Here is a 121896-nt window from a genome sequence, read left to right as displayed (position 1 = left end):
ACCTCAGACGTTAGAGAAGGAAATGACATCACATCCGAGTTGACTGGTTCCAGCAGGCTACATGTCAGATTAGCTGCTGTTAGTATTACCAGCTGATAACAACACATTTGTTGGTATTTTGCAAATGCAAACCCTGTAGCAGCATGTCCACAGCTGAAAGTTGAACAGCACTGGGTGTACAACTACTTTAATGACATAAATGAGAAAGAAATGCTTATAAACAGTATTATGAGAACTCTCACTTGTGTTGAAGCATTGATCCGCCATCTTGGATTTTGAGGATGAGATTGGTGAGGTGCCCGATTTGCGCTGTCTACACAACTCCTTTTGGACATGCTAAAAAAAACTAACAACAATGTCCGATCCTCCACGTCTTCTATTTCTTCGGTTTTAGCGGTGGCTTGCCTCCTAAATGTTGCATTGCTACCATCTTCTGGAGTTGGTGAACTCTGACCAACACGGTGTGTCAGATCAGTCCATTCATATCCCGATGACATGGACAACTCATTAACTGAGAGAAGAAATGAGGAACGCACCAATAGTAGGTACAACAGCCTATAAAACAATGTTTATGAAAAATAATTGGTGGATTTACCCTGTGACTGGGCTGCACGCCAAAATATAAGGCAAACTGGGACGATAGATTTTCTATAATCCTGCTGACAAATAGAAAAAGAAACACAATTGTCATCAAAAACACAACTTCTTTGCCGTAGGCAATAACATGACGTAAAATAGATAGTAGCTGTGATGAGCAGGACAGAAAAGGAAAAAAAATAATACATCAATTGCATTCGCTGCCTATTTTAGAAAAAGATAAAAATCCCAGTTCACTTTGTCGGTTTATAAAAAAACAAACTTCCTTACAGACACAAACCTTACTTTAAAAATGATTTTATTTATTAATACAGTGGTATACTTAAAATTGTGTTGCAGAGGAGAAAAAAAGTCAGCCACACGTGAAGAGCTAATATCCAATTAAAGCCGTGTTATATCTAAAAATAAAACAGTACTGGTGTGCCATATGTAATATATTGTCTATTAGTACAAAAATACATTTAAGGGCACACAATATAGCATCCAGTATCACAAATCAGTGAGGGGGACACTTTGAGAGCACTCCATTTTACAAGAACATGTTTTAAATGCATTTTAGCCCAAGTACGTTCCTGATCCTTCAACGGCCATAAAAAGACAGCTTTGCGACTGTAACATAGTGTCAATATATTGGTAGAAAAGGTGTGATGTATTATTGTTAGGTTACAATTCCAAGGCTCGAGGGTATATCCAGAATACAAAGATAACCACGTTCACTTTCTTTCGCTTTTTAAAACATGTTTTCTCTAAGTTTTATACAAAAAAGAAAGACATACAAAAAGTTCATTTACAAACAAAAGAAACAAGGCAATACGCTAGCTTTATTTACAGCCACTTCTTTTCTTTCTTTCTTTTTTTTTCTTTTTTTTTAAGTAATGCATAGCAGATAAAAGAAGAGCATACCTTTGTTATCTTTTATCAACTGTTATTGTGTGCTAGACCCAAGTTCATTTATACAGTGGGTTCACAAAAATGGCAAAACAAATGACATTATACCATAATTTATCATAACTTATTTCTTTTTCTTAATGAAAAGTGAATAATCTGCAGATAAGGCATCACTTCTTATTTGTGTGTGAGTGCAAGAGTGCACCGAGAGGAAAAAGAGAGAGGAGGAGGAGAGGCAGAGAGAGGAGGAGATGTGAGGAAGAAACTGAGGAGGTTACTGGACCTGAGTAAAGAACATGCATAGATCTCCCTCAGGCTAGAAGGAGAGACGTAGTACTCGGTTAAGAAAGTCAGCTACAAGGTATTACTGTAGAAAAAAGGAAGAACAATGGAAGGATTGAAGGAACAAAGTCTCTAAAAGTGTGCTGCTCGGGTTAAAATCCAGCTCGGGTTTTGCCAACTCCTTCAACAGATACTTGCAAATCTCCCCACCTGTCTCAAACCTTCAACAGAATTCCCTCCACTCCCTGCGGAACAACGTGGCGATACGAAGACACGTTCAGTCCCCTGAACTGAAAAACAACAAGGATGTCGACTGGTATTTGAATTTATGAGTAAAACTTTAGTAAATCTTCTCTAAACTACTATATATACTGTATGCATATATAGCATAAATATACTGACACAGATTTCTGAAGCATGTATGTTGCCTCAAAAACCATCCATCCATTTATATTTATGTAAAAATTACATTAAACATTGCCTTATATATAGTGTCAATCCTCAGTGACATGGGGCATGCATTAAAGGTTTCATTTCACATCAAAACTTCAAATTGTGGAAGAGTTTCAAGAACATCTTGTAACGATCATCACCAGTGTCTTCATCCATGGGTGCAGTACACAGCACTGACTGGCTTCTCTTCATACTCCGTCATGTGCCGTGTTTGGATGTGTGGAGTGCATCTTGTCAGTGTATGTACAGCATGTAGTGTGTGTGTGTGTGTGTGTGTGTGTGTGTGTGTGTGTGTGTGTGTGTGTGTGTGTGTGTGTGTGTGTGTGTGTGTGTGTGTGTGTGTGTGTGTGTGCGTGTGTGTGCGTGTGTGTGCGTGTGTGTGCGCGTGTGTGTGTGTCCATCTTCATTTGTATCCCCCATGGTTCCACGTTCAGTAACATCACACCTGCTGCTCCGTCCTTAAAAGTGGTCAATGAGCACCGACACACAGTTGGCTCCCACCAGGTAGTTGGGGTCTCCGGGGAGAGACTTGTTCTGCCAGCTTTTTGGGTCACCTGAGGGCAGACAGATGGAGAGGATGGTGAGCGAGCTGCTACTTATGTAAAAGCCCACCTCTAATGCCTTTATTAAGCAAACTTCTCTTTATACCACAAAGTCCTGGTCTCATTTTAAAACTGCACTTATGCAAAACTTGATATAAAGAGCTTGCAAGCCATGTTAAGTGTATGTTTGTGACTTTAATCCAAGTGCAGCAGCAGTAGCAAAAGCTATTTCATACTTTCATTGAATGTCCTCAGCCTCTTGTTGGCTGCATATTAACCCTCAGTCACTGTGAGCTTTGAGTGTAATTGTAATTATAAATATTCAGGTCTGTTAAGAGGAAAGTTCAGTAATGAATCAGAGGAAGCAGAGGTCCACGCTACAGTGCAGTCTACGACAGGACATGTGCCAGTAGTGTATGGTGACAGTATGGTATGAATTTCCACAAAAAAGTCCTCGCTGCTGTCAGAGTCCAACTGTCCTCGCTGCTGTCAGAGCCCAACTCTGACCCGTCTGACTCGATGCCAGATGTTAAACTGTTAAACTTTGTTTCCTATTATCTCAAACCCAAAACTACAACACTCATTTCAACAAACCTGTTGGGTTTGTACTCACAGAACTCTCACAGAACTCTCACAGAACCCTCACAGAACCTTCACCCGCCAGCCTTTAGAGTCTTTCCTTTAGTTTTGACATGTTCTTTCCCAACTGTTAGAGAGCAACTGCAGACTAGACACCAATAAAGAACATTTTGCGAGTCATGCTTGATATTCATAATAAACTGAAGAAAGTTTTACCCAAAAGAAGTCTGTGTGCCAAAATGCAGACTTTTAAAACTTCAAATAAAAAACTGTATCTGAGTTCTGAGTGTGCAGCTTTCCCCTCTTTACTTTGACACCGAGCCTGTGAGCCAGCAGCTCACAACAACTGCAGGACATTTCCATCCGTATCTTCATGTATAGAAAGCCCCTTGTGAGGGTGTCAAATATAAAGGGAAAATCAAAGCTGATTTGACATTTTCAAGTTTTTAGAAAGAGTTTAGAGAAAAATAAAAAAATATTTTCGGCCATTTTTTGCAACAAAAACTTGTATCACATATCACTATATCCAGGACATGACGACAATTTAAAGTTACCTTGTGGAGGTTTTTAAACCCGTCTGATCAACAGCTGAAATCTGAGAACTTGGGAGAATTTTTGCTTAAAACATGATTGAAACAATCTAATGAATAAAAAAGTTGCAGATACATTTTCTGTCAACTAATTGATTAATGAACTACTTGTTTCTGCTCTTGTGCATCTTCAAGACTTGACAAACATGTTAAAACATGTATATCACATTACCTGTGTGTCAAACAAAGCAGGGACCTCACTTATTAAAACGTTACATTCCAACAACTCTACGGTTTACCTTTAAACAATTCATATCACGGGTGCTGAAGCTCTGAAAGCCTATAAGATGAAATACTGCATGATTTCATGGTAGTGTCTGAATTTAAGTAGTTTCATGGCATTTTGAAATCACATTCTGTTCCTCTTGAACAGAGATCACTTCTGTTACAGAGCTAAATTGTATCACACTGGTTCTGAGCTGAAGTATTTAAGTTAGCACAGCGAGATCACTGTGAGGAAGAGAGTAACACAGCGGAGATAACAGAGAGGCAGTGAGACGAGAGACTTGTACAGGAGTAAAAAATAGAAGCAGGGAAAGAAAGCGAGCAGAAAACCACAGAAGGGGGCAGGAGGAGGCCGGAGAGTGGCCTTACTTTACAATAAGAGGATTACGACGCAGCCCCATAATCCTCCCACAATTCAGCGGGACAACAGAGTGAGCCGACATCTCATTCAGCCTTTCAAATCTCATCCTTAAAATGAGGCTAATTAACAGCTAATCCAGACCACTGCCAAAATTACCACTGTTTTGGAAGACAGTAATAAGAAAAAGGGAAAAGAGAGATGAGTTACTTTCTTCACTTTTGTTCTGCTCTTTTTCTTTCAACTTCTATTCAAGCCTCGGGTCTTTCTCAGATTTAAAATAATGACTTTGCTCAATTACATTATAGATGTAATAAAGATCTGCTTGAAGTAGTTTATCTTGGTTTTGATTTCCATTAACATGTTTTGTGCTGGAGTCTCTCTTTATCTCATTTGTGTCTGAAATGCACTGGTGATCAATTTCACTGCTAAATGTGAACGTGGATTTCTGCTTTGTGGTTTTACTTGGACTTTCATAGTGGTATATTTAATGGGTGGTTACCTGCTTTAGATCTTATCTGCTGTACCTGATATGTACCTGAGTTTTCAGGTCTTATCAGGCCAGATGTGGTGAGCAAATGATTGAGTGTAATCATCTAAACAACAATTTGCTGATGGAGGAGTTACAGTTAATTTAAGAGATGTGGTTGAAGGCACTTCCTCCTCCTGCAGCAAATCTGAGCTGTGAGTGGTTCATCTATTTGAATCTTTTTTTCCTTTCCTGTCTTTTTTGCTGATGCAGTTTCTCAACCGGACAAACTGAGGTAAGTCTAAAAAAATAATCACATGAAACCTGAAAGCTACCTTCAAGTAAGAACACAAAAAGGGGCTAAATTTAGAGAGCCACATTTCGACATGATAACAAAATGTCATTGTGTAACTTTTGAATTGTATAAAGGATAATGACGGGCATGATTGGTGATGACAGTGTCCCAGTTTCTGGGACATCTAGAAAAGCTGTTTGTTCTTCAGGTCAGGATTTGGGTGGCTATGTGAGAAAAATCATTCTGCACAGAGAAGCATGCACAATCATTCTTCCTGATGAAATTAAAATATTGTACGGCCAAGCATCCGCTGCATGCATGTTAAAATAAAATGAGAGAAACTTGTTAAGATGACCCAGGGAAACCAAGAGAGAAATACTGCAGTTTTAGCAAGTTGAAGTAAGAAACCTAACGTAAAGAAAACCAGTGATACAGCAAATGAGCGTTTGTGTGGGTGAGTTAGCCAGAATAAATGATGAAAATGAATCAACACAAAGTAATAAGTGAAAAAAAAAAAGATTTTCCCCCCCGAGATTGATTCTCTGTCAGTGTCGAAGTGACAACATTATTGAATTGAAAATGTTTAGGGTTGACTTTTGATAAAGAAGAGAATCAAAACTGGGGGTAAAAACTGATTAAACAGTGACCCAAAACCCTCAATTTGTCACACAGCCAGCCCAAACGACCCCCGAAGAACAGAGAGAGCACAGCATACCCGACGAGGAGTCGGAGGATTTTAGAGCAAAAGACCAACCATCAGGGGTCATTGACGCACAGTGAGGTAAACGAAGCTCCACAGGCTTCAAAAACTTGAGGCCATGAGGTCCACACATCACCAGAGGGCTGAGCAGAGTCTCTCCTGTGGACACAAACACAAAGCAAGCTTATACAATCAGGGTGATTACAATCATGTACAAGTTTCAAATGTAATGGGTGTTCAAATGTGGTCTTGTGAAGTTGTGTTGAAAGAAGTAAGAGGAACTCGCTCTGATCCTAGGTGAGCTCATCCAGGCCTGACATGCTATCAGTCACTCTAGCTGGCTGCACACCGAGAAACCTTCAGTCACTCAGACAGGTATCTGGCCAAAAATGAACAAGAGTCAAATAACGTGTTCTAATGTCAGAGATGCCTAAATATAAAAATGGAGGGTTTTTATCTACCTCAGCGGGCTCACAAACAGAGGCCACATGTGGGAAACGCTTACTGACGCTGATGAGATTCACTTCCGCGAAAACGCAGCAAAAGTATGTTTCTTCAAGCAAAAACGTGTTGGTGTCAAAATCAAAATCTTTTACCATACGGAAAGGCTTTTTTTTTTAACACCAGACAATCACCTATGCTTATCGTCATTATATTTTAAGATTGAACACTGATGACTGCTAGTTGATAATATGGGAGGTCTCACTGTCGCAAGACAGAACAAAAGCAATGTAAACTGACAACACAGTGCAGGATCAGCTGAACTTAACAAATGCAGTCTTTAATATAAAACTGGAGGTGTATCTCGCCTACATGACAGCCGTGCCTCGGTGTTGTCAACATAATCTCTAGTGTTGAATATCAGCAGGAGATATTTAATATTTCAGATGGTGAACACAGTATGTGTCTTTTAAAAAACCTGTCTGCCCCCACAGAAAACATAATGAAGCTTTTAACAGGAGAAAAAAACTTGTCTCATCAGATATCTTTTTTTTTCTTTTCAATAATTAAACTAAACTATATCAAGTTCCTCGCACTGATTAACATCATGTTCATTATGCTTTTAAAGATGAGTTAGACGTCCACATCCCAAAAAGCAGCAGTTTATAGGACCAGACTGAGTGATGGCTGGTAAAGCGCTCTATCAGCTGTATGAAAGTACAGACATACAAAACATTGGCAGGAGGGAGACCATTGCCAATAACTAAAGCTGCAATGACAATTTTTTTTTGGCTACTGGCAGCACAAAGTTGTAAACGCTGCGATGCCATATTATCACCTTTCCAGGTGATGTGATCAAGTTGGTAGCAAATCATTTTTTACACACCCAACAATTACAAAGCGACATCATCATTATTAATTTGCAGCCAGCTGGTGAGGTCCAACATTCACTCTCTCTTTTAACCCATTTTTTGTCTCCACCAACTCCTGAAGGAAATATGGGGCGCTTTTGCTGCCAAGCTCTCCGCTATGTTCACCAGTCAGAGAAAACAAAGACTAATCGAAAGAGTCAGGAGAATGAAACATTACAATTGTGAATAGGATTGTCATTCAGTACAATCCTTACCTAGGATCAAGAATATCTCCCCGAGGGAAACATTTAAACTTTAAAACAGAAAATGGCAGACCATTAAAACCAACTTTATAAACTTGCAAAAAATTTGGATGCAAATGAAGAACCAGGGGTTTGTTCATCGCTCCATCTTTGATTAGTTACCTTTCTCCTTGTCGAGTGGTGGCAGGATGCTGTTGTCTCGACAGACCTTGAAGTAGATCTCCTGTTCCACTCCGTCGGGGATGGCACCCTGGGGGATAATTATGCTGACACCGGTCTCAATGGAGCTCAGAACGCCACCGTTACAGTTGAAGATACCACGAGCTGTTGCAACCACTGTGTGGCCCTCATCTTCATCCTCATCATCATCCAGGGCACTGGGGCTGGGAGACAGATACCTTCTACTGTCACACTCTCATATTCAACATGTTTAACAGAACACTTGTGGTTTCCTCTCTGCTCAGACTGAGTTACCTCACAGGGATGGCCTTGGGCACAGCGTTAACGTTGTTGTGTTGGTATTTGGAGCGGTTGTCCATAGTGCGCGTGAACGTGTCCAGGCCGCTGTCGTGGTCTGTGTTCTGGGGCTGTGGGAGGATCTGAGGCTTCACTGGACTGGAGCTCTGGCCCTGTCCCAAACAAAAGAGGGTTCAATGTTATCCGTGGTATTTTACCCACTCACTCATTTTGTCTTTTCACTTCTGTTGACACCGGAAATGGGACCGTGTCACAATGTGCAGACTGAGAGCTTGTGATTAACTTGCGTTTGCTTTTCACCAAAGAGCTCACCAGTTTTTCTTATTTAACAATGTGAGGGAGCGCCAGAGCTCCAGGAAAATCAGTGTATTTACTACATACATGACAAAAGCTGTCTAAATGTGAGTGTTTTAAAACAATGTCAATTCATATAAAACAGTCAAAAAGAAGAGCAACGGCCCTTTTGGCCAGATTTACTACTGCAGTCAGTCCAGCTTTCTATGACATAGGCTTACTGTATGAAAATACAAGTATTTCAAATTATACCAGCAATAATATAGATCATAAATTATATAGTTGGACCAAACGTGCCTTTAAATTCACATTTATAAATCAGTTTTAGACCAACAAAGCAGGTTTGGTGATTTGTGGCAACTGCAAATACCGTTAATCACAACCTTTTTCACCAGAGAACCATCCAGCTAACATACTGCTGCAACACACAGTTAGCGAGGTGAGCTAGTCTCAACTTAGTTAACAATGAAGGTAAAAATGTGCCAAAGATCCCATTTTTTAACTGCATGCGCTCACGTGGACGTGTTTGAATATGAACATGTGTTCTCGGCTTTGAGAAATTCTTCATCGATTGTGTGAACTGGTCAGAACTGACACTACTGAGATGAGTTCAACACAGCCAATAATAATGACTGGAGTTTAAAGGATAACACTGTAAATGGAATAAATGAAAAGGGCTGCATAAATAAATATCATGACCATTGAAAACTCTTAATACTGAATGGTTGGAGATTGTGGATTACTTTCAGTAACCGGACAGAATAATCTCACACCTATGATGGATGTGTTTGATTGCAGCTCTGAGTGAATATGGAAGGTAAAGATAAAGAGCTCAGGTTATTTATGTAACCATCGGAAACTACCAAAATAAATAGCTGAAACAGCTTCCCAGTGAGAACCAAACAACTTCAATCTCAGAAGTATTTGCATAAATCCGAACATCCAAATCAACTAAAGGTCAGAGGAAAGAGAAGACTAGGAAATAATTTTAGCCAGTGAAGCTGCTGCTCATGAAAGTGAAAGACGGCTGCAGTGGAAAGAAAACAGGACTGGAGGGGAAAGGTGAGCCAACACTCACAAAATAAGAAGTTGTGGAGAAGTCACAGGTAAGTGAAGGTGTGACAAACACATGGAGGGTGAAAAGCGTTTGTTACAGATCGGCAGAGAGGCAGCATGAAGAGAAACACATTGCTGTTCACTATGGTTGTGATTGAAAACTATTAGTAAATTCTTCTTTCTCCAGTTTTTAGATCAAAAATAATTCATTCATTTCATTTGAACTTTTTCTTTGTTTTAAACTAGATTGTCTTGTTTATGTCTTTGACTGAAAATCAAAGGGTTACAGATGCATCAACAGCGCCATCGATTTACTTGATTTTAAGTCCACATGTAATTAAACACAATTAGATATTTGATTCACTACCTCGGGGAAAAATCCGTTTACCTTCGGAGCACTCTCAGGCTTGTCGTTGGGCAGCAGGTTGTGGTTGAATTTCGGGCTGTCGAACATGCGTGCAAAAGGCCTGGCAGAGTTGGTGTAGGGCTTGGGCACGTAGCGGTTGTAGCTGGATGTTGGTGGAGCCCCAGTGCTAGTGACTGTCTTTGGAGGCTGCTCACTCGTCCCATTAACTGGAGACTTCTCAGGAAAACTCTTGTGAGGCAGGAAGTTGGTCTGGACAGTGTCTTCTCTGGCAGGAGGCTTGGCTGTGGAAGAGCCGTGCACGTCAGCCGAAAAGCTCTGAAGTGTTTGTCGATGGCTTGTAGTGTGCATGTGTGCTTTTAATTGTAAGACATTTTGTACATTTGGGAATACGTAGTCAGCAGTAATTATCAGTAGACCAAGTACAGTGTGATACAGTACACACACACACACACACACACACACACACACACACACACACACACACACACACACACACACACACACACACACACACACACACACACACACACGTGCATTTTCACTTCACTACAATCTCGTGTAAGATTAAATCCTGACGACTGTCTTTCCTTAAGATAAAAACAGTGAATTGTACCTTCAGTTGAGGGTTTGGGCAGTGTGGCTGGTGGCAGAGATGGTGTCACTTGGGGAACTGGTTCATATTTCTTCTCCACTGGACTTGGTTTCTCCATTGACTCCGTCCTATATCACAAGAACAAAACCATAAATCTGAGATTCACAGTACAAATGACTGGCGCATAAATAAAGAGAGAAAAAAAAATACACTCAATCTATACGAAAGGACACACTAAAGCTGTTTCATACAAATATATCCAACATGCGTGGGAGTATCACCGGGACTGAGCTTTACCTGGCGTAGCTGTGGGGTGTTTGTGCTTGTGGCTGAGGTTTGTTGGGGCCGGTCTGAAGTCTGTCAAAGTAAGACAGCTGTTTCCTGTAGTAGTCTTCATCCTCGTCAGGGTTGTAATGGTTGGAGCGCACAATGTCATCAGCGACCGTGGACTGAGGCTTCTGCGGCTCCGGGGCTCTGGGTTGGTGAAAGAGTAAAGAAGGTCAAATGCAGGGCAGAGGTGACAGCAAAGAGTTTACAATGACAAATGGATACAACTATACAGTGTAATAAAAATGAAAGTGCGAGAAAACACAGTGACGGCAGCGTAACTATGGACTCACCGAAAGGTCTTCTCTTGGTCCAGGTTGCTCAGAGAATTTGCTTTAGGGATCACTCCACCGGCTTTCAGAGGTAAATCAGCTGCCTAAAGTGATAAAAGCAATGAAACTTATCAATAGGATACAAATTATGAATTTTGTGCTATTTTCTCAAGAAGTTGAAAAGCAAATGTACAAGTTAAATAACTACTCTAACTGTAAAAGCATGAATAATAAATATCTATGAAGCCAAATGGTTTACCCTGTTCCCAGATAAATCCCCTGTGTCTCTGGCTCGGTCCACGGACACAGAGCGTTTGTTCTCAAACATCTTGACCCTCGTCAGGACCGACTGGGGCCGCATGGCAGGGTCGTCCTCCTGTTGCTCATCTCTGGCTGGTGCAGATGTTTGAGGCTCCGCAGGGGAAGGTGAGGGGGCTTCTGCTTTGGGAGGAGGGGTGGGAATGGTTTCAGAGTTCACAGGAGCAGGGTCATATTGCTGAGGTTTGTAGCCTTTGTGTTGAGATGTTGGTCCCTGGTTGTAGGCAGGCCGCTGGGTAGCGGGTTCTGGCGAGTGGGCAGCTGAGGGGTACGTGCTCAGGTGAGAATCCTGGTCATAGTGCAGATCAGACCCTGGAGCAGGAGCGGGAGGGTCATCATAACGGACAGGTCCAGAACCTGTCGGTTTACCGTAGCGAGGCCGTCCGTCAAATCCTTGCTGAGGTGGGGGCTCATCATAACGTAGAGGAGGGGTGTACTGGGGGTCAGGGCCGTCACCGTAAGGCAAACGGGGATCATAGGCCTGGGAATTGGCAGTAGAGAGCGACTGGCTGTAGGGGTTCCACTGTTGCTGGTCGTAGTGAGGCACACTGTTCTCGTAGGGCGGGTTAGAGTCATAGTTTCGGTACTTTGGTTCTGGGTAACCACCTCCACTGCTGCTGACATCATACCGACTGGGCGGGTGGTCGTAATCTCTGTATGGCTGCTGGTCAGGGTGATGGCCCTGCTGAGGGCTGTAAGTCACAGGCTTCATGTTGTGACCGATTCTCCCCGTGTTGTCGGTGCTGTATGGATCCTTCTGAAACATCTACCAAACAAATACACAACAAAGAAAAAGATTAGCAGCTGCACAGGATTCACTGCACAAATGTAAAATATGTGATATGAAAAACTAGACACGCAAAAACCAGTTAAAAAGATGAAAGAAGGAGAACATTAACAGAGGTCAGTGAAATTAATTGCAGAAGAGGAAACGAGAAGGGAAAGACCTGAAATAGAGAAACTGAGAGGGAGGCGTTACTAGTCACATAATATATTAAACAGAAAACACAGCACAGCCAAATGTTGCTGCTTATAACATCACAAGGTACCATTGCAACTCCAAATAAAACACTGAAATTAAATAAAGAAAGTATAACAGAGTTGTTAAAAGATACAACAAAACAATGGGATCAATTTTTTTTGTTGTTGTCTTTATTGTCTACTGGCAGATAAATCTGTGCCGTTAAATTTTTTTAAGAATTTTTAAGTATTTGACTAATTTGACGAAAGGTTTGTGGTTTCCTCATTCATGACACGCATTTCTGTATGTTCAAGAACAAAAAAATGTCACCCACTGTCTTGGTGTAATTGTAAGGCAACATAAACATCCACAATAATATGTAACAATACAAGCACATACTCATTGTACAAAAAAAACACATTTAAAATCTTGATATTCAAGAAGTAGCCATTAATCATCCATCCAAATCTGAAGCACATTTCTGTGCAGGTGTTACATGGCCAGATGGTACCTGTCTGTGGCAATACGCAGGACACAACTTGGATCAAATGGCAGGGAAATTAATGGCTACTTTTACAGTCCAGTCAGTCTGCACTGATAAATCCAGCCCAAACAGATCTACTTCTAGTGGTTAACAGAGAACGAGGCAAACATGTTGCAGCCATGCAAAGAAGACAAGCAACAGTGAGAGCCGCAGGGTTTCCACTGCTCTTCTGCATGTAGGCATATCAGCACAGCCATCACCTTCAAGACCACTTGTGTTTACCAGCGTTTGCTTGCACTCTGGCATGTGCACACACACTCTTGCATGTCCACACGCAAGATGACACGCACACGCACACACACACACACACACACACACACACACACACACACACACACACACACACACACACACATCTGTCTCTTCTGGGCAGCACTTTGGCCAGCAGACATGCAGGGCAGAAGGAGAGAGAGAGAAGCGTGGCAGCAGGAGGTAGGTAGGTAGGCAGGCAGCAGCAGCAGCAGGACAGGAGGTCAGCCGGGTCAGACCGAGCTGAGCTGAGCCGGGCCAGGTCACGGAGAGTCCAGTGACGGTCAGATGGATACCTTTGGTTCTGAACTGGCCAGTCCGGGCTGTAGAGGTTCTGGTGTGGCGCTCTGAGGGGCCAGCTCAGGGGTGGGTCTCCTAAGTGAGCCAGCCTCTGGGGTGGGGCTTGGCTGGCTGTAGGGAGCTGCAGGAGCCTCATCAGGGCTCAGAGCCCCTACAGTTTTTACAGTAACGTCGACAGCAGGGGGCACTGTCTCAGCGAGGGGCTCAGGCTGCGGGGAGATGCTAGGGACGGCAGCGGCCTCTGCTTTCTGTGAAGTGGTTCAGAAATGTTTAATAACACGCGCTAACACACGACGGTGCAGTACTAACAATACTACTACCTCCTCAGCCCCTCTACAATGCTCTGCTCCTCATCTGTACCTACAGCTTAAACTGAAACAATCAGCTAATCACCTGCCTCCACATTTAACAGTAGCTATAGATCAACAGGATGCGAGAGTTAGGAATTAGCAGCAGGACAAGTTTTCATTGTTAGATAATACTAATTTGATTTTAATTCTACGATTACAATACAGTAAGTAGTTTTTTATCCCTTTTTATGTTCATTAACACACCATGAGACGACAAACGTTTAGATTTGGATATCACAACTGCCAATCGGGTATTGATAAATACATTTCACAGGTACACTGGAATAACACTGGCATTTCCAACATGCACATAATACTTTTTGGTGTCATATTGTAACAGTCCCAATTATAGGTGAAACAAAGGCAGGAAGTGCACATAGGTGAGTACAGACACTTGGTTAAACATATGTTTTTTTTCTCCCAGTGACATTAGCAGCAGTCACACTGATAAGACAGCTTGTGGTAATACAGAGTACAAGAGTAACAGTAAAACTCATCAGGTTCTTCTCTTCTTCAAAAATAAAAAAACACACGCTCACAAACATCAATCAACATACACAGAGTCAAATAGATAAAATAAATAATATAATAAATATATTTGTATATTATATATAATATATAGTATTTATATATGTGTATATATATATATTCATACATATATATATTTGTATATATATATATATATATATATATATATTACACGATAAATACCTGACCACAAAAGTTTTCACTTTCCCCACTGATATTGTTTAGTAACAGTAGATAGACAGAATAACTGTAAAAATAAAAATGTGCCTTCAATAGCGCCTCCAGAAAACCCTTCTAACGCACACCACGTCCTCCAGACAACAGGGGAGACGTACAGCTCTCAGAAACGCTACCTGCTGCTGCGCTGGGGCCTTGAACCCAGCTGGGTCGATGCGGTTCAGGGGGTCCGGCTGCACTGTGTGCTGGTATGCAGCATACCCAGGAGGCTCTTGGATGACAGGTGGGTCCTCACGGACAGGTTCAGAGGAGCGGGTGATGGCGGGCTCCGTAGGCAGACCCACATCGTCATTCAGCGTTTCGTCCAGCTCCTGGTCGGTGTAGGCTCCACCCTCTGTGTCCGTGTCCTCGTAGTCGGAGGTGTGGCGACTGTCGGTGCTGTACATGGAATACTCACTGCCTGGCGCCGACAGGTAGGAGAGGCGGTCGTCGTGGATGTCCAGGTCATCCTCGGCTGCCCCATCAGCCTAAGAAAGAAAGAATGAAATGAGAGGGGGAGTAATAAAAGCTTACTACCAGTCCATATGGTTGTTTGTGTGTGTGTTTGTGTGTGTGTGTGTGTGTGTGTGTGTGTGTGTGTGTGTGTGTGTGTGTGTGTGTGTGTGTGTGTGTGTGTGTGTGTGCGCGTGCGCGTGTCTTACCTTGCCCTCTGAAACCCACACCAGCTGGTTCTGTTGCTGCTGGATTATTTCTTTCAGTGCTCCAAACCAACCATCATTCATGTTGTTCAAGTTAATAGTTGCTGAATGCACAAAGAGGGAAGGGCAAAAAATAAAATCTCTCCAGTCAAATGAGTATTAAACATTTAACATTCAGCTAACAATTAAGTGTAACCATATCATCAGACTTAAAATCTTATTTCAGGCAGACACCGGTCCATATATGCTGTGCTACATGTTTGGCATCATGTTTACAAAGGACTCCCGAGTCATCTTTAAGCTGCTCTGGCAATTCCCCTCCCAGGGAGCCAATTAAAATGTCCTCTGCTCTTTAAGTGTAAATAAAAGCACTGACAGTAAAGGCACACATACGATTGTGGTGCTCTTAAGTATGGTGTTTTCTAAGACGTGTGTAAACCAATCACGGCATGCTGGAGAGCTGCTTTCTCTCCCTTTAAAAAAGGAGATGACAAGAAATCTTAGAGACATGTTAATAGAAAACATCCTAATCTTATACATTATTTGTAACTTCTTGTATTGCCCATATCGTGCATGTCCTATGGATTTATCTGTTTTCCTGCTTTATATGGTAACATCTAGGAATGGGTCATGATTTTAGAATATTTGAATATTCAGTAACATATAAAAGAAGAGAATAATGTACGAGACTATCATTCCTCCTGATTTCCCTTGTTTTACTGGCGCCTGGCTGTAATGTGTTACTCCCCTCAGAAGGTGGCGGTAATGCACCTGAAAGTTGGCTGCCAGTCACCACTAAACAACATGAGGGGGAGAAAAACACATTGCTATCAGACTCTGGAGCTTTGCAGGTAAAACTGTTTGGCGCTGAGAGATTAGATGACACGGTGTGCATACAAGAAACACGAAAAGATGACTACAGCTGTCAAATAATATTTTTGCTTAAAATACCCATCCCTAGTAACAATTTAGGAATATTATTACACACCCTGATTATAAAAAGTGTCAAATGCTAGAGTTGGGGAGTTACAGATGTAGCTCATTGTGTAAACTTCATGTGTGTACTGCCCAGATTGAATGTAAGCTGAGAGGAATACTGAAGCATGGTCACAGCGCTTGCTTTGACAGGCGAGGGCATGCTGAGGAAGGGCCTGGCAGCATTCTGTGCTCAGCAAGCTTTAGAAAGGACGGAAACACAACAGGGCACAACAAGTGCTGTGCTGCGACAGCCTCTAACACTGCAGCACTCAGTTGTCAACTGTGTGTGAAAAAGGGCTGCCCCCTCGGAGATGCTGTGTTCAATTGTCAGTTGGAAAGACCCTGGACTCGACAACGGCTCGGTACAAAGGTGCTGACTCTAAAAATCCTGACTTGGGGTCAAGCCCTAATGTGAAATGTGTCTTTGCCCACAGTGAAATCTCTTCCAGTCGAACCATCCCCTTCTCCCGTCCTGGGGACGACCCATCCATCCCTCCCTCCATCCCTCCCTCTCTCCCTCCGGACTCACTGGTGAAGAGGTGGTGGTTGTTCTTTCTCAGTTTGAGGGCTCGCTCATAGAGCTTCCTCGCGCTCTTCCTAGACTCAGGGCAGAGGCGGGTCCTCATGGTCTTGACGCCCTGCTTGGTGTCTGGGTTGAGAAACACCACGATGGGATACCACTGAGCGTAGTTCAGTCGGTCCACTGCATTGGGGGTGATGTCCAGCACTGCATGCTTGTCCTTCAAACAGAAAACAAACAAAACACATATATGTGTGGTTACTTTCCATATATTGAATCTTAAGCCAAGATATGTTAAAAATAGAATATGTCTGGTCAACAACATAATTATTTTTTATATTATGTTTGTACCAGATCTTGAGCTCAGCTCAGTTGTTTAGATTGTTTTTGAATTGAACTCGCCACAGTAAAATTCATGACTTTTCTGAGGTTGAAACACTTAACAGTATTAAGGAGTGCTGCACACCAGAGGGCAGCAATGAGCTGTGAATATTATTGTGGCTCATTAACGTCTTTTTATTACCAAAACATGTGTCAGAAGATGTTTATATCGCTAAGTTTCCTACCTTTATATCAGTATGTGTGTATATCTTGTTTCACTCACTCTGTCGATGATCTGTTTAATGGTATGTAGGCGAATGATGCCAGAGCTTTTCTGGTCAGTTCCTGCATCCCTGGGTTCACTTTCTGCAGAAGAGAAATGGACACAGTCACTGCATCACGTCAACACAAGAGACCAACAACAATAAACACAAGCTGTGCCCCAATTAGACCTCCTTGTAGCGTGCAGTTGTCGACTCCCATAAATAGAGCGGTTAAATACAGAACAATAATCGTCGTATAGGAGAGGACAAGTGTACGTTTATGAAAACAGCTAGATAATCAAAAGGCAAACTGAGGACAGCAGCCAATTCATGCAACAGTCGTTAGGTATTTTGGGTAGGTTTAGGGAATGAAATTCAGTGTTTAATGAATATGTGTTCAAGTGCATGTAGCAGTAGAAATTATGGGACAGGGAATGTGTTATGTGAGGAACATTGACATTAAATATGCACATACAAGAGCAGGAGGGTTCATTTGGGATTAATGAGACTGAAGTGTCATTGTAAACCTTAAGCAAGGATATGAAGAGGGGTTTTATGATTCAAGTAAATATAAGCAATGGTTTCCTGCCTAGAAACACGAGGTTCAAAAGAGATCATCTCCCCAGGGTGTTCACTAAGTTAAAGACTCAAACACATCAAGGGTTGGGCTTAATTTCTAATAGGATCTATGATCCACATCACTGCTCATAACTATAGGAAAACGTTTTATAAAGAACAAATAAATACAGCCATGCATGCAGAGGTTCAAGCATATGCAGCATTGTTGAACAGTAAATGTTGCGATTTAATATTGTCCATGTTTTTCTGCCATTTCAAATGTAATTTTTGATATGTACCGAGACATCTGTGTTCCATCACCTCCATCACTGTCTGAGCTCAAATGTGATGGGGACATAGACACTAACATGACACTGAACGCTTCCTATAAAATCGGACAGTAGCACCATAGTTGTGGTGCACACCCAATTTGGACTGTTGTCTAAACGTTGCACCATCAAATGACATTTTATGATCACACTTTTTGCTCAATCATTTATGATCCTGCATTAACTTGAACCCAATTTAATCTACATACAGTGTCATACACAGATATATATTTTAACATGAGCACTCCACAAATACAGTATTTTTTAAATATTTTTCCAGACTAGTTTGTTTTAGCAATGTCTTTTGTTTTAGTTTTACCAGAAAATCTACCCTCATCATGCAGTTTAGAGGTGTGAGGAAAATACATGGGGTCAACATACTAACACTGCAAACTGTAATATATAGCCACACAAGTTGAGCAGCTTTCACCTTTAATTGTCACTTCCAGTTAACGCCATGTTGATGTTCTTCCAGATTTATACATTTAATTGTTTTGTACTTTTAGAGAAATGACATTTTTTGGGCAAAGAAAAATGAAGGTGGAGAAAACAAATTTAAAAAAGTAAACCTAAATGTCAACATTCCTAGTCGAGTAATTCCCAGTCATCACTTTTTCATCTAATTGTACATGGAGGTTGTGAAACTTTTAAAAGAAGCTTCTCAATCTCATCTGAATGTTAAACTGCACAGCTCGACATGCAGCTTTGCTGTTGTCACTGGCATTTAGGAGGGGAATACCACTCAATTTAATTATAAAACTATTTCTAAGTGCAAAAAATGTATACATTTTTTAGTTCGTTTTACATGTATTCCCTTTTCCTAATCTCTTCTATGAGTACGGACAAGAGAAGACCTCATGCTGACACACAGCTCCTTAGAGACTTACATTGTGCAGAGTGAAGAATATCATACAAAAGTTCACATTAGTCACATTTGAATTAAAATGCCCATTGATCAATGCTGACATCTTCCCAAATGGTTTCAAAATTAAAATTGGTATATTTTCATGGATACTTATGTTAGTTTTCTTTAGACCCAGGAGCTACTTCAGGATAAGACTTTCTTCTGAAAAATAACCAAACAACCAAACAACCCCCCCCCCCCCCCACACACACACACACACACACATAAATAAGTCTCGATCATCAGTCATCTCGATGTCTCTGGTGCAGTAGCTGTGCGTCAGTATGATTTAACATTTCTTTACTCTCAGGTCTACTGTGTGACGTTTTACAGGACTGGGTGTAATTGCTGAAATATAATGATCGGACAGTTACTGCCAAATGTGATGACAAAAGCAAATTAAATTAAGTGCTATTCCCCGATGTGCATTAACCAGGCAGTGGCTGTTGTTTAAAATCTACAGAGTAGGGAGCTAGCCACCAAACACTAGTTTATAGATTATCTGCCATCCACTGAACCAAAGAAAACAAAGAAAACAAATTTGATACACTAGATGACATACTTTCCCCTCCTTGTTGTTGCTGTGTTTCTGAAAAGAAAATACAGTTACATAAACATCACTGGAATTGTGCAAATAAACATTAATGAATGGAAACACTTGATGTGGGTGTGAGCTGAGTGTGTGTTTGGCTGCACTGGCATGAGCAGTTGTGCATTTAAAATAATTGAAATTCAATACTGAGTGTTAACATGAAAACCACACATGAAAGACGCTTGCAATTTCAAGAAGTAAGAGGAGGATGAGGACTGAAATTAAAAGAGTTTTCAGCTCTCAGCTTGGAGTCTGAAAAAGTGAAAGATAACAGAGAAAAAGGAAGAGAGAAGCTGTAAGCAGGGGACATAACACACAACTTGACTAACCTGACGAACAGACCTACTAAACAAACTGGGAAATTTTAGAAGTAGTAATAGACTTCTGGAATTAGGCAAAGGCCACATAGTAAAATAGAAACTTAATAAGAAAATATTTGTTGAAGGAATTTGCTCAGCATATCCAATAGCTATAGTTATGTTGTTTAATCAGATTGGCAGCCTGAACAAGTTTTTTGTCAACACGCTGTTGTGTCAATTCTTACAGCAGCAGCATGTTAATAATGGGGGGAAAAAAAGTCACCAGCAATAGTGATGCTTGATGAATGTATCTTTACAGCAAACAAGACAAGTTACTGTTACAAATAACCAACAAGATCATTTTCTAAACTTACATGTTGGACTCTTTCTGTGTTAAATCAATCAAATAAAATGTTATCGAGCTAAAAGAAAACCTTTAAAACTTCCCAGAAGCAAAATATTTCCATATCCTGAATGTGACCTTTCTGTTACATTACAGTGGTTCCAAAATGCACCTCAGACTCAGTAAGGATATTCACAGACATGTAGATATACGCTTGGATTTTAGAATTGGATGGTAAATGATAAGAGTCACAGACCTAAGAGTCTATTGACTACTCACCACTCCTGTAAATACTTGATGCAGAAATTAAACAGCCCTCAGCTTTATCAATGTGTAAATGAAGTCTTATCTCAGTCACAGTAGGACGCTACACAAAACATGAACAACTGAGAGAGGGAGATGGGTACTTTATTACTTACTTGCTAGTTCAAAAATATCTGGCTCCTCCCTGGCCAATTTCTCTCTGCCCACATCTGCTATCGGCCCGAAGATAACCACAGGCCGCAGGAACCCAGCTGTTTACAACAAGACCATGTCATGGACATTACCAAAGGTTAGAATGAGGGGAACCTTACACACACAATACTGCCTTAGTGTACACATACAATACATTGCAAATAGTAATTCCTGATATGTTCAATGCATTAATAGAATATCATTAAAATGTACAGTCGCACAGACCATTAAGCAACAACAGAAAGAGGAGGAGCAAAGTGAGAAACACCCACCAGCCTATTTAGATGACTGGTACACATTAACATCTACACAGTAATCAGAGGTTTACATAACCTGCTTTTTTAAATGTACAAATGATTATTTTACTAATAGAACTAATAGACTTAAGGATATTGGTCGGTTCGTTCTAACTCACAGGTGTCTGACACGACCCTGTATTTCATTTAGCCATAAGAAATCTACCTACTACTTTGTGAATTATTGCCCTACAATATTGGAAAAGTACAATAAAGATATGTGAGAGTCTCCAGTTTATTGCTGTAACTGCCTTGGCCTCTGTACTCTTACCTTCCCTCAGCACCACCCTCTCATAGGCAGGGAACTTGGTCTGAACGGGCTGGGCTGACAGGTCCTCCCTGCTTTTCCGCAAATTCCTCTTGGAACTTCGCAGCCCTCTGAATCTCCAGAAGTCCGCTCGGTCACCCCCTGGTGTTTTCGGGAGGGTGTACTGCACGCTGGATAGCTGCTCAGCTCTAGACAGGCAAGAGGAGGCATAAAGTCAGCTGTAAGGATTTTAGTGAAAGCTGCAATCAAGGCCACTTTTAGATAGTCCAGGTATTCAGCATTCAGACCCCTACAGTTTGGAGAGTAAGCCATGGTAATATGTTGTTACTGTGACTGCAGCACCACCTCCAACCACCAGTTGTAAATGGTTGTAAGATTATGATGTTTACAGAATAATTATTTGAGTGATATAATGGGTTTATGTTTTGAAAGTGTTCACCTGGCCAACAAGCAGAAATATATTCCACAGTGCTTATTCTATGTGATAAAAATGCATGCAGCATGTGGGAAGCTTTGTGTTTTCTGTCAGCAGACTGAGGGATCTCTGTGTAAACACAGTGAAAGCTGTTGAGATAGACCTAGATGCTGTTGGCAACATCATGATGTATATTACATATCCTCAGACGCACAGGCCTCACAGAGTCATCACAAACTTCACACAGCAGATCTTCATCTGACACGCAGGATGTGTTCAAATGTCCTACTTTAAACACACTTCTAGTTTGTCACTCTCACACAGAGCTAAGACTTTTACCAGAAACACAAATAAATAATTAAATGGAAATCATCTGCGCTCCTTCCTTACTACTCACAAATTAACCACGATGCTTCTATTCTTTTGCCTCCAGCCTTGCCCATTCATGAAGTCCCAGAATAAGCTGCGCAGGTATTAAAAGGTGTGAGCTGAAACATCTTTTACCTGTTCTTGTTGGGGATGATGCCTCTTTCTACTTCCTGGTGGTTTTTGCCAATACGGATTGCAAGCCAGGAGCCCAACTTGCCATTGTAGAGTGTATCCACTACGCGGAACACCTCGCCCTTGTTAAAGCTCAGCCCGTACGGTGACTCTTTCTCATATTCAAAATGTGTCCGAATGTAGAAGGAGTCGCCCACGTCGGATTCCACTATCCTTCGATACACTGAGGCCAAAGCACAAATAACAGATGATCACAGCATTGTTATAAATGTGCGGTTTGTAAAGTGTGGTTCTGATGTGTTTATACTTCTAACACAGAACTCAACACTGCCATCACTCACCATCCTTTTTCTTCTGGGCCAGAATAGTAACTTCTTCTCCCTTTGGGAGATCCAGCAGAAATAGCACAGCTTCCTCCCGGATGATGTTCGCAAAGTCCACATTGTTCACCTATAGACACAGAGGTAGAAGAAAATAATTTGCAGTCCTATTGAGGGACAAGTGGACAATGCCGACTTGATCCTATTAAATTCATCAATCCTAAACTCTAAATTGATTTCTGAAAGCATACGTTGCTTTCAGCAAATACAATTTTTGTTTGACAATGTTTTCACATAACAGGAGTACCAGAAAAGAAAGAAACTTTTCATCAGAGGCAGGGCAATGTATTCCCCTTACAACAGAACAGCCCCCCCCCTCCTCCTTCCCCTCCTCCTCCTTCTCTCCTGCTGCTGTCCTAAACACAATAAGTGCTGTTTATTGACTCTGCTTGAGGGGCAGCGGGGGAACCAGGAACACATGGACTGAGTCACCTAACCACAGAAAGACACCTTTATCCTTCCCAGAAACAGAAGAGCTTGAGGTCTTTATCTCCACTAGCACACCATGACCAAAAGGAAACGACCTAAAGAGGGAAAACAATGTCCTGGAAGTCTCCAAGATGTGTTTGCTCAGTGGTGAGAACACACTCAAGCACAAAAGGAGAGCTGCAGTGTGTGGTGAGAGGAATATTATCCATTGTATATTCATTATGAGAAGGAGATAACATAACAGAGAGATTTGTTTATCAGATAAACAGAGTTAGGAAACGTTACTTTCATGGAAAAAACCTAGAAACCTATGCAGCTCAGTATTCAGCCTCTGTTGTACAGTGAAAGTTGAACTCCACAGCTTCACAGCAGGTGTAACGTTGCTGTATACACATATCAGAACGGATCCAACACTGACATCAAGAGGGTTTCCATCATCCCATCAACAATGTTACTCCAGTATTCAGTGAAACAGACAGTCAACTGTTCTGAGGTCAGAATGCAAGAACGACCTCTATTGTGTCTTCACACTGGAAACAAGGGGAGTTTTGACATGAAGCAGAGCCTGGGAATGACTCATAGACTGATAGATACATTGTACTATATTCCCAAGATCTCTTTACACAGAAGTAAATCTATTGTGGCCATGGATCACATAGTTTCACCATTTATTATCTAAGTTAGTGTGGGCAGCTATGGCTCGTCTATTTTGACAATAGCACCAGATGTTCTTCCCACTTTCATACATGTGACATGGAAAAAAAATAACTGTTACTAATTTCTGACACAAAACAAAACCTCATCTTAGAAGCTACATAATACTAAAACGGCACATTGTAATTATATGGGATTAAAAATATATGATTTATGCATTAATCATCCTATTTTAAGCCATTCTGCTGCCTTTGCAATATGTTACCTCCTTTACATGTACAGTGGTGAAAAAACTGATGGCCAACACATGAGGTTTCTTGTGCAAACCAGTATTCTCTTAATCCCCACTTCAAAAACCTTGTTAGGGTAAAGTTTCTGCAGACAGAAAACAATAGTTATGTTGCTTAATTGATGGGGTGTAACATACCCTGAGAATCTGGTCTCCCTCCTCCAGCCCCTCCTTGGCTGCGGGACTGTCTTCCAAAACTCCTGCGACAAAAATCCCCACGTCGTTCCCTCCTGCTAACCGCAGGCCGACACTCTCTCCTTTCTTGAACTTGACCAGCTTCATACTTGGCCTGCAGGAACACACAGGTATAAAGACAAGAGTTCAGCGAAAAGGTTTGGAAATCATGATCAATCACTCTAAGAGACCTAAAACAGCCAGCTATTCAAGCCAGCATTATGTGCTACAACAAAAAAGCCAAGTCAAATATTTACCAGAATCTCTGCAGAGAAGCTTATTCAGCTTTTCAAATAAATAATAAAGTTCATATATATTATCAAAGAGTACAAAATATGCACTTGATCTACACTTTGTGCTACGTCCATGTCTGCACTCACAATTGTCCAGTGATTCAGGAGACAGCATGAAGAACATTTACCTGAGAATGCTGTCATCGTGAGCGGCGCTGGGTACAGGGGCATCAGACGGGCTGACGGGCAGGTCCACATCAGGCTGACCAGGCTGTGCATAAACTGGCTTTGGTTCTGGCATAAATACAAGCATACCAAAGAGAATGACCCACATATACACAAAGAAAACACTCAGCAACAAAGCTGCATCACTTTTGTTATTTTGTGTGCTAAAGACAGCGAGCCAAGTGCTACTTAATGAAATAAAACCTATTGTAAATCTGAAAGCATCTGCTTTAAACCATGTCAGACGTGGTGATGAATATTACTGAGTAATGTATTATATAGGCTCATTTTTGTTGGGTGTTGAAGTGTAGAGAGCATTTCTTTGAGAAGGCTGGGAAGGATCTGTAACTTGTACGACAATGTGGCGATTAGATGATGTAAAAACAGCAGCTGAGATTGTGGCTTTTTAGGTGTATTACCCATAATGTGAGTTTACTAAAAAGGTATTTCTGACCCATGACTCACTTTGTTTTTTTAAATAATTTATCTTCTGGTGCCTTCAGCAAACATACACAGCTCTACACAGAACCAAACAGTCCAACTGCAGCAGTAAGCAGTCTAAGCCTGAGTAAACACTTGTTTTCTAAACTGTGCTTGAGTGGATCAAAGGTCATATAACAGTGTTAATAGTTCAGACTAATGTGAGGGCCTGCATAAATCCCTCCTGTCGATGTGTAGACAGTTCTTTACCAGGCAGCGGGGGTAACTGTTTGTCATCTCTGGAGCTGGCCTGGTCGCTGGCCTGTGACAAGACACCATCATCAGAGCTTTTGACTGGCGTGGACATGGCCCCTGTTTTGGATGTGCGATCCTCATCTCGACTTCGATGGCTGAAATAAATGATAACAACGCATCACAATTCAGTATGAGTAGGCGGCCAATGCTATAAGCATTGACAGTTTAAAGATGGCACTTTACATGAATGTGTTCCTTGAGTGTGTAAGAATGACCTTGTGTTTTGTGCTTAGTGGTAGTTTTATCCTGTGTTGACATCACCAGGAAGACACACACAATAAAATGAACCCCAAAGGAAACAGCATGAACCACAGGCTGCGTCACATGGCATAAATATAAAAAAATGTCTATGAAAATTCAATGAGCAATTAAAAGAAGGATTTGCAGCTATATCAAAAAGACACAGCACTTTTATCAACGATGTAACATTGTGCATTCTTTAGGGTGGATGTTTTTCTTTCGCTCAAATTGTGTGGTTTTCACAGTATGTCAGTAAAAAACATGTTCCAACCTTCAAAAGGAACGGACGGGGTTTAAAAAGGTTTTATTTTCCAAATTACTTTTTTCTTGCAGGATGATATATTGCAAACTCACATTTCATAGACCATAACCTTGCCAGTGAGCGCACACAGGCAGAAAAAGATAAATCAGAATGAGGGCTGCAGCATAAACTCTTGAGTTGGGATATTTTTCAGTCCAAGATCCTGTTCAACCTGCATCAAATAAATTAAGGAAAACAGTGTGTGTGAGTCTAGCAAGTTATGTCTAACAGGGTAGAAAGGGATCTGCCGCTTAAAACAATGCTTGAATTCCAATGTGATCACATGACTGCCTGCTGGCACAGTACTTGAGCTGTATTCAGAAGCTTTTGTAAAAGAACGTGAAGGTGCAGGCCGTGCCACCAGTTCAGCGTGTACAACGTCGCTCAAGCCCGTCCTCTCAAAGTGTATGGATTATATAGTGTAGTCACTCACAATCCAACAATAAAACTTAATAAAACGCAGATACAAAGACGGTGGATGTACAAGTATTGACATATAAATGACCAATTATTAGAGTCCAACCTGTCAGCTGTGCAGCTGCAGCACTTATTTACAATTCTTCCAACCACAGTTTTCCCTTTACTAGGTCCATGAATTTGTTCAGCAGTTCTCACGACAATGCAGTTTTACAAATAAACTTGGTCCGAGCAGTTTTATGTCAGCAGAATCAACATCAGAGAGACCTATATCGCTGTTTGTTATGGAGGGAGAAGGCTAAATGAGAGCGGCATTCCAGGGATAAATAACAAAATTGCAATGGGAGAGAGAGACATTGTGTCTGTGTGTGTGTGTGTGTGTGTGTGTGTGTGTGTGTGTGTGTGTGTGTGTGTGTGTGTGTGTGTGTGTGTGTGTGTGTGTGTGTGTGTGTGTGTGTGTGTGTGTGTGTGTGTGTGTGTGTGTGTGTGTGTGTGTGTGTGTCGGATGAATGAGAAAGAGAGAGACAAACAGAGCGAGAGCGATGGACAGAGAAAGAGAGAGTGAGAGTGGTGTGGCCTAAATCTTCTGCTTCTTGCCGCAGAATTGTGCTAAAAAAGGCGTCACGCTGACAAATGCAATTTGACAGAACCCTCTGTTCAATCCTCTCACTTACACATTTTTATCGTATGGGTACGGGCAAAGGAAAGCAAGTAAGTGAGATGCAGAAAAAGTGGAACAGGAGAGAATTTGCTGCACAAACAGAATTGAATCTACGCTGTTAAACAGTCCTGTTCTCCATAATTATTCATCCATTCAGAAACTACAAAATATTTCCAGAACAAACCTGACTGAACAAAAGTGACTGGATATACTAACATCCTGTTGAAAAATAAGGAAAGGATTGAAAACCAGAATTTGATTCTTGATTCTACCACTCCAAAAAATCACTAAGAAAAACTACCAAATATTCTAGAAAAAAATTAATTACTCACACCAATGCATCTGTAAGTTGAACCATGACGCTCATTAAAAAGATGTTATCTTAATTCCTTGCTGCACAACACAGAGAACCTTTTCCCTTTGTACAAAGTATACTGAATCCCACTTCACACACTTGATGAAGGACTTTTTGGATAATCTGTTGTATTGAGAAACTTGAACTAGTATTGTGTCCTGAGGAAAAGAATGCCCCTAAACCCGACAGCCAATCAGGTTCAGCGAACCATTTGGCTTGGGGCAAAGCACTGTGGGAAGTATGTCAAATTCCTTTTACCCCTCCCAAACCGGCAGATAGTAAAAAATATTTCTTTGCATCACGGTCTAGTGACGGCCAGCTCTGGATTGCGTGTTAAAACACAACCAGATGAGTAGCAGGTGGAACTCCTCTTACAACAACTCATATGTTTACCAAATTAACAATCATACTAAAAAAAAAAAAAAAAAAAAGACACTGTAGCACACAAAGGTAATAGAGGGATTAGGGAGCGTGACAACCAAAATATTGTAGTAAAAACTGCTCAAAAACAAACAGGCTTGTTGTCAGATGGATGCATTGACTTACATTGGAAGCAATCTGTGCAACAGTGAACCTGCCCTCATCCTGCATTGAAACAAGTATAGTTACTGCAAAGTCTGACACAATGTACCATCTATTAAAATGGCAGTACTCGAGGTTAATCTACTCATAGTATTTGACTGAAAAGCAACTAATAAGCCAAACAGTTAATCATGCAGCAGCATAGCAAACTAACATCTCAGCTACAACGGCAGATTTAAATGTGCGTGTAATAAACTCGATCTCTGTTTGTTGGTTTAAATTAGAATTTTGTATGCCTGTCCTGGTAAAAAAAATTGGCCATTTAAGATTGGCACTTGTATCTCACATAGCCAGTCCTCCATCTCATCAACATCACAGAAGCTTAAAGATAATTGCCACCATTTTATTAGCAATGACTTTGCCAATGACCATCTCCTGAAATGTTTTAAAAATGTTTATATGCAGAGTATGACAGTCCATTGTGTCTGCAACAAGCGTAATGAAATGAAGGTTTGGTTAAATGAGACACTGACCGTTCAGACAAGAACAAGTGCTTGAAGACCTTGATTCAACACCCACCCTGCACTGTTTCCTGTGAACTATTTACAGAAAGCAGTAACATATCCTGTCTGTTCCCATTGCAGCCAATTGCAGAATTAGTTTCCTAAAGCTGCAGCCCTGTGTCAGTCCCCAGTCCTGTTTTATTTACTGGATTCAAGTGTGCAAAATCTACTTACCTCATCTCATTCACTGTCCAAGCTCCACACTGAATGAGAGAACCTATAGTCACTTGTATGTATCTGCTAGCTTTCGTTTGCCATCTATGTGTCATCTAACTAAATTTCCCCACTGTGGGATTAATAAAGTCTAAATCTAATCTAATCTAAAAGAAACTATGCAACCTCTAAACTACAAGAACGAGAACTTACTGGAAGCTCCAACTGGCGGTAACAGAAGATGAGGGCCAAGAGACAGTACGGACATTAAAACCAATTGAAAGAATAGCTGACAAAGTATACAGAGTATATTCAGATAATAGTTATCAAATGGTATTATAATCACTGAGTATGGATCATAAAGTAAATATCATATTTACATGAATAAAATAACAATAATTAAATGTTTGTGTTCAAAGTGAAAGTGTACTTTCAAAATAAGACCTTTGTCAACCAGGAGTCGGATGAGTCCCTCCTCCTCCCCAGTTCCCTCCCACACAGAGCCAGTATTGGAACTCACTGATAGCTCCTTCGGGACTGTGATGGTTTATGCATGTTATGTCTTCATCTATTGATTTATGCATTAGTGGTGCCAGGTGCTTACTCAGCACCCACTTACCTGTGGATGTGAACATGATGTATGAAGAGTTGGAGCGTGAGTGTGGATGAATGACTGTGTCATGTGTGACAGCTGCGTCCCATCACCACAATGTCAGTGAGGTGTGTGTGTGTGTGTGTGTGTGTGTGTGTGTGTGTGTGTGTGTGTGTGTGTGTGTGTGTGTGTGTGTGTGTGTGTGTGTGTGTGTGTGTGTGTGTGTGTGTGTGTGTGTGTGTGTGTGTGTGTGTGTGTGTGTGTGTGTTCGTTTCGCCCACCTGCCATTGCTGATCTGCCGAGGTGAGTGACGGAGATGTTCCGATGTTTCGGGCCTGTCAGGTGAACGTGATCGACTTCCTCTCCCGAGGGATCGATTGGAATGGTCTGATGTCAGTGAGTGTATTTCTGAAATGTCTGTGAAATATAAATTGAGTATGCATTAGCATTTAATCAATGACGTAAATCAAAATTGTATTGTATATAACAAGAAAGAACTAAAAAAGGTTTTCAGATTCACATGTTTTAAAAAAGCGGTCACAGCTCGTCCAATCAAATGCTCGCTGCATTCAACAAGGCAACACGACACGACACGTCTGTTGTCTCACCATCTCTGTCGGAGTTATTGGCTGATGGGATGCTGTCATCGAGGTCAGGAATGTTGAGCAGTGTGGCACGCTCATCTCTCTGCACAACCATCTTTAGCTTGCCCTTTGACCTCTCAATCAGCTTCTTGGCATCTATCAGGGATAGGTTCTCTGTAACTGTGCCATTGATCTGCAGAGGAAGAGGAGCAGGTCAGCACCAGAACTAAAGAGGTAAACTATCTCTGCTGCACAGTTCTTTATGTGGAGCCCACAACTACCATCATGACAAGGCAAAGAGTACATCTTTAATGAGGAGAAGCAGAGGAAGCTATTAACAGGTTTAATATGGATAACATAACTGGACTGACGATCCTAATAGTGCTGTGTCAGCACAGAGAGTGAACACAAGTATCATAAACTCTACCAATTAAACCAAAAGTATTTTTTATGTTATGTTATAATGTTTTGTTTTTTACCCTGTAATAACATTTAAACTAGAAGAAGAACAAGGAGGAGGAGGAGGAGGAGGAGGAGGAAGAAGAAGAAGAAGAAGAAGAAGAAGAAGAAGAAGAAGAAGAAGAAGAAGAAGAAGAAGAAGAAGAAGAAGACATTTATCTGGTCACAGTCCACTGTTGAACATTTTCAGTAAAAAAGAAAACCCTTTTCTAACTCTTCTTCTTTCTACTAAATCATGTGAAACTATCTTCTTTACACATTCATCTTTTCTATGTTTGCTCTCATCAAGTTTTTTTCAAGTGCATTTGGTCATCACTGTGTTTTATTCATGGAAAACCTCCTTTGTTCTCTCTCACCTTAAGGACAACATCTCCCTCCTGAATGTTTCCATCTCTGGCAGCAAGGCTCTCTGGAGAGATGTCCTTCACAAAGATGTGGCTGGCCAGCCGCAATCCATATTCTGCTTTCGGAGGTGATAAGCATAAAAAAAAGTCATTAACAGGATGCATCAGTTTAACTGTCAATTGATTCTGTGCAAATAAGATTAATAGACTACTTCACATTTAAGTTCTGATCAACCTTATTGTGTATGTTAATAAAGTTGAGAAAACTCCAGAAGTTAATCATCTGTTGTGTTTGTTTTTATGATATTCGGAAGAGTTTTGTGTAAATCAGATGTATCCACAATATGCACAGTCATCATTTCAGATGCCGGGACATCGTAATGCTCACCTTCATTTTTGCGAGACTTGACAAGGGTGACCTTGGCAGGCCTGGGTGGAGCAGAAGAGGTTTGTGATCGGCGATCAGAGCGTGGCGAGACGCTCCTCTCCCGAGAGGCACTGTGATCCCGCCTCCCGCTGCTGCTGCGCTCACGATCCTGACGCCTGCCAGTGCCTGTACCTCCGCTCGCGCCTCCATAGGCACTTTGGCCACCATGGTGCTCATAACCATCATCTTCATCACTGTCCTCTTCCTCATGCTCAGACATCGTCTCCCTGTCCCCTGGCCGTGAAATTGGGATTTGTACTTTCCTTTTCCTTCGAATAGTCTTGAAAAAGAGACAAAATTTCAGATGTTAAAGGTTCAGACATTATTTTTGCGCTGATATCTTAAATATTACAAAAACATTCAGTTAAATTCCCTGACTCTGCAACATCATAGGTGACATATCTTCTGTGTTGAACTTACTATCTTTGCATTTTTGCCACTTTTGCGAAGTTGCTGAACAGCGTAGGCATGTTCTACATTGTCCATAGAAACTGCATTGACCATCACCACTCGATCATTTTCTCTGGAAAAAATGTGTAGATGCACAAACAGTTGTTAAGATTTATGAACTACATGATGAATATTAGGATAGTGGACATCATTGCAGCATAAAACAAAACAGAGATGTATTAAATATTCTGAGGTCAGACTAACAGATCTCCTGGAAACACTTACTGAAGCAGACCCTCTGCAGGACCTCCTTTCAATACATCAGATATCACAATGGATGTCTCTCCACTCTGGAAATGAGGGTTGTCTCGCCCACCTGAGATGGCAATGCCAAACCCAAATCCTGGGGCCTGTTAACACAAAAATACACAGAGGACTTACTGATACAACAGAAAAGGCAGATACACTAGACCTGTGATTAGATTAGATTTAGATTTGACTTTATTAATTCAGTCGTCACAGCAGCAAAGAAAACCAAAAGTGCACACAATATGAACAAATACGTATCAGATATAAGAAATAAGATAGATTAAAAAAAATATTATTTTAGAATAAATACACACACAGACTATACACACAAAAAACCCCAAATTAAATTAAATTAAAATAAATAAATACAGTTTGGGACAAATAGAAAAAAGTGTCCGGTGCTATGAAATGAAATGAGGTGTGCAATGATATGTGTTGAGGTTTGCTGTAAATACTTTAACTATTTAGACTCTGTTCAGGCTTAATTTTAGCCAAACTGTTACTTAGGTATAATAATGTGCAGTGAAGGAGGGCTTTTAAAGAATGGGCCAATTACTGTAAACAACAACAAAGCTATGCATTTGCAAGTTTTCTACTTTCCCAAGAGGATTCCATTGATGTTTTGAGGACTGCAGTGTTTTTGCCAGCACCAAGGGAGCATACCATGTGATGTCAACGGCTAATCTTACAATCACTACAATACGGGAGTGCTGTGCGGCTGAACAGCGCAGGTCACGCTGGGCAGCTCCTTCAGACTCAATAAAGCTGCTTCTAATTAGATTACAGCAAGCAGGCCAGTCTAGACAGGTGCTCTACACAATCCCACAACACAGCAGCATCAACCAACCAGAGTTTACTGTCTCAAAGCACACAGGAAGAGAATGAGTATACTCCTTTCTCTCTAGGGGAATATGGCTTTGAACTGTTTTATAGTTAACCTGATGATGCTGATTGTGCCACAGTGGTTAGTCAGTGATATCCACCGAACTTACAATAGCTACTGACGTTAGGAGGTACAACCTGTCATGATTGTAGGACAAAAAGCACATGGACAGAAAAAAGATATCGGTTGTTCCCTGGAGTTGTATTAAGGAGAAGAGTATGTTGCTAACAGGAAGGAAGTGAAATGAAGTAGTAAGGAAGTGGGTCCTGATTTCTGTCTTCCTTCGCCTTGTTTCCTGCCATCTGGGTTCCCTGACTATTGTTTCACTTGCACACATCCTGAGGCTACAGCTGGGCCTCTCAGCACAGACATGATGGGCAGAAGACAGAGGGACAGAGAGGGGGGGGGACAAAAGTGAAGAACAGGCAAGACATACCGCATGATTAGGATGCCAAAGAGAGAAGACAAAAGAAACAAAAGGGAAGAGTGAATTAAAGAGTTGTAAACACTTACCCTGTGAAGGGTCACTGTGTGCTGTTCCCATATGACAGTTTCCTCCATAGCTGCACTCTGCAACACAGGACACAACACGTCGGTTAATTAAACGCAAGTATACATTCAAATGTAATCAATTACAATCACCCAGCAAAAAATGATATGTTTGTGCAGCTGTTTGGGTTCATAGGTTTTGATTCACCTAATCAGTGGTGTTAATGTATCTGATTGCATATACTGTACCCACGTTACATAAATGAAGAGGGGTAAAGAATACTCAAGGTAGTGTAGAATTACTGTCCAGTATATAAAACACACAGATATGATCACAGTTCACTCCTCTTTGAAAGTATTAAGAAGTGTGGAAATCGATCATGTGGCGTTGCATGACATGACTGTATGGAAGGCAGCAGCTTCTGACATAATCGACCAGGTTGAACAGAAAACAATACCTCCTAGATTTACAATATATTTATATGCAGCTATATATAATAGCACCTGCCTGTAAACTGCTTGTACAATGAATATTTCCATGTCCTGTTCTCTTTCAGTAGACAGAGCAGTTGTTTGGTTACCAGCAAGGTAGTCTCTATTGCTTATTTGCATCACTAAATCCTGGAGTACCAAAAGTCTACATGTGAAATGATTATGAATGACAGCAGCATGAGTAAAGTGCCGGCAGAGACCGGCTGAGTCCTCAAAGCGTGAGTGAGCATTCCTATATTATTCCTGGCCGGGTTATCAGGGAGAGTTAAAGCAGTGAAGGTATTTAGCTGCTCCCGTCCTGCCACACCGGATTAGACTGAATGTTGGCAGGAATATTTTGCTTTCACCTACTCTTTAATTTAGTTATATCATACATGTTTCCCTTTATGCAAGACTTATGGTTTTTATTTTATTTTATTTTATTTTATTTTATTTTATTTTATTTAGGCGTGTTTCACATAGATTTTCCACTGCGGGTGCCCCCACATTAAACACAGGAAATGCCACAGAACTCCGAGTATGCATCCATCAGACTATAATAATGTTATCGTTAGGTCTAATGGATACTCTTCAATTTGTTTATTGTACAGCAGTGTGTATTTAAACTCCCAGAGTGCTATGTATCCAGCTTTAAATTACAGCTTTGCTCTGCTTCCCTGCAGCTGATGAAGCAACAGTGCCGTCCTGCCTGTCTGCCTGCAGGGAGCGAATGTACAGCTGTCTGTGGCAGAGTGCTGAGCACAGTCCAATGTGGAGGGGGAGAAGGAAAAGACAAACACCACCACACGTGGCAGGGTGCTCATTTACTACTACACCTTCTATAATCAGCCTTTTAAAATCACACACCATGTCATCTGTCCACCCTGTCATCGTGATAATCTCGCTGTCTCACCCCTTCATCATCACCTAATCCCCAAACTATCTCAACCATCATTTTCAAGATTATCATGGTCATTACTGTCATCACCTTTCCTTATCCTAAATATACAGTTTACAGGAGGTGCACACTGCAGGATGGTTATCTGCATGCCTCCGAGAGCCACCTGATAAGAGTGTCTGGTGTTTGTTGAATGCCTCGACATGTTAGACTGTAGGTTTGTTGAGAAAGACAGACCTAACACAAACAAATAAGACAGACGGTAGATGGCAGATACGCATATTTGTGTAAATACGAGGCGGAAAAAACATTTCAAAATGACGGAGGTTTTAATTGGGCTCATAACAGCAAGGTGCAAAGATGCAGTCAATTCTAGAACTGAAACATTAGCTGATCAAGAGAAAAGTCATCAGCAACGTTTTGACAATCAATTAATTGTCTGAGTAACTTTCTAAGAAAAATGTCAAAGATTTGTCAGTGTAAATACTTTCATTATAGTGATGTTTTAAAGCAACGTGTGACACTGAACAGACTAAAGTCTGGATTCTGTAAATATTAACCTATGCAGAACTTACTGTAGGGCCCCTAATCTGGCTTTGCGGTCAATCTTTTGCTTTCACTCTTCTGAACCATATGACAAGGAATCATTTGGAGAATAGTTCATTTCCATGGCAGCTCTGTGTGGATGCTATTTATGTCCATAATTGGCGGAGAGCCTGGGCATCCCCTCGCTTTATCCCCCCCTTCCCCTCCCCCTCCTGTCTGCCCCTACGACTCCCACAGTAAAGCCACTATTGTGTGAGGGGACCTGACCCATTTAACCACGTCTCCCCCCGACATTCCCAAACACATCCATTCCTCTAAAGTGTTTTGTGATATATTCATCCATCCGTTCATCCATTCATTCATCCAACAGTCCAGGCAAACAGAGAGGGGCTACGCTATGAGAAACAACAGCATGCTGGGGTCATGTGACCAGGTGGTCAGGCAGGCAGGTGGTCTTGTCCTTGAACTGTGGGTTGCACTGATAGGCAGGCAGAGGGAGGAGCCGGAGGAGGGGAGCAAGGCTGTGGGCTGCTTCTACAACTTCAATATACAGTACCGAGAGACAGGGTCCATAAAACTGTAGACAAGGACATGTGAAACAATATGTCCTTTTTATTCTCTGGTCCCTTATTTCTTTACAACACACACACACACACACACACACACACACACACACACACACACACACACACACACACACACACACACACACACACACACACACACACACACACACACACACACACACACACACACATATAAATACTCACCATTGAAATAAATCGCTGTAGTATGAGAGAAAGAATGATCTTCTGTCAAATAAACCACACATTTGTTTCAAGGCAGATGGTTTTAATGAATTAAATTGATTATAACATTGCTGTCCATATTAGTGTTTTCAATCATGCAAAAGCGTGAAATGTTTCGTAAAGTTAAGCTTGTGAGTGGTGAGGCTCTGTCCCTCACAGATATACAGTACAATTAAGACAGTCTACGAGGCAGTTTGGTTATGGCTGGATAACATAAGATGTTTTTATCTACATTTTGAAGCAGATCCTCTACTGATAAATATGTGCAAAGGCTGTGTCACAAAATAAGAGCCTAGAATACAGGCTACAGACAAATACAAGGTTTACTGGTAAACTCGGTGAACAGATCTCAGCCAAGGTAGAGAACCTGCCCGTCTCTTAGGCTGCTTAGACTATTTTACTCTACTGGGACTGCAGCTATGCCTCTCAGGTGAGATTAATGCAGTAATTAATCACTGCAATGTGAAGTGGTGATTAACAGGCAGGCTGATTGAGTGTGAGATACAAGTAGGGTGGAAAGCAGACAGCAATAGCCCTTAAGTCTTAGCATAACTGGGAAAAGGGCAGTTGAAATCCCTCTCCATGAGAAACCCAACTAACATATCCATTCCAAGGATTTACTGGGAGACATAAAAAAAATAACAAACAATTTACTTTTAACAAGTGGATTTTTAACAGCTAATTACCACGTGATGTGGATGAGAGAGGACAGAGTGGTCTCATCTTTCCTAAAATACAAATCCACAGAAAGACGTTTCTGTGAGGAAACGATCTTTCAAGCCGTAGCTCCGTGTCAAAAGGTCATTTGGTGATCTCGTATATTATATTACAAGCAAAGAGCCCAGAATATGTGGCGCCAAAACAAACATGAACACAAGTGTGTCTTATTTTCTGGAGTAAAATGAAAATAAAAAATACTGACGGGAACAAAGGATGAGGTTTATCTCTGAAGTCACAGAGTTGTGTGAAACAATGGTGTGCTTGATGTTGCACAAACTGACGGCAGCCTAGTGTATTTATACATCCATATTAGTCAGGCTTGAGCTCTGGCCAGCAAGGCCCAGGGCTGAGAAACAAAGAGCAGCCATCAAAACACACACATGTGTACTTGTCCGTATACACACACACACCCACACCAACCATGATCTAACACTACAGGGCCTCTTTGTTCAAGCTACAGCCAGCCTGCCTCGACCCCGTCTGGTCCACCATAACACACAGTCCAGTACAGATGATAATAGCTCTCTCAGGCTCTTCAAAGCCAAATACTAATCCAGTTCTTTGGGGAATACTGATGAACGGACTGGAATGAAATGAATGATGAAATGGACAATAATAACTTGCAGCAGAATGAAATGATAAATAGGGTCAGGACAGCCATGCAAGTCTTCAACACATGCATCTCTGCAGTCTTTGTAGTTTTCAAACATATTCACATTCAAGGAGAATCTACACAAACTGCAGATACACTGCCAACAGTTTAACAAGATGTGCACTCTGAGCAAATCCAATTTGCGCTCAGCTGAACAGCACAAACTTTGGGGAACTCCAAGCATTCAGCTGAAAACAGCCTTAAACACTAGATCCTGGGTATGACACTCCAGTTGGGGGCATTGAATACACAGTAATTAAACAAAGAGACATACACAGTCAAACACAAGAAGACTTAAGTCTATTCTATTTTATGGGGAGGGAGGAAGGGGGGGGCAGTTAAAAAATGCAATTTCACATCATGTTTTCCCATCATTACCACATCAGTGTGACTTTTTTTTTTTTTTTTTTTTTTTCCCAGAAAAGCTAGAGCAGAAATTAAATAACACCTAAAAAGCATAAAAACAAAACTTGCATAAGAAGTACACTGGGGAACAACAACAATATTAGATCTGGGAAAAGTCATTTAGTTCTCCACAATGATTTTTATAATCGCTCGGCTCAAGTGGTGCCCAAAATGGCTTGGGTGCTCCTCCTGATCCTTTACAACCTATAGCTTTTTCTAATCTATCCAAATATTAACATTGAAAGGAAATTAACAAAGTAGCAGGTGACAGTGAGGTCATCCTTTGAGTAATGTCATAGACTGAAAGGAGGTTTAGAAGAAGCACAACACAACCTCTTTATAAGTGCTGCACCAATGAAACTGTTGTCCAGTAGTCCATTGCTCACCACCTCCCTTCATCTGCCTTCCCTTTATTTGAACCACAGGAATGCTTCATACAGTGGGCGGATCAAATACCAAGTCCAAGACCCCGTTTTTGACAGAAACACATAAGATGAATATTGTGGCAAATGCAGAAAGAAAAAATAGGTCAGCACAGGCATATCTGCCACTCTGTGACAATAATTCCTTTTTTACATCAATACCAGTTGTTCAGAGGTCGAGGGAGACATTCTGAGCAACAGGCTAGAAGCAGTGAGTCTCTCCATGACGACAAGTGTGGGGCAAAATCCTGACAAAGCTTTAGGTCAGTGTGTCTGCTCTTCTCTGATAGCCTGAGGCAGGATGTAAGCAAGCACAGCCACAGCACCCACAGGAAAACACTCCACTTCCTGTTTGCAGGAAATAGCTGAAAATCCCTGTGCAAACTATTAAAAATTCCTCCTTGTATAGCTCACCCCATCTTATGACCTGCAACCTAAGAAAGCCTCAGCGCCGCACTGGAAGGGAATGTGTGACGGCAAGTGGGCATTGCATTAAAAGACCAGGGCTGCATCCTGTTATAGAGGTTTTTAATCTCACTTTCATGTACATTTGTTATGGTCACATTATGGTTAGTAGTTGGTCCTTTCTTCATAGCTTTTTAACATGTTGCTCAGGTGTACTGCAGGAGGTGAGGAGAGGAGAGGAGAGGAGAGGAGAGGAGAGGAGAGGAGAGGAGAGGAGAGGAGGAGAGGAGAGGAGAGGAGAGGAGAGGAGGAGAGGAGAGGAGAGGAGAGAGAGAGGAGAGGAGAGGAGAGGAGAGGAGAGGAGAGGAGAGGAGAGGAGAGGAGAGGAGAGGAGTCAGGGAGGAGATACAAACACTTTAGATCAATATTTACATTGGCAAACCGCACACAATCATCAATCTGGTGTTGGCCATCACTGGGGCAATTGTATCCATGGTAACCATATTGCCCCTCTCAGTGGAGCCAAAGGAAAGAGGTAAGCAGCAGTATACCCAAACAACACATAATTAGAGACACATGCGCTCTTTCTGGAGGGCAAGAACTCAACAGCAAACACATGCGATGTGTAAGCCACGAATGTAAGCTTTTACATGCAGAAGCACGGTGGTGCAGTGGTTAGCACTGTCACCTCACAGCAAAAAAAAAGGTTCCGGGTTCGAATCCGGTCCTGGGCCTTTCTGTACGGAGTTTGCATGTTCTCCCTGTGCTTGCGTGGGTTCTCTCCGGGTTCTCCGGCTTCCTCCCATCATCCAAAAACATGCACCTCAGGTCAGGTTACCTGGCGCCGCGCTAGTGGCAGCCTGCTTCAGCGACGAAATTTCCCTCGGGGATTAATAAAGTGTATAAAATCAAAATCAAAAAAATTCAGACATTCAGTCTTTCAGATTAGCGTGTACTGGGCAACCCCACTAAGTGCACACAATAACAACCTCAACTTAATAACCGCTGTCACCTTCAGTGTTAAACAGATGAATTCAGCAGTAGTGATTTTTAGGGCAGGTTGTTTCTGTGATGGGAGGAGAGAGGGCTGCAAGCGTGTGCTCACACGGGTGTGCAGATGAGGGCAAGTGGCCAATGGGCAGATGACGACGATGATGATGATGATGATGCAGAGACTCAGTCAGCAATGATGTACCGTTGTGCTGACGTGCTCAAATATGCTTGAGTTAATTAGTTTCAAATAGCAGCTCTACTATGTCACAGAGCTCCATAAAAAAAACTCTCCATCAGGACTCCACACTCTCACACACACACACACACACACACACACACACACACACACACACACCTGACTGAAAATTATCTGACACAGAGTCACTGCTAGAATAGTGAGGGTAGGAATAAAATACAAAACCTATAATCCGGGCTTTTGGATTAAAACGTTAATCTGAGCCATGCTTTCCTCTGAAGTCTACTGCTGCTGTCTCATGAAAGCAGACACAGTGAAATGGATAGAAGGAAGGATGGACGGATGGAAGGAAGGAAGGAAGGAAGGAAGGAAGGAAGGAAGGAAGGAAGGAAGGAAGGAAGGAAGGAAGGATGATGAGAACTGGAAAATATTGTCAAATCAACAAGCATGACTCTTCAGTGCACTGTAAAACCATTTTGGTTTGATGAAGGTAATATTGAAGTAGCTGAGAACATCCACAAAGACGTCTCTGTGTTACTGCAGCAGCAGCCTGACTACTAGCAGATGACGATCTGCCTTTTATCTCTATCTTGTATCTAACCTTTAACCTCATGAGATTCTACAAACAACCAAAGACAGGTCGCTGAAAAAAAATGCTCCAGTGACAAATGCAGGCTCCAAGTTTTAACCCCAACCAATATAAAGATAACGTAATAATGTTCTCACATCTGAGAGACATCAGTAAAGCTGAGTGTAAGATTTTGTGAGTGGAAATCTTGCTAGTTAACCTAGTGATAGCCTCCTTAAAGTAATTGTTCATCCAAATCATTTTGACAAAAACACTTAACTGTGACGGTATTGATTTTCAATATCCTCTATAATTATAATTACCTTATATGCTTATCTGGTTCTCAGAAATCATAAGTGCAATGTATTTCTACTTGAATAAATGAAAAAGCTTGGTTAGGAGCTCTGGGTCAGGTACAGGCTCTGATTATTTCCACTGACCACAGAGCAGCTTCACAGAGCTGATGATGTGCACCGAGCAGTTCACTGCTATCCACTGACCCAGACACACAGCTAGCTAGGCTAGGCTAACATCTCGTGCAGCTTATCCAGCAGCAAAGTCATCCTAGCTCAACCACACTAATTGTTCTCTGCCTAGAAAGACAGGAAGTGTTGAGGTCACAGAGGAGAATAGTAACTTCTGGTGGGATTCTGACTTTCCGTTTTTCAAAAATCCATCTGGTTGGTTTAGTTCAAGCTGTGGGTTTTGCACAAACTTCAAAGTTTCAAACAGCCTCTCAGATAGCGGGTCTCACTTTTGAGCTGAAGATGAAAGGAAGATGATTTGCTAAAAAAGAGCAGTCTTATTCTTTTCTCCTTTAGGGTGTGCAGGTAGGGGTGGCAAAGATCCAAGGATGGATGAGTTTGTCTCTACTTACTGTGATCGGTCATTTGAAACGGTGTGAAACTGTGATAGTTTTCCTCCTTCCAATACTATTTAAATGATATAGCAGAATGGTTTGACATGTGTTTGAGGTCTTGGTTGATAAAATGTCTTGTGAGAAGTTTGTTTCATAGATGAACCCTGACCAATTTATCCAACACCCAGTTTTACCAGCAGTTATTGGCTCACAACACTGATATAAAGGAGTTCAAATGACGAGAGAAACTACTGGAAGCTGAAAGGATAAACAGGTGTTACACTTTGTTTTTTCACGGTTTCTCGTAAACACCCACCCACTACAACTAGGGTTTATTTTTGTGTCTATGGAAACAAAGTGTAAGCCAAGGCATTGAGAATGATAACCAGATCCAGCAGGGGTGCTGGATTCAGCCAATCATTGAATACACAACTATCAGCATTCCCACCCTACCCCTCCCTTCACACACACTTGACAGGAATGCGTAGATAAGGAGACCAGTTCCACCTCTCTCACTGCTTGTTTCTCATTCCAAACCGTTGTCCTCACCTTTCCCTGCCTTGTGTTCAAGATCGTTCTGCACCAACCTCCCTCTTTGTTTCTTTTTGTTTCCTTTTTCCATCAAACTCCCCATGAGTACAGAATGAAAGCATGGACGCAGCTCAACACAGCTGAATATAATGTGATAAAATACACAAACATCAGTGACAGAAGAGGAAACAGATTGATAGTGTGGTGATGACGATGCCAGTGGTTACTGTTATGAGTCTCAGCAGTGTAAATGATGTAAATCTATAATCACCAGGAGCCATATGGTGCCATGCGTTGCTATACATTTTTGTCGCAAGAAGTGAGATTTATATAGTAAGTTACTTTAGAGGTTGCAGTTCAAGCTGCACAAATTACTGACACAATGAATCTCCTGCTGAGCAAATGACCTGAAATAAATTCCATAGAATTAAGCTGATTAGCTAAAACAACCATTGACATCAAATCAGAAGTTTAACCAAGCAAGAAACCCATTGTTGTGTACAGAAGTTCACAATCTATGTTAACATTTAAATCATATTTTCAGCAATATTGCCCCCTATAATCCCAGTTACATTGAACAGATCAAAACAAATAAAAGGATTGTACATCTACTCCCCAGCAGAGCTTGACCCAAATGATATCGACCCCGTGGTCAGCTGCAAATCCTTGGCATCTGTATTTTCTTCAGGGTTTTCCCTGCCATTAGAAGCACTCAAGCTATTTTGGGCACCACCGCCAAATGAATAGAAACTCAAAGTAAGAAACTAACCTTTCCACAAAAATTTAGGTTTTAAGCGTCTGGGTGTTGTATATCTATTTTTGCTTTATATTTTCAAAATGTGTGGACAATTTTACACAAGATATGAAAAAAAAATATTTGTTCAAAAATCATGTGAAATATTTTTAATCAGAAACCACAAACTTTTCCAGGGGAAAGGACTCCAAAACCCCCTCCTGAACACAGGCACCCAAGTCTTCCACAAACTCAGGTAAAATGTTGTCTCTGGACACTTAATTAACACAAAAAACACAGTTACAAAAAGTAAGGACAAGGACCTGCCTATGGAAATCCTAACTATCCATTGCAACATACAACACAAAGTGAGCCCAACAGATTGTTAAAGGACATAAGATAAACAGTTGAAACAGTCCATGCAGTGCTGTGAATACTGGGGACCAAAACACTGGTATTCCTAGTACTTGCAAATTATGGTTTCCACTTCACACTACAGCTGGATTTGACTGTGGTAAAACTCACTGTACCACACGGACAAGCAGACACACCGGTGTGTACATGCACACACACACACACACACACACACACACACACACACACACACACACACACACACACACACACACACACACACACACACACACACACATTTAACAAAGGGGTGATTCAGCAAGGGGTCTTTCAGTCTGCTCATGCCTGCCTCCAGACAGGAGGACCAAAATTAGCTGCAACCAGCAAGAACAAAGGTATCGTCTGCCACAACGCAACTACAAAGACTGCACATGGTCCGAGTGATAAGAGCAGCATTTGAACGTTCAAACATAAACTTGGGAGCAGGAAGTTGGCGTGTTTGACACAGAAGTAAAAGCATAATGCTTTTCAAATTTCAGATTGCAGAACATTTTTCACACTGCGCAGCTCTGAACCACAATTCCTAGTCTGCAGAGTCACATGGTGCCATAAAATAAGAGGCCAAGCCCACTCAATGGCATTCCCAAGGCTGGTGAGGACTTCGCTACAATAGGCATGTTGTGGGGCAGAATCTATAGTGAATTAATGAGTTACTGTTGGAGCGGCCATTTTCCCAGCACTTAACTGGCAACATAATTACCATTCCACCAAGAGATGAGAGTTGTGGGGAGTGTGTGTGTGTGTGTGTGTGTGTGTGTGTGTGTGTGTGTGTGTGTGTGTGTGTGTGTGTGTGTGTGTGTGTGTGTGTGTGTGTGTGTGTGTGTGTGTGTGTGTGTGGGGGGGGGGGGGGGGGGCATGGATTCTTTAGCTAGATGGAAAGATAATATATCTAAATTACACCCTCCAACGCACCTAATGAACTAATTACTGTGTGCAAAGAACAACTGCTGCAGATGTGTAATGAAGCCATATCTTGTTATTCAGTAGTGTACTACAGTAACTGAGGGAACATCATTCATCTGTTTTCAGCTCGGCCACTGGAGGCATGACCAACAATAGAAACAAATCAATACTGTGCGGTCTTTTATATGCGAGTATGTTTATAAAGCTGTACAGTTATCGTCAAGGAACATAGGCCATGATTCTTACTTTAAGTTAAGGCACCAACATAGGAAATAATTAATAAATACAAATTTCAGTAATGCTACATTATAAGACTCTAAACTGTAAACTCTCAAGTATAAAATAAATTCAATAAAAAGGATTCATTAAAACAAGTGAAAAATATTCATAATTAACATAGATTAACTATTAGAGCCAGCCGTCCAATTTCAGCTGAGGAACCGTACAATGTGTGCTCAGAAGTCGCACGTGCTGGTCGCGCAAGGCGGCTGATGTTAACACATCGTAGAGATCTACAAAAGATCTATGAGAATTGCCACATCTGCCAAACTTTAAAAGCTAACGGTACGAGCATGCTACAACTCGTGAAATATCAAAATGTTCCCAGTGGCACTCTCACTGCATCATTTCTGTTCCAAAAGTGCTGATATGTAGACCCAAACACACTCCGACCGTCATCGTTTAGATCACAAAGCATGCTGAACCAAGGAAGTCTTGAACCGAACGAGATTTAGCGATATGCACGGAAGGTGTGTGTGTGTATGGAGCAAACAAAGTATCACAAACATATTAGGATTTACACTGCTGACGTGATTCACAAAAAAGTGCCCGGCCCGGCCCGTCCCACATCCTATATATAATTACAAAAATCTGAATGCAGACTCGCAGACTTGTTATGTAACTGTTTGCTTCAGGGAATGACTGTTGACGGTACTGAAAGTTGAGCATACATCCAGTCCTATGTTCAGGTCACGTGCATTATAGCAGATTCAAAGCTGGAGAGGAAAAAAAAAAAAGCAGAAACACTACAACAACACTGAACACTGTAACAAAGGAAAAATGAAGAGCTGGGTATCTAAACAAAGGGAATGTCAAGGAGATAAAAGCACAGAGTTGTTTCTAGAAAGTGCTTAAATTGATGATGATGGTGGTGAGTGATGAATGATGTAATCTTGGTGTAGGGATTGTATTGCTGGATGGTAAAATCACATCACACCTACCACATGTTCCCACAGAACACAACAGGAGACACTTAAATGGCAGAATGACTTTTGTGAATGTAGGAAAAGCTGTTGCTGAGGATGGAACTGTAAATTTGTCATTCTAATTTCTAGAACTGCATATGGACAAGTTGTATATTTGTTAGCAGGCAAAATACCTTGTAGATATCAGCCTAGCGAAAAGCCTCTTTTACCCGTTACATTTCGCCAAAAGAAGCAATTTCCCCCCCATCGAAAGGAAGGCTGACATCGAGGAAATTTACACATCTGTATTTGACTACTGACAGATATGTTTCATTTCAGGTAGCAGTGAGACAAGGTGTCCTATAGGTTTATGACTGTTTCCCAGACAGAAAAGACAGAGCTGTGCTCCCAACACTGTGGAAGATAAACAAATGAACACACAATAGAAAGAGCCTGTGTGTAAAGGCATGTAGGGCAACAAGCCTTGGGATGAATCTGTTCCAGTCTCTTTCTCTCTGGCCTAAACCAGCTGAGCCACGGCTGCCACATGCACTCTCTCGTACCTCCCCTCTCTCTCTCACCGTGTCTCTCTTGCTCTCGCTCTGTCTCGCACACAAAACACCCCCGTGTCAAATCCCTTATGCCTGTAGTGGGAATGATAAATCCCTGCAGAGACCTGCCCTGCACTGCACTGCCCTGCCAGAAAAGGATGCAGGGCTGACTTTGGAGTGTCCTAGCTTTGCTAGACCGGCTTGTGATAAGGAACACTGAGCTAACCGAGAGTCAAGGTTATATGATATTCATGTCCATGTCAAACCAGAGCATCAGCAGGTGAGTGAAGGGTGGTGAATTATTGAATATCCACAGCTCTTCTGTAGAACTAAGGATGAAGGACTAATCCCCGTCTTCCTCGGGGAGCTTCATGATATAATATTTAGACACTGTCAGGTAAATATCAGAGCTCAGACAACAGAGAGAGAGAAGGGGGGGGGGGGGTTATGGACTTCAGACCACTGCTCAGTTGCCTCTGCCTGCAACCACCTGCTTGTATAGCCTCATACAGCAACACCACATCTGGCAAGTTCAGTTTTCACTCTTCAGTTTTCAGCCCAATCAAATTCAAGTGTGACGAATCCATAAACGTTTACTGAAAATGTCTCAACCAACTGTGCTGACAGCTATTAAAGATCTAAACTGAGGTACGATTTATGATGATTTTTACAACACATCCTGCGCAATTTTTTCCAGAAACCGATTCTGGTAAAAGGAGAAATTCAACAACAAGTCAGAACCACACCCGTGTTATTGCAGAAAGTCGGAGACATGGACCAATGACGGTGAAGGAGGTGTAAATAGGATTCATGCTGATGTCTGAGTGAAGCAGTTAACTGTCAATCATGTACTGTCAGCTAACTGTCAATCATCCATCTGTAGATAATTCATGCACAGCGCTGACAGACCACAAAGAGCAAATCAAAATGTGTGGATTGTTTTGCAAGTCTACCGTGAGTCTTAGCCACAGAAGCCGGTGACCCATGCTGGACATGGAAATTTGAATTCAACCTATTTCCCTGTTGCGTTTGAATTAAAAAGAAAAAGATATTAACGTGCAAGTCCAAGAGCCATAATACCGTGATTATAGGAGAGAGAGGCAGTCTTTTTAAGATCTGCCATGTGACTCAGATTATAGCCGGTGCATCTCTCCCTCCCACTCCTTCCTTTCTCCATTTCACCCCTCCATAACCCCTCCTCCCTCAGAAGGCATTTTCTGTTTTCCTTCTTTTTCTCTCTCTCTGCAATCCACCTGCCTCCTGCTGTGTGCATCTGCCCTGGATCTCCCTCCAGAGATGAAAGGATAAGCAGGTCAGATATCCTTGATAACTGCCACACTTTCAAGTCCGCTGGTATTGAAACAACACAAACAGCTGTTTTCTCTCCCAGTTTGTATCCATACAATGACAGAAGGAGATATTTACTTATTTACTCTTTGTCACACAGAGCTCACTTTGATAAACACGGTCCACCGTCTGCTCGTGTCCAACATAATATGAATGCTTTAATTAACTTTAGTCTGTATGTGTGATGTGGGGTAAAGTTGCTCGTTTTCTATAGGCCTATGCCTCAAAAATGGTTCTAGTCAAAAATAATCTATATAAGCACATATTCGTAGTCAGATAGGTCACAGCCAGGGACAAACTAGCCTAAAAAGCTGAAGCCCAGCTGAACCAACAGGCCCCCGGCGGCTGTCTTCAACATGGGAAACTGGCATCCCTCTCATGTTGTGCAGACGCAGCTTACACCTGCTCTCCTGAGAGGACTTTGAATCAAGTGCCTCTCATCAAAGACTTGTCTGTTAGTATGAGCAGGGATAAGTCACAGTGTTTGTGTGGCGCATGTGTGGCTGCGTTTAAGATCTTGTCTTCTGTCTACAAGAGAGTGTTGAGCCCCTTTTTTCCTGTTTCACAGACACAGCTCCGCTCGCTTTTTTTTCAGCTTTCCATTGGACAGATGTTGCGGCTAGTACCTGGTACTATTTTTGGTATCGCCTCTGTCGATGTTTCAAGACAGCTGAGCTCATACCAAGAGTTGATGTGAAAACACTGCAGACCACTGATTGGTCGGAGACAATCGTCACAATAACTGCATCACTGCGACATGGGACTTCCCGTACAAACCCGCCACTGTTAACTAGCCAAGCTACTATAACGGCCACAATGCTTTATTGGCAACAACCAATTGAGGTGGTGTGTGTTTGCTGACAAAAGGATGCAGCAAGTGTCCGTGTTGTGTTAAAGTCTCCATGGTAGCAAAATGACCCTGATCATGCCAAAGAGTGTTTCCTGACATGCTCTACGAGAGACCACTGAGGAAACCCACCATTTATGACCCCATAGACTGTACACATTGACAGACATGTACACCCATCGTTGTGTGCAAATACTTAATGCAGTGTGTGACAACATCTGTTTTGAACTGCAGCAAGTCCCTCTTGAGGTGCTTTAATGATAATATTTTGAGCTTTTCCTTGTTCACCCTGATGGACTAATGCTGAGGGGGGGATAAAATGTATGTGAAGCCTTCTTAGAAGTGTATCAACAAACGACTGGATAAACTATTTATCTGATGGTGTAACTCCTTGTCAAAGACACCAGAGATTAGCTGTTCCCCACTATGTTAATCACTTGCTGTATCAGCCCCGATTCTTGAAAAAGGACGGGGAGCCTGGGACACAGAACAAAAACACCATCAGGACTCTCCTTCCCTCTCTAGCACTTGGTTCTCTAATTGCATTTCCCTCCTTCAGTGATGTAAATGGAGATGTGTAATCATCAAAGCAAAATAGAGGCTGTTCTTGGCCCGCTGTGCAACTCTAATTAATACAACCTCCTCCATCCAAATGCATTTTCCACTTATTTCAGTCTGTCTTCTCAGAACCCAGTAGTGTAACGGCTGGAGGGACCACTGATGCTCCAAATTACATTTCTTTTTTTCTGTTACATTCACAAAAGTATGCAGGAATCACTGAAGGCCAAAGACAAAGAATGAGGCCAGCATTTACTGCAGAGAAGAAGGGTTAGTGCCAACTTTTAAGTAGATTCATGTGGCTTTCAATTAGTTTGATAAAATAGTTAAGGATCGATTCATTTTCTGTGTAAAAACTAATCAAATTCTTTGAATGATGATGTTAAAGTTATGAAAGATATACAATGATTTTCACTGCTCAAGTCAATTTGCCCATTCTGTATTAATGACCAAATACTTTTTCAGTAGATTAAATGCAACTTTTTTTTAAATATCACTTCTCATAAGTCATTCTATTATAAAATGTCAGTAAAACCAGAAAGCCAGACTGTCTTCTCTGAGTCTTTTTAACTGTAACAATGATTACAATATCCTGAGCTGTTTGAATCAGCTTTGTAGGATCAGCATCTCTGATTGGCTTGATCGTTTCTCTTATTAGGGAAAAAGCTAGTAATGACAGTAATAAAACATTCTTGAATGGCGTAGCAAAATTTGAGATGTGGACAATTCAGAGGTCTGGAACCAGACTTTGGAAAGAGGGGCAACCGTCACATCTTTTCTCTATCACGGGTGTCATAACAGGAAATTTGGCACCCAACAAAAAGGTGTTTTCCTTTCTATCCTCACAGAAATATATCATCATCTAAACAACCATTCACATAAACTGTTGTTTTGTGTTGTAGATATTCCATTACAAGTTTCAACTAACCAATCTTCAACTAAGACTATGTAACACTGTGTTTCTTCTGTTCAATCTAAAAGTTTATGCCAAAGCTGTAAAAACTGAGTTAATATAAATATGTATTAAACATCATACTAACACCCTGTTAGTGCACGAACAGTGTTGTGCAGCAATAACATTACTGACCTCTGAAGCATGAGGTCAACACACCCAAGGATGTGCGTCTATTCCTGAAAGACTGCACCACAACATTTTTTTACAATGTATCATCAACGGTAGATTAACAATAAATGTGACCAACGCTGGTGTCATGGCAGTTTATCATTTCTCACAGGGTGGGAGTAGATATGTGGATATTAACTGGTGAACTACAGGGAAAGCTCACACAGTGGAAGACAAGTTGTCCTTGTTTTATAGATTATTATTATTATGACAATGCACGATGGAATCCAACAAAAATCTAAATACTATGATATTTTTCTGTAAAGATACTTCAACTGTATAATATTTGTAAGATTTTAATAAAGGTTTTTCTGGATTCATTATTTTTGTAAAATGTTGACATTAGATAGAAAGATTGATGAAAGAGAATCCTGTGAACAAATAGAGTTGTGAAGTGATATAGGCTAGCGGAAGGGAGGTCAGCTTGGAAGAACACTTTTTCCTCTTTAAATAAACATATCAGTATGAGGAGTTGGCCAGAAATAACATATAGCCTCTCTACCACGAGAAAACACTGAGTCACATGAAAAAAAAACAGAAAACCTGAATTTAGAGGTTCCACTATCACGCAAAGCAGGCTGTCAACCAGTCACGAGTGCCCATCAACAACCAGGCAGCATGACTTCTGTCACTCCAACATTCCTACTTTCACTTAACTGATAGCAGCCAGCTCTGTTCCTATTTGTAGTGTTATCATAGCCGCTGTTTATCTACCAGGTTTTTCCAAAACACAGTGCATGAAAGATATTTTCAGCAGCGACTAGAGAAAATGTAGTCTTAATTATTGGCATTCATGCTAACTCACTCTATGTCTTATTAGTTTAAGCCGTGATCTCGGTTGCTCCGAATACAGCAGAGCATGTTATGTAAAGTACTAAAAACTGTTGCCTGAAGGCCCCAAGAAACACAATCTGAACTGTCATCCAGGCCTTATAGTTTCACTTTAAACAGAAAGAAAACAAATGTGATTAAAAGTCCAACCTACTATAATAAAAAACACAACACACACACACGCTTCAGCAGACATTTCAAAAACAAAAGAGGATCATAAGAAACTGCAGTGTGTGTGTGTGTGTGTGTGTGTGTGTGTGTGTGTGTGTGTGTGTGTGTGTGTGTGTGTGTGTGTGTGTGTGTGTGTGTGTGTGTGTGTGTGTGTGTGTGTGTGTGTGTGTGTGAGGGAAAAAAAAAAAAAAGTGGGATTCCTAATTAGCATATTAACCACTATTGGCTCAGTACCAACTGCTAGTATGGTGTACTAGTAAATCTTGTGTGAAGGTGTGACCACAGCCATGATGTTACAGTACAGCATGACGACACCGGTTGACAGGATGGAGTTGGTTTCGTACAACTGGAACAACCGGACAAACCTGAATACCTCTACCTCTGTTAGACAAACACAGCACATTCCTCACTTGTTAAATTTAAAAACAAAAATCCTCATAAAAAATAACAAGTACTGAACACGTGTGAAAACTTCTCGGTCAAATATGAAGGCTCACGTATTTTAATTAAAGCCTAAATTTAAGTATTTTTTTAACAACAGCACTCTCACAGGGTGCAGTTGTGGAAATGTGGCTGTCACCCACTGATAAAAGCCTGAATATGCACAAAAGTGGGGGGTTTTTTTGTCCGAGTTTCTTGCAGAGTTGCTGAGTTATCGTGTAAATAATTTGATATAAAACAAAAAAATATATACAAGGCTTTACAGATATTCATCAAGCTGTTTTAAACTAATGAATGGACAACAACTACTCACAGCGTGGACTTCACAACCGAGTGAAAGGATGCCTCTAAAATAGTTTACCCTAGTAATAGACCATGTACTTAAAGTCTTTACAAAAACAGTGTTTATAAAAGGTCACACTTTTGGAAAGAGTTGTCTTTTTCTCCCAGCTGGTTATCGTCACCTTATCAACAATAAAGACTGTTTCCCAACCTACAACAAACCATAGCCTCATTCACAAGTAGTCTCACAATGGGCTGTTGTAAGGCGAACTTGGGTAAATAAAGTTTGAAGTCTATGAGATGTTAGAAAAAGAGGGTCTCACGGCAGAAGTGCCGAGGCTCAGTTCCTTCTTATATTCATGTGGATTTCCTGCAAGTGTTTTAATAAAACTTGGGACTCTGGCTATCAACAGGTAGGCTGAACTGAGACCTGCTAGGAACACAGCTGGGTGATTTATCATTGACAGTTTATCAACAATACCGGCCCGTGTAAATCAGATTATTTTAATCTAGTACACTGGAAACAGTATAGCTGGCTACTAGGTGTAGATTTCAAAATAAAGCCTAAGACACACACACACACACACACACACACACACACACACAAACACTACCCCCCATTTAGGCTTACAACAGCAGTAGTCAACACATTTCGGGACAGCCGATCTCTACTAACACGGAGCACTTTTCCTATTTCAGCTATTGTTAGCCGTTCACACACATTACATAAGACACACGGCTCACACTTGAATTTATCCGGCCGGGCAGGTACCCACCTTAGTTGAAGCTTTGGAAGACATTTTACACTGCTATTCCGCTTCACACACACACAAAAAAAGTGGCAGGTTAGAAGTTGTTCCTGTCTTTTGGTTTTGGTAATCACTTGGGTGAGTGCGCTGTTTCCCTTCCAGTTAAATTTTTCGCCCAGCTGCCGCCACGCCGGGCTACGTTGTTATTTTATTTTATCCGGGACGACGGGAAACATGTCACGAAAAGCCGTGCGGAAAGTCCAAAGTTCATTATCTTATCTTCGCCGCCCGAAACGCTAACGTTAGTCCAGTCGAGCACCGAGTCATGGAAGAAACTCGGGCTGGGAAAAACAAGCCCAAATGAGAGCTCCTGGCTGTGGTGCTCCGTCGCTAACCGCTGGATGAAAAGTTGGGAAGAGTCGGCATCACTCGGACGGTGTGCAGCAATGGCAGGCTGAGTGAACCTCTCCCTGCTCTCGGCTCTGTCAGCAACGGCCGTGTCGTGTCTGTGCGGAGCGGACCATTACACGCAGGTAGGGGTGCCAGACCAGTGGAAAAACGGGGGCATCGTCCATTCACCCTGACATGTACGCCCTTAAAACACGTTTATCCTTGATTTTTATTGTATTCCATATTATTATTTAATCACGTCATTTAATTCACGTTTTGTGTCAATTTTGTCGCTGCTTATTAAGTACTCACACCCCTGTTATCCCATGAAATAAATAGTCCGGGATACAATGAGGAGAAGCGACGCCGCTGTCTTTGCTGATGCTGAATGCTCACTTTCCCTGTGATGATGTTGAATGGTATGTTACACAAGGACTACAGTCGCCTTTACAACTTAAGAGTGTTGGTAAAAAAAAAAATTAAAAAAAAAAAATCACAGCCTATATTCTGTTTAAAAATATAGAGTGTTCCTCCGTCCAATTCAACACAAATCGGTGTGAAATAGGCCACAAGAAGCCTGGCCGCCTTCCGAACAAAACAACGTGAGCAGAATATTTAAAAAGTTAGCTGCCTAAGAAAGGATCCAGACTATTTCCCCTTGCCCCTTTGGGGGTTTTGCGGGTCGTTTTGGGTACATTACAAAATGGCTCAACAAACTGAGAGTCCTTATTTAGAAACGTTTCTGAGCACAGATAATTTGACAGTGTTTGTGGTTGATAAGTCACCTCACAGGAAACCACAAAAGCCATTCAGTCAAGTTCCTATGACTTCCTAAACCAGACCCCACCTACAGGATGCAACAATCTCAGCTTGTATTGTTTCACAGTTCACTTCTGTTTCCAGCAAACAATAGAGCCTAATGTTCAAGTAGAGCACAGGAGAAATATAAAATGATGAAACAGTGTGGAATTATTAAAGTGTTCAGTATCTACTCTTACAGTACATGCGATTACAAGCATATAAACACAGAGACACACCCAATCTTTCCAAACAAACTGAGCAATCACACTCCCCCAATCTAGCTCCTCTAATGATTACTTCCTCTGTGTCTCTCTTCCTCAACAGTGGAGGAGGGCTTGGCGGCAGTGTAGGTGGTCTAAGGAGTTAATTCCCACCAGACATAATCCTACAAGGAAAAAATACTGCCAGCCAGGAGAAGCAGACATGTCTTGAGGGTTGCAAGCAAGGGATGACCTCCAGAAAGGCTAGGTCACGCTGAGAAGAGGATCAGGAGAGGCGGACAACTCCAAAACATGCAGTCATCAAGGGAAGCATCATCATTTCAAGTGTATTTGAAGATCAGATTGACTGCGACATAGAGTTTCTGACACAGCTTCTTTGAAAAATGCATCAAACAAAATGCGTATACAAAACACAAACAAAACACTTAACATGCCCAAAGGATGATACATACTAGGATAGATGCAAGTCGCTCACTCCTTCTGAAGCTCCTCAAATGCCTGTCAGGGTCAATCAGTGTGGACAGCAGAATGTTCAACATGATCACTCAGGTGTCACCTTGCAATAATTTGCAATCAAAATATCTAATCCGGAGCTGGGAAATATTGATAATCAGCTTTAAAAGTGGCAATAAACAGAAGCCTTCCTGCTGCTGCTCGTGTCTCGCTCACATCCACATCTGATCTGATGGTCCTCAGATGTTCTTATAGAGACGATCGAGACATTAGTGACACTCCAATATCATCAAAGCTATCTTTGTCCTCTGTCCTTGCATCCATGCACCCATCTCTCTTTTTTCTCTCTCACAAACACACACACACACACACACACACACACACACACACACACACACACACACACACACACACACACACACACACACACACACACACACACACACACACACACACACACACACACACACACACAAGTACACAAACACACACAAATACAAGCACACAAACACAGCTCTTTTGGACAACAGGCAACTTCAAAGCTCAGGTGCGCTCATGGAAGAGCAGGCACATGGAAAACAAAGGCGAACATGCAGGCCCAGATTTGGATGGAGCACATCACAAGGTTCACTCAACTCAGCTTCTCCTGCAGCGAAAAGGCTAATGTAGAGTGAAACAGCATAAAGTGCACGCACTACAAATGTAAAGCTGACTGATGATGCACACAGAAGCTTTCACGTAAGCAAACAAACATAAAACGACATGATGGAAGGAGGGATGAAGACAAATGTGATGCTTGATGTGAAGCAGTTGTTTTACACTGGTGAAGAGTTCCTCTCCAGATGTTGTTTCTCTGTTTTCATCTGTCATGAATTAGGTGTCTGTGAGAGACTGTGTGATCCCTCCTGCTCCCTGTTGACTCAGGGCTGCCCTGCAGATCCAGCAGAGGTTGTTTGTTTCTTCTTGCTAATAAAAACCTTGTGGAGACGCAGGACCAACTGACGTTCCACATCAATCCATGTCACAGGATTGTAGGCCAGGTAGCTGAGAAGCCATACTATGGAGCTATTATAGTTTTTAGTATGGCCTACATGTTTCTGTAGACTTTCTTTTGTCAGGAAATGAGTCCTAGTAATGAGATGTTTTTCAAAAAATCTTATTAAAAGTCCATCTCAGTAATTTCTGTAAATTCCTTACCTGTTTCTTCTTACTAACAATGTAACTTTGTCATAATGGGTGGCAAATATACTGTAACATTTAATTGAAAAGATTTATTTGATTATCCTTAACATGTGTTTTGATATGAAAACTCACTTAAATGGAAGTATTCAGTAATTTTCAGATGTGGATTAAGTCTAATTAGATGCACTCGAATATTTTTGTAGCAGCTAAAGGGAGTCTGAGGGATTTTACTGAAAATAAAATGATGTTCATGGTAATGAAGGAACATGTCTCTGGAAAACAGCACAGAAGAAGAAGCTGTGCAAACAACTCAGACAATACTTGTTACTAAGATAAACTGATTATTGTTTGTTTACCAAAAGACAAATAGAGAATATTTCCAGCCATACTCCTCAAATAAATTTTTCACCTGAATTTTACTTTGAAAACTTTTACTCACTTTCACTCACAGAATACTACTTTGCTGAGTAAAAACCCAAAAGGGAAGAGCTGTGGTGTAAGTCGTTAATGATTAGTATACAAATGTCACATCTCTGCTTAAGAGAGGCCAACTGTTTGTGGCCAGATTAGTATCATATAACAGGATTAGCAGGCATCTCGCGAATGCACCCTGACCTTCTGGGTCAATATTGTTCAGGCTTTTGTGGGACTTAAACACCAAACATTGAACTCGATCTCAGGAATTCAACATATGTGGATTTTTACATGAAAGAAGAAATTGTTTGAGCTTCATGGTCAAATTTAAAAGTTCATAAAATCATGGACATTATAGTGACCCCATCCTTATAAGTAAAAACAGCATAAAACATATATTCCACTATTAAAAAAAAAAGAAAAGAAAATGTGCTAAAAGAATCATTTAAACATTGGCATAAGAAACTGGCCAAAGCCTTAAAATGGCATCTTACTTTAGATTTTGCTACATAATCAGAAAGGGTTTTCACAGGGCACAACATGGTCAACAGGGTGAGTCGTGTGCACATATCATTTTATAATAGAGGAGCATCTAAACCTGGTGTTCCACTAAACCTGTCAGCTGTTTCCAGCCCCTCTCTTCAATCACACCCTCTCACACTGTACAGTAAGCACCAGTTTCCAGCAGCATTGTGCAGGTGAGCTAAACCATAAAGTGTATTATGGTTAACATTAATGGAAGATTGTGCTTTGAGCTAAAAGTAAGTTAAAAGTAGCTTATTTCATAATGCTGCCAGTCAGTGTTGTCCTTCTCTAATTCTCTCACACTCAAGAGGAGAAGTTGCCGTGAGTGTGAATCGTCTGAAGTGCTGTTATTTTGAGCGACACTTCCACTTAGTTCCTGTGATGAAGGGAAAAAAGCTCCTAGAGTACTAAATTTACCACGGTGGGTCAGTCGCTGATATGTAGTGAACCAATCCACTTTTAATCTTCTGAAGACATTTACTGCAAGAGGCAGCCTGTGATCAACCAACCAAAAAAATCTCAAGTTTTCCTCTTTCTCTGCCTCTGTCTTGCTGCTTCTCTTCTCAACAGACAAGGGCTGCTGAGCCTTTTATAGCCACCGAGCAGAAATTCTGCTGCAGTGAACCTGGTTGAAAATCAATCTGCTCCTCAGTGATACCTCAGGTAGCTGAACAAGTGACGGCCAAAGCTGCAGAGCATCATGGCAGATCCACAACAAAATTAATATTTATTATTTATGAATTTCTTCCCTTAAACCAATCTGAATACTGAATGTTGAATGTCTTTTGTGTATTGCAAGACCCACAACCATTAATACTCAAAATGCTGTATGAACCTGGGGAGGACAAATTTGCCATTACGTCATGCTTTCCATCCACGTGACAGGTCCACTGTTTGCTGCAGAATGAGAGCGTAAATTTAAGAATATGTCAGATCCTGAGGTACAATCCCAAACACACTCAGCTCAACAATCCAACCTTTTCCCTTCATTGTGATCGCATGCGACACAAATATAAATGATAAGCAGCATTTTGTTACTGCCCAATCTTATCTGATCAATGTATCACAATGTGTCTGTGGCGAGCTCTGTCCTTCAAACCATGACACAGACACGAAATACAGACTGTCCTCCAGTCATTATCATGGAAAAAAATGCACTGGAGAAAACAATTGCCAAAAAAAAATCAGGATATTCAGTTGTAAAAAAGAGAGGAAAAAATATTGTTGTCACAGAAATGTGTTAAATAACTGGCCCTCAGACTGCACTTACATGTGATTTTTATCATCCTCTTGCACCGAGGAGCACTAAGTGACAGGTGGGCATGTGAAAATACTTTGCTGACATGCTATAGGAGTTTCCCACCCTGCTTTCTTTACTGTAATTGTAAGTGATTCAGCTTTGTGGTAAAAGAGTGAGAACAAGTCTCACAGGATTTATGTGTTCTTTAAAAAAAAAGATAATAGTAAGTTTAGAAATTGAAACCTCACTTTAACTCAAAGCAGAAGTAATGTTGTTGAAGCTGCTCAGTCTGACTGTTTCCTATAATCCTACAAACAATGATCAGAGTTTGGATTTTAAAACATGCGAGCTCAAGTGGTCAATAGAGGGACAAAAATCAAGTGAGGCTTCATCAATATCATAAACGTGTTAAGTATTGGCTTGAACTTTTGACTCGCAGCCGACTAGGAGCTTATTGAGACACGGGCAGCCCCAGAATTATGTCCAACAGCTGCAGCTCATGTTACTGTGTTGACAGCAGGCAGCAGGCACTAAAATGCCATTTGACATATACTAAGTGGTATGTAATTAATTTTCAAGGAGGAGAGAAGATTTACACATCTAATACAGGCAGCAACTGCAGATTTTCAGGCGGCAACTAACTTCTGCTGCCATCCAACAGCATAGTCGCACATCATTACCTAAAACTCAACACTGATGCAGCTTGGGCCATGTCAACTCTACAGCAAGTTCAAAATGCTCCTTAGTTTCAAGCAGAGTTCAGTCTGATTTAGAGTTCCCTCCTGAATGTCCATGAGTCGAACCTTCTGTCAGAGACCCTTTGGTGTTCAAGAGTTGGGTACCAGAGGCACACGGCAGACGACCCGGGTGAAGACGCCATACTGAGGTCAAGGTTCCACGTGATGGACCAGGTGTCGTCGGACAAGAACTCTGCTCTGGCCCCTTGGTATCACGTCAGCCCATAAGCAGGCTGCTGGGAGTCCAACCCTTAGGTGGAGGTGGTGACAGAACACGGGTCACGATCTGGTCTGATTTTGATGACAGCCAGCATCACTGTAGTCATTAATGCACAAATTTGATTGGCTGAAGATGTATATTTTCTTCAGCTTAATCCTCTGCCGTCATTATATTAGTATTAATTCAAAATTATGAGTGGTAACACTGCCAAAACCTGCTGTTGTTGTTGTCACATCACTCTATACACTACTATATCATTTTATACCGTGCTCCTAGCAAAAAAATTAAATTAGATCAAGGAAATATTAAAAACTGTACTTTGTACATTTTATCAACAATACTGGTGACTACCAGAAGATTTGAAGGCACAGAACTCTTGTATAGATCTTTCCTCATTTGAGAGGTTGACAATTCCCTATCTACACATGGCTATGAAGGCTTATTGGCCTCGTGCCAATTATAATTTTCTGCAGTCATCTTTTAAAGAGATAAATTCATACAGAGTAGTGGTACATGTATAGATTTGTAAAGGTGAAGGAGCGAGAGCATGTCAAAGAACAAAAATGTCAGCGTGCTAAACAAGCACATTTGTTATTCTCTCAAGTTCCTGAGGAGGCCAGCATCAGTTTTTATGCATGGGGTTGTATATAAGGTATGCTGGAAATGTATTTTACACTTATGCATGACCTTGTAATAAAACCCATTTTGAATGGTTCGACACAGGTTGACTTATTCATTCAAACTGCTTAACATGACTTGTGTTAACTTTTCATGAGGTGACCAGGAGAAATGAAATCCTATATAGTTACACCATGTGACTTACACCTCTGTTTCCAATGTAAACAGGCCAGGGACAACACGCTTATTATCTGCTCTTTGCATGCATGCAAAGCTGTCGAGTCTGTAGCAACTAAATAAACAGTGATATTTATTGACAGTATGGTATGACTGAGGGTTAATGCTTGTTCATTAACTTCCATTTAATATGGAATTCATGAGTGAACACAAACATCATGTTAAATTGGGACCTTGAAAAAAAGTCAAGACAAGATATTTACCACAGACACAAGTCAATCTTGTCTCTTGATAATAAGGACAAGAAACGTCTCCAAAGCTGCAGTACATCCAAAAAGAAACAAAATGGTTTGAGAGCATCTTGTTCTGATATTGTCACTTGTTATCACAACAACAGATACAGAGTTGTAAAAGTAAACACAGCAGACTCAGTTATTTTGCAGAGTAAAAAACACTTTCTGTTTTTGCATTGTGATTACAACCTAGTTCATTTTCTGACCATTAGAAAAACGAAAGCCCGTGTCAGTGTGTATGTTTTTGAATGTGACATCTCAAACCTTGATGGTAAAATTAGATACGTATACATTAATACTATGAATGTGTTGTAACTGAATTAAAAAAAAGAATTAAAAGAAATCACAATTATGTTCTCCAAAGCCCAAACTGATGTCTACAAATGTCTTGTTTTGTCCGACCCAACAGTCCAAAACCAGTTTACGATCATGGTTTACTTTCACAATATGACGTGAAAGCAGGAAATCCTCACAGTTTAGGAATGAGAACTGGCAAATGCTCCGCACTTTTACTTAAAAATGACTCAAATGGTTCATAAATTGTAAAAATAGTGCACATACATTAATTTTCTGTTGATTGATCGATTAATTGATTCAGCTTTATTTGTTGATTTTGCTGACTGTCACGATTCAGAGCAAGTCTATAAAGCTAAAGATTGACGTGTAAATGTGAATAGCTTTGGTAAAGTAAGATAGAACAGCACAAGGGGCCTCAGCACACTACATAATCCACAGCACAAAACTATAGGAGGAACATTAGTGAAGTCTATCACTGATACTGGCAAGACAAAATCATAAGGAGATGTGATGACAAGAGCACAAAACTTGATAAAAGAAAGACAATGAAATAAATGCGCAAAAAATAATATGTAATAGTAAATAAAAGAAAAAGTGGAGAGTAAACAGGAGGACAATTATAGAAAGCAGAGCAGGAGAACAGAGGAGGACAGGAGGTGTGAGGAACACCAAGGTGCCAGCTGAGCAGAGGAAAGAGGGAGAGTAATTTAAACAAATAAGATAAGATGCCAGCAAAGATAATAGAGAACAGTAGGTGAGATAACAGGCATGAGGATTGGGCCAAACTACTCTACAGTGGAGCACAAAGTTGTGACGAATGAGTAAATGTTTCAAGTCCAGTGAACTCCAGTGGCCTGAATAAAGGACGTACAGCTCACCACCCCCCCTTGTCAGTGAGTCTTCCCATGGTACTGCCTGTTACTGTTACATTCCAACAGTATGAAACTGCTCACACTCGGCAAAGAAGTGGAAACAGCAGAAGCTTCCAGAGAAACAGGCAAAGGCGCCCTACGCCCCAGGAGAGGTTGTAATGGGCAGGCTGAGAAGTGCCTGTGAGACAACAGCAGCTGTATTTCTGTAAAATCAACTGAACTCACTGAAAAAGCAAAAGCAAAAGCAGTGGTTAGTTGCAGTGTGGCAAATCGGATTTAATGGTTCAGTGATAATGAGGTAAATTCATTTCTGGTAACTGTACTTATAGGAAGTGATTATCAAAGATGAAATAAGAGAAGGGTTCAGTTAGTAAAACAGCCCTTGTGCTCTCTTTATCTTCACCGAAGTTTTGCAATGCTGAATATGACAGTGGATTGAGAAATTGAGAAGTAAACTGAGCAACTTGCTGTTTACTCAGTAAGCTTATCAAAACACAACACTTTAGAGTAAGTGTCAGTAGATAGCTAAACTGTATTCAGCTGGACTTGTGTTAAAATTAACATATGTTTGTGTTTCAAAGCTTTTTGACCTGAAATAACTAAAAGCATAGCTGAATGAGACTCCTCTGCTGCCGCTTAACCCTTTCTGTCGTATAGCTCACGAGATCATGTGCTCCTCCAAAGAAAACTCAACCCTACAACAAGAGATGTTTGTGCTTTTGGTAGAACAGAGGAAAGAAGCATTGGAGGATGGGTACCAAAGCCAGCAACCAAGCCAGAGAGGCGGATGGAGACACGGCAGCCACAGGGGACGCTTCAAGCCTGGTGGTGATGAGATGCGATGGGACCCGACCCTGCAGAAGCCCCAGCCAGTGTGTTAGCTGACTAATCCTCTAGCCGTCCAGTGCCAGGATCCAGACTCATCAGCTTTGGTGTTCTCTTGTCAGACTCATTTTTATAACGTCCCACTGGTCAATTCTAACCGCTAATGCCCAACACAACGGCCCTTAATGCCAAGTGATTACGGAGTGCTGTTTTAGCACATTTGTTGCCTGAAAAGAAAGAAAGAGCCACAAGGCAGCAGGCTGGCTCCCTGCTCAAAGGACCAGCCTGATGAACTCAGCAGACCTAAAAGCCAGTCTAAGCCACCTCTCTCGGGGTGGGCAATGTGGGGCCTGAGCTGGGTCAGAACTGAGCTGGGCGGTGGGCAGGGATTTACAGCGCCCTATTCTACAGCATATAGACAATACATCAGGGGAGACTGAATATGCACATCCGGATCTACTGGACACGGCGAACAGAGCGGTGCAAGGGTGTATGTTTGATTTTTAAAGCTGATAGGGACACAAGGTGAATGAGGACATGAGGCGGGTAAGCAAATCAGACATTATGAAGTTTGTAAACACCAGGGGTGGAGCGGTACGTGTATCCATTTGGTATGAGACTTTAGGTACGGAATCAAACTTCTGTTTGGTATGTTCATCAACCCAAAATTACTATTAGAAATCCATTTATGTTCATCTATCCACACATTCTGAAATTAAAGAGTAAAAGTTCAACCTGGAACCTCTTGATAGTGAACTCGTGGGTCAGCCAAAATGAATAACCCTGGGGCCTATGTATAAAAGTCACTTGGGAGAATTTTGTATTTCAACAGGTCTCCTTGTCCCCATGACTATTCAATAGAGAGATTTGAAAAACTCATACATTTTTACTTAAGTCTAATCAAAACTGCAAATTAGAGAGTAAATAACAGTATTCTAACAATGAGTCAGTGACACAGATGTCATTGAACCTGTTCTAAATATTCTCAACTGCAACTTGACCAAATTTCATGCAACAGAAACGAAGCACAACAAAGGAAAGTCTACTTTTGTCATTGTAGTACCAGGTGGCCTCCTCATTGAACGTGTCACGCTCTGAAACATTGTAAAAATGGTGGTGGGGTGCATTTTAATAACAGATACAGCCCGGTCCGAGGCCATGGGGTGATGAGTGATATTTACATTATTTATTATTTAGTTATTTAGTTTTTACTATTAATCATATGCCAGCATTTGTGTGTGCGCATACCGAGTTATGATTTTGTTTACCATTACACCCCCAGTAAAAAAAATGTAGATTTGCTTGCTGTAAAAAGCCACAAAGGAGGTTCGAAATGAAGGATACATTGAGAAATACGTTCAAAAATATTGGGCTACACATTTCTGTTAGTGATTAATCTAGGAATCAGTTTCAGGCTTTATTATTAACTAATTATTTGATCTATAAAATCCCAGAACATTCTTAAAATGTGTTTATTTTTTTTTTACTTCAATGAAATGCAGAAATGTTAAACTGCTAAAAATTATATAAATTACAAAACACCTTTCACTCAAACAATAAAATGGCGTCTGGCAGCTCAGAGAGGTCACATTTATGAGACTTCATCTTGGATCATAACAATATTAATATTAAATAATTAAAGGTAAAAAAGTATTAATCCATACATTATTATGTAACACTAAACTAGCCACTAGAAAGACAAACGCTTAACCATAGTAATAGATGTCCTATAATGGTAGCATCACACTGTTTTAGTCCTTCAGTTGGCTGAGGTGCTGAAGTTTAGATTTATATTCAATGCTTGTTGCATTATTAGATAAGAAAAGTCCAAAAAAAATTAATCAACAAAGCAGAAACCAGAAAAGAATCCTGTATGTAGTATTTGCCTTTGCTGCACCACCAACAGAACTTTGTGCAGAGATGTTATCTGCCTCTGTTTGCCCACAGCTCTTGTATCACCTGGGGCACCCTTCAGTTGAACGAGTGTCTCTGGTCTAACCACGTCACATGAACAGTAAACAACATATGGAAGCAGCACTGCTGGGACAACAACACCAGGGAACAGAGCTTTAAAAATATTACTATTCCACTCATGTTTAAGCAGTCAAGCTGAGTTCTGCTTTCCTAGATATTATTACAGGTTTTATAAACTTACAAAGCTGAAGAAGCCTGATTGATGTAATTGATTCGTGTAATTGGTTGATGACTGCATCTGTTGCAGCAATGTTCAAAACCATGGAGAGAGACTGATTTTTTGTAGGTGCAAACAGTAGCACGAAATGTAGAAATGAATAAAAATGAATTTATAAATCATTTTTCAACAAAAACATCAAATTAAAGGTAAAATGTTAAATAAACCACATGCATAAGCAATATGAAGGCCTTGAACTTTAAATCGTGATCAGTGAGTTCTGTTATTACCGTTTATCTTTTATTAAAAAAGAACCCGACACGGTCTCATTGCTGCTGTGTGAAACGAATGGAACATGCATATCTGTAATTACGGCGTGTATCAGAGGGAACATTATGCCGACCACAGCTACAAGGCTGTGATTAGTTCTGTTGTCATGCTGTTAGTCAGAGTGTAATGTGCAGGGGCAGCAGTCCCGCGGGAAGGTCAGACTGTATGACACATTAGGACTCTACAGGACAACAGCATTTCATACCAGAAAGTATCTGAATCACAGCAGTTAACCTTTGGCGAGATAGAAATACGAAAATACGTGTAAAATGTTAGAGTAAAAACATTTTACAATAGCAACGCTCCTAAAATAGACTGTGACTATCAGTTATATTCAGAAAAAAGTAATCAACTCTAAAGAAAAATATTATTGTAGTTAATATTCAGGTGTCTGGAAAATACTTGATATGTTACACAGTAAGCCTCGACTCAAATCTACACTGTAAAAGAATGAAAATAATCCCTTTTGTATTCATATATAGGCTACATGACGTTATGCATAAACAAGATTAAATGGATTTCACAATTTCAAATCCTTTTGCTGAAAGTTCACGCTGAAACACTGACCTGTTGGCATTATGAAGGAAATTTATAGAACTGAGAAAAACTGGGTGTTATGCATTGTCTTTATGCTAAATTCTGAATTTTTCTTACATTACAAAGAAGAAAAACGGAATGGCAGCAGCAAAAAATAAAAAATAAAAAAAATGAAACCATCAGTTTATCTACTACTCACTTTGTATATTCATCAGTTAATCATAGAGAAATGTGTCCTCTGTATCTGACCCATCCTATCGAGGAGCAGTCAGTCACATTGCAGGGTCCTGGATCCAACGACTGTTCAGAGACCAGTCGGGAAATGGTACAGAAAAATGTAATATATAACATGTACGTCTCTGGTTTGGAAGGAATCTACAGTATCTGAAAGACACCAATGCAAACATGGAAGATGAGAACACTGTTGCTGTGAGTCAACATCGAGAAGCAACCAAAGCACTGAAGCCTCATCGCTGTCAGCGGTCAGGAGACATTTTCTAAATTAAATCCATAAATTAAGGGATTACAAGCATTGTTTTGTTTTTAAAATGTATGAGACAGCAAACTGGTTTTGATTTCTTTGTCTTGCTTTGTTATGAGCTGCTTAGAAAACATTTTGGTTTTGTCTCACAGTGCTGGAATTTTTGTCTGGATTTATCAGTATTAATGAACTCTACACTTCTTTTATTCTTTATCCTCATTTCTAATTTACTGCCATCACCAAAGCCCAAAACACAGATACAGTGATTAAAAGATAATGCAAATCAGTCAGAAGAAAAAACACTGATTTAACATCAACATATACAATTTAAGTCATTTCGCAAAGTTGAAACAAAAGAGATAGAAAAACCTGACAGTTGCCCTTTTGTGTCACTTCTTAAAAAGAAGAGTGATGTACAAAAAATACAAATATTTTCATGTTGGAATAAACATCTACCTTCAAAAAACAGCTCCTTTCATCTCCTCCAGAAGAAGCATAACCAGCATGAATTAAACATATTGCCTTCAAACACTAACAAATAACATACCAGGCAAATACCGACAAAATAAAAGCACTCTGCTCATCTATAACCTTCCAAAACATTTGATCCGCTCTGTGCTCGTAGTACAATATCAAAGAGTTTCTCACGCTCACTCACCACACATGCGTGCATTCGCCTGCACACGGTCTGACTCCAGCTACAGTTGACCCAGAGGGATGCTTTTGCCCATGCATGTGTCCCTCTGCTTGCACATGCAGAATGCGAGTCAGTGCGTTTGCCTGTGTGAGTGAATGCAGTGTGATCCTCAGCAGCACATACTCTGGACTGAGAGCCGAGGCAACCCGGTGTGACATCTGTGAAAGCTGTGAGATAATCTACATGACACTGCCAGTGATAGGAGTGGAGATATTGATTTAAAAAGCGGCAGCTCTAAAATTAGATTCCCATGCCTTCTGATTGGCCTGGAGGCATGTACCTCTGTGGTAATACGAGGCTATGGGCCAAGCTGTGTGGAGTGATCAAAGCCTTGATGATGGACACCCCTACAGCTCCGGCAGTCCTGACTGAAGTCAACCTAATGGTGGGGCCCTCTATCCTGACCTCCTGTTCCCTTCCTCCCTCCATCCTCTCTCCCAGTGATAACAGAGACATTCCTGAGCTCTCTGCCTCACCGCAGGCCTCTCCCTTAATTCCGGTGGAGTGTGTGGAATGTTGGACTGGATAGCTGAGCAGCCAGGCGGCCACAGGCGAACAGACGGGAGGAAATGAACAGCATTAATAAACTCAGGTCTGTTATGGCTCCTGGTGCGAGAAGCACCTGGATGCCCACAGCAGGATGGACCAGCACATTAGCATGAACATAGGCACACACTCACACAAGCAGCACAAGCACAAAGCTGAGAAAACATCTGCCATACAATGTGCAAATCTCGAGCAAGACAATCCATATGTAGCTGCGTAGTTGGATTAACTATGTAAGTAAATCAGGGGGCTGGATTACAGGAAATGATGGGATCTTTTAAGCACACAGGTCAGAGGGATGTACCGCTTCAGAAGGGATTCATGGGACTGCTTTACTTAACAATGTATCCAAATTGTGTTTAGGTATGTCTTTTTCTATCATATATGATCTTTCTACTGATGCACAGTACCATTAGCATGACTCTAGAAGCATAACTTGAAGTTCAAATCTCTGGCTGTGAGACTACACTGATCTGCAGTCTAAACCACTCAAACAGAAAATCAGCAAAATGAGCAAATTCCAGAAAGTCAGAGGTTGGTCTATTAGTGTCTGGCCAATTTCACTTGGACAACTAAAAGGTGTGTGTGTGTGTGTGTGTGTGTGTGTGTGTGTGTGTGTGTGTGTGTGTGTGTGTGTGTGTGTGTGTGTGTGTGTGTGTGTGTGTGTGTGTGTGTGTGTGTGTGTGTGTGTGTGTGTGTGTGTGTGTGTGAAAGAGAGACAGACAGACAGACAGACAGACTTGAAACAGAGAGAAAAATAAAGCTGCTACAGGCCAGAAGAGCAAATGAGCGAATAAATTAAACAAGAGAAGATCAAAGAGGAAACATTTGGCAAATGGTATAATCTCAGAAAAAAAACAAAAAAAACAAAGGGGAACATTCAGTTCTAGGCGTTACAGCTGGAGGCAGAGTGATGGGATGGAAAAAAGATGAAGAGCAAAATGTTTCAGAAAGAGTGATATACAGCCCTGCAGCGGAGACCGACTCGGGAGCGTAAATCTCCACCACTCCTCCGAGCTTCTGGAAATCAATTCTCTCCATTGGTTGCTGCTTCATTTATGGGCCACCATTAGGGTCAAACCATCAGCAGCTATGATGACTGAGTTGCTGTTACGGAGGTGGAGCTTGGTGGGGCAGGAGGGGTTTCACCAATACATCCAGCTACCTCCCCTGAGAATCAAAATGAGCAACAACATTTTAGGTCACGAGCCAGAATTGTAAACGCTGCAGGTGATTCAAAATTACTGCATTAAAGTGTATTAAACTATCCACATTAATTTCACTTTTATCTTCAAGTGTTTGACCATTGGATTTGGTTACTGAGGAAGTCCAAAGCAGGTGTTCCCTCTTCCAGCCTGCTCCCAGCCAGGCACTATCAGTGTGTGTTTGTGTGTGCGCCCAGATGCAGTAATGTGTGTCTGGCTGCCACTCTGTCTGACATGAATGTCGCTCTTCACACAGAGAAGACAGGATCCAAAGCGACAATGTCACAGAGCTGTGATGTCCACCGTGCCTGCACCAAACAGAGGGCTTTGTAGTACTGTGACCTTTTTCTAGCACGTGTCCCTCCCCACCCAATTTGTCTACCATCCCTTACCTGTTATTCCTACCCACCTGCTTGGCTCCTTGTCTGGCCTGTCAGTCTGCCTGCCTCCGTCAGGATAAGGAGGCTAGCCAGTTTTATTAAAAGAAAACAAGCAGGAGGAATAACAAGGGATGCAGGGATATGAGGACAGTTAATCTACTGGCAACGTTTCTGAGGCTCTGAGGGAGCCTCCGCTGAAAACAAGCCAGAACTATATTCTGTGTGAAGGTGCTTGTTTGAACAGTGCTCCTCTGACGATGCTCTTTGGTGTAAGCTGGGTAGAGATCCAGAAAATAAATGCACAAAATACCACCTTTATTATTTGTAGCCCAGCTGAGCCTCTGGCTTCATACAGATGGCACCAGGCTGACTGTAGTCAATGTTTTAAATGGGCAACAGAAATATAGAAAAATGCTGTGGCAAGCTCCGAGAAAAGGCGCTGACCCATGGATGATAAATCCCTATCACCTGACTGATTAGTCATCCCTCGCTACGCTCCTCTCTGCCCCCTCTCTCATTTTTAATGAAATATCTCGGCACCACCTCATAAATATGAGAACTCGCCGGACAGTTTATATCTCCCTTTTCAGTTTCATCAACAAGAACAAGAACAAAACATCAGAATGATGTGTCCTTGTTGTCCACACAGTCTTCTTCAGTGGTAAAAACATGATGCTTCCACTTTCATTTCAAGGTGTCGTGCTAATGTTTGCTCTGTCAACAATAATTCAGAATGAAATCTGCCACCGCTGAGAGTCACTCTGTAATCTGTTCCTAACAGCCAATAGATAAGGTATAATGTTTAAATGATTTTATTAGCACATATTTGCCAATGACACTAAAGTGTAGAAGATTCTGCCCCCCCCACTCCACGTTTCTCTGATGCTACACAGATCTGCCACTCTGCTTGGCAGCGAGATCCCCAGTGGGCCTTTCTGGAATGTCGATTTCAGTTAATTAAATTTTCTGGCATCTGCTTCGCCCATGAAGTCACAGAGGGAGCCACAACAGAACAGGCATCAGCGGAAGATCTGTCACAAGTTTTACTCTAAGTGAGATATATATAGTTAGCAGACATAAAAATATTAATGTGGTTGCTTTCTTGATTTCAGAGGCTGTAGAAATTCGGCAGAGAGACGACGCTTTAAATAACAATCAAAAGGGAGATATCCACCTTCTATTGACCCATAATATATGAAAGCCAAGCCTTATCTTTCTGACCCTTCTTTACCATCTGCTCTCTGACTCTTGAAAAATCAATTCACAAACTGCTCGGATGGAAATACAGCCATATATATATATAGGTGTGAAAACACAGGCGTGTTACAAATGATAGTATATCCCTCTCCTGTTCAGACAGTTAAAATGGAGACCAGTGCTGAGGAGGTCAATGGTCCTCTGCAGGGTTCAGGTGGTTCGTGGTGAAACGCTGCCCTCTGCAGGATTACAACACTTACTAACCTGTTTCAGACAAGCCTCACTGGAGAAAAGCTACAGTGGCCTTTTTAATGCTTTCAGTGAAGCAAAAGCACCATCAGTGGCCACGCAGGTGTACTGCACAGAAAGGTTAAGTTAAATACTTCTTGTTTCAACATACTGCATGTATGCATGGTAGTTATAAAAATAAGAGACAGAACTGGTGTTTTTAATGACTTTGAGATTCTTGTTTGAGTCATGAAGTGAATGTGATTACAACACTATAAAGATGCCTGAAAGCACATAATGTACTTTCATTTATATTTGCCCAAAAAGAGACCTTCACAGTGGTTTGTAATGTAACAGGATCATCGCAAATGTCATTTGTTGTATTATTTCTCAATTTGAATCATGTCAATCTGTTTGAATGTTTGCATACTGCATTACAAATGTACTTACTTACAATATACTACTTACATACATGTATTTTTTGTTTGATTAGTTGTATTTCATTACATCTCCTATGAGCAAATATCTGAATAATTTAAAGCAATGATTCAAACTTTTTTGCTTCCTTGAACATGATTCATAAATATGCAGCTAACTCTTAGTGAGATGTGATCTTTAACCCCAAAGGCCACAGAGGTCAGGTCGTGTCCCTGTGCTGTGGAAATCAATCAACAAAGAATGCTGATTCATGTTCCTCAAAGAAACAGACAGACACACACACACACACACACACACACACACACAGTCAGTTGTGTTCCCATCTCTTCAGAGGACGTTATACTGACTTAGAGAAGTACCCGTACCTAAACAGTCACCATCATCACTACTTGCGTAACCTTAACCTAAACCTAATCTTACCTGAAACCTTACACAGAGTCTTCACCATAAAATCTTGCTTTTTGTCCCCCCCCAAAAAGTCATGCCTCCTCAATTTGACTGTGTGACCAGATTAAGGTCCTCACAATTTGAGAATTACAAGAACACACACGCAACACAAGCAACAATCATATTATTTTCTGCAGAAATGAAGGGTGCTTTCGACTAAGATAGTGCAGCCCACTGCAAAATGATAAATCATTTATCCACAATTTAAAACAACAGCAGCAGAAGAGAATGTGCCTTCCCTCTCTGTACTGATGTTCTTTCTCCATCTAAAGTTTAGACGGTTATGTAATTCTCCAAAAGGTAATGGAAAGGACAGAGATCTCATTTGAGGATGAAATTGTACCAAATGCTCGACAATGCCATAGTCAGACCTTAGATTAGTGAATAAACTGATAATAAAGACAAAGTACAATCAGTCATGAAGATGCACAGTTAACGATGTCATAAACATATAAATATCTGAAGTAAAATAGACGGTCAGTTTGTGAAAATAGGCCCACTTTCAGTTACTCAGCAGCAGCACAGTCCATCTCGGCCTTGTTTAATGGACATGGGCGGAGGGGCCATCAAAACTGTGAGCAGAGTACATCCCTCAGCAGGTAGCATCCTGAAATAGCAACCTTGATCCTAATGGTGCGCAGCACAGCCCCTGGCTTCTGACGAATCCATCCTGAGAGCCCCCTTTTCCCCGAGCAAGCATCCCTCCTGAGGCCCGCACATACAAAGACAGACACACACACACGCATGCAGTGACAGGCAGAAAGACACACACACTTCATGCATAACACCCGTTAACCCATTTGTCTCCTCGCTCATCTTTTCGTCGTTTATATTAATCACTCCTCTCTGCAGACAGACGCCACAGAGCCAGGTTGCAGGTTGGCATCACTATGTCCCCGAGGCCGTTTCACTTGACAAAGTTTCATATTTCTGGTGGTCAATTTAGTTGCGGGGGAAAATAAAAGTCAAACGTGAAATGAGAGCCTCTGGATGTGTCTGCATGGTGGAGAAGGTTACAGACAGGAGATTTTTCTGTATCCATGCAGCACAGAGGAGACTGACGTTGTTAAAAGAGAGCAATATATACCACCGATGAAACGCACAAGGACAGAGGGGACTCTACTATCTGCTCTTCCACTGATATGACAAAGACATCAGATGAGTAGGAGGTATATCATGTTGAAAAATCAATCATATTTCAAGATGTATAATCTGCTTTAGGTCACTGACTTCGTAAGATTTTCTCAACATACTGCTCACTAAAGTAACTCAATATCATTTGTGTCAGGTCTTTTATACATTTGCACACTATGTGTTATTCTGTAAACAACAGCTTTTTCACTCATTATTTTTCTAATTAAGTCAGAGCTGAATGAACTGTGACAGAATATGTTACATCTTATTTTTTACCTCAATCACACTTGTACTCAACTTCTCATGTTGTAACCACAAGCTCACCAGTTCCATTTGAAAGCAGGAGATGGCACGATGGCACCTGGGATCTCCAACATGACAACGTGTCCAATCGTCACTCTCCATTCTCGCCAGATTTGTCTCCCTGTGACACATTTGACACTAAATTTGATGTACCCTCTCCGCTCAAGTTTCAGATCCATGTTGAAATTGAAAAATCGGTGCGGACCAGTGATCACAAAAAAGTGTGTAACTCAGAGGCTGATGATCAAGAAACTTTGGAACACTTACTCACAACAGTAAGAGCTTCCCCTTGCTCTGGGCATGTCTGCGCTTCATGTGTGTGCAACAGGAGCAGTCTTGGTAGTTCTTGATTGCCCCCACAAATTTTAATTAATGAAGGTGTAACTGTCTCGCTGTTAGCAGTTTGATCCTTCATTAGTAGTGGTTTGAGTATAAAGTTGGTCTCTGATTAAAATAATAATTACAGTGTGTCTACAATGAGTTTTCTCTCTTTTTTTTGCATCCCCTAAATTCTTGGATGCACATTGCCAAGATAAGGCTACAAACATTTGAGCTAGACAACCCAGCTTTATACAACATGGAAGATGATGTCTCTATCTTGTATATGATGGAACAAAAGACAAGTGAACACACAGAATCCAAAATACAACAGAGTAAAAACTAGTACGTTTGTTGACTACTACTGCTATATTACTACTGTTATAGAAGAGAGTACTGTAGGTTTGTAGTTAAGCTAATAACGAAGGTAACGTCTCACTCAGCATTTTGAATTCTGTATCAGTCCAATTTATCCCACTGTGCTGGAAAACCCTCGCAAATGCACAGAAACAGTAGCAAAGCAGTAACACAACTATCACAGGCTGTTACAAGCTGGCGGTTACCTCTGAATCACATCATGTAAACAGACAGAAAACAACAAGTAACTCTGCAAGTAAACTCAAGCTGAACATAATCATGAAGAATATCCGACTCATCTTTATGGACGTACACGCTAGAAAATGTTCATCGTACATCAGTGTGATCGGAGGTAGGAGAGGTCCTGCTGTCATGTGCTGTGTTTACGGGCCCACGCAGTGGAGGCACTGAGTTCACATCCCATAACGTGATCTAATGTTCCACACCTGTCAAGCAGAAACAGAGCAACCTCCACATCCGTCTTCATGCCTTCCAACCCTCTGACGTCTCTCCACCCTTAAAAAGCCTCGCCTGATCTCATCACTTCTTTTTCAGTTTTGGTTCCTCTGAGCTTCTCCTCTCTGCCTGTTTATCGGCCAACTCCTACTTGACAATGTGATTGTGGAGTTCAGCAAGTTAACGTGCCATATTTACCTTCCCTCTTGCTCCCACTGCACTCTTTCCTCCACCTCCCCTTCACCATGTCCTATGCACCAACACAAACGCCCCCTGCTGCTAATTGGCTGGAATAGTGTGGTGTGACGTGGCCGAGTCACTTTGTTTATTTCCTATTTACAGAGCCAGGGCTGTATACAAACACTGGATTTTATTTTCAGCGCACACACAGAACAGACAGGTGGCTGGCCGCCAGGAGATATTTGTTGAATTTATTTTGGAGCAGAATCACAGACTGCACCTTTAAAAGTAACATAAAACCACAAATTTAGTTCTCACTAACAAATGTTATATACGCGTTGTTGTGTTTGATCATATTTTATGCAAAGATCGCCAGTTGCTTTTTAAACAAGCATCAAGAGAGGAGCAGAAAACACTCTCCTGTAGAGCTACAACAAACAGCACAGAGAGGTTTCACCCAGCGATTCACTAAAATAAACAACCACGTTGACATAACTGCACACAGCAGCCTGTTTTCTCTCCGTGCCCTCTCAACACAAGAACTGCCCATTCACATTACATTAACCTATGCGCGTTATCACCCTAACCTCCCACACTCAGGGCAAAGTAATTGTGTTGCCATGGAAACAGAGGAGAGAGCCTAAATTATGAGCTGCTGAGAATCCATCCCATCTCGTTAGACGAGGCTGCCACGTGGTACGAGATGAATGTTGGAGTCATAAATTAACCCAATCTTATCTTTCCATAATCCGCCGCATCTCATGCAGGAGCCCTCGACTGTGTTCACGGCTGACACAACAGGGTTTCCGTCACAGTGAACAAACACAGCCACAAAATACAAAAACAAGACCTTCAGAGAAAATAGGGAATTGTAACGACACTTAGCTGAAGTTAACTAAAGACTTCAAGGTGTAGTAATTGCTTTTAAGACTGATAAATTATTCAGAGCAAAACATTTCAGCACTGAGACCAGAAATGGAGCAAGAATAGCACTGTGACCCAAACAGGGATGGATGTGAAGGCATAGCTAAAATTACATCAAAAGAATTACATGTCACTGTGGCTAAATTTAAGTTTAACTGGTGCGAGCACGTTGAGTAGTGAACTGAACAGAAGCACCTCACAGGAAACAACAGCTACAGTAAGTGCCACTGTGAGCTCTGTCGGGACGGTAGATCTGATCTGATCAATAAAATTAATTCCACTGCTCAATTAAGTAAATATCGCAGAGCAAGTGTGGTTCTTACCGTATTATTCAATATTGACAGTTACCCACATGGTGGTGAGCAAACATTCGTTTTCATATACTGTAAACCAACACGTAAACAAGGAGCATGGGGGTGAGAACAATAGGTCATCTTTAACCAGCTGTGGCACAGCAAATCAATACAATACGGCCGGGTGGGAGGGGCGGAGCTTGTGGTCATATGAGTCAATCTCATCTCTTCTCATTTTCTGCCCTCCTTCTCCTCATTTCGTTCCTCATCCCACCTGCCCGTGCCCTCCACTAATTCCTCCATGCCTCCTCTCTGGCCTCCTCCATATTCTTCTGTCCCCATCTGAGAAGCGCTGACCTGCACACTCGCTAATGCGACCGATCAATATCGCACAGAGGACAGCCGACTACACGACATACTAATATGAAGACACACTTCCTGCAGCGTATGCAGGGAGGCCTCCCTTCAGCCACTTCTCCAAAAGATGTCACACACACACAGAGCATGCACATACACACCTTAGAAACCAGGAGTGATTGATTAATTTAATTGAATGGAACAGTTCCATATGATCCTGTGTTAAATGAGGCCTTCTCACTTTCATGCTGCCGCTGTGGATGTCATAGATCATCGCTTCATCTATCTATAGAACCAACATTGATCTGCCTGCCCTTCCTGCCTGACATTACAGATGCATAGTACCGTGGCATGAGCTAACATGAGGGGCAGGGAGCGCGTCATTATACAGAGGGCTTCATGTCTTTAAAAAGCTAATGAATTACTGCGATCAAAATGAAAGCCGTAGGGAACCTGAAAGCTGCAGCCTATAGATTTTCTGGTTAATGGTCAGTTCAATTAATGAGAAGTTCTGCTGGACGTCCCAGTCAGCAAGCTAGACCTTTAATTCAGTTAAAGCATCACAATTTTAAGAGTCTGGCTAAATATCCAAAGTATAAGTACTAATTGTACATTCGAATAGACCCTGTTAGTTTTATGTTAATATATACCGTAAGGAATTTCCTTTCTGATACATTAGTGCATGTGCAGCAGTTTTAACGATGAGCAAAAAGTCAGTAACTAGTAGCAACGGCTATCAGATAAATGTAGATTAGTAAAAACTACAATATTTTTTCTGATATGTAGTGGAGTATGCATATAATTCATAAAAAAATGAAAATACTGTAGAAAAGTAACTCAAACTTGAATGCACCTTCCACAAATGGTAGTAAGAGCAAGAGTAGTAAGAGTAAGAGTAGTAGTTGAAGTAGTACTTGGAAAAATAAACCAAATGTTTAGCTTTAGGTTAATGGTGACAGGTAATTGATGGCACAACTAGAAATTTGCCATTCAGAGATCACAATCTTCAGTTTGTTCTGGGCACAAAAAAAAAAAAAAAAAAAGAAGTTTCAGTGAAAAGCTGTCATCAGAAAATGAAGCACCCTTTTAAAGTAAAGTGGAAGTTCATTCTTACGTGGATTCTGTTGTGCATCCTTTGTACCAATTGTCGTTTTGTGCTCACCAGTGTCGATAAGTAGTCACTTCTGCAGGCTTTAACTATGCTGACGATAACTTATAGTTGAAACACATTTGTTTGTTTGCCCACAATGAACTGAAGATTGTTGATCCGTGAGTGCTGCTGTTTGTTTTGACCCTTGCCACAACCGTGAACAGGTCATTGTTCACGATTTGGAGTTGAGGGCGCTACCATTTTTCTCTGTGCTATATACAATCAGAAATCTTACATGGTTCATTTTGTATTGCAGCTAAAATATAATTGAGGAAAGTGACAATACAGAATTATACACAATGAATAATAACCCAAAAATTGTTATATGTAAAGGTGTAACAATTTTTTTGATGTGATTTATTGTGCTGAGATAATTAAAATGACTGATGATATAATTCTAATAATATTTCCATTTGCAGATATACAACCCACCTTCAATCCTTTCTTATTCTTCACATTTGTATTACTATTTCAGTATAAAGACTTGATTCTGTCTTCTTTCTTATATATATGTTTATTTTTTATTCTACTCAACAATGGAACTGAGGAGCTTATCAACTCAATACTGAAAACACAGATGCTGTGTCATATACAGAATCACTGCCTTTGATATTTTGTACCACTCTCAATAATAAATGTACCAGTGCTGCCCCTAGAGGCAGCCAAAGACAGCAAAGCTGTAGTCTCAGTCAGAAGTTGCCGGCTGACTTATGTATATTGTATCATATATCTACACAAAGTGTAACCACAGTCTCACTGAGCGTGTGTGTGTGTGTGTGTGTGTGTGTGTGTGTGTGTGTGTGTGTGTGTGTGTGTGTGTGTGTGTGTGTGTGTGTGTGTGTGTGTGTGTACATCTCCAGAATATGACACTATACAGCCTGACTGCCTTCAAAGTTCAGTCTCACAAGGCGAAACACAGACACAAGCATATTCATCCTCACTTTCTACAGAGGTAATATGACTTCAGAGGTATTAAACACAAAAACTCGCTGCTTCCTCCAGAATCAGTGATATCTGTTCAACTTTATTTTATTTTTATATATTTAAAAGCCTTGTTACCCCAGTTCAATGTACAAAATTCAGCAGCTTTTGGCTGCTATCTGTTGCTAATTTGCCACACTGGTGATGAGCATGATGATCCCAGAAGCTTAGTGCTACTGTGGATTTCATAATTTGTTCCAATTGTTGCTGCTGTAATACCACATCCGGTCCAGACACACACACACACACGCAAAGGGACAGGCACACATGGGTGACCACAGAGGCTGCAGACGATTTTCAGCGACCCGTTTCAACTCAGGTAACACAAACAACTTGTATGCGGAATGCAATTTTGTGCCGTTGTGCCTCGAGAACAAGGGATGAAAAGAAATGAGTTATAAGGTGTCTGCGTAGCCTCCTGTCTATCCAGGGAAAATATATTCATCTAATCGGAACATCCTGCACCCTGCTGTCAAACCCTTCTCTCATCCCTCACATGGCCCATCCGTGTCATAACCACCTCACATTCATCACTCTGTTTTGTAATCTCTCTTTTACACTCTCTCTGTCAGTCCGTGTTTGAGGGTTTGCCATCTCTGGTCAACCCGGTAGAGAGCAGAGAAGTCTGTTTCACCAGCAACTACACGATGAAGTATGTTCAGTGTCCACAGGCAATGTCCCCGCTGGATATTAACACAATATTCAAAAGATTTGGAGGGTTGGTAGAAGGAATTCGACTTATCTTTGAACAAAAAGGGATAAATGAATGATTAATGAATCATCAGCACAGAGATACAGGATGAGAGTTTAAGATATTTTTCCAACAACTTTAACAAATTAACTTTAGTTGCCTGAGCTTTACAAAACCTCAAACATCCAGGTGACAGATCAGGAAAAATACATTTTTGGAAGGTACAAACAAACTTGAAAAAAAAATATTTGAGTTAAAATCATGACTGACCGTAACTCTCATTTGTAACTTTATTGTGTTTTCTTATTGTCTTATTGGGACAAACTAGGTGGTAAGCAGCAGTATCTATTTAGATTCAATCCAGAACCAAAGCAATCAGACTAAGTGGCAACCTGCATGGATGAAAAATACAGCTAAAGTGCCAAAAACTGTTCTTTTAATGGCCACTTGAGGCTGACTCCAAAAGTGAGTCAATCCAAAGCAGCAACCAACAAGGCCTGTCAGTCCGACAAACATGTCCCCAAACAAACTGCTTTTTGAGTCCTAACATCTAAGTAATGACCGCCAGAAAACTAATAAGAAGGAGTGACTTTAGTGAACGACAACAAAATGACTTGCAGCCCTCGGTGGTAAGCTACGTCCACTTTTATATTCCGTCTGTGGTCAATTCCCAGAGACCTCCATGTTAAAATGTCAAGCTTTACAGCAGTGATAAACATGTTTAAAGCCTGGTACAAAAATACGTTTTGGTCTCTATTGTTCATTTCCCCGTTCATGACAATTGAAAGAGGGGTGAATTTTTTTCATATAACTCACCTGTTTAAATTGCATTAAGACTTAAAGTTATGTATAATTAAAGAAGTGGCAGCTTTAAGTGACAGGTGGGTGCTGTGAAAGTTGGCGAGCTGCTTGAAGGTTTTAGCAACCAGGCTTCATTTGGCCCGCCTCAGCACCACTCACCTCTTTGCTCATTTTTGGAGTAAAGAGGAGTCAAGCACTACTAAGATGGCGACGGCCAGAGACACTCAGACCTGAGCTTCAAAACTGCTCCACAGGACACCTACAGGTGGCGTCACGGAGGCTACATCCATTTTTTATATGCAGTCTATGGATCAGACAGCGCTGAGGAACATGGATCTCCCGAAATCCCCGTGTACTTTCAGCTCAAGGACTCATATTAGGTCACACTTCACAGCAACACACACACACACACACACACACACACACACACACACACACACACACACACACACACACACACACACACACACACACACACACACACACACATCTATCTAACCGCTGACAGTGTCGGGAGGAATCAATCCTTTCCTCTACAGTGAAGTACACCATTGGCAGCCACTTTGCATTAAAAGACAAATGGAGGAGCTATTGGTCTATATTGAATAAATAATAGAGAAAATCCCTGATGAATTCACCCAGTTTTAACCGCAGACTTTTCAGATTCTCTTCTCTATAGCTTTACAGGAGGCTGTTTTTTTTTCATCACACAAAAATAGCTGCAAGTGAAAGAAGGAAAACACTGCATTATGAAGTAGATTCATTTCTTTCATCTATTATTCATGCTTCAGACTTACATGCATGGACATCTTATGATGGTCTACAGCAGGGCAAGAGAATGGAAGCTAATGTATTTGTGGAACATGCTCTGAACAGCTGATATGTCTGCCCACATACAGAAGTCAGTGAGACGAAATCGATACGGAGGCCTTTTTTTTTAGCCTGCATTTTCTATTTTTAATGGAAACAAGGAGGTGTAATTGAGAATCCATGCTTGAGAGTCAGATGCAAACTTTGACCTTGGCTGAATATTATACTGTGTAAAACTTGTGCATGCACTGGGATTCACTGTTACTATACAGGATCATGTTTCAGCTGGAAGGTAGAAAAGAAGGGAAGTTTATTTTCCTCATAAGTTCTCTTGAGACTGTGTTTGAAGACTATCGTTGCTGATGGATGGTCTTCAAAGACAGAATTGTGACTTGTGACTTTATACAACTGTGTCTTCCCTACAGTGATCCCTAAAATACTTCGTACAGTCGTCACATCAGTGTATGTGACGAATTCAATGTTTTCGGACAGAGAAGGAAACGTAGTGCTTGTAACAGAATAAACCACCAAAGAGAGAGATTTCCTTGATTGTTAAAGTCCGAAAAGCCAAAATCACATCTTACTTTTAACATATGACAAAACAATTATATATTTAGCAATTTTTAAAATCATAACCTATATAATCAACACCGGCTTGTCGTGAATGTTTAGTCTCACGGGGCTTTATGACTGCTGCTGTTCTCTTGGCTGTTGTGTGGTTAATAAACTTTTTTCACTGAAGGCATTTAGCTGTATCATTAGGGGGAAAGTACAAATACTGCGCAGTTATCAATAACGTAATCATCACCCTGAAACTAAAGCAGCTAAATGGAATTCAGCCACTGTTTATTTGATCATTACAGCAGTGTTTTTCTTACTGCGATACAAAAAATGGCATCTGTAAAGAGTGTCTATTTACATACAGTATGTGTGAAGCATAGTTTACATTTTTTATGCTTAACCCCAAAAAAATCAAGTTGAGGAAGAAACCTAACTTTGTTCGAGTTTTATGTTGTGATTAAGTTGACAACACTGGATAGAGCTCGACTGTTAAAAATCTCTACTATTGAGTCTCTCAGTAGATAAACAGTCCAGAGAGGTAAGCAACAGACAGCTTAGTAGTTGTAAATGAAAGACTTTGTTGGAATGTCCTTGTTAACTACAACGCACATCTAAAGATCATGATATTGTTTTGAGCTCCTTCAAAGCTCTGAAGTGGGAACTGGCCATGTCAGTCTGTGAAGCTAATGTTGTTTAAAGCTCCTTCAGTGCAGAGATATCAACAGCATCATTAGGAATCATGGGTCAAAATCTTATGAAATGACTTAAAACCAAATTATCATTATTGCCATTGCTGGTCAACTGTGTAGCTCTAATAATTAAAACATCACATACAAATATCATAATTCATTCATTTGAAGTAATGTCAAGTACAGTGCAAGGGTAAATCAATATGCTACGCTAGGAGACTACTGCCCGTGCGCATGCACGGAGCACAGCACCATGACGTGCGTGGAGCAGGAGAAAGCTCTATCCCTAATGAGCAACTGGCGCACGTTTCGTTGTTTGATCATCATCAGTTCCTGAGATACACATGTTTTTTGTGAGGAGTGGACCGGGTGCGTCCGCGATTTCTCCGTACACATGACCGCGTGTAAGGTCAGGCGCGTAACCAGGTGTGTTTTCTTTGACATTCGTCCCAGAAGGAGAAATCATTATCTAATGTTACAGTATGTCAACCCATAGGTATAACATCTCATTTGAAGAATTAAAACTACAACATTGTTAACAAAAGATAACAATGAGAGATTTTCTTATTTTCCTTAAATATTTCAGTCCTATTTTTGGCCCCAGCAACAGTGTTGCTATAGTTGGATGATGCATCTCCCTCTTGACACAACGTGCGCCATGAGCGCTGGAAGTTTATGTTTCCGTAGATGACATAACGGCAAAGTCACGTTTAACTTTGATTCACCATCTGCCCCTACAGCTCCAGTATAACCCACCTCTGCTCTTACTTCAATCATGTCTGCAAGGTACGAAAAGAAAATCTCTGATTTAGGCCAGACGGCTCACTGCCAAGTATTATGGAGCAGAGCACTCAGGGTTGTGTTAAAAATCTATGAGATATTTTCACCTCTGTAACAAAATTAGAAACTGACAGGGAACTTCATGCCAGCAGTCAATCAAACTGACAATCTCGGTCAAACACACAGGTGTGTCTGCGTGCGTGTGTTTGTTGAATCATGCAGGTTAGCGAGGCTGTGCTGTGTCATCTCTGAGCACGTCCCTGACTGTCACCCCCACCCTGCGACTTTCGCTGTCCACCTTCAGCCCTCCTTCACATCAATAATGGATACGAACTTCAAATGTTGCTTCTTTTAAACGTAATCTTAACGAGGCCCAGTCCAGCTCTGACGACAGGCCAGGTGATGTGCAGGGGACAAACAATAACTCCTTGCACAGACACACTAGGCAACCTCCAATTAAGGCTCACTAATATACTGAACACCCACAATGAGCACGCACACACACTTGGACACATGCACAGCCATGCTGCAGACTGTCAACATGGAGAGGAAGGACGGGGGTGGATGAGGAAACATCACACTGCCGACATTTATTAAAGCAGACATCTACAGAGGGTCAACACATGAAGAAAGTAGTAGGGGGGAGAGACACACTCAGCACTGAAGTGCAGAGAGAGATTTATCTGTGTCTCCACTGTGGTCCCATGCCACAAAAAAACAGCCTTACCAATGCATTAGTAGCAGGTTGGCATGCTTTTACATCATAAATCGTTGGTTGCTTTCCCAAAACTGCCCACATTAGTCATAAACACGCACACACCACACACACAGGTACACACACAAGCACACGCGCACAAATACGCATGAGTTGACCATTGGAGAGAGTGGGCCAAGCTCAATGGACTATCCCAGAGTTAGGAACGGTTTTTTAGGTCCAAGCTGCTTACATTTATCAGATTAATACTTTTCATGAGAATAAACCAGTCATAGAGAGAGACATATGGAATGTGTTAAACTGTGCTCATCTGAAAACCCCCCAAAATATTGCATAACCAAAGGTCATCCTGTGTGAGTGTGTGTGCACGTGTGTGCGCGTTGGTTCGTATTAGTGATGTAGCTTGTCTAAATGCTAAATCTGAATGAAACCGTTAGGATAAAAAAAAATGTATTAGGACTTCTTGGACATTTAGTCTCCACTGAACCCACAGGAACTGTAATTTAATAAATGTAATCACAGCTTATATTTAATGCAAGACTGTAAAATATCACTGCCACAGGAATACAAACATCTCTGCCTTACGTTAGAGTCGAGCAGATCGATGCTGTCCAGGCTCTTGCTGCGGTGAATGCGACCTTTGATGCGACGCAGAGAAGGTTTCCCCTGACTCATAGGCAACGAGAGGGTGGAGGTGGCAGGCATCGCCATAGCACCAGCGCCACCAGTAGCACCTATAAGCCCATCTGAACACCCGGGATCACCTGAGGGGGATGTTTCTCCATCTGGGGGAGTGACCCTGCAACAGAACGACAAAGAAACAAAAAGGACATTAACAATGATGCAGACAAAAAAATGTGAAGTAAACGATGCCCTACGATACACGGAGATGGCACTTTCTTTGAAACAGTTCTTCCACAGTCATACTTTCCCTGTCATGCACATGCACTTTGATAAAAACCCTGCCTGCAGGAAATCAAGCTACCATTTTCACAGACGAGAAATGAGGTCTCTGTAGAAATATGTGTTTACTAGGTTTTTTTCTTCTCTTACCAAGTCTCTTACTGAAATCCCATTACTGCAGAGAGCTGCCAGCAATCAGGGTACTTAGAGCTGCATTAATCAGTATGAATAAAATATTTTAAAAAATGGTCTGTTTTGATTCAGTCAGATTCAGTGTCATTTTCAGTAAAATATTCTCATAAACCTGTTCTATGCTTCCTACTCAGCAGCAAACAAAAGACAGATAGTTAGCTATTGAACATATTTAGCACATTTAACAGCTGAATAGAGATATATTTCCCCCCAGGAATTCGTGGAGACCAAAACAGAGCCTCAAGCATCAGAGAGTAGCTTCCAATTCCATTTAATGTTGCTCCATGTCTTCTGTTTTTATTAAAAAGCAACAGTGGCAAACACGCTTTCCAGACCATTTCTCTAAGGTGAAAAATATGTCATAGTTATATTAACAGCTTGTTGAACTGCCCTCAAAAAAACAAACAAACAAAAAAAAAATCAATTAATGCAGGTTTATGCACATGTACATGTACTGTGTATCACCTGAATCCACCGGTTACCTTACATTTGAACTTTTATGCTCCATGGTTTGTAACCAAATGCACAGTTTTTAGTGCCAGTTGTGACCCAGCTGACGCAGTTTCAACACTTTAATAGAGAGCACAAACATATCTAAAACTTCTGGGTACGCTTAAAATCTTGAATGTCTCTGATGTTGCACAGCTTGTGGGCTCAACAGCTTGACACAACCACATCCATTACATACCACAGTTCACAATGCAAATGATTTCTCCCAGGAGCAGTCCACACTGTACACACGCTGCTAGCAAGCAATGCTGCATATCTGAGGAAAAACAGAAAGATGCCTGGAGGATCTCAGTGACATAACTTTTTTCTTGCTATCTTTACTTTTTTAAAGGACATCCTCTCCTGGTGGCAGTAGTGGAATTCAAGCAAGTGTGAATAATTGGGCTGAATGTCAGCGGGTAGTCTGCAGATGGAGGCTAGGTATGGAGCATCCACTTGTCTTCTATTATTAAGCCATAATGAAGCTGCTTTGCTTTTCACAAGCATGCCTGCAAAGGGAGGGGATTTACATGGTAATTTAAGGTGAAAGGCTCAGGAAAATTACCACTTAGTGTAATCCTGATCTGTGTCAACCTCACGCCTTAAAAAGCAAGTAAAATTAAACACAAACAAAGTAAAAAAAAAAAAGAAAGAAAATAAGTGATTTCAAAATTCCTGAAAGAGGTAAATGTTAATCCTCGATAAATGTGGTTTAAACATTACTAGGACTATCAGCCAAAACCTGATGCATACATATCTTACACAAGACACTCAATGTGGATAATACTGAAACACTTAGTTGATTACTCACATTTTTTTATTAGCATTTCTGTCTTTAAAAATTAGGACAGAATAAAGGTACCAGAAACCAACATGCCACAAAAGTCCGTGGACAGAAACAAACCGTGGGGGTTACGGTTCCATTCCCACTCGTCTATTAGACTGCTCCTTTTAATGGTTTCTCTCTCTTTTAAAACCTTATAAATCAAATACCTTTGGGTTTTCAGTAAATGGTGGAACAGAACAAGCCAGGCCTCTTCAGGTGTATTTTTCTCTATTTTCTGACATTTTTATAGACAAAACAATTAACTAGTCAAATATGAACTGCAGATTAATCTTTGATGAAAATAATCATTGTTTGCTGCCCTAAAGCCAGTTCAGCTCTGCAATTCATTTATAGTTCATGCCCTGTCAAAAAGAAGATTTAGATTCTGTTTGTTGTACTTCAGAAGGATCATAATGACAAGTCATCAATCAAAGGCTTGTACCAAAGTATTAGACAGTGTTAAAGTTGACGACACACGACAGTCCAAAGGACAAAGAAAGCTACTGACAGCCTGTCACTCTCTCTGGAACACATCCAGGACACTTTGATGGTCTGTTGGGTATTTTCAAAGTGAGACTTTATTTCACTCACCAAAAGTTGGGAAAACCCAGGTTGTAAAAACACTGGATCTGGCATATTCAACATGAAAGTATGTCACAAAAACAAATAAAGGAAGGTGGCAAAACATGCTGAGATTAAAAAAATGCTCCAACATATCCAATCCCTCCAAAGTCTTTTTTGCAAAGAGCTGATGATATTTAAACACATAACTGAATGAAACAAAACATTCATTATTATTTCACCCGTTTTTACCGGTGAACTAAATTGGTTCATCTGATCACAAGACCAAGATGGCAACGTAGCCTTGATCGCAGATTTTCTTTTAGGGGTCCACAATTAATCGTATTAAAATTGTAATCTCGATTCATGCTTCTATGCCATCTCATTTTCAAATCACAACGATTCTGCCACATTTTTATTTGGGACATTAGCTAGATCAAAACAAGCGCTCCTGCTCTTTTCCTCAACCAGTAACAACGCAACGTTACACCTCATGATGCAGAGCAGCGGATACCCGCAGAAAAGTAAACCCAGAGCGAGTGAGAGACACCGACATAAAGACGACGCTCAGAAAAATACTAAATCCAAGAGACAACAAAAGACTGCAGCTAATGTTCAGTGATTTATGAAGCTTAAAACGGGACATTCCCGTTCTGTTGTCCAGAGTTGATGTGCAGGTATCATGACAGGTATCTTGCAGAGTTCTGCCTGCTTGCTGAGATTTACATGTATCTTGCAGGACTACGCACAGCTGCAGGGAAAACTACTAGACACTGTAATGCTTTGCCTTCTCTGTAATTACAATGTAATCTTTTCTGTCAGGTTCATCAATGATGATCAATGATCTGAAGTCTGAGGTTTTTAAACACTTTGAGTCATCACTGTTTTATTAGACACAATATCAGCATTTCATTGACACAATTGATCTGAAATTTACAAGGTTTTCTTGATTTTTGCAATATTTGACTACAATATCCTATATCCGATATCCAGCACCATCATTTTTTTTTAGTTGTTTCCTGTATCAGGTAAATGGGAGCAATAAACATGTATATTGAAGAAAAAAAAAAAAATCATGATTCATTATTAATCATTATTTTATCCAGACCCTATGATCAATAAAGCCACTTTTTGGCACATCAGGCCGAGACAGCAGTAACATGAGAAATAATGTTCTTATGAATGGATTGATTGAAATCCACAGAGCTGCACAGGTGTTGGGTCTGCGATCACCTCTACGAGGTGCAGTGGCTTATTTTCAAAAACATGTTCATCAGTGTAATTTTTACGGTTTATTGTGGCACGATACACAGTACCCTAAAGGGCCTCAAGGATTCCAATGTTGTTTCACATGATACAATTGAATATTGCTGATTACCTGTGGATGATCGTTTGTTCCAGTACTGTCACAGCATGTACAGTAAGCACCTTCCACCTGCATTTAGACCTGAAGCTCATGTCAATACATGTTGTTTTTACTTTTATGTCCTCTAAGGGGAATGGATTTCAAAATGTGTCTATTGATAGAGGGGTCAATACACCAACAGAGAGAGTGTTTCAATTACAACTTTGGTCATTAAAGGCCAACTTACAGTATAATTTGTTCTCTGTTTTTCACATTTTTCTTTTCCCTTTGTCTGCAGCTCCAACTCTGTTCTGATGAGAAAAAGCTAAAAAAAAAAAAAACCTGAGGCAGATCAATAACAGCACAGTGTATGAGAGCTGCACCGAGTCGCAGCAGAATACTTTGAACTGAAGAGGAACAGCCTGGAGACCTGTCTTGCATCCATTTGTATGTATAACAAACAGTTTGATTCAAAATACACACATGCCGATCTACAACCTTCTTGTTCCCACGGAAAAATTCAAAACAAGTGGTAGGCACTGTTCCCTGCTGGAAGTTCAGAACAAATATTCACCACGAGATGATTTGGAAATTGCAACTACTCACGATTCTCCAGTCTGCAACTTTCTTCAAATTTGCCAGCAACAAGACGAGCCCATGTAACAGCTCCACAGCAGCAGCTCTCTCAACTCAACTGCCAGCTTTTGAGGCTTTTTAGTAACTTGATATAATTTTAGTGTCTTAAAACATGAATGAAGTGATAGTGAGAGTTTCTTGCAACAGTTGTATTTTTTTTTTTTTTTTTTTTTACCAGGGATGGAACAGCAGAAACAAAAATGAGGTGGTTGAGAGTTTGGAGCCAATCATGGGTGCTTTAGCGTCATACCCAGTTTGCAAACTTGAGAAAGGTGGTCGCACCTCATTTTGTCAACTTCTTCCGCCTTTTTTGGAGCCATTCTGTCGTTTAGAAGAGTTGGTGTCTCCTCCAATGAGCAGAAAATACACAAATTATTGTGCCTTATGTTAGAAAATGGCTCACTAGAGACTTGGCAAGCTGAGCTGCAGGCAACAAAAATGGCCAACTTGAGTCGAGCTGAGACGGGCCAGTTGACACTGCTTTTCCCTGCAATGCTAAAAAACAGCTTTGACTCGTTGCAGGTCTTTGGTCTGAATTGGGTTTAACAGAATAAGTGAAGCAACAGAACAGAATAGCAGAATTATCATTATTTCATGATACATTAAAAATGTGTTAAAAAACAGTGAAAATAGAAAGTATACATCCAAAAAAGACTTAAAGATGCTGTAAAGTAGAAATGAAAATGAGTTTTAAGTTCATCACACCACAGAAGTATGGGTTGTTAACTACCCATCCAAATTTGAATGAAAAAAAACACCAACAAGTTTGTTAAATTAGGGTTTGAAATTGTGAGAAAATCATCAGTCTTCTCTGCTCTGAGACTGGGGGGCGTGTCCTGAAGGAGCTGAAGCTCCGCCCACTCGCTGGAAGGTGTTCAGTGCTCTGTATGACAGTCCTGTGGCTGCAGTTCTTTTCCCCACTAAGCGGTCCGTCTGACATCCAACCTCTCGGTGACTTTATGCATAATGTCCCACTGGTACTCTGTCTCTGGTGGACGGAGCAGCCTGTTTTATGAAAACACAATACAATCAGAATTTATTTGTCCAATGAGTGAAACATGCAGATGCATATAAATGAAGCTTGTCCCCCTGAGCTGTAACACAGGAGTCAAACTGGACACCAGAGACAGCAGACAGTGAGTCTCCAACTACTTCTAACGACCTGCATTACAATAGTGGAGATAATAAGAGAGGACGAGTTGATTTAGTTCTGTAACGACTGCAACATGAACAACGCATCCATTATATCATGTCAATTCAAACTTTGAACCTGCTCAGATTGAGCTGAAAGTCTTTCTCTTCCACTGATGTCCCTCCTCCTCCTCCACCTTCTCCACCTCCTCCTCCTCCGCCTCCTCCTCTGCAGATGTAGTCGGGCTCGTTTATCCGGACCGGTACCGGTACATGTAACCGAGAGGGTCGGTGATTGTAACGTTACACCAGACTACAACAACAACAACCCTCATTAATCGTGAGGACTAGATGTCCTCTGGTCCATGTTCACCATCACCCCGACATGTAAAATACAGAGTTACATATATTATAGTTCTTATCGGAGTTAGATTGAGACGCATAAAAAAGAACCTACGAGCTCAATAGAAGCTAATTAGCACATTAGCTCCCATTTTACAAAAATAAAGTTATTCTACACTGAATAAAATCATGTTAGCGGTTTGCACCGCGGACTAAATGTAGCAGAGTTACTGTGGAAAAGTTATCTAGTATAATTATAACAAGCACACAGAACTTAAGCTGAGTGGTGAACCGGCGGCGGGCGGACAGTCGGCCGGCGGCCGGGAGGGTGAAGCTCGGCTCGGCTCGGCGCTGCAGGAGGAGCGGTGTGTCCGTGAACTCCGTCCGTCTCCGGTGGAAGTTGGTGAAACTATCCGCCGTGAAATGGTCCCTGCAGACGCAGCTGTTGGTGTTAATCCGAACGTCTCCTTTAGATCTTCATGAAGTCAATCCACCTCTTTTTCCTTCATCAGTAGGACATTTAAAGAGCGATGCAGCGCTGCTTTGGAGGTTCTTGCTTCCAGGAAAGATTCCTTAGCGGGTGGAGGGAGACGTCCTGTAGCAGCTAGCTGATGTACAATAACAATCTGACTACGTCAGGAGTAGAACTGAAGTCCAGTGGGATGACCTCTTATGCTAATGAGCTGCAGGCTTTTATAACGTTTCACCGTGAGATGAGGAGTCATGCAGAAGGCTATATAAACCGTCTGTGATCTGACGTAGATAGGTTGTTGTGACGTAGATAGGTTGTTGTGACGTAGATAGGTTGGGTTTTCACACCGCCTAAAAAAACCTGAGCTGAAGACGGGTGAGAAACTGTTCAACAGTTTAACTCCACATTTCATTGCGACAACGTTTTCTAGCTTTGCACATGCTTTCAGCAACTCATTTTACATGTATATAATGTACTGAGAAGCAAATCTTGGAATTTGCTTTACAGCATCTTTAAGAGTCTACAGCCATGCAGGCAGGTGTTTGAGGTTGTTTTACTGCACAGAAACCTCAGCAATGCTTACAAAGACAATGTTAACATATTAGTGTTTAGCAGGAGTATTTTGGAGTGTACATTAACATTTGCTAATTATCAGTGGACACAAAGTAAACACAAGAAAAACGATGTGATCACCAAAACTATTACATTTTACTCTGAGGAACAAGAGGTTACTGTGTTTTACTTCAGTCATCGTTGAAATAGTTCAGTTCAAATTGATGGTCTGACCATCTTCACAGGCCAAATGTAGATTTCTAAATACTATATTTACTGAGAAATTAAAGACAAATATGCATTTCTGAATTTACTAACAGCCAAGATACACAGACAGCATCGAGAGGAGCCCCAGTCTCTGTCACTGTAATCCCAGTATTACTTTTACAAGGGAATTTCATTCACACATCCAGCAGGAGCAGCTTGTGAAGCTTTGTAGGTTTAGCAACCCTGTTTCTAAGAATGAGGAGCGCTGATGGGGAAGTGTCTATGTGGTGGTTTACAACCTGTAGCTCATTCAGCAAATTCTACACTCTACAATAGTTAACACGACAGATTGGAAACGGGAAACAGGGACTATTTTGTTTGAGGTTTTAATGCATCAGCGTTTCCGTGACACTGTGATGTAAATGGTGCTTTGCCAAATATAAGTAATGACTGGCTCTTTTGTTTTGGTTTTTGCAAGGTATTGGTCCAGATCAGCAAAACATTTGGCTAAAAAAATATTTCAGACATTGTTGAGCAAATGTTGCTTCATCAAGAATTACTCAAGAAAATCCTTGAACACGATCAGTTTCCATGAACAAGTATGTTTGTCTTTGGCTGATGGCTACAGTTTTACTTTTGAGTCAGTCAAGAAAATATATGAATTTATGACACAATACAGATAAGACATTAGAAAGAGTAAACCACTTTTAAATATTGCAGTCCAATATGTCGGTTTGACAATGGATAGTTTCAATCAAAAGTAATGCAGTAGTTCTTCCCTGAAACCTAAAGCAGACTGTGATGCATATAGACTCAAGAGTTCTCCTTCAGGGAGATCACTTTTATCCTTTGTTTTTCTTTGTGTTTTACAGCTAATCATTAAAGCTTCCATATGTGACACGCCCACATCTTGTAAAAAAAAAGTCACAAACTGTAAGTTTGTTGATTTTTTTCATCCAGACAAACAGTATAAACAAGTTGCAAAAATCTAAATTAAGCAGAACACCAGAAGGAGCAGAAGTATGACTCCTCACTTGATGCTGGCCTATGAATGATTTATTGTCAGTGGTGCTGCAGGATTTTAGAATGATATATTGAACCATGCAAGCCAGTGGATTAGACACAGTCTGGCTATTTGTGCAGACAGAAGTTAGTTTCACTTTTCACTGCCTCTGGAGAAATATGGAGAAACCCACAACAGACAGGAGTGCATTCCCAAAGCGGGTCCAGAGTGCAAACAACAGACAATACTAGTATCTTACAGCACAAAAATAAAGACAGGACAAGAAGCATTAGACATGAACTGCAGTGAGAGGTGAAATTTATAAATATTACATGACACTTCAACCCAAAATAGAGAATTTCCCTCCTGCCCTGGATTTAAGAGATCACTGGCAAAGCTTTAGAGATGACCTCATCACTGAATCCCTGCAATTGGTAAATGGTACAGCCTAAATATCACAAACTGTAAGTTTGTTGATTCATTGATTAATGTCATCAGAGAACTATGTTCTCCAAATGATAATTAGATACAAATACTGTAATTCAATTGGAATACAAGGATCAAAAATAATAAGACACATTTGTCACAGAGCCTCTATTAAACTTCATTTTTGACTGTGGAAACAGCAGCTGGCCAAAGACTCTTAAAAGAGCATCTATTTAGTTTATCTGTGCAGGAGCTATCAATCATATCACATGAACTTCATCAGCAGTAGGAGTTTGACCACATGTCATCAAATTGTTGATTTTCAAATTTCGATTTCGACTTTCCGGACAGAGGTATAAATAATGGTGATCTTGTAGTATGATCAGAGCCTCCAAACACAGAGCTGCTAAATGGACCTTGTGGTGACACTGCACAGATATAACAGAAATTTGAACCTCCACAAATCCATTTCAGCAGAGGAAACCCATCTGCAGAACGATGAGGATCATGTTTTAATTTATTGAAAGCTCCAGAACCCGGGTCATGTTTTCAGACAGCGAGCAGTTGCGGCTGCTTGCTCTCAGTGCCAGGCAGAGGGAGTGCTGCTGCTGTTCCTGCGATCACATGAACGTTTGACAATTTAATTTTTTCAACTTGCTGCCATGGCTCATTTTATCACCATGGCAACCACAAAAACCACAGAGGGAGATACGATACATGAGCTGATTTCACTGATGTTTGTTTTCTAAGATCCCACTTCTTCACCAGCAGAGAAGAAACAGATCAATGAAGAGAAACTAAACAGGAGCAACGTCTGCTTCAGAGTCCCAAGATCTGCTTTCGGACAATAAACAATGTTGTTGATGCTTATTAGAAAAATGTGCTACATCAATCACATGAAGATAGTAGGCATTTCCTGTGTTTGGCTATATGAAATTAGACTACATAGACTGTAGCAGCCTGTGGTGTAGTGGTAGGATTCAGGGTAGCCAAGACTCACAGCGCCTTATTGCTTCTGATTCAAAATACAGAATATTAACAGTTTTGAGGAATCTTTTGCGAGACAAATTGCAGAAATTGGCAAAAGCTGCAAGTCAAGGGAAAGAAAATGATCTTGTGATCTCTGTTAACTATTCCGTAAGAGAGAGTCATATATAATCACTCATTCATTCATCCCTCATTCTCTTTCATTATAAGACCACATCTCCCATAAACCCTGTCACAGTTTTTCAGCCATCGTGTGGTTTGTTGTAATTGAGAGGAGACGCTGAAGATCCTCGCTGACTGAAAATCAGAAGTTGATTTTGTTGACAAGGCGTTTTTTGGTTTGGAAAGGTCATAATAATGTTAGCTGAGCTTCTACTGACTACCTTTTATGCAGAAAAATCCCTGAAATAGGGCAACATTGCAAGCAACCGGAAATTTTGGGGAGATTGTTTGAATCTGCGTTAAATATTCTTTGAGGGATAACGTTGTCTAATGCCGTAATAAACAGTTTAACTAGCCTACTCTGTGACTGTTAAAGGTGTAATCTGAAATTCTGACACAATACAAATTTTTCCAAATTCAGTGACCATCTCCTCGTAGTCAACTAGTTGTCCCTTCTATGTGTGCACTGAAAACAATAATCAAGTGTCTGTGAACAGCTTTTGCTGTGTAAATAGGAAATAAACAAAGTGGATCAGGCTGAGCACTATTTCAGCCATTTAGCGAAAGGAGGTGTTCGTGTTGGTGCACAGAACAGTGGGAAAGGAGGATGGGGGAAAGAGTGCAGTGGGAGGAAGAGGGAAGGTAAATATGACACATGCTAACTTGCTGAACTCCACAATCACATTGTCAAGAAGGAGTTGGCTGAGAAACAGGCAGAGAGGAGAAGCTCAGAGGAACCAAAACTGAAAAAGAAGTGATGAGATCAGGCGAGGGTGACAAGCCCCGTTAACATCAGTGAGGCTTTTTAAGGGTGGAGAGACCTCAGAGGGTTGGAAGGCATGAAGAGATATTCTTCATGATTATGTTCAGCTTGAGTTTACTTGCAGAGTTACTTGTTGTTTTCTGTCTGTTTACATGATGTGATTCAGAGGTAACCGCCTGTGAGCTCTGTGACTGCATTCTGCTTTGCTACTGTTGCAGCGCATTTTGGTATTTTCTGTTGTTTATACCTTTAAACACTGAATGTTGGTTAATTAGTGCCCGTTAGTCTGACTCTCATTCATATGTTGTGAAGTTTGTATACTTATCTCTAACACACTATAGTAGCAGTTACATTAAACACGTTAGTTTTCAAACAGTTTAGAGGGGTAGAGTCTAACCATGGTTGTTGTCTTCACCTACACTTTACAAATGTCTCTGAAACGCCTCGCATGCTGTCAGTAGAGTCCAGCTTACCTGCTGCACACAGAGTAGCTTCCTGTTACTGCATCGTATGCAAATTAGACACGTGTGTGATCAAAAATTTGTTTAAAAAGACTGAAATAAGGCATCCAATGTAGATTTAAGCTCCATGAATTTAAAGCAAATTATTTTATCTATATGGGCACACTACTGTGGCTCACTGACAGTGATGAGATGTACTCCTGTATGAACAGAGCAAAAGTAATCCCTTTTAAAACAAAGACATGTTGGTGTTAATTTAGCGTCGGTATCGAAATAGATGCACACTATATACAACCAGACCAATTCAGCCAATGCCAGCCCCTAATGCTAGCTAATTGGCCTAATGCTTCCTTGTTAGCTTTGCTACAAACCTAATGTCTTCTCTTCGGCAACAGCAGTTTTGTAAAAACGATCTAAACATCTCACTCTTGACAGTTTCAACATCAATGTGTTTGACTGAGTTTCACGTCGTATAAGGCTGGAACATGTTGCTCAGCTGTTGTTGTACTTGCTTTGACGATTCGTGTACATGCATTTGGGAGTGGAGCTTATAAAGGATCAGTGAAGGACTACAGGGACAAAAGCAGGTGAGTCTCAGCCCATCCTGACACGTCCATCGAAGCAGCAAAGCTCCCAGTCTCACTCACAAACATATACTCATACCAGGGATATGATCTCATTACAGATTATCTGTCAAATCCTTGTGCGAGTAGGGAAAAATATCTTACTATGCTTAAATTCATCTGCCTTTTATAACCTGTCCAATAACAATGAGTTGTGCTCCGACCAAAATGTTAAACAGTCCTTGGATGCCTTTCCATCCTTGGATTTGTGTGTGTTCATATCTCACAGCTAATCGGGCAACAGTGGAGCATCCAAAATAGCTTCTTCTTCTTTCCATTTATATTCCTGGACCTTTTCAAAGATTTCACTCCACCTTGCCGGGGAGTTTTACTTTCCATATGAACAGAAACACTTCCCGAGGCCTCTATCACACAGGTGGAGAAAATAAAAGTTCAAGAAAAAGACTAAGAGACTAAAGAAGACAAGTGAACAAAGCATGCAGCGACATGGTGCCACAGGCAGAGTTGGATGAAAAGAGGTTGAAAGACAGAAAGAAAAGGACTATAATGCAAAGGGACAAAGGACAGAGGGACACTGTCAGCGTATGGCTTAGAGGTCGGCCTGACTGCTTCGTAATGCCTGACTGTTCAGCTGGAAGTGATGGTGGCCGATGAACATGCACAATCTTGCTCCTGGGTCCCCCTCCGACTTCGGTGGACAAGTGGTGACAAGAGGTGCATGACACATCCTACTTGATCTAGATAACCCCAGTGACCCTGCCTAACAGAAGAAGGAAACAAATGACTAGTATGTTGGATGGAGAAAAACATCCTTGGAAAAGTCTGAGGAGAAAGAAAAGCAAGCAAAGAAGTCCATTTCAAAGGTTGTTATTTACTGGCTGGAGTCTGTTTGTCCTTTGAAAGCCACCTAGGCAGAGGAGGACGAGACGGAAAATCTGTGGCGGGATCAAGACTCTGATTAGGCTAGACAGGCCTGACAGATGGACAGACCAGATTAGGCATATAGACGTGTATCAAACAAGGCGGGACAACGGTCATGTCCGAGTGTTGTCTGACCCCCGCTGAGAGAGGGGTAACGGCAGGTCAATGGCTGGTTTCAAAAGCCACTGCACAGTCAAACTCAGAGCAAATCAAACATTCATTTATCATGTGCAGAAATCTGCTGTGAAGGCAAGTCACACTAAAAGCAAATGTTAGTGTGACCCCCTCTATGTTATGAAAATGGCAAAGTAAGCTGAACTTTGGAATCGAAGCATACAGCCGATGTGTGCTTTAATGCAAATGAAACAAGACAATAAAACATGATTGCCAATGTCAAAGACTAGTGAACCCTCTCAGCTGCAAAGCAATCTAGACTGGCTAAAAACAAAGATGCAGCTTGTTCTAAACAATCAGAAGTGGAAGTCTGAGGTCATTACGGTCCTCAAAAAAGTAACAAAAAAAAAAGAGTGGGATGCTGAAAAGACACATGCATGATGTTGCATCTGTAGCCCACAAAAGGCATTTCAGTTCAATAACAAAAGATTATATATGCATAAGTTACTGTGGAGCATTTTCCCAACACAGTTTACAACATCTTGTTATAGTTCATGTTGGTACACTGTCAAAATTCCTTATAGTGAAGTAATCCATAAGAGTGGCCCACCAAACTTTCTTGTCATTATCATCAGCTGGGAAACATTCTCTTTTACAGGAACTTTCAAGTACTCGAGGAAACAGATGCATCTTCTTCAACCGCCCAAACAATACCTCTGTTTTTTTTAATCCTGATTAAAAGATCAATATTTTGGGATTTACTTTCCAACAACATATCAATGCTTTCTATAAGTACCTCTAAAATCCTACATCAAAGATGGAAAACCAATCTAAAGTCAAATGAAATATTGAATAATTGTAAGCAGTAGTATATGATCTGTAATTCATGGGTTTAATCTTTTAAGTACTGCAAAGTGTAGTGATGTTTGCAACATTGTGTAGTCATAAATTATTCTGTTGTTTAGTCGGTTTCAATCATATTTCAAACATTAAGGATGCTTTAATACCCAAAGACACAAACACTTTCAGACATCCTCTATTACTCTACAGTAATGATGTTACATCATTTTAAGAAAAATAAAAAGCCTCAATTATGTAACATTAGAAAATTTGGAATGCTGACAGAAAGACCTAAATGTGCCCCAAAGAGGAAAAGACAGAAAAAAAAAAGAAGAATTGGGATCTCTGTCCGACTAAAGTGGATCCCCTTCGCTGTGTCCTTCTCTGTTTGTGGGGCGGCAGTGATGGATTCCATCTTGTCAGCCCCCTGTGAGCCATCGTGACAGTCGAAAGCCACCAGAGGCCGAGAACGTGTGACTCACAGATTCTAAAAGTCATTGCTGCTCCGCCTCTGACTCTGACTACAGACGAAGAGTCTCTGATAGGTCTCTGTTAACATCACTGCCGCCAACAGGCTCTTCCAGCAGCGATTACTGGGCCCCTATTTTGTCTCCACATTACATGAACGCAGAGCTGCATGTGTTTGAACCGTGGTCAGACTTGCGGCGAGAGCGTCAAAATTTTACATCACAGATTCAGAGACTAAAATGAGCAGTTCGGTTAATTGTTCAGTTATGTATGCAACTGATAAGGTGAATATGGATGGAAATGATTTTTCAATAATTCAGTAGGGAGGACGGGGGAATACAATACTTGATTTTAGGTACAACTCTAAACTTTTTTTTCGGTTGCATTCGTGCCAGAATAAAGCGCAATAATGTTTTGACAGTGATGTAAACAAAGGTAAGAATCTTACATACTTACATCATGATTTTCTTACCATTTTTATTTTCAATGTAAATATTGATGGTGCCTGATATAGGATATAAGAAAGTCTAATAAAATATTGAGATTAAACAAGGAAATAATGTAAAATTTCAGATCAAACGTATCAATGAAATGCTACTTCTGAGTCTAATAACCCACTGATGACTCAAAATGTTCAAAAACTATAGACTTCAGATGATTTATCTTCAGTGATGAGTCTGACAAAGAAGATTACATCATATTTAAATCATTACAATGTCTGGTAGTTTTCTCTGCAGCTGTGAGCGGTGCTGTGCGGTGCATGTAATTCTCAGCGGGCAGGCAGAACTTGACATTGTACCTATCATGATACCTGCATATCAACTTTGTGACACTAGAAAGGGAACGCTCATTTTAAGCTTCATAAATCACTAAACATTCAGTAAAAAAATTTTTTAGCTTTCGTCTCCAGTCCTCTCATATTAAATCTTTGAACCAGTATTTTTCAGCGCGTTATCTTGTCATCAATGTGTCCCATTCTCTCTCACTCTGGGTTAAATTTGCTGCCAGTATCCGCTGATCTACATCACGTGGTGTAACGCTGCGTTGCTACTGGTTGAGAGGGAGTGGGGGCGCTTGTTTTGATGGAACTGATGACCCGAATGAAAATGCGGCAGAATCCTTGTTATTTAAAATTGAGATCGCATCGAAGCATGAATCCAGATCACAATATTTTTAGGATGAATTGTGAAGGACTACTTCAACAAAAGCAAAAATTATAGAAAAAAGTTTCTCTTTTCTCTTCTGCATTTAAATCAGTTCTGAAAAGTTTGCAGTAAAGGCCCTAACCCAAACAAACACACTGCCACTGGCACAGACACCCACAAGTCTACTCTCACATACACACAAACACACACCAACAAACACACACCCACAGGATGCTCAGAGAGCAGGGGTGGGGGGGTAAGGGGGCGAGCCACGAGTCAATAAACCCTGTGTAATCTGTTCCCTTTAGTGGCATAAACCATCTGAGAGGAGATTACAACCGTTCTGCCAAAGTAAGAACATGCGAGTTCCTAATGGACAGAAACACTGAATACAAACACACACAAACACGTGTGTGCACGTTCGCACATATTCTGTAAGAACTGTGGAGTAAGAGTAGTGTGTACCAAGTCTGAAGTCAGCACTTGTGTTTTTAAGATCAGATTTCATGACTAACAAAAAAACTGTTTATTTTACTTTAGGGGGAGAGAGGCAGAAAGATACTGAGAGGAAAAAAGGAAAAAAAAACAGAGTATTTGTGCATGTTTTTCCAGAAAAGTACTGATTATCATGACAGGCCCACCCTGGATTTGGGCTCCTGCTGAGGTAAGTAATGCAAGGCATTGTCAGTTTGTGTGAGATTACGCATCATGGACTCCATGAGTGGAACTGGGAGAGAGGAGGGGGTAAAACAGGAGTTGTTGAGTGTGTGTGTTCGTCTGAAGAGATGGGAGGGAGGACGTGTGGACAGGCAAATCAGAGGGCACAGTGTTTTGCATGTGTGTGTGTGTGTGTGTGTGTGTGTGTGTGTGTGTGTGTGTGTGTGTGTGTGTGTGTGTGTGTGTGTGTGTGTGTGTGTGTGTGTGTGTGTGTGTGTGTGTGTGTGTGTGTGTGTTTGAGGGGAAGAAGGGACGCTGACTTTATGCATCATTAAGCAAGTGGACTGAGAACACCAGGCGGAGCTGTCACTGTGGAGGGGAGCAAAGCAGACATCTGGCACACAATACAAGACGATACGCCCACGCGTTAGGAAGGTTAGGTTTAAACACACGTCATCAGGCTAATTATGATTTATGGTTGATAACAAACTAATTACAGTGTGTTTTGTATCCTAACAAGATATTTGTCCTCTTTTTTATGCAGTGAAGAGAGTCCTATACTTTCAAGCCTTCTGTTTGTTCCTCAGTGATGTTTTGATTTTTGTTCAGTGACTTTATCTGACTAAGAAAATATCCAGATTAAAACAGCTAAACATCTTACCCCAGTAATCTCACAATAGGGTTGTAATTGAATTAAGCATAAATCCATCAACAATTAATTAATCTGGCGGTACCTTAAACAATACAAACCTCCACTCAGAAGTGCAACTGGCTCACAAAATCGTGTACTTTTCACATTTCGGCCTTTGAGGGCATGTTTTCAGTTTGAAAAGATGGAGCAATTATGACACAAAGATGTATAAATTCCAAGAGACTTCGTGAGACAGACACAATCTGAATGACCTCTTAAACACACAAAGATGCACACACACACACACACACACACACACACACACACACACACACACACACACACACACACACACACACACACACACACACACACACACACACACACACACACACACACACACGTGATGTTGCTGTTGTTTTCCCTTTTAAATTTTCCCTATTTAAATATGTCGTTCTTATTGCCTCAGGAACATTGTGTGGCATATGGTGAACATGTTTATGTACAGAAACGACTAATTATCATCTGGCCTGCATCATCACCCAAATGGAGAATACATAAACATGCACTGTAGCACATATAGTGAAATAATTGAGAGTTTTAATTATTTCGTGATTGCTTATTGCATTATCAATGCAATGAACAATGGAAGCAGATTTTTTTAATCAAAGGGGGGTCAGGGGTTTGGAAGGAAACCTTCTGGCACACAACAACCTCCTCATCTACTGCACACTCTTAATCTGCTGCTAAGAAAAGAGTAATGTCTCCGCTCTGTCGCCTTGTTTCCTCTAAGGCACAACTACATCATCTCCCATTACCTGAGTGTAAGTGAGTCACTTCTAAATCATTTTTGCTCCTCTGGCAAGAGCTCATTTCTGCATCACGTCCTTCACCACAATGTGCAAACTTAACCTTACAGCATGAATGGAAGGAACACAAGTTGCAGACGGTACTCTGGCTCTTTCACCTCATTCAATTTAAGAGCTGTACGGCAAGTACATTTAATTTTAAACTTACATCTACATGTATATTTGTACAACTGTACACAGTACATAGAGTCTGGATACCAGAGCACTCACTCCACAGTCTCTGAAATAAATAAATATCATCAGGGTATGAAGTCCTCAATCTGGTTTATTTTGATAAACTGAGGCCAATGTGGAAGTGCCTTGAAGTGCAATACCACCTAGGACCGCTAGGGCTTGGCTCTAAAAAAACCTCTGGCTTCATAGACTCCCATTCAACATCTCTTATGAAATACAAAGCCAATACACTTTTTTCACAAGTCATTACGATATAATTCGCTAAAGTCAATCCTTGTTAGTTTTCTTGTGGTCTATGCGAAAATAATTCTATCTTTAATTAGATATTAGGCCTCAAAATGTGGTATGTTTGGTGGGTGTCTGTTTGATTGACAGGCCTGTGGGGCAGTCAGGTTTACACTGTAGGTGGGCGGAGCAAAGTGTCCTGGAGTTCCCAACAGATCCCCTCCTCACTCCTCCACTGCTCGTCCAAATATGGTCACTTCTGGCTACAAAATAGCAAGATGGCGATGGCCAAAATTCAAGGCTTCAGGACAGCAGTTCACAAACCAATCGGTGACATCACTGTTAGTTTCCGCTTGGTAACAACTTAGTGCCTATACTATTTATAAAAAAGCCGTTTTTATAGTGGTTATAATAAATGGGTTGATAGATGACGAACAGTTACAGCTGAAGTCCCTCTATCAATTATATTCCTTCTCCTATTAGCTCAACGTATCTGGATAGAAACTTATCAAACAACTCCTTATAAACTTAGCAGTTAAGCGGTCTCATTTTAAATCTTGCAAATGCTGTACTGTACATTTGTTGAGTTGCTTGTGTGCATGCAAGCCTACTGACTCTGGGCTCAGACGTCACTCTGAATAAAGACAGAAATGGCATGCAAGTGAATGCATGGGGTGACTTCATGAAACACACACTGCAGATAGACGCTGGCTCAGCTTCACTCCGTTAAAGTGGCTGTCGGAGACGATACAGTAATCCTGTTTTAATGGTCTTGTCCCTTCCCCCACCATGATGTGATGGCCCCAGACGTACCACCGCGCCTCTCTTAAGGGAGAAGTGTCAAAACCAAGTCACCACTGTGTCCTTTGCAACGTATTTGACTGCAGTCACATGAGTTAAGAAGAGAAAACCTATCCTTTTCCCATGTGAGATTCACTCCAAGTCATAAAGACACTAGTTCCTGCGTATCGGATGCAAAACTTGGACATCCGTTCCAATAAATCAAGGTTTGTCTTCTTCTCACGGTAAAGTCATGTCAGCCTATCAGGACTGTACCTCATGCTTAATGTTATCTACTGAATGTGGATTACAGAAGAAGAAGGACTGAATGAGCTCACTGTAATAAGATCCTATAATTAGACCGAACACTCCTCTGCCGTCATGTTTTTTTTGATTTTCCTTTTCTTATTAATGAGGCTCCAAATATCAATTAGCAAAAGGAACAGACTTTAACATTTTACTTTAATATGGCCTTACAGTGTAGTCCTAACACAGAGCATCCTGTTTAACAGCCTCTATCATGAGGTCAAAAGCCAAACAAGGTAACGGACATTAATATCAGCATCTAGATCACTGATATCAACTCATTCACAAAATGTACAAAGTCATAGGTTGATTTATTGGTGAGTCCAGAGTCATGCAATTCATTAAAATAACATTTTGAGGTACCAGTTATCTGTTAAGAGTCACAATGCAATAACATTTATCATTCTCAATATCCAGCTTCTCAATTGTAAATATTTTCTGCTTTTAAATGTTTTGTAGGGGCTTCAACTGAAGCTTCTTGATAAATGTACTTGTTGTGTGACGCATAAAGTGTCAGAAAACTTGAACATCTCCATCACAAGTTTCTATCGCCCAACGAGATTTTTTTCAGACGTCATTTTGTCCAGAGAATGTTTGGAATTCATGCTTAAAGAATGACTTAGACAATAAATCGACTATGAAACCAGCATGACTTTGCTATTGATGAAACTGTGGAAACATGCAGATGAAAACGCAGAGACACGAGCAGCCAATGAGAATGGAGCACTTAACATGACTCCTACACATACTGATCTAAATGCAGGTGGCAATAAGCTACTGAATAAGTGATGAGTGGAGAAATCGGCCGACATTTTTTTTTTACTTCATCAGAAATAGATGTGAGAACTCAGACTTGCTGGCAAATTTCAAACCACCCAAAATTACACTTTAAAGCTTCAAATCGTTAAAAAAAAAAAAAAAAAAAAAAAAAAGGCTGGAGGAAGGAGGACAGGCAGAGCATAGAGGTCCGGTTGTCATCATTTCAAAGCGGACCGGATGAGATGAAAACCGCGTTGATTTATACTGTTGTTGTGAATACACCTGCTCTGTATTGTCCGTCTCCCCGACCGCTGCAAACTCAGCCCACACCAGCGGATCACAACAAACAGTCCACCGAGCGAAACAAAACACGGAGAGGATGCACGCTCGCACACACATCATGCACAGCTGCACAGACAGCTCCAGCTCGGTCTTCTCCTCCCTGGCTTAGTGAGGCTATCGCCGGTGTTAATATGAGACAGTTGCGGAAGGCAAAAAGAGAGAGAGAGATGAGAGGGATGCAGCCAGCCACTTCCGCCAACAGCTCCTCAGCTTTAACTTCACACGAGACACGGACAGACAAGAGGAGACGAGGAGACGAGCTTTTCCTCAACAAATCTGAGCGGCTGCTCATTTTAAAGCTGCTTTCTCCACACACTACACCCTTGCCACTCCTGTTTTAACGAACGCACAACACACGCTCGCATCCACACGCGCGCCTCCTCCTCCTCCTCCTCCTCCACCTCCTCTTCCTCCTCGCGCTCTGTACTCACCACAGCTGTCTCTTAGTGGGGAGGCAGTCTTTGTTGGAGGCTGTCACTCCCATGGCCATCTGCATCACCGTGATATATTTCTGGTACTTCATTGTGTCCTCCTGTACTTCTACTACGACCACTGCTGCTACTTCTGCTACTACTACTTCTAGGAATCCGCGCACCACAAAAGCGGCACAGGTGAGCGTGCATTCAAATGTCTGTTATTGTCCCCTGGCATCCGCGGCATCCTCAGTGTCAAAAACGCCATTTCCATGCTGGGAGGACCGCTGACAGGGAAAATGTTCCCCGAGGAGCTCAACGATAGGTACCACGCCGCCGCGACCCATGTCTGCGCTGACTCTCTAATCTCATTAGAGCTCAGAATAGATTGGCTAATCCATTCAATTTTAGTCAGGACCGGGTCATTGTTGTGGGTCGCCTCGGAGCGGCCACTTTTTCTCTCTCTTGTTTTTTTTTTGTTGTTTTTTTCCCCCCTTGTTGTTCAAACCCCGGTTTTGTCTCTGTGGGAAAGAAGTCGAGAGAAAGAGGCAAACAGTCAAAAAAAATAGGATGCAGCGGCGACGGCACCCAAACGTCTGCGAGGGAGGAACGAGAGAGCGCGTGTGTTGGACGAGAGAGGGAGAGAGCAGGGGAGTGACAAAGGAGGAGGAAGAGGAGGAGAGAGAAGGCTATGCAATGGCTTAAGAGGGGGGAACCTAACTGATGCTGAGTGAAATCTCAGAATTTTAAAACTGAGGCAAAGGCGTCTGCTATTTTGTTGTTGTTATTTTCCACCAGCTCAATCCATTAGGCTGAATTAAAGTAGGGTTTGGATTAAAATAGGTTGCACTTAATGTGATAAAACTGGAGTTCAGAGAGGATGAAGAGGAGCAAAGCAACAGTGAGACCACAGCAGTTTAGGATGAAGAAAAACAATTCAAAGTTATTTAAAAAGGCAACGAATTAAGGTATAGAGAAACGTGGAGATGTCAACAAGGCAAGATTTTCAAAAAAGGCTGCTCAAGGAAACCCGGACCCTGAAAGCATGAACAGCAACAAACACATGTATCAAACAAAATAAGAACATTATACTATTTACTTCTACTTATTTCAGTTTTTTAGTGCATTGTATTTCTGTAATTGTAATTGAATTTGTAACAAAAACGTAAACTGTTTGCACAAACTAAATGCACAAAGTAGTGCATTAGAAACAGATGCATGTCTGGTAATGCTGGCGTGACAGTGACATGTTGTTTTAAGTTAAAGCCATAGACTGTATATAAAAGTGGACGTAGCTTCTGAAAAGTGAAGCCATTGCGCAAGTGTCTTAAGGTGCAATACCACCGATGCCCGCTAGGGGCTGACTCCAGGAAGTCTAGCTCCACATACTCCATTTCAACTTCAAATGTCAATAAATGTTTTCCATCAGTCATTATGGTGTAATTTTCTAAATCCAGTGTGCTGGTGGTCCATCTGAAAATATTACAACAGTTCTCTAACCAATGGGTGACGTCACGGTTGAGTGCCACTTGAACCCAACATTAGTTCATTCACTGCTTGTCATTTGGAACTTTGTAGTTTACTCATACTTTCATTAATGTGCAACACAACCTCTGACAAAAATGCTTTCCACTGAATCCCACAACATACATTATTGTTTTAAAGCGCCCTCTATAGGACAAAAACGTCCTCACACCTGGACGACAGAAAAGATCAATTGATGGTTGGGGAGTAGGAGACCTTCGTATTCATGGTAACAAAACTTAAACATGTGGTTAATGCTGTGAAGTCGCAGCTTTGGTTAGGTTTAGGAAAAGATTACGGTTTGGATTAAAATTGTTATGGACATGACAAATATTGAATACATTATGTATTCATAAACAGCGTTTATGTTAAGTGTTTATAAAAACCCCGATTATTGACTAATACAAAATGTTTTGTACCCTCTCTAATTTGTTTGTATCAGCCTTAAATATCCAGTATCACTTGTGCCATATTTATTTCATTATGCGTATGAAAAATGTACCTTCTCTTTAGAACAACAATGTTGTTTTTATCTCATATAACTGCTTCCCTTGTTGCTTCACTCTCGGTCACCTTGGAGGCCACACAGTCCTGAACGAGGAGGCGAGTGAACAAGAACTCACTGTCAGCTCAGTGAATCTGAGCCAAGCAAAGCTAACTAAGACAGCCCTGAAAGGACAAACATAATACTAGGATAATCCAGTCAAGTCATGTTTATTTATTTTATTATGCTTAATAATATGCAGTACAAACACATAAATACATTTCCTTTGATGACGAGATTGAACAATATTATGTTTGCGTGTTATTTGTATACTATCTCTTACTGCTATCAAAGAACAAATGTAAGGTTCAGGTTCATTTTACTCACCCTTTAGGGTTGATATGCTAATCAATTTAGTGATTGATTCAGTGTCAAATTTAAACGTGAGTCTTTAGTGATTCCTCAAGGACATGGGGGACATCGAGGAGGCCATGTGCACAAGATCTAAGTACTTTGGACTCCCTGTGTGCTGGTATGTTTATGTATGCATTTTTCAAACAAGAATAACTCATATTTCTTACGACTGCGGAGTAATTTGGAGTATGATGTAACCGTAACAACAGTTCACAGACTCCTGCTGCATAAAGCCCTCAGGCAGGACCATTATCCATTAAACAAGTTGGCAGTGAAGCTGGATAGCATCCCACAGTTTTTCCAATGAAACTGGACCATGAGATGAGACAGCACGTCTCTGTCGCTGTATTTACATATTTGTTCAGCCCAATAAACAGAATGAAGAAAGGGAGAACATCAGCGTATAAACCATAGTCCTCTTGAGACGGCCCATGCACCGGAAAAAGTAAATCTAGATATAAACTCTATCAGGAATGAATAACACAACAATAAAATTGCCAAAGAGAAAATTCAGACAGCCAGTGCAAAGTCGGGTACCTCTTGTTGGATGGGAATCGCTGGTGAGCAGCTGGTGGGGAAGGTCAGGGGGAAACTGCTGCTATCAGCACTGTGTGATATTGGCAGCTATGAAAACAACAGAAAATTCCCCCCCAAAAAAATCTGTAAACACAGCCCACCTCGTTTTTCCTCCAAGTCCTCTGATGTTTATTTACAGTTCTTGGAGTTTGAAAGGATTAAGTAAACACGCAGACACACGCACACACAGCAACACACCAGTGGCCTGAAGGAGACTGAGGAGGGTGAGGTCACCACAGCACTGATATGGTTTGAAGCCAGAAGGACAGTGGAGACTGAATGACGCGCAGTCCTCAGCAGACTGTCAATATTCTCTTTAATCTCTGGTAATAAACACAATTTCATGGCTCCTTCAGCCCAAATATTCTATTCTCTCGGCCTCACTTCACCTTCTTCTGTGATCACTTAGCGGCCTCAAACATAAGAACGGCCGAGTGGTCCCGCTTATTCGTCGGTCAGACACTTGCTCGATGGGCCACAGGAGTCTATTTCATCGTCTTTATAGTCACAGATACAAATGGCTAACTCGCCCAAAACCCGTCTGTCACAGTTGTGGTATTATGGTGTGCTAGGGACCGATGGAGAAGAATGCTGGATTGGTTTAAGAGAGAGATTTCCCTCAGGAGCAGCAACCATCCAAATGTGTTGATCCCCCCCCCCCCCTCACCATAAATTACACTATCCACTGGCCCCTGGCCACGATTAATCACATGACCACAGCAGCCAGATTAAATCTGTAGCCTTGGACTGTTCTCCTGTCTCACTCTTGCTCTCACTCACTTTCATGCACAAGGCATACCAATAAACACACAGCACGAGCAGACACATGGACAACGTCAGCTCAATAGTAACATACACACATTATAATGTCTGACAGCCGAGAAATTAGTCACCGAGTGTCCGATGTGTGTCATCATCCACCTTTTATCCGTCACTACTACTGCATTTTTCACTGCCTATTGTGAACACTGTCTGTAGGCTCTCTGCGTGTACATGGTCATGATTATCCCAGCTATAATCAAGATTTTTAAATTGACCATTTTTATGTTTGCGCCACCCCTTTACGGGTTTTGAGAAATCTGAATATACTATCTGGAGTACTCCAAAATAAACTGGGATACTGTTTCCTGTTTACATCCTATCCATCTTAATTGGCACCAGCAAATATCTGGAATCTGTAATATCTGTCTTTCCGTAATGACCGAGTTAAACATACACTCGGTTAGGGACGGCACAAGATTTTCAAGCATTCGCAATACAGTGAACCCTCGTTTTTCGCGGGGGTTACGTTCCAAATAGAAACCGTGATAGGCGAAATCCGTGAAGTAGTAACCTTTATTTTACAATTGAAATAGATAGAACTGGACATTAAATATATCTACGTTACATATAGTCGTAATGTGATTTCAATGCACGATGCAAATCCGTGAAGCAGCGAGACCGTGAAAGGTGAACTGCGTTATAGCGAGGGTTCACTGTATTCGATTTTTAATCCAATAGTTTCAAGCGATCTTCGAATAGTAATTTTGCTTGAAATGCCCATCCCTACTCTGGGTAATGCCAGTCTGTAGTAGGCAGCTTACAGGACACTGGTTCCCCAAAACATACAGTGAAACAAGTCAGGAAAGCCCCAGACAATTTAAATGTAATATTACAGTAATGTCAGATGAACCATTTCAAAATTGCTGGTTTGTGTTTGTAAACATCACAACAACCCACACAAATATCCCACAGTACTCAATAACCGGGATACTAGTATTTATCATGTCATTGGGGATAACCATAACCAGATTTCTGTATTCCATGTAAACATCATATCCCAAATGTGCTTAAAACCAGGATAAACCCCTTGTGCCGGGGACTACATTCAGTGATTGCAACATGGGTGCTGCATGCATCCTGTAACTCAACACTCCACTGCAGAGCTTTAATTTCTCACTGCCAGACCTGCATCTCCACGGCAACACTGGCTCTGGCTAAGGTAGCCCTGTCACATGATATGCCTTTTTGTGCAAAAGCAAAGTGATGTAAGTTAAACAGGTGGAACAAACAGAGCCCTGAAACAATTACTCAATAAACCAATGAGCTGATCGACAAATAATCTGCAGTCATTTTGACAATCGAGTCATTGTTTTCCTCAGAAACTACAGTTTGATGGTTGAAGCTTTCCAATGTGAGGACTTTATGCTATTTTTGCCTTACATAATATTAAAATGTAAGTTAAAGACGTCAACCAATATTAAATTTTTCTCTATTTTCTTATGTTTCTGCACGACAATTAACTCATTGACTGTGAAAATAAACAAACCAATGATGAAAATAGTCACTACCTTGAAACCCTTCTTTCATGGACCTTGATATAGAGTAACATAGTTTGGGGGAAAACATTTTTAGATTCTGTTACAAAAATTGCTGCTCTGCTCTTTGGGAGCAAAATGTTAAAAATCAGCATGTAATGAAACACAAAAATTGCGTTTACAGCACGCTTATCGGCCTGGGATTGTTTATATCCAGCAAGCTTGATACAGTATTATTACAGGCACAGGGAAGTGCTCCTTAAGCGTGACACCAAATTAAATAATATAAGCAGTGGCAGAATGTCAATGCGGAGAACATCCTTTTTAAATTTGGATTGTAAATGCGGAGCTAAAATTAGATCTAAGATTGCACTTGGTCCATTTCCAAACTGATTTGGAATACAAGACCATCGACCGATTGTATATTGTTGTATGGTGACACAGAGCTCAATGCATTTATTTATTTGTGTATTTACCAGAGACAATAAATAAAAACAGTTACAAGAAGAGCCTGAGATGTCGTGTATGTAGGGGGTGCAGCTCAAGCTAATTTGCAGCGCCTGTCCCTGGTTTCCATGTAGGATATGGAAAAATGGAAAAAGAAAATACTGATGCTAGAACAGCAAACATGAAGAACAGGTCTACACTGTGGAAAAGAGCGATAACTAAGAGCAGTATGTGCATGATGAAAACCCGCCTGTGACGTGTGTGAGACTTACCAGGGAGCAATGATGTGATAAGAGAACGCACGCAGGCTGCCAGATATGGAAGCTGCAGAGGATGCATAAAGTATATGAATCCAACCAAGGGTGATGCAATATGTAAATGAAACAGTTGGTGAACTGAATGCGCCTGCTGTTGTTTCAACAAAATTGCATGTGAAATACACGTTCAAAAATAACATATGAGTTACAGGGAAAAGGGTAGAAATGTGATCAAAACATGTTTTAGTTGCAGCCATATTAGCTCCTAAGTCCCTCCATCTGTTGCTAAATAAAGTGGAAACAGCCGACTTTCTTTTTTAAAAGACTGAGCATCACACAGCTTTAGGACGGAGGTGTTGGAGGTTGAGCGGAAGACAAACAGGGAGAGAGACCGCGGCTGAGTGCCAGGAGCCCTGGATACTAAATGACTGCTGTTGCTGCTCGGACAGTGATTTATGGTGCCTCTTCTGGGGTGTAGGGGGTGCAGGGAAGGACAACAAGGATGGTTCCACATGAAGATGGATCCACATGTAAACAGATATTCTGCCTTGACAGTTGCAGATGCAACTGAATTTTGCACGTGAGAGTCTACGGAAACGCAGGTGTTTCGAGACCCTATGACTTGACAGCAAAGGGAAGCTTTGCACTCCTGTGCCTCCAATCAGCAGGGTTTCACACCGGCAGCTTCCTTCCCTCCTGCCCTCCCACTGTCACCTTTATTAACAGTCTGCCAGGTGGAGTCTTTCTCTCCTAAGACTCCCTCTGTACCCTCGGATTTGCTGAGGTAAGTGATGAACCCAGGCACAAAGAGCCCGTGGGAGGGAGACGGTCTGTCTCCTGTATAAAATCACTGTTTACAGGCGACCAGCAGCAATGCCTTCTGTTTATCACTCTATAATACAAAGCACCTAAGTACAGGTTAGTGTGCTCTGTTGCTGACATCTGGACCTGTGATGATACAACATAGCTGTGTTTTCTTCCATCCATTGTTCCTTCTTTAGACTTCTGTTTCTTCACATAAACACACTTGATAAAACCAGTCATCACATTGTGTCACAAAATCCACCAAAACAGAAACCTTCAGTTTACATTAAAATCCCTAAATCTTTTATAATGTGTTGCAGTTTAAAATATATAGTAAATTCAAGGAGATAATGAAAGGCGGTCACCCAGCTGAATGAAGGCAAACCTCGCAATGGAATTAAACACAAAGGTTTCAAGGATTTTGCATTGTTAGATCGTCAGCCTGTTTTAAAGGCAGGGACTCATCGTCTTGCCTGGTTAACAGACAACCAGTAAAATGCTGTAGGAACTCAGGGCTCCCGGGAAAGAGATAGTACATCAAATGGCATTAAACTTAATTTTTTGCACAGGTTAAACAACCAACGTATGATGAGTAAATCTTAAGGGACGCTGATTGTTACCTCTGGACAGACCCAGGCTATCTGTTTCACGTTGGTTCCCGTCTTTACGCTAAGTTTAGATAAGCTGAGCTGTTCTAAGCTAATCAACTCCTGACTGAAGCTCCAAATGAACCAAACGTGAGTAATGTAAAGTATCACAAACTCCCACCAAGGCAAAGAAGAACATTGTCCACAATATAGGTATTTCTTCAAAATATTATTTCCATGGTCAGAAATTGTAACCTGTAACATTTTTAAAACAGGGCATTCTTTGTGAAAATTATCAAAATGACATGAAACTTTTTATAGTGCGAATAATTTTAATTTTCGTATCGCGAGTATCCAGAGGACAAACAGGTAAAAAAGTGTTTATTTCTCTGACAGACACTAATCAATAGTCAGACTGAGAACTTTCTTCACATTAAGTGTAGCTGCTGTCATTTACCAACTCCTGAAAGACTTTGTAAGGACAGTATACGAAAAGTCAACATTTAAAGTCATGAGGGCTCTATATTCTGAAATCAATGTGCCACCCTTGGGAAGAATAGTAGACCTCGGCATGAGATAAAACACAAGGCACATAAAAGAAGTAATAGAGGGGTTATGGGATAAGCTCTGTGGTCTTTAGTCAAACCCACATAGCTCAACCTTTAACACTCCTGGGCTATTAAAAGTGAGTTGAAAGTAAGGAAATGTCACAATACAGAGATTTATGTTACTTAGTGAAGGTTGACAGGGTAAACTTAATTTTTTCAAGTGATCCCCTATTCCCACAGGTTAACACATTTATATGTGGGAGCTTCACAACAATCTTCAGAGTGAAGTTCGATTTTTGTAAGCTTTTAAATTGTATCTTATTCTGCAGTTTCCATTACAGCATTTCATCCACTTGCTCTTTTCGCTGGTGCATAATTGACTTAAATTACTAAAATGAGACTTTTTTTTTTTCCCCACACATCATGTATATAGTCAGCTGTGTGTTTGTATACAGTACAGTGCTGGAGGCGCTGTCATGCGGCGTTATGTGTGTGCTTTGTACGCTGTCGCTGTGAATCTCATCACTGCAGTCTTAGTGAAGAGTGAAAATAGAGTATTTACACCATCTGTGTATGCCTATATTTATATGAGCAAGGCATATCGAGGGCCAATCTGTTACTGTAACAGTGCTGTACTTGTACCTCTGCATTACTGCTCACCAAATAAACTCTTGACGGAAGTGATGGTGCTAAGATTAAATGTAAAAAATACATAAGAAAAGTGTTTGAAGAAACATATTGCGAGGGCTTTCAGTATGAGCCGTTGTTCAAGCATCCTTTCCTTTAGACTTCGTGTGGTTGGAGAGATTCTCTGGCAAACAGCAGACTTAACATTGTAAACAGTGCTCAGATGGAACAATGGATACTTTTCCTACATTTCTTAAATTCGAAAAAAAACCAAGATATCCCATTACATCTCATTTTGGACACCGTGTTTAGTTACAAGCTAAGTTGGTTACAAATTAAAACCGTGTGGTCATGCTTTTCCAGATAAACAGTATTCACAAGTAAAAGTAAAGAAGCTGACACTTCAATACTGATGTTATTTAAGGGCATAGAACGGGTTTATAGTCATATTTGATTTATAGGTTTTAAATGGACCAAAGGCTTAATATCAATGTGAAATTTTGATCTTGCCTCAAATAATAGTAGTGTGTGTATTTTGGTAAATATTTAGCAGCAATATCTACTAAATAAATGTTTCAGGGTTATTTTTTTCCGAACTATACACACCATATCTAGTACTTTTCTTTATTTTACAATTGCCTCAGTGGAACTGATGTAGGAATCAAAATAAGTAACTGGCTGAAGAAATAAAAGCACCCCTGTGTGTAGTTTTGTCTCTCTTCAGAAAACAGAAACCAAAGTGTGACACAACACACGGTAGAAGTGCTGCTTGATTCTAGCAAGTTGTGATATTCTGTGGTTTTCCAGCCAATTAACAAAGTGAACATGCAAAGAAAGCCGTAGCGGGGCCAGTCAGCTTGTATGTCCAAACAAAGCACGAAAAGGGAAAGCTCAGACGGTGATGCGATAGTCCATCGGACAGGAGTGTGCAAGCTTCTACTGCGTATACGTGCAGAAGAGTACTTCGCCTTGTATTGTGATGGCTGTGTTGTGTGCTGCACTTCTTACATAACACAAACTTTAAAACCTACTCCCTCATACAAAGAGCTGATGCACTTTGGAGAGAAAAGCCCTCCTCCAGGAGCAGTCTCAGGACACAACGTGCAACAGGGGAGCACACGCACCAACAAGCTCCAAGCAACCTATTTCATCAGCAGCCGTGCAGTAGGAAGTCTGATGATGGATAATGATGAGACAGACAGAGTCTTTGATGTTGATATCTTGCTCTGAAAGTAGCAAATCCAGTACATCATGTTTTCCTGATATACATGTTGCACTTCCTTAGTTTGCATCAATCACTCAGTACATTTCAAGCCTTTCAAAATAAGAAATGTTGAGCACATCAAGCTACACTCCCCTCATCCCTACACTGGAGCCTTCTGTTCTTGTCTGCAGGCACATGTACAGTATCTAAAATCTGAGTTTTGCATAAATTACACAGTATCAACATTTCACCAAGTATCGATGTTTTGACTAAAATCCCTTCAAGGTCCCATATTTAACACATTTCTGGTGTTTTATTTGCAGTTTTGATAGCCATAAGAAGATATTTTTGTGGTTTTAGGTTTAGGGTTTTAAAACCATCTCAATATAGGTTTTATGTGTCTCTCTCTCTTAAGCTTCTTTCAGAAGCTCTTCCAAAAACAGGCTGCTTTATATTCGTCTTAAATGTGCATTGATATCAATGACGCTCCCTTCTGATTGCTTCACTCACCAATCACAGGTTTTCTTCGATCCTGTAGCTTGCTGGCTCTGCACTGGAATGACAACTAGGTGTTGCCTTCCACATATAAGGTTGGACCGTGGGCCATGTTGAGGGTGGACATATGCATTGAACGTGAGTTTGTGACATCACAAACATCTGCAAGTCCAGTTATGGAAGTTGCTGAATACAGGCTGTGTACATTTCTGTGGACTGAGCATTTTGACATTTTAACAGTATTCATATAGCACTGAGGGCTGCTTTATGATTTTAAAAAAATAATCCAAATTATTCAATATGAGACCTTTATCACTCACCAGGCTGAAAAAGAGTCGAGTGAAAACTCTGCTGGGGTATCTTGAAAGGCATCGGGTCATTCTGAATCAAAAATGCCAAACAAAGTACAAAAACCTTACAATTCAAATGGGATAAACCATTTTCAGATACTAATAACACAGCAACTCATTTTATATTAAGAGTGTGAACATTGCCTGCAGTACCTTTTCTGTCTCTCTTGTTGTGCTGCAGACTATCAAACAAAATCCCGCCAATCTTTTAGTCTATTTTTAGTAAAAAAAAAAAAAAAAAGGGATGAATGCCAGCCTTTGCCATGACACTCAAAATTGAGCTCAGGTGCATCCTGTTTCCACTGATCATCCTTGAGATGTTTCTACAACTTGATTGGAGTCCACCTGGTAAATTCAGTTGATTGGACATGATTTGGAAAGGCACACATCGTCTATATATCATCCCACAGTTAACAATGCATGTCAGAGCACAAACCAAGCCATGAAGTCCAAGGAATTGTCTGTAGACCTCTGAGACAGAATTGTATTGAGGCACAGATCTGGAGAAGGGTACAGAAAAATGTCTGCAGCATTGAAGGTCCCCATGAGCACAGTGGCCTCCATCATCCGTAAATGGAAGAAGTTTGGACCACCAGGACTCTTCCTAGAGTTGGCCGCCCAGCCAAACTGAGCGATCGGGGGAGAAGAGAACCTGATGGTCACTCTGACAGCTCCAGCGTTGCTCTGTGAAGAGAGGAGAACCTTCCAGAAGGACAACCATCTCTGCAGCACTCCACCAAGCAGGCCTGTATGGCAGAGTGGCCAGACGGAAGACACTCCTCAGTAAAAGGCTCATGACAGCCCACCTGGAGTTTGACAAAAGGCACCTGAAGGACTCTCAGACCATGAGAAATAAAATTCTCTGGTCTGATGAAACAAAGATTGAACTCCTTGGCTTGAATGCCAAGCGTCATGTCTGGAGGAAACCAGGCACCGCTCATCACCTGGCCAATACCATCTCTACGGTGAAGCATGGTGGTGGCAGCATCATGCTGTGGGGATGTTTTTCAGCAGCAGGAACTGGGAGACTAGTCAGGATGGAGGGAAAGATGAATGCAGCAATGTACAGAGACATCCTTGATGAAAACCTGCTCCAGAGCGCTCTGGACCTCAGACTGGGGAGAAGGTTCATCTTCCAACAGGACAACGACCCGAAGCACACAGCCAAGATAACAAAGGAGTGTCTTTGGGACAACTCTGTGAATGTCCTTGAGTGTCCCAGCCAGACCCCAGACTTGAACTCGATTGAACATCTCTGGAGAGATCTGAAAATGTCTGTGCACCGACGCTCCCCATCCAACCTGATGGAGCTTGAGAGGTCCTGCAAAGAAGAACAGGAGAATCTGCCCAAAAATAGGTGCCAAGCTTGTAGCATCATACTCAAAAAGACTTGAGGCTGTAATTGCTGCCAAAGTTGCTTCAACAAAGTATTGAGCAAAGGCTGTGAATACTTATGTACGTGTTATATTTTCCTTCTTTATTTTTAATAGATTTGCAAAAATTTTAAACAAACTTTTTTCACTTTGTCATTATGGGGTATTGTGTGTAGAATTTTGAAGGGAAAAAATTATTTAATCCATTTTGGAATAAAGCTGTAACATAAAATGTGGAAAAAGTGAAGTGCTGTGAATACTTTCCGGATGCACTGTAGAGTTGGGTGAGGATGTGAGCACATATGTGTGTAAGAGAGAGGGGGAGAGATTCTGCTGCATTGAGCAGATCTGCAGGGCCAAGGTCAAGGTCACAGCAGGCTCACTTCCCGCCAGAGGCGGAGGTAACCTGAACCAACGACTGCAACACAAGAGAGCTCTCACAATCTCCAGCCCGGGTGTGAAATGAAAAATGCTGGCCCTTGTGCTGGTGTGAACAGAGATGTGAGAAAATACATGTACCAATGCAACCAAGTTATTAATTCATGTGCTTTTATTTTTTAAGTAGTAAACAACTTGAGCGTTAGCAGTTTACTTCTGTGGGCTGGTTGGGTGTAATAAACATTTTGTTGCAGTGTAAAGATCCAAGAGGGCTTTATGGAGGTGACAGAGTGTGGAAATTAAACATGCAGAAATCCGCTCAGCAAGAACTCTTAATCAAACTGTCTCTTTTAAATTGTAACATGTCTGTCGAACAAGGGGGATTTGGATTTTATTAGTCATCCTTGCTCCATATTTTCTTGATATGATGAGCAGGCTATTAAGGTATTTAAATTTCAGAGAAGGTCTGGAAGGAGAGTGAATTTACAAGCATGTAAATCCAGGGTGCTACAGTTTTGCTTAAAACCAGTGATGCACTGAAATTCATTAAGATTGGATAGTAAAACAGAGGTCGGATTAAGACATCAAATACCTGTAGAGATCTCAAACACTTAATCCTGGTTAGTGAAGAAAAAAAAGTTTCAAACTAGTTTGTCCATATTTTCATACCCTCCTTTAATACAGTATTCACCAGTTTTGCATTGCAGTGAGTGAGAGTGCTCTGGTCTTCTGCTTCTACACATTTACTCTTTCAGTACCAACAGCTCATGTAATAAAAACCTGCTTTATGTTTTACAGCGCTGCACTAAAATACTTTGGGGTACTGAACTACTGAACTGTTGGTTTAACAAAACAGCAGCTGGAGACGTCACTTTGGTCTCCATAAAACTGTGATTGGCACATGTAACCAAAATAATTCCTAAATTATTCATCGATAAAATAAATAGTTTGAGATCTTGGAAAATATCCTTATTTGCTTTGTTGCTGAGTTAGATTAGAGGACTAATATTTTTAATACTATTAATTGTGAACATTAAAGGAGCAGTTTGTAGGATTTAGTGGCCTCTAGTGGTGAGGTTGCAGACTGCAACCCTCCACTTTCAAGCTTATAAGAAAGTCTATGGTGGCCCCAAAGCTTGCAGTCCCTATGTAGATATGAAGTGTTCAGTCTGAGGTAATGACAACGCAAAGGTTCTTAGTTTCAAGTGATTACAGAGAAGAGCGGCGCCATTGTTTGTGTTAAAAATGCGATCTGGATCTATGCCATCACATTTCTAAAAGACAACCATTCTGCTGCATTTTTAACACAGCAGCTACATCAAAAGCGCTCCTTCTCCCTTCACAAATGATCAGGTGGTGTTACACCATGTGATGCAGAGCAGTGGATAACGGCAGCCAATCAAACCCAGAGTAACAGTGAGTGACACCAATGAAAGAACAACGCTCAGAAAAACACTGGTTCAAAGAGACAACAAATGACTGAAGCTGATGTTCAGTGATTTATGAAGCTTAAAACAGAGCGGTCCCTCTCTGTTGTCCAGAATTGATGTGCAGGTATCATGGTGGGTATTCTGCCGAGTTCTGCCTGCCCATTGAAAATTGCATGCACCTCGCAGGATCGCACACAGCTGCAGGAAAATTACTAGATATTGTAATGATTTCCATGCTTTTTAAATATGATGTAATCTTCTCCGTTGGATTCATCCATGATAAAAGATCTGAAGTCTTTATTTTTTGAACATTTAAATCATTAGTGTTTTTATCAAACTAAGTAAGTAGGTTTTCATTGATTAATCTCAATATTTATATTATTATTAATATTTTTACCAGAATATCTTAAATCAGGCACCATCATATTTTTTGAGTTGTCTTCTGAAAGAGTTAAATGAAAGTAATAAACATTTATATTGAAAAAAAAATTGTGATCTCAATTCTAAGAAAATAAAATTGATTCTCATTTTAATAAAAACATAAAGGTGAATATATTCCGTTTCTGCCAATAGATGTCTCTAAATCCAACACACTGAACCTTTAAACTACAGCAGGCACCTAGTTAGCTTAGCATAGTTTAAAGACTGGAAACAGGCTAAACAGCAGTCTTTAAGTAAATTGTTAGTTACAGCCTACCCTCAGTTATTGGTTAAAATGATAAACTACGACCAAAGAGGTCCTGACTGGAGGCTACCAGCCTATTTGTCATCACTGAGGTCATAAGCAGAGAAAGTTCAAGTTCAGGAGTGAGAGGTTACTGATGAAATCATGAATGACCGCAGGTGATCTAGCAGGCCATTTCAGTCAGGGATTTTTGACTGTGGAGTGACTCACGTTATATTTTCCTGCCCTCCGGAGGCATGCAGAGCAACAGTCAGAAACATTTCAACCAAATGGCGCTCCTCTGTGTAAAACTCTGCTCAACTTGTCCCCTGATTTTGCTGCCTCTTGGGAGAGACGTACAACAGTAACACAAACTGGCAGATAAGTCTCAACAGTTTAGAATTTGCCACAATAATGATAGCCTCAGACTCCCTGCTAGTCGGCCTTGGCAAGCCAGAAAAAAACTCAACTAAACTAAAATAAAATAAGCAACCTCAGACAAACCAGAGCATTTTTTTTTTTATTAACTTTTCTTAAAAATATAAGCTTCTGGCATCTCTTCATCATACCATTATTAATGGCTGATTATTGCTGTTAACTGTTGCAATTATTGTAAACAATCTTTGTGACAATTGACGTGGTAGAGGCTCTCCAATGAGAAGATACAGTTTAGATGGGTTCCCTTTTTTTGTGTGACAGCAGGCGACAGAAAACAGACATATAAGTATGAAGGACACTGCCAAAACACGAGTTGTATGTGTGAGTGTTATAAGATGAGGATGAGGCCTGTGTTTAGACAGGGCATCCTGCACCGGCAAAAAGAGGAGGAACAGGTCGACATCACAGCGTCTCAGAGGACAGGAGACAATCCAGATGTCCACGAATATTCGTTGGGTTATTCACAACTTTTCTTTACATCATTGTGAATGGAAAACGTTTGCACGCCAAGTGGTTTCTGTTTTAGTGACGTCGTATGTAAACTTTATTAACACAAGAAGAAAACGTGTTAAACATTTAATTGACTATCAGTCATTTATCACAATTAGTCATGCAACTGTTTTAATTACTGTTGATATTAAAATCCACCTGTGAAACCAGATTAGAACATCTGGATGTTTCCCATGCCCTCAATTGTCAACCAGGCAGCATAAATACAGTGTTTTACTCTTCTGAGGTACTTAACTTGAATGTCTTTCACTGCACCACATTTAAGAAGATAATATGGTACTTATTACTCTACATTTATTTGACGTTCATAGTTACTTTGCAGATAAAAATCTTTAAATGACCATGTAAAATACTGATTGTTGTTATGCAATAAATTCAACTTTCTAAGAGTTCAAAATTAGCTCAACTTATAGCTACATTAAAAAGCTACTCATATAATGATGCATAATAATAAGTAATAATAATAAACAAATATAATACACAATATGCAACATTTTGTGCATAATGAGATCTTTTACTTTTTAAACTTAAAGCAGATTTTGCTGATAATTCAGTGGCCTCAAAACATATTTGGACATTTTGGCATCGCTTACAAATGTATTAATTCCAAATTATTAGATAGATAGCAAAATGTCAAAGCAAAAGGCATTTATTCCAGAGAAAGATGGCACGAGCACTATCAAGAAAAATATTCCGCAAAGTTTTTAAATGAAAATATATGCCGCTGCCACTGGAAACTCAATGAGTCAAGACGTCTGTCAGACACCCCGCAGCTGATTTGGATATTTCTGTGGGCAGGCAGGGCGGACGGACGGATGGACAACCCAAAAACATGTTTTCGTAGGGCATAACTAAAGATTTTAAGATAAATTGACTGGAAATATACATTTCTTCTTCCAAAGCTGTCCATGGGAAAACCATAGAAATATAGTTGCAAAGTTGATTCATAAACTCAAGGGCAAAAGTAAAGAAGGCAGTCAGAGAAGATGACGGGAGTAAAGAAGAGAGAAATCAGAAGTTAGGTCATTAATCTAGAGGGCTGGTGCGCAGCATGCTGTTAACCCCAGGGAGTGCTCACTTCTTAGTGATGCCATCCTCCCAACTCCAAAAGATGAGTCATTGTGGAGCCAAGTAACTAAAGGGGCAAATAACATTCACACATGGTCTGGCAGAGCAGCACGACTGTCCTTGGTGAGACACAGACTTGGCTGAAGTCAGTCAAAACTTTCATCCTGTTGGCAGTTTTTGTCTCGCAGGTGTCCTCTGTTCAACTGCATCTTTCACTGTGTGTGTTGCCTAACCGATACCTCTGTGCAGTCTTGCAATTGTATGAACCCGTGCACTTGTGTGCACATGAACATGATGCATGTATGGGTCCATGGTATACTGTCTAGGAGTAAGCCTGTTGCCCTACAGGTAAGCCTTTGGAGCCGGCGACATTTCCTCTTACACTACTGTCAGATGCTGCTCAGCTGTTGTCTACAGTGCTTCTTAACGGTCTGGGGAGCAATGTACCCTCCTGTCCTTCCTCAGCACACCAACGCACCCCGGTGACCCAGCCAGGGTCAAAGGTCAGCATGAAGCCTACAGCTAGCACCACAACAGTCACTCTGAAAGATGTTCCTTGTCCCCTTCACCTTCACTGAGATAAAAAGAGTACGTCTACAGGGCTGGAAAAAATATCTGCCTTTTTTCATATTTAATTTGTTTTTTGCTCTTTTATGCAATAAGTAGATTGTTGAGATTTATCCAGTAAGATGTAAATTAGATGCACTTGGTTTGAGCCGTGTCATTTTTAAATATCTAACTTTTAAACTGAAGTTATCTCCATGCAGCATTTTGGACTTCAACTTTGCAAAGAAGAAAGTTCTCACTGTAATTTGCAATACTTTGAAGATGTTCAATAAATTCAAAATGAGTTTGAATTTGAAAGCAGTCAAGCTGGGTGAGAGGACTGTTTAGTATTGAAATGTGCATGAGGCTGTGGCCTAAATATGTATCACACTTCCTCTGCACATCCAACAGGCGGGGAAAACTGCCAACACCACGGTGTAGTTAATAGTGTGCAACAGCTGCCTTCCTCCATCTTTCTGCTTCAGCACAACATCAAGAGGGCAACAGCAGCATCCCATTAATTATCGTATTAATAATTTAGGTGGCTAATTTGGTTACGTGTAATCAAACCAGCTCAAACCTGGCTACAAAAACAACAAACAAGCTAAAAAAAAAAAAAAAAAAAAAAAAGCATGAGGACTTGCTGAAATTGTTCTCTCAGTAGACAATCAAATAACAGCAAAAACAGATTATAGGTATACGAGAGCAAGATTAGAAAAATAGTGCATCCGTGACTTGTCCCAACTATGGTGAAGGATGGGGGATGGGGGAAGGAGGAAATCCATCATCACACTACCCGTGCTACCATAGCAGAGCCTTTATTGTGCCAGAACAAGATTTAGTATGTCCCATGTCACCATGCTAATATGCTAACACGTTGATGTTAAGCATGTATTTGGTTTCCAACGATCCTCATCTTAGGTTTGTTATGAGGTGGTGGTTATAAACGGACCCAAACGCACAGCAGAATATTCCAACCAGGAACTTTTGTTCTCCCAGAATCGAGACAATGAATGAATACAACACCGAATGTTCGAGTTCACAATAGTCTTTGATCATCTTTCTGTCTCCACCTGAGTCGAGGAAAAGCTCGAATGACTCTCACCGGGGGGAAAGCCGACTGGTGCGGCCACGTGAGCCGGAGGCGCGTCCCCGCTCTGGTCGGGGCAGGATCAGGGAAGGCCGTGAACGCGGCCGGCCGGCCGGCAGACAGAGAGAGAGAGAGAGAGAGAGAGAGAGAGAGAGAGATGAACACAGGGGAACAATACTGGACGTCTCCATCGTGCAGGTGAAACCCGAGCAGGGGACAGACAGGGAGTCAGAACCGGAACTTCTCACTGAATGAACCAGACGAACTTACGCGGACTTGGTATCAGGCAGGTAGACGGACAGACTGACGCCGGTGGGGAGAATGGCCGGAGAATATATATACCAGCTGGTGGTGATCACTGGGATACGGATCAGCAGCACCTACAGAGAGGGGCGTGGCCGAGGAAGGAACTCGGAGGCAGGTACTGCAGGAAGACAGGACACAGGGGACAGGGGAACTGATCTGATCGGGGGAAACAGAGGTAAAACACACTAGGGTCAGACAGAAATCCTAACAAGGGTAGTGTGTTTGCATGTCAACATTTACTAAGTAACACTAAATACAAAGTACAGCTGAAAATAAATAGAAATGTCGTTATTGTCATATAAAATGTTATTAAATGTCATATTTCAATCACTGTTTTCATGTCGTTTTCACGTCATTTTCAGGTTTGACTGGCGATCATTGTTTTTTCCCTGAAGACTACTTTTTGGCATTTGCCTTTATCAGATAGGAGCAGTTGTAGAAAGATAGAAAAAGGGGAAACGAGGGAATAACTGGCAGGAGAGGTCCTGCTGGCCGGCATTTGAACCAGGGATTACTGCTGAAGGCATTTAGGCTGAAGTGGTCTGTGTCCTAACTTCTTGACTGTTGGGTCGCACAAATAACGTCATGTCATTGCCTGCTTCTTCTTCTGTGGTTTGAGGGCACGTGAGTGGAGAATTAGTGCTACCATGGTACAGTTTATTTTGACTCGTGGCACTTGTGCACTGTAATAGTATTAGTCTTTGTATATTAAAGTTGGTATTTATATCTGAACATGGTCAATTTTTGTTCATAAAGACTAAAAGGCAAACAGGAATCTAATTCTGTTCCAAATGTTCAATGCCAATAAAAGGCTCTTCATAGTGATATTAATAATATTTAAATTTGATAAGGCGCACAATATAACAGTGGCCTAAAATGAACAGAGAAATCCTTAAACACAATTATTTGTGAGCAAATTAATTGTCAACTAAAGTTTTATGATCCTGACAGCCCTATTCATTCACTGTGATTGTACAGTCACAGTGGAGACACAAAATTGAATGGCTGTCTTCTCACAGTTATTGAGATATTTTAGTGTTGACCAAAGTGGTGCACCAACTAACCCACAGAACCCCAACATAAAACACTTTTTACAGTATTGTCCACAATGACAGTCAATACAGTATTTCATGCAGAAACATTAAAGGGATGGTTACCACGGTATGAGCAATAGGACCAAATCTCAGTCTAACCCAAATTTATATGGTCTGACTGTACATCCTCATATTGCCTCAAGTCCCAACTGATTTAATTTTCTCCAGTCATTTGTGTAACTGCTCATATTAATCACTTTATAACACATTCACCAGCCCCCGACTGCAGCTTTGTTAAATTGAACCCACTTAACCCAGCCGTGTGAGAATGAAGACACTCCATACTTTCAGTTTAGCGATGGACACTTTGGGCTACTAATCCACATTACAGGTTAGAGACACAAGTGAGTGAAAGAGACACTACATCAAAGATGAGGCTGAGAATAAAGCCCCATCCTGCGGTGGCCTTAATCCTTCAACACCTGCGATTTGAAGCACACTCCTTTGATGTTGTTGGTTCAGCTAGAAAGAAAGAGACTTGATAGGGGGAGACAGAAATGGGTGGATAATAGGCTGCGTATTTAACACAGAACTAAACTGAAATGCGAGTTAAAGTGACAGATAGCAAATGAAGCCTTTTATAACTCTTCGATGATAGAACTCCAGGAAGGTTTACTGCATCATCTCGCTGATAAAGTACTATAGCAGACTGCTGACTGGATATCTGGTGATGTCTGGAAGCAGTAAATATATAAAATTGAAAGTCAGCAGCAATTCATACAGACATTGAGCTTGTCTGAGAGCTCTAGACATTATTTCATACACATTGCTTCTTTGATCCAGACCTCTCTGTACTGAATAGTCCCCCAACATG

General features: G+C 41.0%; 2 protein-coding genes across 20 annotated transcripts in view; one reads left to right on the top strand and one right to left on the bottom strand.

Moving 5' to 3' along the window:
- Positions 1–878: 878 nt before the first annotated feature.
- Positions 879–102183, bottom strand: tjp1a (tight junction protein 1a). 19 transcript variants are annotated; one of them, XM_069697630.1, is made up of 33 exons: positions 101590–102183; positions 81471–81684; positions 32919–32975; positions 31499–31623; positions 31244–31346; positions 30785–31103; positions 30409–30515; positions 29618–29786; positions 29291–29426; positions 28631–28642; positions 27726–27764; positions 25161–25300; positions 24434–24539; positions 23977–24127; positions 22428–22536; positions 22090–22309; positions 21174–21358; positions 20570–20665; positions 19479–19505; positions 17146–17228; positions 16551–16761; positions 15047–15147; positions 14522–14872; positions 13287–13538; positions 11178–12002; positions 10940–11022; positions 10617–10793; positions 10341–10447; positions 9728–10008; positions 8008–8162; positions 7696–7916; positions 5994–6137; positions 879–2774 (listed from the first exon to the last, which is right to left on the bottom strand). In XM_069697630.1, exons 1-33 carry the CDS (start codon positions 101679–101681, stop codon positions 2680–2682), a joined length of 5493 nt encoding a protein of 1830 aa, XP_069553731.1. In that variant the 5' UTR covers positions 101682–102183; the 3' UTR covers positions 879–2679. The 19 variants fall into 19 exon arrangements, with proteins under 19 accessions (XP_069553731.1, XP_069553735.1, XP_069553738.1 ...); XM_069697634.1 differs by having other exon boundaries at positions 6033–6137; positions 101590–102182; XM_069697637.1 differs by having other exon boundaries at positions 6054–6137; positions 101590–102182.
- A 17644-nt stretch (positions 102184–119827) lies between these two features.
- terb2 (telomere repeat binding bouquet formation protein 2) overlaps positions 119828–121896 on the top strand; it is an 8738-nt gene continuing 6669 nt past the window's right edge. Inside the window, exon 1 of the mRNA XM_069697654.1 lies at positions 119828–120103. Within this exon, the coding sequence (XP_069553755.1) occupies positions 120004–120103 (100 nt within the window). The 5' untranslated portion in view covers positions 119828–120003. The remainder of the gene's footprint in view (positions 120104–121896) is intronic.

This window comes from Brachyistius frenatus, unplaced genomic scaffold (genome assembly GCF_029030835.1).
Source record: "Brachyistius frenatus isolate BFR_SWC_R1_liver_20210118 unplaced genomic scaffold, ASM2903083v1 Contig_24, whole genome shotgun sequence".
Lineage (NCBI taxonomy): Eukaryota > Metazoa > Chordata > Actinopteri > Embiotocidae > Brachyistius > Brachyistius frenatus.
Note: the sequence above shows the minus strand (reverse complement) of the source record. Positions and strands in the feature narration are given on the sequence as shown.

Excerpts from the sequence above, each read along its gene's own strand:
- tjp1a (XM_069697630.1), bottom strand. The coding sequence starts at position 101,681 with ATGAAGTACCAGAAATATATCACGGTGATGCAGATGGCCATGGGAGTG. Across the intron at positions 22,310-22,427 it reads GGCCCAGAAGAAAAAGGATG|TGTATCGAAGGATAGTGGAA; the intron begins GTGAGTGATGGC and ends CTTTGGCCTCAG. Across the intron at positions 15,148-16,550 it reads CAACCACCACCTCTTCACCA|CAACTATTAACTTGAACAAC; the intron begins GTGAGTCCGGAG and ends TTGTGCATTCAG.